This window comes from Narcine bancroftii, chromosome 6 (assembly GCF_036971445.1).
Source record: "Narcine bancroftii isolate sNarBan1 chromosome 6, sNarBan1.hap1, whole genome shotgun sequence".
Lineage (NCBI taxonomy): Eukaryota > Metazoa > Chordata > Chondrichthyes > Torpediniformes > Narcinidae > Narcine > Narcine bancroftii.
Window position 1 is genome coordinate 178417856 of NC_091474.1, and position 144179 is coordinate 178562034.

The 144179-nt window shown below is 40.0% G+C and overlaps 1 protein-coding gene across 1 annotated transcript; it reads left to right on the plus strand.

Moving 5' to 3' along the window:
* Positions 1–4199: 4199 nt before the first annotated feature.
* On the plus strand, positions 4200–118135 carry rfx6 (regulatory factor X, 6). The gene is made up of 22 exons (XM_069888108.1): positions 4200–4526; positions 32590–32802; positions 36621–36795; positions 37594–37750; positions 38167–38290; positions 38569–38630; positions 38925–39002; positions 44039–44066; positions 55901–56008; positions 60107–60184; positions 60307–60420; positions 62533–62582; positions 67918–68077; positions 68173–68317; positions 73968–74077; positions 74184–74301; positions 78467–78589; positions 82491–82697; positions 101207–101710; positions 103232–103444; positions 105453–105455; positions 117954–118135. Exons 1-22 carry the CDS (start codon positions 4200–4202, stop codon positions 118133–118135), a joined length of 3279 nt encoding a protein of 1092 aa, XP_069744209.1.
* The last annotated feature ends 26044 nt before the right edge of the window (positions 118136–144179 follow it).

Here is a 144179-nt window from a genome sequence, read left to right on the forward strand (position 1 = left end):
AAAAGTCCTTTATCTGATGTTGGAGCAAATTAAATAAAGCTAACGCTGCATCGTTTAAATAGACTCAGTTGGCAATTCACTTACAGGCATCATCGAATTAAAAGGGGGCCAAATAGAGGCTGAATAAAACGTTTAAATTCTCAAACTTACCTGATAAGTATCAGTGAAAAGCAGGATGAAAAGGAAAGGGGCCCGCATGGTGAGGGTTTGGAGCGTAAGTTGGCAGGAGGCGAGGACAAGCTGTGCATAAGGCGTGCCTCTGTCTTAAACCCACACGCATCTCCGTTAACCTTCACACTTCTCATTCCCAGCCCTTCTCCATGACCTTGCTACGGTATTTCCCATTCATAACAACTGTCCTGCCAAGAAGCACACTTTGGTCACAAACTTTCTCTAAATTTATGGACACAGTGTGTTTCACAAAAAAAAGCTCTATATTAATATTTGATAATTACCTTAATCAGAAATAATTATTTAAATTTATCCTGGACTTTCAATTTTTTTGTGGTAGATGATAATTGAAAAGAAGAGATAGTGAAGGGCACAACTTTTTAAAAAATGGTCTAAAAGATGAGCCCATGGAGGTGAAAAACAGAGAGTAGCAAGGTTATTTAGAGAGGGAATCCCAGAACCTGAAACTCTTACAGTTAGGTGAAAGGATGTCTTCCAATGGAGGGCCAAGGGAAATGTGCCAGAACTGGAGTGGCAGAGACTGGTGGAAGCAGGGTGGTGGTTTACTGATTGGGGGATCTGAAATCATGAAGGATGAGAATCTTTACATGCTGAGTTGGTGAACTGGAAGGTAATGCAAACTTGGTGTGGATGGGAATATGGGCAGTTGGTGGAATTGGGGATTCGAATTTAGAGGGAATGATCAGTGGTATTCTAGCTAGAGGCAACAATGTAGTATAGTCAAGGAATTAATATTGAACAAGTAGTCAGATATCAAAGACAGTGGAGAGGCTGAGAGTAAAGTGGAATGAGGCAGAACTGAACATTAAATCTCAATCATCTTGGTCTTGAAATATTAACTAATTTTCACCCAACAGATGCGACCTAACCTGCTCAACGTTTCTGGCATTTTCCTGTGTTTTTTTCTTAATTCAGAGCAGAATATGAACTATACAATATTATCTCATGGACAATCAATGATGTTATATCATACCTACTTTTTTAAAACTATAATCTTATGCTGATATGTTTTTATAAATATTGTAAATACCCTCAGTTTCATAGGGATCAAATTCTTGTGTACTTTAGCAATGGTTCATATGGCAAGGTAAATCAACATTAAAAGTACTTCAATAGTTGTGTTACATTCTAGAGTCATAAAGTATTACATGAATTCAAGTTTTTCTTTTCTTATGAAATGTAAGTGAAATAAAGATGAGGTTTTATATTTTATATGTTCCTATTCATGCTTCAGTGTTTACCCCATGAAATGTATCTTTTATGTATTGCCTGTGCAAAACTTTGAGGTTTAAATTTTCTTTGCTCATGGATATCTTCTTAATAAATTCAGAAAATCATAAATAAATATCTTGCTAGAAATAAGATTAAAACTAAAAGTAAGAATAATACTGGTGAATAAACTCCTGGATGTATTGAGAGATTGCTTTGAGCAGACTGTATGCTACATTTTCTTGTCCTCGTGTATTAATAGAATTATACTTCATTATACTTCCAATGAAGAAATGTGATAGTTTTACATTGTACCAAACGTCTAACTTAGGACATTTGTTCTCTATCTTTTCTGTCCAAAATGTTTAAAATAATAGGAAAGGAATGTTTGGAGGATGCCAAAATTCTTGCTCTACACTCTCAGTGAATTGAATTGTGTACATTTCCTGCATGTTGACAATTGGATCATTCACAATATACATATAGATTCTGTTCCTTTGTATGTATCAATCTCTTTACAAAGATTCACTCATCTTTCTGCTAGATTGTGCTATCGTCTAAAGGAATGCATGGTCAAATGTGACAGCATATGTAGGAAAATCTATAAACTTATTTACAAAAATTGCAAACAGAAGTAAAAATGAACAACAAAAAAATTCAAAAGGTTTTGCGCCTGAAAAAAATAATTGGGGATAATGACCGGCACCTACAATCTTAATACAAAGATGAGTTTAGATTTGCTGTATCACATATAATGTTGGAGAAACATTAAGTTAACTTTTACTGAATTTATCATGTTTAATCACATAATGATGCTGGCACATTGCGTTAGTTCAATTGACCTAAAAATATTATGCTGCTAATTTCCATTGGTACTCAGCAACTGATGCTCTAGTGTCAGTATCCAACAATCATCAGCCAGCATTGATGAATACCAGTTATCCTGATACTGCTTTTGCATGGTCACAATGTCCTTATGAAACCTTTCACCATGTTCGTCACTGACTGCACCAAGATCAGCAGGAAAGAAGTTCAAGTGCGGATGCAGAAAATGAATTTTCAATGGACATGTTGCACTTCATGGTTTTATCTGCTTGAAGTAGACATAAAATATGACAGAAAATCACAAACAAAAATAGCTATTGTAGCCGAGTACTACTCAAAAGAAGACACACACGCATACGTAGTGTAGTCAGGTTAAGTTTTGAGTTTTATTAGGGCTCAGGCACAAATTTTATACTTGCACTGTTCCCGCCGTGGCTCCCCCTAGGCTGACATCACAACATGCATAACAAAGTGGGTTTCATGTGCATGGGTACTTTCCTGCATAATAATGGTCTTCTTCCCTGCACGCTGCGCAACAAGGCCAGTACCATTTTGGGGTGGCTGGCCTTTAAACTCCCCTTGCCGTTCACCCACCGGTTCACTTGTTGGGGCCAGTGCCGCTGCACAGGCTGCTGGCCTTTGGTTGCGCTCGCCACCCAGAGTGCCGGCTCGATCACCGCAGCGACGGGCCGCCACATGAAACCCCCAGAGCCGGCGGTATTGTTTCTGCAGCCTTTGGTGGCCTGCCTCTTCGTCGTGGTGCTGGTGTCTCGACTGGGTGTGCCGGGTCCAGATGTGCTGGCTTCAGCCTATCTGCAGTGAAGACCTCTGTCTTACCTCTGACCTCCAGCTTGAACATGGCCCCATTGATGTGGATGACCCAGAATGGACCCTCATATGGCCTCTGAAGCGATGGATGATGTGGACCCCTGCGAAATTCAGTAAAAGTTAACTTAATGTTTCTCCAACATTCTATGTGATACAGCAAATCTAAATTCATCTTTGTATTATGATTGTAGGTGCCTGTCACAGTCCTGCAGGTTTTTGGGCATGTTGGTCCTTGTGTGTTTGTGCCTGGAAGGTGGAATTGGGGCCAGGTTGCTGACTCTTGCCCTTGGCCTGCTGAGGAACACTGCAGAGTCATCCTGCTATCTGCCTGGGGATGGTATGAATTCTTCTGGGACCACCAGTGGAGCTCCATAGAGGAGTTCAGCTGAAGAGGTGTTGAGGTCCTCCTTGGGTGCTGTGCAGATATCAAACCATGCCCATGGTAGCTCATCTACCCAGTTGGATCCTTGGAGTCTGGTCATGACCATGATTTTGAGATGTCTGTGGAAGCACTCCACCACCCATTGGACTGTGGGTGGGAAGCTGGCGAGGTTGGACCACAGACTGGAGGTGAATTGGGCCTCTCTGTCAGATGTGATGTGAGACAGTAACCCAAACTATGCCACCTAGGACAAGATGAGGACCTAATACACAAGGCTGTGGATGTGTCTGACAGTGGGACTGCTTCTGGCAACTTGGTGAAGCTGTTGATCATCATGAACAGATAGCGGAAACTCTGGGATACCGGCAAGGGTCCTACTATGTCCATGTGAATGTGGTCGAACATTCGTTCTGCAGGCACGAAGTGCTGAGGTGAAGTCTTGGTGTGCTGCTGTACCTTGGTTGTTTGGCAATGTATCTACACCTTCACCCACCCACTGATCTGTTTCACATCCATGCCATACGTATTTGTTGGCCATCAGCCAGACTCTGGTCCTGATGGATGGGTGACCTGCCGTCTCCAAGCTTCCAGGATGATTGGCCTGACCTGACTGGTGGCCAGGTCGCACGTGAGGGTGGTGTTACCTGTGCTGACTGGGATGTCCTGGAGCTGCAGTTCCAATATGTCAGACCTGTATTGGGGGATCTCCTCATCTTTCTGCTGCCCCTCTGCCAGTGCCATGAAGTCCACTCCCCTCGATAGCATGTGGATACTTTACCTGGACAGTGCATCATCCACCAAGCTGTCCTTGCTGGAGATGTGCCTTACATCTGTGGTGTACTCAAGATGGCGGGCCAACCATGGGCGAAAAGTTAGGGGCTTGTGGTCTGTGAAAGCCGTGAAGGACCTGCCCTCTAAGAAGTACCTGAAGTGGTGGATGGCTATGTACAATGCCAGTACCTCTCTGCTGAAAGTGCTGTACTTCAGTTGTGGAGGCCGCAGATGTTTGCTGAAGAAAGCCAACGGCCACGAACGTCCTTCTATCTGCTCCTCCAGAAATTCGCTGATCGCTGTTCCTGAGGCTTCGACCGTTGGTCACTGTTGGCCATTTCTGAATCTTTTTCTTGTAATTTCAAGTACATTGTCACATGCACCAAAAATACCATGCAGTGGTTGTTCTGTGAGCAGATCAGTAGACAGCACATGCATAGTACAACAACTAAGATACAATACTAAAGTACAGATTTACAGAAATAGAGCAGTTTGTTCAACATAAAAACAACATAATTTTACTATTTTGGAGTTCATTCTGATAATTGCAAGAAAGAAACTGTCCTTGAGTCAGGTGGTTTGTGATCTCACACTTGTGTATTTTCTTTCTGGCAAAGAGGCTGTGGCTGGGGTGGAATGAATCATTTAATATGTTGGCTGTTTTTCCAAGGCAGCAGGAGTTATGTGGAGGGAAGTGTTGTGTATGATAGACTGGGCCACATTCACAACTCTGTGCAGTTTCTTGCAGTTTTAGGTGGAACAGTTCCCCTACCACATATTAATGCACCCTGATACGATGCTTTCAATAATGCACTATTCAAAATTTTTAAGGGATATGAATGACATGCCAAATTTCCTCAGACTTTAGCTGAGGAAGTAGAGACACTGTTGCCATTATATCAATGTGGATGGACCAGGACAAGGCATTAGAGTGCCCCTAGGATCTTAAAGCTCTCTGCTCTCTCCACCTCAGCAACATTGATGTGGACAGGGGAGTGAGCTTTATTTACCACCCCTCCAACGGGAAGTCTATAACTTGCTCTTTGGTCTTGCTGATATTAAGGGAAAGGTTGTTGTTCTTGCACCATGTCACAAGGCCCTCTACCTCTCTTCTGTACTCTGTTTTGTCATTATTAGAGATCCTTCCAATAATGGTGATGTCATCCGCCAATGTTTCAATTGGAGTTGGAACTATGATGGTATTAGTGACTGTAGAGGGTGTATAATAGAGGATTGAGTGCATCGCCTTGTGGAACTCTGGTATTGAGGAGGCCATTTATCCTGCACCACTGTTTTGCTTCTCCCCTCTTCCCCAAATTCATTTGATAAATATGGAGGCCTTTTAATCCAGTTGAATCTAAAACTCTCCATTATGATACCATGACTGAAAATGACACTCCAAGGGTCAGTGAGATTGAAAATGGGAGGCAAAAATGTCCTTGTGGGTTTTCACTGCCCATAGAAGCAAATTGTGACCCAATTTTTGGCCCCATGTACTTTACAGGACCACATGTTCAAAGGATATTTTAAAAAGCACACAACTGGAATTCCCATAAGAATCTTGTTGATCAACAACTGTAACTTTGCTGAAAGATCTTCAGAACAGTTGCTTGCATTACGATTTTATGCTAAAGAGACTGAGGAATCTTCCAGTTAAAACATTTAGCAAACATATGGCGAAAGAGTTTAAAAATTCTCCATTTGTGCTTCCGGTTGGGAAGCGTGCATGCTGAGATCACATGCTACAACATTACTACCAATGAAAATTACATGCAGTGTTTGCAGACATTTTCATAATTTGGTCTTAGAATGTGGGTTCTCTAGCCAGAACCAAAAAAGTGGTCAAATAAAATAAAATTACATGCAGAGTTTGCAGACATTTTCATAATTTGGTCTTAGAATGTGGGTTCTCCAGCCAGAACCAAAAAGGTGGTCAAATAAAATAAAATTACATGCAGAGTTTGCAGACATTTTCATAATTTGGTCTTAGAATGTGGGTTCTCCAGCCAGAACCAAAAAGGTGGTCAAATAAAATAAAATAATGTGCAGTCTGTGCTGGAATTTCAAATATGTCCGATTGGAAGGCATGTTTCCTTCCTGGATGGCGAGGGTGGAAAATAACTCCTTTAAATGTAAACTATTGCTGTAAAAATGACTATACATAGAAAAGAAATATCAGAGGTCAACATATTTGGGCATTTAAGACAGTAGAATATGTTAACCATATAACTATTTACAGTACAGAAACAGGCCATATCGGCCCTTCTAGTCCGCACTGATCTACGTGAAACTCCACTAGTTCCACGTACTCACTCCCTTGCCCGTAACCCTCCAACCCCCTCATGTCCACGTACTCATCTAACCTCCTCTTAAATAACAGAATTGACCCTGCCGTAACTTCCTCTTCCGGAAGATCATTCCACTCAGCCATTACTCTCTGAATGAAGAAGCATCCTAAAGTTTTGCCTCCTAACCCTTAACTTATGACCCTTTGTTCCAATCTCCCCTACCCTCAGGGGAAAGAACCTATTCACATCTACTCTATCTATTCCCTTCATAATTTTAAATACCTCTATCAAATCTCCTCTCAACCTTCTACGCTCCAATGAATAAAGTCCCAGTCTACGCAATCTTTCTCCGTATTATACAAAACTTATGTTTTGCAAATATAGATTGCATTTAGGCCTTAACTTGTTTAGTCAAGGCATTTTAAGGATTTCTTGTGGATTCCATAAACAGGCAAATTCTGTCCTCTCCTATTAAGATTACACGTTGGAAGTGGATGTGGAAGATATTATCAGTAACTTTATTGATTGCAGAAAGATTGGTGGAGTTGTTGACCAAGAGGCAGAGAGAAAGAAATGTGGTATACATCAATGTTTTATATTATTCTGAATTTGGCATCTTCGCAATGATGACACTGAATCATTTCAAATATCCAATGGCAAGGTGTGCACTAATGGGTAACCAGAATCCAACCTTGATTGCAAGGTAATGTGGCGTCCAAATAAATTTCAACAAGGAGATCATGTGAAACTCCACAATCCATGACGTCCCAGACAGGGAGGCCACCTATTCCTCTACTATCCACCACTCGGAAGTTCGCATCACTTGGCAATCATTATAAACACAATGAATAACTGGTCACTAAACTGTAAAATCTAAGTAACATGTTATAAACTATAAAAAATGTGTCTAAAACAATGCAAAACAAGTAGATAGATGTATATTTTATTTAAAATTTTGAGCCACATTACATTCAAATATTTTCAAATATAATAATTCATATATAAAATATGATGCGGTATATATCCAATCACTCCTCCCCACTCCCTCCCATCCACTCCAATACTCTTCCATCCAATCCTTCGCTCTCCCTACTACCCCCAACCCGAAACATAGAAGAAAAAAAGAAGATACACCCATCAGTAACATAATTAAATGCCACGGAATAGGGTAATACCTCCACAACGGGCCATAAAAAGTTCAAAACTTTAAACACATATAATCCAAATAAGGGCTCCACATTTTCCGATAAAAAAGATAATTATATGTTATCTTTTTCAATGGAATACATGATCTCAATTCCATATGCCAATGTCGCAAACTTAAATCAATCTAATTTTTCCATGTAATCGCAAGACATTTTCTCGCTAAAGCCAAGGCTAATCTCAAATATGCAATAGATATTCACAAAGAAAAATGGTTACTTAAATAAAAGTTGTTTTTAATTACCTTTAAACATGAATATAGGATCATACTTTAACTTATCACTATTAACATACTTTATGTTACAAGATCAAACCAGCAACCACAAAGAAGGCATATCACACAGGGGTAAAGATGAATAATTACTTTATTTACAAAAATTTCCCTTCAAACTTTAATTCAAAATCCCCCCCCCCCCCTTTTATAACAATGCCCACTGGTTACTATGCAAATTTCTATAACAGTGTAAAACTAATAAATTCCCCAGCCTAAATATAACATATGGAATTAAATTCTAAGTTATATTTCCAACCAACCCACAGAAAAACTTAGACACAAAACACACAAGACTCATAAAACTTCGATCTCAACCGAAGCAAAGATCATAAAAAAAATTCAGTTTGTTTGGTAAACTGAAGCAAAAGATCTTTGAGAGAGAGAGAGCACAAAATTCAAAGTTGTCTTTGTGTGTTGCTTGCAGAGAGAAAAACAATCGCTTGGTCCGGATCCTTCTGGCTGTCTTCGGAATGTTCCTCCCTTTTTGAAATCCCAACATTCTAAACTGTCTTCCAGACAATGACTCATGCTTTGTGCCTCCTTCCACTCCACAGCACCACCCAGTGGTGGTTTATCATCCAAGTCCAGAAATTTTTAGATAATTTTCTGCACATGCTCAGTCCATCTCCAACTCTCTCAGCAGTCCACCTTCACCTTGGCTCTCTAAGGCAAACTGTCACTTTTCAACACAAAACCACACAACACAAAGACCAATACACAACACAGAACTCTGTAACATTAACCTAACTTAACTCACTTTTAATTCTAAGCGCATGTGTATGTAATATGTGCGTAAGTTTAGAAAAGTTCTTTGATTTGCTGTCCAATCTCACTTCTCACTCCTCCAAGTTCACTGGTTGCAGGCAATTCCTGTACTATGCACAGAATTTAACATTATGAAGTTCACTAGGCTTTGTTGCTTGAAGGGTAAATGGTTACTGCTCAGGAAGGTTCTTGTCAGTTTTCAGATAGAGATTTGTTGTTCCAGGACATAAGATGATCCCCTCCGATCAGCCACTTCAGTGTCTTGCTGAAGAAACCTATCAGGTTTTTCCAGATGATAACCTTTTTCTTTCAGGTCACCACAGAGTTCCTTTGTTTCCCTTATTTCAAGTGAAACATTAGGCAGCCAATTCTCTCCTCTTGTATGGACAACAAGGGCTTTGAACAGGCTTCAAAATGGACCTTGACCTTGTCAGCTTGTCCTGTTCCAGTCCCATCTGCAGCTACTGAACTGAATTTTCTCTCTCTCTCTCTCAGAGAAAAACTGTTTTACTCTCTCTGCTTGCAAAACCACATGACCCTCTTAGAACAGCAAGCAGCACTCAGACAAAACTGTGGCTCTGATGAGTTCTTTCATCTGTTGCTTTTCAAAACAACAATCCATTAATGAATTCCCTTGGGCACTCCTCAAAGCATCTGCAAAGGTATTTGGATTCAGACTGTCTGGCTTGAGCAGAACTCCAGTATTTTAAATGAGATCTGTTTTGAAGTGTTTGTATGTGACCTAGACTAAAACCCCTGCCACACTTTATCTTCTCAAATCATATCTTAATATAATATAAAATACAACATATTCTGTCACACTATTCTGAATTATTTCCCCACTTTAATCTAGACTTATGCAAATCTATATTAGGCATTTTATTCTGTAATAATGAATATATTTCTAATAGAATATTTTTCTTCCTACCTTCTATAAATAGAATTTCAAATTTTGACTACCTTGGTAACTTTAAAGCATCTCCAAAATTATCCAATCATCAAGCTCTAACTTGATAATAACAAAAAAGAGTACTTTGTGGTATTTCATATTTTTCTTTCATTCTTTGAAAGGTAATAAAATAATCAGCTTCATAGCAATCTTGTACAGTTTAATTCCTTTCATCCCATATTTTCAAAAGTTGATTATTAAGAGTAAAAGGAAAAAGTTTATTCTAATACAAGGATTTTCTCATGTGTACCTATTTCCTCATTTATCATTACTACATAATTCAATTAAATGTCTCAAAATAATTGAATTATAAATCAATAGTAATTTAGAATTTCATTTATAAATAAATTGCTCCATCTTCTTCCCACCAAATTTAGTTAACTCAATATTAGCCTATACGAATTAATTTTCTAAATCAAACACATTCTATTACAAGGCACATTATCAAACTCAATGACAATGCCTCACCAGCTCCCTCCCCCCACCACCCAACCATACAAGGTTGTGTTCCTAATGGAGCAAAGTACTGTAAGAACTGGTCCCCAGTGTGAGAAGGGAGGGAAGAGAAAGAAAGAAAAATTGTTGGTTCACTGACTCGCAGGCCTGGTTTCTCTGCCTTAGTTGGCATATATGTGCATGTTTACCATCAATGTCTGTGAGTAGGCAGTGCAAGATCATCCATAGAGTGCCAAAGCTCTCTTTTGGCTATTGCATCCACCACCTTGGCTTTATATTTTGGCACAGAGCCCAGATGCCCATTGCTGTTCTATCCATGGTGAAGCAGGAGACTGGCCGGCAGGCTTGCATCCAGTGTGCACCCATATGGTTGTGGGAGCCCCCCATTTTTCTGGGCTGGTGTCTGACACCAAGATCCTATTCCTGCTCTCATTCCTATTAAATGGGTATCACATATGCCTATGAGGTTCTCTGTAACCATAACCAGGGGAAGTCTGGACTGTAAATTAGTAGGTTTTCAATTAAGGTTCCTGAAGCACCCACCCCATGAGGAATGGGATGACTGGGGAAACACTGTCATTGCCAAATGGTTACAAATGTATATACAAACAGTTGCTGATCTGCAACTGTTAAGAACTAACAACCCTTTCAATTATTTTTGGGACTAAAGGGACTTTGATAGCACTAACACAGGAACAGCAATGGAAAATTCATCAGACAATGGTAAATTCAAAATAATAGTTTTTTTATTAAACTATTAACAACATTACATTTTTACTTATCTCTAAACTTACTTAACTGTAAACATAACCCCACTATGCTCAAATGTAAGTGTGTGTGTGTGTGTGTGTGTGTGTGTGTGTAACTAAAGTCCCCCTCTGAAAAGTCAATCTTTAAAACTTTAGCATCATTTTAGTTTTCTCAGTTCAGAAATAATTATAAAGCACTTTTAAACATAATATCTAGAGGCTCTTTTTACTAACAATATGGTTATTTTCTTCCACAATTAATTCACAAACCCAAACAAGGGTTAAAAGAACGTGGTTATCTTCTTCCATGAGGAAATCACAAACCAGACAAGGGTTAAATGAAGTAGTTACACAAAAATATACTCAGTAGAAATCTGTAAAATTTCTGTCTCTGTAGAGACAGCAAAATGGTCTTCCTTATTTCAAAAGCTACAGATTCTGTGTTCCCCTTTTCCCAGGAGTAACAGACAACAGCAGCACTAATTCTGGTTACTGTAACTCAACCTTGTCACAAGGTTTCAACACCTGTGTTACAGGGGTTTTGACTTCCGTATTCTCCACACTGAATTGTTCCAAAACTGATCTCAAAATTCTAAATTTGGTAATATATTTCTCCAAATCATATGACCGTTACATCAATGAAGTGAGTCCCAATTCTTGGAAAACACATGACCATCAATTTTATTTCCACCAAAATTCTGTTCCTTTATCAAAACCATTCCATATTCATTCCATGACCTCATCTGTGTTCAAAAGGCTTAAGTGGCTTTGATTAAAAATGGATGGCTTCCTCAGCAGTTCTTGAACAATTAAGACCCATTTGAAATCCATTAGCTCTGTCTGTCCCAGATACGTCGACTCCAAGAATGAACACTCTTCTCAGAAAACAATGGTTGTCTATAATTGTGCTGTGTCCTATGTGTAACCCTGTACCAACCCACAGCTAACTTACTAAGAATACAGATACAATATTTTAATTCCATAATTTACTAAGTCATTTTTATAAAAGAAACAGTTTCACATTAAATTAAATGTTAATACAAACCCATTACACAACATTGTAATTTTTAAAATGAAGAAAAATTGATAATAGTTAACTAAGATGAAAGATTTTAGTGAAATGTATATACCACAGCTCAGGGTTTACTTAAAAGGGTCCATTACAAAGGCTATAATTAAAAGGTCCATGAAAAAGGTTGTAAACATTGTCAAGTTTGAATTTCCTGTGAGGGTGTGTCCATGGCAATAGCTATTGCCATCTGCTATAAGTTTTCTGCATAGTTCATGACAACAGCTCCTGCAGCTAAAACAAGCTGGTGATGATGGCTGGAAATCTAAAAAAAATCGGTGGGGAGAATTGCTGCAGTCTGTGGTGTTGAAGTGGACTTTGTCCTGCATGGTGATCTTCCATCATGTTAAGTTACCTTTGCCCTGCAAGATGGGTGGGTGGGAATTTTCTTCACTCCCCCTTGGAGAGTTAGTTAATGTGGAAACATGATAATGACATTTCTCCTGGGGACAGAACCCACTGAGTGCTTCCCAGACCTTGAGCAAAACCACCTCCCACTTTCTGGGCGGACCTTGTGGCTGATGTACCCATATCCTACCAGACTTCTCAGGGTCCTAAAAGTCAACCTCATCTATCTTTTGCTGTGCTGATGTGGCTAAATATCTAGAAAGTGCCCCCCACCCCACTGTGTAGTGGGGTATGAATTAAGATGGTCCACCTCTTCTTGCAGCTCGCTGTTTGAACCCTTGAGCATGTTGTTGGGTGTCACCATGCACAGCTCTTTGCATTAGTCCTGACACTTGTGGGTGGCAGGGAATATGCAACAGCCATGAGATACCAGATTCTGTCACTCAGTTTTGTACCTTAGACCCTGTAAAGTGTGAGCTTTCATCAGCCTGTACCTCTCATGGTGTTCCATAAATGGAGGAGAGGTATTTCATTCCCCAAATGGTTTATCTTGGTCAGCCCACTCACAGTTCATCACCACCAGGGCACCAGAGTAGGTGTCCAGCATTGTCAGTATGAATGCCTTTTTTTCTTTTGGCTTGGGAGAGGACCAGTGTAGTCTACTTGCCAGACTTGGTCTGCTCTCATGCCATGCTGTGTCTTTATCAGCCAACCCCATGGTTTAACCTGCTGGCATGAGAGGCAATTGTCTATCACTGTCCAACCTGATCTTGCGTTAATGTTACCCCAAGCCCTCTGCCCACCATAACGTTCCGTCAGACCCAAGGTGACTGCTCTTCCTGTGGGCCCATGTTTCCAGAGCACTGGAATCTACATCATTGGAGCAGATGAAGGCTGTGCACATTTGTGATGCATGGTCCATGGCAGCATTGTGAATGGCCTCTACTGTGGCCCTGTTGGTTTTTGCATCCACGTGGTGGACCATGGGTTACTTCTGCCCACCCTTTTCCCAGATGTACCTCCAGTGCTGCTGACTCCACACTGGTAATTGTGGATCTCCCACCCCATGTTGTGCAATAAGGCATCCAAACTGCCATCCTGTTCACCACTGTCCATGAGCCCATATAGACAAGGAGCAGACCTGTCATTGATTTTATTGCGAAGTGCTACCTTTGTGAGCTTGCTGGATTCCCACCACGCTTTGCTGAGTTAGCGACTTATTGCTGTCTGGGTGTAGCGCCACTGCTCAACATAACAGCTTCCCATTTTTACATCAACTGGACCCATCTGTGAGCCACATTTGCTGCTGCTCCTCTTTGGTGAGGGAGTTGAATGGCTGACCTCATAATATGGGGGAGGGATTAACTTCTGAATAAGTTTCAGACAGGGAGATCACGTGACCCTCCACAATCCACAATGTTCCAGTCAGGGAGGCCACGTGTTCCTCCACGATCCACATATAACAATATATTTTAGTCATACCTTGATGAAGGGCTCAAGCCCAAAACATTAGTTATGGATCTTTATTCTTGCTATATAAAGTCTGTTCTGTGGCCTGCAGAGTTTCTCCAGCATTGTGTTTTTACTGCATACCATTCTGGTTGCCAAGGCATCAAGAGGATGTGGCCTGGAATGGAGCAGTTCAGTCATGCAGAGAGAATAGAGAGGCCACATCTGTTCTCCCTGGAATAGAGGAGGTTAAGAGGGGGACATGGTTAATAAATACCTCACATTTCTTTTCTTTTTGCAGCACTGTTAATACTCTAGTTGAAAAAGTGGCTGAGGCAGGATTTTTATTGCATGCATTCAGTGAATGTATTTTAGAATATTATGCAGCATCTGTTTGCAATTTGCCTCTGAACAACATGGCTCAGAGTGCAATGAATATCAAGGACACATCAGGTTTCAGATTTATTGTCAGAGTAGATACGTGATATCACATACAACCCTGAGATTCCTTTTTTCCTGCAGGCGCAGCAGAATTACCACTAATTGATAGGGCAAAAAAAAATGTATACAGCATATAGATGTAAATAAATAAAGAACTGCAAAGAGATAACAAATGTACACAAACTGTGCAATACAGAGAGAATAAAAAGAAAATCAATCAAGTGCACAAGAGTCCTTAAATGAGTCTATAATTGAGTTTGTCATTGAGGAGTCTGATGGTGGAGGGGTAGCAGCTGTTCCTGAACCTGTTGGTGCAAATCTTGTGGCACAAAAACCTCTTTCCTGATGGCAGCAGCGAGAACAGAGCATGTGCTGGGTGATGTGGGTCTTTGATGATTGTTGCTGCTCTCCAACAGTAGCTTTCCCTGTGAAGTCCTGAGCTTTGTCCACTACCTTTTGCAGGGCTTTATATCATGGGTATTGGCGTCCCCTTACCAGACCATGATGCATCTGGTCAGCACACTTTCCATCACACCTCTAGAAATTTGCCAGGGTTTCTGGTGTCATACCAAACCTCCACAAACTCCTGAGGAAGTAGTGGTGCTTTTTTCAAAATGCCATTGGTGTGTTGGGTCCAAGAAAGATCCTCCAAGATAGTGAGTTCCAAGAACTTAAATTTGCACACCCTCTCCACCTCGGATTCCCCAATGATCACTGGATTGTCTACCTCTGACTTTCTTTTCCTTAAGTCAACAATCAGCTCCTTAGTTTTGGTGACACTGAGTGCAAAGGTGTTGTTGGTCCACCATTCAGCCATGTTTTCAATCTCAGTATGCTGACTTATTCCCTTCCTTTATGCAACTCACTACCGGGGGGTATCGTCAGCATAGGTGTGGATGGTGTTTATTGTCATACCAAGCCACACAGTCGTAGGTTTAAAGCGAGTAGAGCAGTGGATTAAGAACACAGTCATGTGGTGCTCCGGCGATTGTGGAGATGTTCTTACCAATTTTTTTTTAAACTTTATTTATTCATTAAAAAAACAAATAATATATGACATATGCAACAGTTAAGCATGAACATGAATTTTTTTTTATATAAAAAAGGACCGTCCCTCAGCCAACTCTCCTAAGGAGAACCATAAAAAAAGAAAAAAGAAAGAATATGAAAGAAAAAGTTAAATATACATATTGAAATCTGGTCAATATAAATTGAAATGTATATATTCCGAGTATAACAGCCACTTATAACTAAAAATATAATTATCATGCAAAACGTATGTAATTTTTTCCATTATTAAACAATATTTCATCTCATTATGCCATCTATTAATATCAATCATATTTGTATCTTTCCACATACTAGCAATACATTTTTTCAATACGGATATAACCATATAACCATTTACAGCACAGAACAGGGCAGTTCAGCCCTACTAGTCCATGCCTTAGCAAATCCTCACCCTTCTAGTCCCACTGACCAGCACCCGGTCCATACCCCTCTAGTCCCCTCCTATCCATGTAACAATCCAGTCTTTCCTTAAATGTAACCAATGATCCCGCCTCAACCACGTCTGCCAGAAGATCATTCCACATCCCCACCACCCTCTGCGTAAAGAAATTTCCCCTCATGTTCCCCTTATAATTTTCCCCCTTCAATCTTAAACCATGCCCTCTAGTTTGAATCTCCCCCTTTCTTAATTGAAAAAGCCTATCCACATTTACTCTGTCTGTCCCTTTTAAAATCTTAAACACCACTATAAAGTCCCCTCTCAATCTTCTACGTTCTCATGAACCTTCTCTGCACTCTCTCTATTTTGTTTATATCTTTCCTATAATTTGGTGACCAAAACTGTACACAGTACTCCAAATTTGGCCTCACCAATGCCTTGTACAATTTCATCATAACCTCCCTACTCTTGAATTCAATACTCCAATTTATGAAGGCCAACATTCCAAATGCCTTCTTCGCCACACCATCTACCTGAGTATCAGCCTTGAGGGTACTATTTACCATAACTCCTAAATCCCTTTGTTGCTCTGCACTCCTCAATTGTCTACCATTCAATGTATATGACCTATTTAAATTTGCCTTTCCAAAATGTAGCACCTCACATTTATCTATATTAAATTCCATCAGGCATTTCTCAGCCCACACCTCCAGCCTTCCTAAATCACCTTTTAATCTACGGTAATCTACCTCACTGTCCACAACACCACCAATCTTTGTGTCATCCACAAACTTGCTTATCCAATTCTCCACTCCTACATCCAGATCGTTAATATATATAACAAATAATAGTGGACCCAAGACCGAACCCTGAGGAACTCCACTAGTCACCGGCCTCCAATTGGACAAACAATTTTCTACCACTACTCTCTGACACCTCCCATCCAACCACTGCTGAATCCATTTCATAACCTCTTTATTTATACCTAATGCCTCCACCTTTTTTCCTAACCTCCTGTGGGGAACTTTGTCAAAAGCTTTACTGAAGTCCAAATAGACAACCTCCACAGCTTTCCCTTCATCAACCTTTTTTGTAACCCCCTCGAAGAACTCAATCAGGTTTGTCAAGCATGATCTACCCCTGACAAAACCATGCTGTTTACTCCCTATCAATCCCTGTACCTCCAAAAATTTGTAAATAGAATCCCTCAGAACACTTTCCATCAACTTGCCCACCACAGATGTCAGACTTACAGGCCTATAATTCCGAGGTTTGCATTTGGACCCTTTCTTAAACAGAGGAACCACATGTGCCACCCTCCAATCCTTTGGCACCACCCCCGTGGCCAGTGACATCCTAAATATCTCTGTTAATGGCCCCACTAACTGTCCACTAGCCTCCCTGAGTGTCCTAGGAAATATTTTGTCCGGACCGGGAGATTTATCCACCTTTATCTTTTTTAACACAGCCATCACTACCTCCTCGGTTATCCTTATATGCTTCATGACCTCCCCACTATTTTTCTTTACTTCAACTGGTTCAATATTTTTTTTCCTTAGTGAATACCGAGGCAAAGAAATCATTCAAAATTTCCCCCATTTCCTCTGATTTCTCACTCAGCCTACCCTCGCTATCTACAAGGGGTCCAATTTTATCCCTCACTAATCTTTTACTTTTAATGTACTTATAGAAGCTAAATATACAAAAGCAAGCTGGATCTTATCTAATCCCAAACCTTTCAGAGGTTGTAAAGTACCTAATAAAAATATTGTTGGATCTAAAACTATTTTAATCTTATACAGGTATTCTAAAAACGATAGAATTTTCTTCCAAAATGATTGTAAATGTATACATAACCAAACAGCACGAAAAAAAGTTCCAACCATATCACCACACCTAAAACACAAATCTGATTCATGAAAACCATATTTTTAAAAATTTTTCAGGTGTCAAATATAATTGATGTAAAAAATTGTAATTAATCATTGCATAACGTGCATTTATCAATCTAGTTATACTATCATAACAGATATCTAACCAATCATTTTCAGAAAAAAATAAAACCAATATCCACTTCCCATTAAATTTTAGATCTATTCCAACCGTTTTTATCCATACCATCCTGTAATATTTGATACATAGATGAAGTATAACCCTTCTCTGGTACCTTCATAAGAAAAGGCTCAAATTTAGTCATTTTAGTTAAAATCATATCTCTACCAAACATACATTTTACCAAAGATTGAATTTGATAATAAAGAAATAAAGAGTTCTTATCAATACCAAAATCTTTCCTCATCTGATTAAAAGATAAAAACTTACCCTCTTTAAAACAATCTCCCAAATTTTTCACACCTTTAAATCTCCAATGCAATAAACTTTGATTATGTATTGAAAAATAAATAAGTTGATTATTATACAATGGAGTCAAAGCCAATAATTTAAACCCTAGAGCCTATCATTTTATTTTTCTTTATCCATAACTTCATTAAATGTTTTAGTATAGGCACATTATATTGTTGTAAAAAATTTATATTCCACGAAGCAAAAATTGATGTATTTCAAATTCAGAAATACTTTCCATCTCAATTTTAGCCCAGCTAGGAGGCCGTACCAAATCCATGAATGAACTAATAAATTTAAGTTGGGCTGCTTCATAATAATTTTGAAAATGTGGTAAATGTAGTTCCCCTAACTCATATTTCCAAGTTAATTTATTCAAAGCTACTCTCGAAAATTTACCCCTCCATAGAAACTCCCTAACCATTTTATTCAAATCTCGAAAAAAAATTATCAAGTAAATACGGACTAGATTGAAACAAATATTGTATACGTGGAAAAATATTCATCTTAATTGTATTTATCCTTCCCATTAAATTAATAGGTAAATCTTACCATTTAATCAAATCAGTTTTAACTTGTTTCATTAATGGAGCATAATTTAATTTATATAAAGATTGATAATTTACACTCAAAATTATACCCAGATATTTAGTTCGATCAGTCCACTTCAAATTAATAATATTCTTATAAACTAAATAATCTCCTTCACTTACCGGTAATATTTCACTTGTTTCCAATTAACTTTATATCCAGAAAGACATCCATATTGTATTAAACATTCCTTCAAATGCAAAAGTGACTGAGCTGGGTTTATTAAATACACCAATACATTATCAGCAAATTAATTAATTTTATACTCCTCGTCTAAAACTTTCATACCTTGTATCTGTGTATTTTGTCTTATCAACTGTGCTAAAGGTTCAATTACTAACGCAAACAAAGCTGGTGATGAAGGACAACCTTGACAAGTTGATTAAGTTAACTTAAAAGATTCCAAAATCAAACCATTTGTCAATACTGTAGCTACCAGTTTGGTTGACCATTTTGAGTTCAGTGAGCCCGATGGAGATGTGGGGGTCTGGTGATCATGGTGGGGAGCTGGCTGATGGAGGACCTCAGTTTTCTTCAGGCTGACGTTTTGGCAGTTTCCGCAAAACAGGACATCAAGCACTGAAGAGTTTGCTCTGAATGGGCAACTAAAGCGGCATCATCTGCAAAAAGTAGTTCACGGACAAGTTGCTCTTGTGTCTTGGTGTGAGCTTGCAGGTGCCTCAGATTGAACCAGTTTACCTATCTCGGCTGCACCATTTCATCGGATGCAAGGATCGACAGCGAGGTAGACAACAGACTCACCAAGGCAAATAGTGCCTTTGGAATACTACACAAAAGAGTCTGGAAAAACAACCAACTGAAAAACCTCACAAAGATGAGCGTATACAGAGCCGTTGTCATACTCATACTCCTGTTCGGCTCCGAAACATGGGTCCTCTACCGGCATCACCGACGGCTCCTAGAATGCTTCCACCAGCGTTGTCTCCACTCCATCCTCAACATTCATTGGAGCGACTTCATCACCAACATCGAAGCACTCGAGATGGCAGAGGCCGACAGCATTGAATCCACGCTGCTGAAGATCAAACTGCTCTGGGCAGGTCACGTCTCCAGAATGGAGGACCATCGCCTTTCCAAGATCGTGTTATATGGCGAGCTCTCCACTTGACACCGAGACAGAGGTGCACCAAAGAAGAGGTACAAGGACTACCTAAAGAAATCTCTTGGTGCCTGCCACATTGACCACCGCCAGTGGGCTGATATCTCCTCAAACCGTGCATCTTGGCGCCTCACAGTTCAGCGGGCAGCAACCTCCTTTGAAGAAGACCACAGATCACTGACAAAAGACAAAGGAGGAAAAACCCAACACCCAACCCCAACCAACCAATTTTCCCTTGCAACCACTGCAACTGTGTCTGCCTGTCCTGCATCAGACTTGTCAGCCACAAACGAGCCTGCAGCTGACGTGGACATTACCCCTCCGTAAATCTTCGTCCACGAAGGCAAGCCAAAGAAGAAAAGCTACCGGTTTACTATATAGAGCCCTAATCCAATCAATAAAAGAAGGACCAAACATGAATTTCTCCAAAACTTTAAACAAAAAATTCCATTCAACTCTATCAAATGCTTTTTCTGCATCTAAGGATATCACCATCGGGTGATCTAAAGATTGTCGAAATCTATTAATCAAGCTAATCACACGCAAAATGTTATCTGAAGCATATCTATTCTTTATAAAACCTGTTTGATCAATATGAATCATCTTTGGTAAAAATTTAGCCAATCTATTGGCTAAAATTTTAGCTATTATTTTATAATCAACATTTAACAATGAAATTGGTCTATATGAAGATACCTTCAAAGGATCTCTATCTTTTTTAGGAATTACTGTAATTAAAGCACTAGAGCAAGACCCAGGTAATTCATAATGTTCTCCAACTTGACGTAATACATCCCCAAACTCTGTAGATAAATCATCATAAAAAATTTTATAAAATTCAACTGAAAATCCATCATCACCAGGCAATTTACCATTCGGCATTTCCAGCATAGCCATTTTAATTTCTGAATCAGTAAATGGTTCTTCTAACTCCTGTATATCTCCATCCTCTAATATCGGGAAATTTAACTGTGATAAAAAAAAGATCAATCGATCCAGTTTCTTGTTTTCCTTCAGATGTATATAACTTTTTATAAAATGAACAAAATTCATCATTAATCTCACGAGGTTTATGTAATAAGAGAATTCCGTCCAACAGCATTAATTGTCCTCAATATCTGTTCTTTCTTTATGTGCTTTCTCTCCCCATTCGTAATACCGTTGTTTAGACCTATTAATCACACATTCAAATTGATAAGATTGCAAAATATTATATTTCAATTTCAGCCTAGATAATTCTATTTTCTGATCTTCTGTAGCATCTTTCTGAAATTCCTTTTCTAACTCATCGATCTGTTTCTCTAATTCAAGAGTCTGATTTAATCGATTCTTTTTTTTTATTTTGGAAGTACAACTAATTATTTGTCCTCTCAAATAGGCTTTCATAGCATCCCATAATACAAACTTACTTTGAAAAGAATTGTAACTTCCTTTTCAAAAACAAATTAATTTGTTTTTTCAAAAAAAATCAATAAATTCCATATTTTTTAAAAACATTGTATTAAATCTCCAACAATAATCTATTTGAGTTTTCTCAGAAGTTTCATATGTAAAATATAACAAAGAATGATCTGAAATCACCCTACTTTTATATTCCGCTTGTTGTATTTTCCCTTGTAAATGTGCCAATACTAAAAATAAGTCAATCCTTGAAAATGATTTATGTCTAGATGAATAAAAGGGAAAATCTTTCTCTGGCGGATTAAGACGTCTCCAAATATCTACTAAATTAAGATCTTTCATCAACGCTTGGACCTGAATTGCAATCTTGGATTTTTTAACTTTCTTCGGAGATTTATCTAATAAAGGTTCCAATACACAATTAAAATCACCACCAACTAAAATATTATCATTAGCCTGACCCAAACATAAAAATGCATCTGAAATAAATATTTCATCAACTGCATTTGGGGCATAAATATTAAGGAACATTCCAAAATTCACTAAAAACCTTACAATTCAATTTAAGAATACAGTCTGCCTTTTCCTCCATTGATTGTAATTATCCTTCCTATAAATAATTATAGGAAGGATATAAACAGAGTGGAGAGAGTGCAGAGAAGGTTTACCAGAATGTTACCTGGGTTTAAGCATCTAGAGTATAGGGAGAGATTGGACAGATTAGGTCTTTATTCTTTGGAGCGTAGAAGGTTGAGAGGGGATTTGATAGAAGTATTTAAGATTATGAAAGGGATAGACAGAGTGGATGTGGATAGACTATTTCCATTAAGAGGAGGAAAGATTAAAACAAGAGGACATGAGTTAAGAATTAAGGGGCAGAGGTTTAGAGGTAACATGAGGGGGAACTTCTTTACTCAGAGAGTGGTAGACGTGTGGAATGAGCTTCCGGGAGAAATAGTGGCGGCGGAGTCAATTGTATTATTTAAGAAAAGGTTGGACAGGTATATGGATGAGAAGAAGATGGAGGGTTATGGGCATTGTGCAGGGAGGTGGGACTAGAGAGGGGTGTTTGGTTCGGTGCGGACTAGAAGGGCCTAATGGCCTGTTTCCGTGCTGTAACTTGTAATGTTATGTTATGTTATGTTAAAAGATACATTTTTATGTATCAAAATTGCTACATCTTTAGCTCTAGAATTAAATGAAGAAGAATATACATGCCCAACCCAGTCCCTTTTTAATTTCACGCTTTCCTTCACATTCAAATGTGTTTCTTGTAAATAGGCAATATCAATTTTCATTTTCTTCATATACGCCAAGACTCACTTACACTTAATCAAACTATTTAATCCTTGAACATTAAAAGTAGCAAACTTCAACTTTGACATATCTACTATTATTACTAAATACCAATAATATCTTTATATAAAAACTCAAATCAATGTATATAGGCCCTGCAATAAAAAAAATCACAAATTAAAAACTAAAAAATAAAAAAAATAATAAAGAAAAAAAAAGAAAATCCCCCCCACAAAAAAAACTACCGAAAGGTAGTAATCCCCTAAAATAAATTGAGTGTGGGTCACCCACCAGTGGCTGATGACTAGTAAAGAACTTAGTGCAAATCTCTCCCTCCCCAGCCAAACAGTCAATAACATCAAAATATCATAATAACAAAAGAAAAAAAATAGAACAAGAAAATTCTTCTTTTCATCCAGAAGATTCCAATCTCAAAGATCCCATTTCAGAAGGAGATAGACTCTTTCATTTCCCGTTTTTCCCATTTCTGCCATTTCTTCCATTTCCAGAGCAACCAGATTTTTCTTTAGGAGATAATGGTGGACTACGTCTTTATCCTCTTATATCTGGCAATGAATCAGCAAAAATCATTGCTTCACGATCAGTTTCAAGAAACCAAAATTGATAGTCTCCATAAAACACCTTCAACACTGCAGGGTAACAAAAAGTAGACTTATAACCTTTACACCACAAAACTTCTTTAACTGGATTGAATCGACGTCGACATTGAATGACCTCTTGACTCAAATCAGGATTTTAAAAAAAGACTCTGCTATTCTGAATCAATAATTGGGTTTGTCGTTGTCTCGCATTTTATACTGCAATTCGAAGTATTGCTTCTCTGTCCAAATAATTCAAACATCAAACTATTACCGGTCTCGGTGGTTGACCAGCTGAGGGTGTTCTTCTTAAAGCTCTATGGGCTCTTTCCAGTACCAATCCCCCAGAGAAAAATTCTTGCCCTAATATTTGCGGAATCCAGTCTATAAAGAAACGAAGAGGATCTTGTCCTTCTATACCTTCTGGCAAACCAACAATTTTCACATTATTCCTTCTGCTTTGATTCTCCAAGTAAGCTATTTTTCTTTCTAGCTCCTTCTCACGTTCTCCTAGTTCTATGATTGATTTTTCCATCTTCAACACTTTTTCTGTGTTAGAAGTCACTTGTTGTTTTCAGTCCAAAAAAGCAGTCTGAATTTTAAAAAAAAATTCTTCATAAGATGCATCCTCACGTGCCTTAACCATATTTAATTCTGAACTTATACCAGCATTCATTTGAACCATTTCATTCATTTGAGATGTCAACAAATCCATTCCAGGTTTTAGCATTCAATTGCATACACTGTGATTCACTAAAGCTCAGCTCTGCTCTCTCTGACATAAAGTGGCAGAACAAGGTAACTGCAGCTCCTGCTGCAACTCAGCAGAAGGTATTTTAAAAGTTTTACTGTGGGTCTGGACTCCCAGAGACAGCACCCCGACTTCCTCAGGGGGTCACCGCTGGTCTCCCCCCGCATCTCAATGTTTTTTCATCAATTCACGAAGAAAAACGATTTCTTCAGATTGAAATGCTACCTGATGCATTTCCAACAATGGAGTCGTCTTCCTGCGTGCTCCCTCCGTTGAAATCGAAAGGCTTTCCAAATCGGGGTCCACTTCTTGGGAACACGCACCTTCTTCCGGATAACGGGTAATTCCAGCACCATCCTTCATTTGGTGTGCAATAGATTTTTTTTTCATTCCCCCACAGGCAATCTTTGGGGTTTAGACAATGAAGAGATTGAGCCTGGGACTGTATCAAGTCGTCTAGGGCCCAGATCTTCAGCACTTCGAAAATGTAACTTCTTCTGAACTTGAGATTTAGTCTTTTTACCATTAGTGGCCATAATAATTCCTTAATACTTTAAACTAAAATTTTAAAAGTTTAAACTTGAAAACAAAGGGTTAAAAAAACAGGTATTTAAAAGTCTGGCCAGAGAGGTTGAGATTACACGTCTAGACTCTACGCCATCTTGCCACGCCCCCACCAATCTTCATTAATTGTGGTTTGGAGGTGAGGAAATCCAGGATCCAATTACATAGTGGGGTGTAAACTCCTAGGTCTTGGAGTTTGCTAATCAGTTTTCAGGGGATGATGGTGTTAAATGACAAACTGTAGTCAATAAAGTGCATACTGATGTATGCAGCTTTGCTGTCTAGGTGTTCCAGGGCTTTTTGTAGAGCCAGTAGATGGCATCCACCATAGACCTGTTTCTATGATAGGTGAACTGGAATGTATCCATGTCACTGCTCAGTTAGGAGCTGATCTGCTTCACAACCAGCCTTTCAAAACACTTCATTATTGTTGATGTAAGTGGTACTGGTTCATAGTCATTAAGGCAGGTTTCTACACTCTTCTTGATATGACTGATCCCTATTTAAAACAGGTAGGTACCGCACCGTGCTTGTGAGCACTGCTGTGCAAATAATTCTGAAGCAAAGTCCACAGACTGTACAACAGGCTTTAATTAGCTTAAACTTGTACACACCAGTTTTAGTGTTTTTTTTCTGGCTCCATGTGCCTGACTGTACCCAAAGGGGTCAGCTCAAGTCTTTATATGGGCCGGTGATTGACAACTGGCAAGTGGGATCAGCCTCCCAGGTTGCCTACCTGGAGTAGAGTGGTTTCCCCTGCAATAGAGTGGTGCAGCCAGTGTAGTGGTTGCATCACCACACTGATGGAGTGAGATATTGAAGATATCCGTGAATACCTTGGTACGTAATTTGGTCAGCACAGATTTTTAATACTCGGCCAGGTACTCCATCTGGCTGGATGCTTTCCTTAGATTCATTCTCCTGAAGGCAGCCCTCATGGCATCTTCAGATACAGACTGAATGGGATCATCAGGGGACGCGGGGTTGCAGAAGGGCGATTATTCGCTGTTAATGTTGGAAAATTGGGTATGGAAGGCATTGAGTCCCTCTGTGAGTGAAGCTTTACCATCTGCTGCTTCTCAGGATTTGGTTTTATAACATGTTATGACATTTAGGCCCTTCCACAGCTGTCGGGTGTCCCTTGTTGTTTCCATATTCATCCGGAATCTCCACTTCACCCAGGAGCTAGCTTTCCACAGGTCATAGCTGCTCCTAATGTTTTGATCTGGATTTCCGGATGTGATCTGGCTCTCAACAGATCTGGATTTCATTGTTCATCCAGGTTGGGGAAAGCCAAAAATCAAAGTTCTCATTTACTACTTCTTTATTCTGTATATTCTACATTTAAGTTATTATACTTCTTGTTAAAGTTTTGATCCTATGAGTTAGGAACTGAATTACACCATTCAGCCCATCAACTCTGTTACACCTTTGAAATCATGGCTGATGTATTTTTCCTTTCAGCCCTATTCTCCTGCCTTCTCCTCATAACCTTTGATTGCCTTGCTGATCAAAAATCTATCATTATTTCCATATAATTGAACTCATCGGGAGAAAAAAAAAATCTAAAGTCTCACACATTTTGCTGCACAGCTGTGAAAAGTTAGTCACATCTTTCCCTGAAACAATATACAAATTATAGTGTAAAATGAGTGTTCTAGGATATCCACATTCATCTAACTCTGCGATGAGTCAGATTACAGGAGGGAGATTGAAAATGGCTGAATTATGTCACCAAAACCAAGGAGCTGATTGTGGACTTCAAAAAGGGAAAACCAGAGGTGTATGAACCAATGATCAGGGGATATGAGGTGGAGAAGCTGATCAAATTTATGTTCTTGGGAGTCACTTTCTAGGAGGATTTTTCCTGGGCCCAACACTAATAGCATCGTGAAGAAAGCACATCAGCGCCTCTACTTCCTCAGGAGTTTGTGGAGGCTTGGTATGACATCGGAAACCCTGGTAAATTTCTACAGTGGTGTAGTGCAAAGTGTACTGACTGGCTGGATTGCAGTCTTTTATGGGGACACCAATACCCCTGAGTGTAACACCCTGCAAAAGGTAGTGGATACAGCCCAGAATATCACAGGCAAATCCTCCCATCATGAGACCATCTACAGTGAATGCTGCAGTCAGAGACCATTCAAGGATTCACATCACCCAGCACACACTCAATTTTTGCTACTATCATCAGGAAAGAGTTATAGGTGCCACAAAACTCACACCACCAGGTTCAGGAATAACTGCTACCCCTCCACCGTCAGAATCCTCAACAATAAACTCAATCAGGGACTTATTTAAGGAATCTTACTTTTGCACTTTATTAATTCATATTGCAGTCAGTTGTTTACATTTCTTTATTTGTTTACATGTATACGTTGAGTACAGTTTTTTTTTTGCACTACCAATAATTCTGCCTCACCTGCATGAAAAAGAATCTTAGGGTTGTATGTGATATTATGTATGTACTCTGACAACTTTGACTCTCCACAACCTATTCCAGATTTTTGATAAGTAAACTTTCTCTGAACTGATTCCAATGTATCAATATATTTTCTTAAATCAGTAAATCAATGCTGAAATAAATTTCTCAAATATACTTTTACCAATGTCTTACATAAATAAATAATATGTAACTTCCCTACTTTTTATTTCATTCAATTCCCTGAGCAATAGATAGTAATAGCTTTCCTAATTTCTTGATGCTCCTTCATGCTAGCTTTTTGTGAATCATGCTTGAGGAACCCTACCACATTTGCATGCAAAACCTTTTTTCCATGAATGTCCTCATATATTTATGGCAAACAATAATTATGTGAAAGTTATGTTTGTAACCCCACTGCCTTTTTTTCCCCTCCCTCTTTGACCAATTGTGGTATTTCTCCTCACATTTCCTTATGCAGTTTAATGTCAAATTTTGGTAATACTAGGATATTTTAATGTTTTATATTAATTCAGTAATCAAGCTTGCAGTTGCTACCATTCTTCTTCAACTGTCTTTGAAGTTTATTCAAAATAGTGCAAATAATGTTTACTCAAAGGGACCAAAATGTGTAGTTGTTCACAGTAGATCTAAAAGGAATTGAGGAGAACTTTTTAAATATGGACAAGCAAGAAAGCATGAAATCCCAAGATATTTGTGGGTCCATGTACTTAGATTATTAAAATAAAGTACATGGATGAATGCTATTCTAATTGACCTTTAAATCTAGAGTGAAACTAATTCTAAAGCTTTATGAAGCAATATCCATCTATGTTGTAGCTCATGAAAGCTGTAATTTTGGACATCATCACATTGCTCTTGGAAAAATTGCAGCATAAATTTTGATTATCATATTTTCTCGTTTTGAGTTACACTGTTTGATGTCAAATGTTGTTGAATGACACCCTTACGAAATATCTGAGGTCACTGAACTTAATAAATTAAGTAGTGTTACACTCCGTTAATTTGCTGTGTGTGAATGAAAGGAACATAATTCAGGCACAACCTAAGATAGACTGAAGTAATATAAAGCTATGGAATGAAGTTCAAATCAACTAGGAATGCATGTAGTTTTAAATCGAAATCTCTACATTTCTTGATTTAAATATATAAAGTTAACTGACAAGTGTTAACTTGCTTTAATACATAGTACCAGCAATCATAATGTCATCTGAGCTGATTGGCCTCCATTGGTACTAATTCCATATAACCATATAACAATTACAGCACAGAAACAGGCCCAATTTGGCCCTTCCACTCCGCACTGATCCAAGTACTCTCCTCTAATCCCACTTACCAGCACACTGCCCATATCCCTCCATCCCCTTCCCATCCATATACTTATCCAACTCTTTATTAAATGACAAAATTGACCCTGCCTCCACCACCTTTACCGGAAGCCCATTCCATACAATAGCCACTCTCTGAGTAAAGAAGTTCCCCCTCATGTTACACCTAAACCTTTGCCCGTCAACTCTCAACCCATGACCTCTTGTATCCATCTCTCCTACTCTCAATGGGAAAAGCCTTTCCACATCAACTCTGTCTATCCCCCTCATGATCTTGAACATCTCTATCAACTCCCCTCTCAGCCTTCTACGTTTCAAGGAATAAAGACCTAATTCATTCTATGCTTGCACATTAAGGGAAATTAAACCGCATGATGTCAGTGATTTATTCAGACATCTTACTTGAAACTCTTCAAAATTTAAAAAAAAACAATGATTGCTGTCTTGTTTTTCACATCAGTTCGACATTAAATTGGATTTATTCAGGGTTGCTGCAGAACTGGTGAGAAAGTTTGTAATATGGCAATTTTCAATTTTGTGTTCTTATTCAAGATCTACCCAATTTGACATATTCCCTGATATGGGGAATATAGTGTTATTTGATTTGATTTGATATCTGGACTCTTTAACCTAAGATGATTTGTTTAGAAACTAAAATCATCCTGAGGTATAATTTCATTTTTGCATCCAAGACCAGGATCAGATAATTCATCATAACTGAATTGGCCTTTGTAATGCAGTATCATATGATTCATTGCATTAAAGTGCCAGACCATCTGTTATCTTCAACACAGTTCTATTGCCTTTTCCTGACTTGCTGGAGCCAAAGAGTAAGTGAGGCCATTATTAATCCCATACTGAAAATAGATAATCAAAAACCAACCAGAATGATTTGTCTTGAATGATAAAGAATAATAAAGAGAAAGTAAGAACTATTTTTTCCCCAAAGAAGTTGGCATCAGTAGCCTTCTAAATTAAGAAAAGTTGTGATGGAATAAATAGTGATTGATTATTTATTCTGGTAAGTATGAGACATATAGTTATACAGCACTGGAACTGGCCTTGCACTGAAAGTTTTCCGTATCAACCATCAACTACTCAGCTCTGGCAGTACTTGTAGAGTTGGCAAGGTATGTTGAAGAGAAACAAATAATATACTGTGAATGGAAATGGAGAGGGATAGATTCCCAAAATAATAGAAAAAAAGGCATTTTATAAACCTTGAAGTGGCAAATTAAATAGGATATGGAAGATGTAGTAATAGAGAAAGTTGGCTCAGATACAATAACTATGATAAAATATACATCATTACATTACTGGTTGTCATTGCTTCATTGAGTTTATTATTAAGACTGAATCAATGTAAAATTATCACTATGTTGTAACATAGGCCAAATGCCATTACTTGAACATTACTGTCATCATCTAATAGCAACTTGAAATTAAATGCAGTGCCTCTAATGTAGGAAATACATTAAAGCACTTCACAGCTGACAAACATTGACGCCAAACTAAAGAAGGAGTTAACAGGACAGGTGACAAAGAATTTGGTAATAGGTAATTTTTAAGGAAATTTTAAACATATCAAAGTTTAGGGAGGTAGTAGTGGGGGAGGTGCAGGCTCCTGTAATGGACCTGCCCTGTTGGGAGGTAAAGAACATATGAAATAGGAGCATTCAATGAGATCATGGCGGATCTGATGTTAGGCTCACGCCCACCAACGCGCCTTTTCCCCATATTCCTTAATTCCCCTGTTATGTAAAATTCTATGTAAAAGAGGAATGGAGAAATCCAGATTTGGATCTATGTCATGCAAATGAAGTATTGTTAGACAATAGGCAAATTTAGGAATCAACAAAGACCAGGTTATAAAGTGAATAGAAGAAATTTAGTATAGTGGATGGCACAACAATCTTACAGTGTCAGTGGCCCAGGTTCAAATCTCGCACTGTCTGTAAGGAGTTTGTATGTTTTCCCAATGTCAGTGTGGATCTCCTCCAGGTGCTCTGGTTTCATTCCACATTCCAAAACCATTCAAGAGAAGTAGGTTAAATTGGTCACATTGTTGTATTCAGACAGCATAAGCTCATGGGTCTGTTACCATTCTAACCTAAAACTAAAAGCATTTCTGAATTGAGAGCCACTAAGGGTCAGCATACATGGAGGAAGATATCTGAATGGGACATGGTAAAAATTAGAATATAATCAACTGCATGGAAAGAAAAAAAGCCTTGACATAGGCAAGTTCAAGGTAAAAAATGTTTTTCAACAGCAGTTGGAAATAATTTTAAAAATGCTGTTATTTTTATAAGGAATCGTTATCGGGTTGGAAATACAATTCAGCATCAAGTTGGATGTTGTGTTTGCAATCAGTTGAGCCGATCACTGAATCACCTGGGAGAGGATGGAATTCATGTCATTGGACTTAAACTTCTGATGGGACAGAAGACAATAGCGTTGGTCTTCATTCCATTTAAATAGTCGAGATTCAAAATCTGAAGTCAAGTTCAAAATTTAAGATTTAATTTATTGTCATGTATACAAAATACATGAAAATCTTTTTTTTGTATGCCCTGCAAAGGGAAACAAAGAATCATCAAGTAATCCAGCACCATTATTAAAGCCAGAAAGAGAAAGAAACGAATCCTGCAGAGACTTTGAGTCGCCGTGGATCTCACCACCTCCTCCAATTTCACCACCACCACCATTTCCTTATCTGTACGGCATGTTGTTCAGCAATGAACTTGAGGCCCCATACCTGGATTATGGCTCTTGAACCCTAGTTCCAAATCCCAGAAATGTTAGGAAGTCAAGTTTTTTCAGGAGCTTGCTCACTATTACACCTATGTGAATCCTGGACCAATTTCTGGTTCCCAGAAGCCAGTCACCTGATGTTAAGCATTTGGTTGTGGATGTCAAGCTGGAACCTATGACAGCAGCCACCTCTAACAATGTGCACTCCATAGAACAACCTGGTGGGACTGACAAAGCAACCACACATTAGTCAAAGCATTGGCTAGCTACAAAAATGTTGGGTTAAGTGGAATAATTTTGGGGTTGGCGCTCTCAGGCCCTTGCATATTTACAACCTATATTAATTACATATATAAACAGATTGAATATATACTGCAGTCAAATTTACTGATAATACAATTTGTTATGAAAATAACTCATAGGAAATTCATGTGAGATTATGTATTTTTGGTAATCAAATGTAAGAGTAAAGTACACAGTGAATAGTAGGTTTCTTAATCTATAGAAAAGTGAAAGTCCATAGCTGCCTGAAAAGTGGTTTCACAAGGTAATAGGGAGCTAAAGAAGATATAGAGAGGATTCCTGATGAAGAGCTCAGACCCAAATCATTGACTGCCTTTTGGTTCCTATGGATGCTATTGAGTTTCTCCAGCACTTTTGCATATTGCACTGGATCCCAGCATCTACAGATTTTCTTGCATTCCTCCATATGGCATACTTGACTTCATCAGTAGGAGCACTGAATATGAAAGTTGGGATGTCATGTTACAGCTATCTAAAACTTAGGTCACACTTGTATTACTGTACTTTGTTTTAGCTGGAGCTTTGGAGGCTGAGTAACAATCTGATAAATATATATAACATTACAAGAGGCATAGATCACATAGAAATGTCAAATACAAAATGGCATAGACTTAAGGTGAGTGTGGGAAATTTTAAAAAATTTGAGAGACGATTAAAAAAAAAATTCTACATGGAAAATAGCAGGTGCCTCAAGCATGCTGCTGGGAACTCATTGAGTGGTGGGAATGGAACCAGACACAGTAGCAAAAGAGGGATACAGACCACATACAGCAGATAGGATTAACGTAATATGGCATCATGGTCAACACAGATGTGGTGAACAGAAGGAGTCGTACCTGTAGTGTACTGTTCCATGTTTCTATATTCCCTGAAAGTGAGTTGTGAGGAGGATTAAGGAATATGCATAGGATAAGAGAATAAGCAAAATTGGCAGATAGAGCATAGTTGGAGGTTACATCCTTTAGCAGGAAGAATATAAAAGATGAATATTCCTCAATGGAAAGAGATGAATGACAGAATTCTGCAGCACTGAGTGTACATAGATGAAGCAAATTTAGATAGTGTGTGAGTACAGCAAGTAATTGGGATTGCAAGTTAAATATTGGCTTTAATTTCAAGAAAAAATTAGTACCACAGTTGGAAAGTCTTGCTGGAATTGGTGAGATCACATCTGGACGATGTATTTAAAGAAGGATAAACTTCACTTGGAGGTGTTTCAAAGTAAGTTCACCAGGTTGATTCCAGAGTTTTACTTTGAGAGGAATAATTGAGAAACGTGGGCTTATACTCCATGGCATTGAAGAATGAAAGCCTGTCTTTTGTAGAATTGTAAAATTCTGAGGAGATTGATAAAGAAGCTGCCAAGAGGATGTTTTCATTCCTGCAGGAATCTGGAACAAGAGGGATGGTTTCAGAAAATGAATGAGTTTTTTTTTGTCTCTTGGAAGGTTGTGGATTTTTCTACTTCTGAATCATTGAATATGTTCAAGGTTGAGAAAGATTTTTGTTCTAAAGCAGAGTTCCAAAACAGATCTTATTTGGAACAGTCAGGAAAGTTGACTGAAGGCCAAGATTATATTACCATGATCTTACTGACCAATGGAATAGGCTTAATGGGCTACTCCAGCTCCACTTTTCTTGCTAGAACAACTGTGGTCATGGTAAGGTAAGGTTGTGTGCCTTTGATGGCATTACTGTGGAATATAGAATCATGGAATCATAGTTGTACTGCATAGAAATAGACCCTTTGGAACATCATCATGCCTATGTACACTAACACCACTTTCCTGCATTAATTCCATGCATCTTTATGCCTGTACCTGTTAAGATGGCTCTGCACTTGTTACTGCTCCTGCCTCCACCACCCCCACTAACATCTCATTCCAGACACTTTACCCTTCAGATCTTATTGAAACCTCTTCCTAGTCCAAGGCAACATAGGCTCAATATATGGGCGAGTAGATTTAGGATGGAAATCAGGAGTTTGAGAGATGAGTAAAACTAATATGAAAATATGAGAGATGAAGAAAGCTAGTATGGATATATGTGTAATGAATAAAGCCAGTATGAATAGGATAAGGGTAGATAATAGAATGTAGGAAGATAAGGGTCTTCTAGCCTTAGAGAGAGTCAGCAAGTTCCGCATATGTAATTAGTAAGCCTGAGACAGAATTAGCATGTTCTGCATATAAGAGTTAGTAAGCCCTGAGGGTTGGGAAGGTGTACATAAGGACAAAGGCAGGTGAATAAGGACAATGACATGATGGGACACAGACAGGATACCCCCTGGTCCTCCAAGTTCACAGAAACAGCAGGTAGGCAGACAGGATTGCCTAATGGCCAAACTTATCCAGGAGGCAGAAGAATGTTAGGGGGGGGGGGGGGGTGGAAGGGTACCTCTACAGTGAAATGAACTGTATAAAAGTTGGGTGAGCCCCAGTATGTGTGTGTATTCCCAGGGTAAGGGGAAGCACCCAACTTTGCATTGTTGTATAATAAATGTTCTTTGTTCTCAATTTTTGTCTCGAGCAAATTCTGTGAAGGTACTTCTGTTTCTCACAGGAGGAATTGCTTTTCCCCAAGAGAGTGGTGAATCTGTGGAATTCTCTTCCCCTCCAAGAAAGCAGTGGAGGCTGCTTCATTAATTTTTATTTAAGACATCATCAGATAGATTTTTGCAGAGTAAAGGAATTAAGGATTAAGTAGTAGAGTTCAGTCCACGGCCAGATCAGCAACAATCTTATTGAATGGCAGAGCAGTCGAGCCAGGCCAGATGGCCTAATCCCTCCTCCTTTTTTTAATATTTTTTCTTCTCACATTAAACCAATTACCTCTATTTTTAGGAAAAAAAACTACCATGGAAAAGAGACACTGGTATGTACGAGTCCACGCTGCTGAAGATCCAGCTGCGCTGGATGGGTCACGTCTCCAGAATGGAGGACCATCGCCTTCCCAAGATCGTATTATATGGCGAGCTCTCCACTGGCCACCGTGACAGAGGTGCACCAAAGAAAAGGTACAAGGACTGCCTAAAGAAATCTCTTGGTGCCTGCCACATTGACCACCGCCAGTGGGCTGATAACGCCTCAAACCGTGCATCTTGGCGCCTCACAGTTTGGCGGGCAGCAGCCTCCTTTGAAGAAGACCGCAGAGCCCACCTCACTGACAAAAGGCAAAGGAGGAAAAACCCAACACCCAACCCCAACCAACCAATTTTCCCTTGCAACCGCTGCAATCGTGTCTGCCTGTCCCGCATCGGACTGGTCAGCCACAAACGAGCCTGCAGCTGACGTGGACTTTTTACCCCCTCCATAAATCTTCGTCCGCGAAGCCAAGCCAAAGAAAAAAATGTACCTATCATAAAATACATACACCTCTATTATGTCATCCTTTGTTCCAGGGAAAGCAGGCAAGCCTTATCCAGTATCTGATAACTCAAGCCTTTCAGTCCAAGTAACATCCTTGAATCTTTTCAGTGTCTGTCTATCTTAACCATGCAAAACCTTCCTGTAATGTGGTGACTAGAACTGCACACACAGCATAAGGTGTGGCCTAACCAAACTTTTTATGACTGTAATATGACCTCCCAACTCTTATACCTTTGTGCTCCTATTTTCAGGGAACCAAGTAACCCGCATGTTCAACAACTCTTCCCAAGGTCCTATTAGTTGTTAATTTCCTAAAATGTATTTCTTTGCTTTTATTGGGACTACAATTGATCAATAAACCGTTGCAACCTGAGACACTACACCGCCAACTTGGATGCCAACAGCGTAAAAATGAAGAACGGGGGTCACAAGGCTCAGTTCGTCGAGAACTAAGAGAAGTACTGGGATGGAAGAGGTGGCTTTAGCGGAAATTCGCTGCGGACGGAAGAGCTAGGTTGAGGACACACTCATCTGGAATAGAGGGATGGAAGGAGATGCGGCACTCAATCCTTTCAACACTACCGCCAACACAAGGGCAGGGACGCACGCTTGGATCATGTACGAGAATCGTGAACATAATAGAACTTTGAGTGAAGAGACCATTTTATATCCTCAGATCACATTTAGTCTTCGTATAAACAATGGAATGAAAACCCGTGTTTTTTTTTTAATTGATACTTTATCAATTCAGGAAAAATATTTGGCGCCTTCGGTTTGCGAAAACCAATCCATCTTCAAAGAAGCAACCGAATTCATCGGGCCAGTTCGGAAGAGAAGTTCCAGTCCGATCACAACAGATGCTACCTGTCCCGTTGAGTATTTCCAGCAATTTCAGTTTCCAGCCCCGTTTTCGGACTTTTTAGATGTAACCAATGGGCACAAACAAGGCGTCCTTCAACTCAATGGGAACAATCTATCAAACAAAAGATGAAGCTGCTTCTCACCCCTCCGATTCGAGACTCAGTGCTGAAAGATTCAAAGGATCCCAAAATGACAAGATAATCAAACGTAGAATAAATGAGGTATTGGGAGTTAGAGAATAACAAAAACAAGAACTGTAATAGGAAAATTAAAATATGGGGCAAATAGTTCAGAAATCAAAGTTACCACACTGGGGTGGAAGGGGGTAATGACTCATCTAGTGACGAAGGACCAGATGGGAACAGGGACGTGCAAAATTGACACACAAAAAAAGGATACACAATCAATTAGCAAGATAGGAAATGAATTCTAAGTATGGTGCTTGCTCTTTAATTTGCCATCTGTGATAATCTTGTGGGGGAATATTGTTCTCGTGAAGGACAATATTTTATCTTTTCACTGTTTCTGCTCAAAGTTTCAAAATTCAGCAATTGTTCTACCTTTCTAGCACGGATTTAACTATCTACCGCCACACACACAATTCACACACACCTGAAAGGTACAGTCAAAAATGAATTGTTCCCTGCGGTTAATCATTAATATTTTCTCGAGTTCTGCTCTCCACATTTCCTTTAAATGATAAATAAGCGTGATTCATCACTCATTCGTAACCGCGAGTTTAATTACCAATGTTACAGTCCCTACCTTCACAGTAAGAGTTCCTCAGTTTGAATTCACCCATCTGCTACTTATTGCAGACTTCGTTTTTGAGATCGGCCTAGTGCAAACAAATAGGCGTGCTCGGGAGAGTTTAAATAGCTATTGAAGGTGCGCACCCTGAAGCGGGTCGATTCAATCTCGAACCCAAAAACCGGGATGGTGTCCCGTACCATCCAGCCATGACTTGTAATGGTTTCAAACCCATCGCTGAAAGTGGAAACGTAACCAGGGCATTTTCCCACAAGGATTGTTCAGATTGAGGAATTTATCTTGTAATGTGAAGATCCTGAGAATATCCAATGACCTACCTTTTGAGAGGGATCATGAGCCATTAATTTGTCTCCCAGCGACAGCCAATTAGGGGGAAAGAGTAAGGGCTGAGCCAGACAATCCATGCTCTGCTGTTCGCCATGAAGATGCCATTGAAGAGAATGCCTGAATCCCAAGGGTCTCCTGTTCTTCACTTGCAGCCTCCTCACAAAGTGGCAGCCGGGATTCACGACCAAGCCTACATGACTCTGATCGGCAACCACTTAACTTCGTTCTCGGAAGACTGTGATAGCAGCGAGGAGCCGGAGAGTAACTTGGCGTCACTGCCTGGATGTGGAGAGGAGGAGATCGGGGCCGATCTAGGTATTAAATCAGGTGAGGTTCTGTCAGTCAGCCCCCACAAGACAGTTCACGCACTGCAGAGTGGAGACAGGATATTTCGATATCAAGTGCACAGTGAATTAAATTACAGTTCGAAGCAACCCAGTTTCGATCGTATAGTCGCCATCAACGAACACCTGAGCAAACGAAAAGCGGGCTGTTCAAACTCCAAATAGGTCCATGAATTGTATTTTTTTTTAACACGCCTGAATCAAAACCGGTTAATTCCTTTTAAACAGATTGGTTCGTTCACGAATTAGTTGCCTACCATAAAGCAGATTCCGTCTTCAAGCATCAAAACGCCGATCATAGATATTGAATAATATTAAACTAGATGACGGCAGTATCCGAATTTGTGAACTCTTTATTTTTGGTTTTGAATAGAAGTCCCCACAATCTCGTCAAGGATTCATTCCTTCGCGCCGGCGAATGGGAATTAAAAAGAGACGATGTGAATGCCAAATGTTACTTATTTCTCTCTGACAGTTTAAAAGAATTGAAACTCTTACCCTTTCTCAAAAGTTATGTATAAAATGTAGGTTGACGCTGATAATTAGTACTTCTATATACACACAGACACATTTCCTATCTTGCTAATCGATTGTGTATTTTTTTTCGTGTTCATTTTGTATGTCCCCGGTCCTTCGTCACTGGAAAAGTCATTACTTCACCCCCCCCCCACCCCAGTGTGGTAACTGATTTCTGAACTATTTTCCCCATATTTAAATTTTCATACACACACCACAGAAAGATTGAACCAATGTGGGTCTTGTCGTTTACTGTTTCCACCAGAATCAGAAAACTGCAAAGGGTTTGCATCTTCTGAAGAAGAGGATGGGACCATTTCTGAAGGGAAAACTTTCTTGAACGATAAGCAGCAAAGTCCCAAAAAATCCATCACCCAAATCATCAAGGACAAGAAGAAACAAACGCAGCTCACTCTGCAGTGGTAAGGATCAGGTAGTGAACCCCAGCACGCTGTGCGTTACATCTTTTGTTACATAGGTACATTTTAAAATGTAGAAAGTAAATAATTTTGCAACAGCATTTAGAAGCGGATTACAAACCTACTGTCTTCTCCGTGCCGCCCAATTACACCCCATTAACGTGAACCTTTTGAAGGGTGGGAGGAGACCGGCGCCTTCGGGGGAAAACCCACGCAGACATGGGGAGAATGTAACAAACTCCTTACAGACAGCGCGGGATTCGAACCCAGGTAACAGCATTGTGCTGACCGCTCCACCGACCGTGGAGATGTGTCAGATCTCAAACAATCTGAAGCAATCCCGGTTTGGGGCCACGATTGAAGATTTGTGCCCGTGTTTTATTGCTTTGAACTAATGGGGTTGCAATGTTGTTTGTCAGGTTGGAAGAAAACTACATCGTCTGTGAAGGGGTCTGTCTCCCGAGATGTATCCTCTACGCCCATTATCTAGATTTCTGTAGGAAAGAGAAACTGGAACCAGCGTGCGCAGCTACATTCGGAAAGGTGGTATCGACGCACTCGTGTTATTTCCCCAAACCACAAATACGTCTGGTGTTTCTTTTTTAAATTAAAAATAAATTACTTTATTTCGAATCATTTTAATATATATCCTGGCACCCGCTGACTCTTCCCCTCTTTCAGCTAATGTTCAAACACATTAAGCAAGAAAGCGCTGTCTAAAATGACCCGATTGTATGAATTTTCAGACAGACTTTAGGCAAACATACAGAGATCGTGAGTTTTCTTTTTTTTCCTCCTTTTCTTTCGTGTTTCGTTCATAGACAATACGACAGAAGTTTCCCCTCCTGACGACCAGGAGACTTGGAACGAGAGGTCATTCAAAGTGAGTTATTTAAAATACTGTTTGGTTAAACAAAAAGGATTCTTCATTTATCATTTCGACTTGTCAATGCTGGAAACCATCTGGATTTATCAGGAGTGATTTCTTTAATTATTGTAACAATATCCGTTTAATTGTCCTTTCAAGACAAACCTGCTTCTTGCGAACTCTTCAGTGTTAACCCGTTCATCGTCTCATACCAGATAAAAGAAACTGATAATTCGTTTGACGAATATTGTACTTTAATGTGTTGATGAGCCATAATGGTAACGTAGAAATGTGGTCACTGTCTTGCAGGTATCACTATTATGGTATTGGCATCAAAGAAAGTAGTGCATATTATCATTCGGTGTATTCTGGTAAAGGCTTGACAAGGTACGTTAATGCTCCACATTTTATACCTCATCCTATTATTTTTTCCTGGACTGAAAGTAATTATTAGTGTAATCAGTGGTTCTTTATTTGGTCAGCTGTGTGCCAACTGTTACTATATTTGCCCAGGAGAGGATTTGTGGTATTAGACTAAGGTCCACAGGAATTGAGGCCTGTTGGGAAATGGCACAGAAGAGTGGGAGCCAGGATAAGTCAGCCATGATGATATTGAGGCTGGTTTGAGGGGCCTGGTGACATGCTACTGCTCCCATTTTCTCATTAAAAATACATAGAAATACTGCAGGAACTCAGCCGGTCTTGCAGAATCTATAGGAGGTTTAAATACCTTGGTGTAGCAATGACAAAGAACCATAAACATCTGTTTAAGAGAATTAATTAATGATGACCTCTTTTGATGACTTTAATTGGATGAATTAATGTCATTAAAATGAATATTTTACCAAACTTTTTTTCTAGCTATTCCAGTTTTTGTTCCTAAATTTTTGTTTTTGGTTCACTTGATTCCATTATATCATCATATATTTGGAAAAATAAATATACTCATTTAAGTAAAGTATATCTCCAAAACATTAGGAATTGAGACATGGCTCTACCCAATTTCAGATTTTATTATTGAACTGTCAATATTTGCTATGTTATATTATGATAGTAAAATGGGTGGTTCTCTTTGGGTTGATTTAGAGCTGAATTCGACCCAGAAATGTTCTATTGCTTCAATACTTGGAGCGCCTTTGCCTTTTTTCTTTTGGTAAAAAGATTGATAATCTAGTGGTTAAATATACAATTAGGATTAGGTTTCAGTTTAGAAAACATTTTGGGCTCCAAAGGTTTCTTATTTTCAGTGCTATTTTAGCAAATTATTTTTTTCAACCTTTGATGGATTCTGCATCTCAAGAATGGTCCAGATTAGGTATGAAATGATTTTATGATTTATTTATTGATACTTTTGAGCAACTTACTTTTAAATGTAATTTACCAAATTCTCACTTTTTTAGATATTTGCGGATTAGGGATTTTCTCCACTTTCATTCTTCAAAATTCTTGTAGGTTCCTGTTATGAATTTGATAAAACAATTTACAATCTTCAAAAAAGATTAATAGCTATTGTACATGATGTTCTGCTGACATCAAGACAAATTTCAGTGGATAATATTAAAAAGGCCTGGGAGCAGGACCTCCATATTCCTATTTCTGATGATTCTTGGAATTCTATTTTTAAGTTGCCTAATATATCTTATCTTTGTGCCCATTTCAATTCAATTCAAAGTGGTGAAAGTTAAATTAGATAGTATTTATCATAAAATTAGCTCTTTCTATGACAGAGTGGTAGCTGTGTGGAATGATCTTCCGGGAGAAATAGTGGCGGCGGAGTCAATTGTATTATTTAAGAAAAGGTTGGACAGGTATATGGATGAGAGGAAGATGGAGGGTTATGGGCATTGTGCAGGGAGGTGGGATTAGAAAGGGGTGTTTGGTTCGGTGCGGACTAGAAGGGCCTAATGGCCTGTTTCCGTGCTGTAATTGTTATTATTATTATTATTATTATTATTAGATGTAAGAAGAAGGACAGATAATTAAATCATATGTTTTGGTCTTGTTTGACCCTTACAAGTATTGGGAAAAGGTTTTTCATACTTTATCAATAGTTATCAATGTTAACCTAGCACCAGACCCATTAGTGGCGTAGTTTGGGATGGTTGAACAGAGGGTAGTGAAATTGTCTTCATTTCAATGTCATGTATTAGTCTTTGCCTCTCTTATTGCAAGATGAGTTATTTTGATCAGATGGAAAGATGCTGCCCTGCCCACTCATAATCATTGGTTATAAAATATGATGTCATATTTAATCTTGGAGAAAATAAGATGTTTCATAAGTGGCTCAAATTTAAACTTTCCCAGTTTTGTTTTGTTTTTAATTATTTTGACAGTCCCCTAATGGAAATTTTAATCAGGTTCTTTGTGGCTTGTGATTAAGCGTTTCTTTATATTTCTACTGGCAGTTGTTTTCTATATTGCCATGGATCTTAGGAATGGTTTGGGGTTGAGATTAATTAATTATATTGTTTTTTTTTGTCTCTTTTCCTTCTTTTTTTCAATTTACCTATAAATAATACTGTTGCATAAGAAAAAATTTTTCTCTGACATATTGTTCTTGTCTGCTCTATTACAGTTGTATTAGTTTTATGCATCATTCTTTTATGTGTGTATGTATTATTATAGAAAATTTAATAACAATATTGAAAACAAAAAAAAAGGCAATAGGAGGAAAAGATATGTATGGTATTTTCCCCCTATGAGACTGGCTGGTTCCTAAAGCATTTTTGTGTGTTTTTGCTATAATTGCACTGTCTGCAGACTCTTAATTCACTCCCATTTTTGTGTTCTCATGCAATCTGTTATCAGGCTGCATGCACATGAGTGGTACATAATTCAAGACACAGATTTGTAAACTAACAGCTGACTGGGCTGAAACAGAAGAAGCAATTCTACGTCATGTAAACAGCTACAGCCTGAAAAAACGTGGCGATGCTTAGGCCTTGTGCACAAAGAAACAGTATTAATATTTCAGGTTTTTGTTGATCTGAAAAGTATATTTCAGATTCAATTTAAATGTATCTTATTTCTGGATATTTTAGATGGAATTTAGTTCTAGCTAGTGGAAATCATATTTTAAAGTGCTAAAATTGTGTGTCCATTGAGTTAAAATCATTCTCTGCAGAGATGTCTTTACACTGACAAATTGAAGTTTTAACCTGTGCTTGTGATTAAATATAGTGGTCAATTTTAGCAACTGAACATAAAAAAAACTATTGAAGAACCAGGTTTATCATTTTTTTTTTAAAAAAACATAACTGTCCCAGATCAGTTAGGAATTTGTTTATTGATTTTACTGCACACTATAACTGGTTTTTATCTCTTTCTTTCAAACTTTTTGATGAGGTTCCAAAGACTTAGCCTTTGACTGTACCTAATATAGTTAGATGGCTGGTCCACTTAACCTTCTGTTTAAGAGGATAGATGATGGTGGGATGCCAGCAATGATAATACAGCTAAATAAGACATAAATAGAGGTAGTTGCATTCACTTCAGTTGGCGTTGACATCATTAAGTTACACTATTTGTGTGGCATGAATGTACTTGTCCACTTATTGACCATATATGAATTTTGTCTGGTTTTTGGCTGTATGCAAACATGAGTAGATCTGACTTTTTTTTGAAGAGTTGCAAAAGAAATTGAATGCAAGGTCTTCACCATTAAACAATGGCTAATTTTGTAATGGTGGTGGGGGGGGGGGGTGGAAGAATTCATCATTGAAATAGTTGAAAATGTCACATTCTATACTGTTTTCAGAAAGAGCTGCTGCAATGCCTAAGCTAAGATGATTGATCTCACATAAATAAAGTGTAAGAGACTAGAGTAAGCGCTGCTAACTCTTTATCACTTGTGAATCATCACAAAGGATTCAACACCTGCTGCCATAGTACATTAAAACAAATATCTGGCTACCAGGGCCTAACTGGATCTCAATCAACAATACTGAAGGCAAGGTGTCTGTTGCATTTAACTTGAATAATCTGAGCCATTAAAATTGACCTGGGGGCTTTCTGATCTATTCAAATTTTCCATTGAAACCCCAAAATAAAAAAAAAATATACACCAGAAATCATTCTGCAGTTGATATAAAACACCATCTAAGTAAGAACATCTCATTGTGTATTAATTGTCAAAAAATTAAAGTTGATTTGGATTGATTAATTTGAGCAATTGCTTCTATATTAGTCTAATATGGCTTGTTTGCTTCAGTGAAGTTTTTTTAAGTCGATTGTTGTTATTATTCTTGTTCCTTTGCTTTTTCCATGTTTTCTGTGAATTTTTAAATCCAAAATGGCACTGAAAAGCAGTGATGCTTGTGCGACACCTGGATAGCACATAAAACTAAGATTTTCACCGTATCTCGATATACGTGATAATAAGCGAAACTAAATTTCAGTGTAACTGATCCTTAGAACGTTCTATTATTTCAGTGATATTACACTTACAATAACATCAAAATTTATATAAACATTTCATGCAACAATTTCATCAAGGAGTTTCATAACATTTATTTAATTCGACATGAAACTTTTCTCATTAGTAAATCAATGATAGTTTGATTCTGATCAATGGCTGAAAAATTGTTCAAAAACAGATTTCTCTCTTTCGGAATTCCCAGTTCACTTTACAACAAGTGAAGTATATTTTCAAGTGTGGTCATGATGTAATGTCAGGAAATATAGCAGCTTACTCTACAAACCTACCACTCATAATCAGCAAAAAACAATATATCATCCATTTTGTTTTGAGATGTGATGATTGATGTTATAAATATTCACCAGAGGTACTTAAGTTACTACTCCCAACACTTCATTGTAATGGGGCCATAAGATCTCTCAACTAAAAGAGCAGATGTCCCATAATCTAATATTTTATCCAGTGTGACCCCTCAAACAGTGCTACACCATTTTAGTCCTATACTGGAGGATCAACTTAGTTTTTAGAATTCATTCTCTGAATTAGGATTTGAATAAAGCACTCGCTGACTAACTGGATATTATATGGATGGATTTTTAATGTTTTCCTCCTCCTCTAGTTTATCTCATCCATAATGCCTTGACTATTGATGCTGTTATTGGTAACTTGTTTCAGTGATTAATTTCAATAATTAAATTGCTTGTTTTTAAAAAAAAAATGTAGAGCTGTTGTGGAAGATTTTACAATTTAGCCAAGCATGAGAGGAAATATAGCAACATTTACAGAAATGAGGTTTGGGACAGATTTAGTAATACCTGTACTTCTTTTCCATAATCTATTGTCAAATCTTCCAGGAAACATGATGTTTCTCTGTCATGGCCACTGTTGCAGTATTATTTAAACTGTTTGAATGTGTCAAGTTGAGAAGATTAATTTCATTGATCACAAATGGATACAATAAATGTAATTATATTTACAAATTGGTTTTGTTTTTCATTTTTCATAGATTTTCAGGGAGCAAATTGAAAAATGAGGTATGTTACATTAAAGCCATATCAATGGTCATTGGAGCTTTGTGCTAAATCACACACAAATAAAATAGTGATATAACAAATAAATTTTTTAATGTTAGAATAAATATTTTTTTATTTCCATAGCAGACTACAACCAGATATAGAAAGCTATTGATTGCACAGTACAGCAATGATTGATCTTGACAAAATGCCACAAAGTAATGATTGTAACTGATGAATTTAAAGTAGCATGTGTGGTTGTGTGTAAGTAATTATTTCATAATGCTACTGTGCAATGAAGCCTTTGAAGATGAGAGAGTTTTAGTCCATAAGAAATGAGTACTGCACTCTGTTACATTCTTTATATTTAGAACAGTGGATTATGTGAGTATTAGGGTGGAGAATTATGTTTTACTGGCATATAGGCATTCCACATGCATGTCAAAATGCCATGGTCAAGGTTAGAAACTGGACTACATGAAGGTCAATATTTGTATGTTCCAGGACGAGTTATCCAGGTCTAATGTTTCTTTCTTTTTTCTTTGGCTTGGCTTCGCGGATGAAGATTTATAGAGGGGGTAAATGTCCACATCAGCTGCAGGCTCGATTGTGGCTGACAAGTCCGATGCGAGACAGGCAGACACGGTTGCAGCTGTGGCAGGGGAAAATTGGTTGGTTGGGGTTGGGTGTTGGGTTTTTCTTCCTTTGTCTTTTGTCAGTGAGGCGGGCTCTGCGGTCTTCTTCGAAGGAGGTTGCTGCCCGCCGAACTGTGAGGTGCCAAGATGCACAGTTTGAGGCGATATCAGCCCACTGGCGGTGGTCAATGTGGCAGGCACCAAGAGATTTCTTTAGGCAGTCCTTGTACCTCTTCTTTGGTGCACCTCTGTCACGGTGGCCAGTGGAGAGCTCGCCATATAACACGATCTTGGGAAGGTGATGGTCCTCCATTCTGGAGACGTGACCCACCCAGCGCAGCTGGATCTTCAGCAGCGTGGACTTATTTGATGTATCTAAGCACCAGCTTCATTTTTACCTTTAGACAATAAAAATGCAACACAATATCAAGACATTAGTTTTATGGAGCAACTACTGATAATAGAGGTACTCCCCGACTTATGACCGTAATTATGAATGAAGGATCAGCCATATCTCAAAATGGACTTAAGTCAGAATGTTTCCCACAAGTGTGGAGTACTGAAGTCTTAAAGCAAACTTTTTAATCATTTTTTTTTCTTTCCACAGTAGATTTGATGATAGAAACTTAAAGCTTCCTGAATTTGTTGATTAATCTTGACGAATCTTTCCACATTCTGGTCCATGCTTAATTTGTTAGTCGGGCATCTCGGGGTCCATAGGCTGTGCTGGACCATATTGATTCCTGTGCGCATGTGTGAGTCTTCATTTGGCGCACATATGCTGGGTTCGCGTATTGGAATTTGATTGGTGCATGTGCGAGAGTTAAGTGCCCTAATGATATTGAATTGGCACCCTTAACTTTTGCGCATGTGCCAACCAAACTCCGATAAGCAAACCCATTGTGCATGCACTAACCGAACTCCAATATGCAAACTCACCATGTAAGCACCAACCAAAGACTCCCGCATATGCACAAAAATCAAAATGGCTGCATCCAGCCTATGGACCCAGGGACGCCAATAACAAAGTAAGTAGGTCATATGCATTAAATGGTAGGCTATTGAGATGTGCAGAGCAACAAAGGGATTTAGGAGTTTTGGTAAATAGTACCCTCAAGGCTGATACTCAGGTAGATGGTGTGGTGAAGAAGGCATTTGGAATGTTGGCCTTCATAAATCGGAGTATTGAGTTCAAGAGTAGGGAGGTTATGATGAAATTGTACAAGGCATTGGTGAGGCCAGATTTGGAGTACTGTGCACAGTTTTTGTCACCAAATTATAGGAAAGATATAAACAAAATAGAGAGAGTGCAGAGAAGGTTCACGAAAATGTTGACAGGATTTCAAGGTTTGAGTTACAGGGAAAGGTTGTGCAGACTGGGGCTTTTTTCTCTGGAGCATAGAAGATTGAGAGGGGACTTGATAGAGGTGTTTAAGATTTTAAAAGGGACAGACAGAGTAAATGTGGATAGGCTTTTTCAATTAAGAGTGGAGGAGATTCAAACTAGAGGGCATGGTTTAAGATTGAAGGGGGAAACTTATAAGGGGAACATGAGGGGAAATTTCTTTACTCAAAGGGTGATAGGGATGTGGAATGAGGTTCCGACAGACTTGGTTGATGCGGGATCATTGGTTACATTTAAGGAAAGACTGGATAGTTACATGGATAGGAGAGGACTGGAGGGGTATGGACCGGGTGCTGGTCAGTGGGACTAGGAGGATGGGGATTTGTTACGGCATGGACTAGTAGGGCCAAACTGGCCTGTTCTGTGCTGTAAGTGGTTATATGGTTATATGTACATTTTGGCACTTACATGCCCTGTATCCCTGTTATAGTTTGTCAAATACAACATAATCTGTGTAAATTGTATATTTTCTTATTTAAAAAAAAAAATGGTTGTATGTACAGGTGGACGTAAGTCACATTGGTCACAAGTCAGGGAGTACCTGTAATGTATGTTGGATATTACACACATATTAACATAACATTTGGATGACAGGTAAAGAAAAACTAAAATAAAAATTGAAACCACTTCAGAATTCAGAAAGATAAAGTTATTCAGGACTTTTAAAAGAAACTCCTCAAAAACAATGAAAACAGAATTAAATAAAGGAAAAATTAAAAAGAAGCTCAAAAGATTAAAGGCAAAAGGCATGACAAATTCTGCATTTATCTCAAATGGAATTAAATGCTGGATAAATGCAAAATTACATTAATTCTGAGGATTACAACCTAGATTTGGAGTACTGAATCCTTTACGCAAGTGATGCTTTCTCAATTTCAAAAAGACCTATCTAATCAGGCAAAATAAATCCAAACTGATGACTAGTGTAAAAGTATAAATATTAGTAATATTGTTATAAATATGAAGCTGCAAAATAATGTATTATTTGACAGACTTGCTCCCAATCTGCTGGTTAACTCCAGATGCATAGTAGTTATTTATTAATCCAGGTCTTAATTCAGTATGACTGAGTGAATGCTGAAGCTTTCATAAGGCCCTTTTATAGAGTAAAAAGTGCGATTGTAAAGGTGGAGATTCTCCGCCCTCACGTTGCTTACCCTACCTTCATAAATGCTCTGGGAGCAGCTCCAAGATGCCAACTCTCGCAATGCAATGGCTTGACACCAGATTTGGGCTGAATTCGTGCTGTGGTCCTGGTCTCTAATGATCCCCTTCCCCCATTCTCTCCTTTCCCCACCAGTCACCCCAAGAAAGAAGACAGCAATTGGTGGGAGAGGAGGGGGGGAGAAAGAGAGAGATCGGAGATGGAAATGGAAGGCAAGCCAGAGGAGGACCACCCTCTCAGCTTGACACATTGAGGAGGTGATGCTGAGAGGGTTCATTTGTCACTGGATAAAGTTGGCACGCATCCCCAGAGACCCCCAGCACTCTGCTCTCCTGCTCTGACAGGTGGTGGTTGAACTATGAACTTCCTTTCCCCCAACCAACCTATATTGTGTGGTCAGGATTCATCACCTCCATCAGCCACATTTAACCTGTCTGCTGGAGTGCAGTAGGAGGGAAGTGAGGTGTGGTAAATGGCCTTCCCTCATGCTCATGGATACATTTGTTTCTTCCGCCCCCCCCCCCCCCCACAACCAACTAGCCTAAATCTTGTTGGTGCCTCCCTCCCTCACACACAAGTCACTCCATCCCCAAGAGAGACCTCTGCAGTCAGGAATCGGTGAGAGGATGTGCTAGCTCGTTAGTTCTCCTGTCCCACGGTCTTGGTCTCTAAGATGATCAATGGGCGACCTCATTAACCATAATCCCCCATGCAGCTGGAACCACTCTGCATTTCTCAAAGCAGTTCCAGCTGCGTGGGGGATTATGGATTACAAAGACAGCCATTGCTCACTGTATATTTATGGCGTCATGTTGACAGCCAGTGCCATGGCAACAGTTGCCCCACCAGAGGATGCACTCCACATAAAAATGACGTTGGAGCAGCCTTTTAGGGCTGCCCTATAAAAAGCTGGGATGGTACACCACTGGCCTACTGCAGGGTGCAACCTCTGTACCTGCAGGAGTGTAAGGGGACAGGACAACATCTGGCCGGCTGTCAATCAGTTGGCCTGAAGGGATCATGCCCCACCCAGTTGGGTATCAATCACCTTCTGGGATATAAGCCTGCGCCGGCCTCCCGAAGCTCACTCAGAGTTACCGCAGCTACAGCCAGCCTGGATCTGTGGGTCTTTGTGGATTAAAGCCTGTTGTACAGTCTTTACTTTGTGTGTGTCTGATTCTGGCTAACAGCGGACCACAGTTTAATCCACAAAATTTTCTCACGGCTGCCATGGAAAAACTCCTGAGCGCAGGGAGCCTCAAAGTCAACCTACGCCACCCGGAAGCCCAGACACGCTTCAAGATCTGGCAGCACGCAGTCGAGGCAATATCGAGGCACTCAAAGGCGGCATCCTGGACTCAGATCGGAAGAGGTTGGTCCTACTCCGGTCAAAGCTGGGTCCCCACACCTTCCAGGCAACCAAAGGCTGCTCCACGTTCAAGAGTACAATGGACACTCTCGAGAACTTGTACAACCCCCCCATGAATGTGGTCTGTGCAAGGTACCTCCTCAACACCCGAGCCCAGCAACCCAGGGAGTTGGTTGAGTCTTACTTGGGTCACTTGCGAGAGTTGGCCTGACCGTGTCTGGCTAAACCCGGGGTAGGCACAGAGGAGGTCGAGAGGCTGATCCGGAATGCCTTCGTCCGAGGGCTACGCTCAAGGGCCATCCAACAGAAGATGCTGGAAGACAATATCTATGCCCTATCCAAGACTGCGGAAGTGGTCCAAACCCTGGAAGCAGCTGCCCTGCACATTGAAGCCTTCAATTCCAGGATCCCTCATGGCCCTCTCACACTGCAGCTACAGCCTCAGACCGAGCTGGGGAGGAGAACGTCGCTGCAGCAGGTGCCCAGCACCACTGAAAGTACTGTGGGTCCTGGTGTGGGTCAGAACAACGATCGTGCCAAAACTGCCCAGCTAGGAACCAGTATTGTTCCCGATGCAGCAAGAAAGGCCACTTTGCAAAAGTGTGCCTCTCAAAACCAGCCGGCAGCTCAGCGGACCTCTATGACCTCCCCAGCAGACTCCTCCATGTGTGCGTGCCGGGCGGCGCCATTGTCCCTGCGATGACTTCCACCTTCCCCGACTTCGACAGTGCAACATCCAGCCCCGCCAGCGACTGTCGCAGCATGTGCCCCGAGGACCTGCACCAGCCCTTGCCAGCGCCACTCGCCAAGAATTACAGCGATGTCACTTCCGGCTCACGGTGTGACATTACTTCCGGCTGACGTAAAGACGTCACTGTCACCGGCACAACGGACACAGCTGGGGAAGGAGGCCAGCTATGCAGCGGGCCCCCACGTGCCACCGCTATCTTGGGCAAGGCAGCGGCCAGCACGGAGGGCCCCTGACGATGTTGAGAATAACGTGGTCAACACGGGCGATGACCAGGCCGCCCTACCGATGCTTCCCATGCCTCCGGGTGCCATTGGCTGCCGCATGCCGCACCCAGTGACCAACGTTGACGTGGTCAACATGGGCGATGACCAGGCTGCCCTACTGACGCTCCCCATGTCTCCAGAAGCCATAAATCACTGCGCACTGCTGGAGAGTGACTCCGCGACAGTCCTGGCTGCTACCATGCTGACCAGGAACAACCTTCATGATCTCAGGCGCTCGATGATGGATGTGCAAGTCAATGGGCAGGTAAAGAAGTGCCTGTTCGACAGTGGCAGCAGCGAGAGCTTCATTCACCTGAGCGTGGCCCACTCCCTGAGATTAAAAGTCCACCCCACCACCTCCTTGATCACCCTCGCTGCCAAGTATAAGACTATTGGTATCCTTGGGCGCTGCTTGGCCATATAATTGTAGGAGGGGAGACTTACACAGGGTTCAGGCTCCTGATCATGCCCAAACTCTGTTCCCCAATCCTCCTGGGCTTAGATTTCCAGTGCCACCTGCAGAGTGTCACCCTTGCCTTCGGGGGGGGGGCCCTAACCTAAACTCATATTACACAGAACGCCAACCTACCAGCCCCGGCCAACCTGCAGCCTCTCCACACTGTGCATCACCCCACCAGCGCTCTTCCCACATCCTGCGCTAGGCTGCAAGCCAACCGCCGCCAGAAGTAGGCACTATTGCACCGCAGACAAAGATTTCATCAAGGCAGCGGTGCGGCGACTCCTGGCGAAAGGCGTCATAGAGCCCAGTAACAGCCCTTGGAGAGCCCAAGTCCCGGTGGCCAAGTAAGCAGAGGATGATCATGGATTACAGCCAGACTATTAACCGGTACACCCAGCTGGATGCCTACCCCTGCCAATGATCGCCGATATGGTCAACGAGATAGCCTGCTACTGGGTTTTCTCCATGATTGTCCTGAAGTCGGCGTATCACCAAATCCACCCGAAGGACAAGCCCTACACCGCCTTTGAGGTGGATGGACGCCTGTAACAGTTCTGCTGAGTTCTCTTTCGGGTCACGAATGGGTTCTCCGTTTTCCAGCGGGTGATGGATCGCATGGTAGATCGGCACAAGCTGAAGGAGATGTTCCCGTATCTGGATAACGTCACTGTCTGTGGCCGTGACCAGCAGGACCATGATGCTAACCTGGAAAAATTCCTCCAGGCGGCTGGGGAGCTGAACCTCACTTACAACAAGGAGAAGTGTGCGTTTAGCACCATCCGCCTCCGCAGGTGCCTTGGCCTGTTCTCTTATTACTCGCAGTGGGTCCCTCGCTTCTCGGACAATGTCCGCCCACTGGCCCAAGTTACAACTTTTCCCCTCCCACCCGAGTCACAGGCAGCCTTCATCCGCATCAGGCAAGACATCGTGGACGCCACGATGCAGGCTGTGGATGAGGACTCCCCCTTCCAGGTGGAGAGCAATGCCTCCGAGGTGGCCCTTGCTGCTACCCTCAACCAAGTGGGGGGGCACCCCATCACTTTCTTCTCCAGGACCCTCCATTGGCTCCGAGCTAGGGCACTCCGCCTTTGAAAAGGAGGCCCAGGCGACTGTGGAAGCGGTCTGCCACTGGCACTACTACCTGGCCGGCAGGAGATTCACCCTCCTCACGGACCAGTGGGCTGTGGCGTTCATGTTTCACACTACCCACAAGAGCAAGATCAAGAACGACAAGATCCTGTGCTGGAGAGTCAAGCTGGCAACCTTCAACCATCCAATATCCAATACCGCCCCGGGAAGTTTAACAACTCCCCCGATGCCCTCTCTCGCACCTGTGCATTTATGCATGACAACAGGTTTCAGGCATTGCATGAGTCCCTCTGCTATCTGGGCGTCACCCGGTTGTACCATTTCATTTAAGTCCCAAAATCTGCTGTACACTGTCAGGGACATGACTGAGGCCTGTCGGGTCTGCACAGAGTGTAAACCTTGCTTGTTCTGCCCGTTCCAGGCCCATGTTGTAAAGGCTACTCAATCTTTCAAAAGTCTCGGCATGGACTTCAAAGGGCCCCTGCATTCCACGAACTGACACGTCTACTTCCTCATGGTAGTGGATGAGTACTCACGCTTCCCCTTAACTATCCCTTGCCCGGACACCTCCACGGCCACCATCATCAGGGCCCTGGGGCAGATTTCCACCATGTTTGGCTAACCCGCCTTCATCCACAGCAACTAGGGGGTCTAGTTTCGAGCTGAGTGACGAGCTGCACCAGTACCTGATGGCAAGGGGCATCACGACCAGTCGCACGACGAGCTATAACCCGAGAGACAATAGGCAAGTGGAATGTGAGAACGGGGTGGTCTGGAAGCCAGTCTCCTGGCTCGCAGGTCAAAAGGGTGGGCCATTGAGTACTGGCAGGATGCCCTGCCTGAGGGGCTCCATGCCATTTGGTTGCTGCTGTGCATGGCTACCAACGAGACCCCTCACGAACATCCATTCTCATTCCCCAGGAGGTCAGCAACTGGAATGTCCTTCCCAGCATGGCTCACATCCCCCGGACCAGTGCTCCTGTTTAAGCACATATGGACACACAAGGCTGAAGCCCTGGTAGTGCAGGTCTTCCTCCTACATGCAAACCACAACTACGCCTACATTCGGTTCGGCAGTGGCAGGAAGGACACTGTCTCAACCAGGGACATGGCACCAGCAGGAGCACCCACCACACCATGCCACCGTCCAGCCCAGGACGACGTTGACCAGGCATACATCCCTATCCCCAGGCAGCTATGGGGCACGCAGGACCTCCTTGACCACCAGGGGCCCGCTTCAGCCTTGGGAGACTAACCCTCCCCCCTCACCCATCCAATACGACCCTCATATGTCGACCCTGGCCACCCTCCGGATGGCACCACACCAGTCACACAGACCACTGCCGCCAGCCCCCCCACTTTCCCTCTGATTAGGGACCAGGAGCCAGTCCTATGACAGAGACCCCGGTGACCGCCGGATCGTCTCAACCTGTAAATATTGTATTTGTATAGTGGGTGCGATTCCTTGTTACTGCTTCCCCCCCACCCTCTCCCCCCCACCCACCTGGAACAAATTTAAAGAAGGGTGTGAATGTGGTGGTACACCAGTGGCCTACTGCAGGGGGCAACATCTGTACCTGCAGGAGTGTAAGGGGACAGGACAACACCTGGCCGGCAGTCAATAAGTCGGCCTGAAGGGATCAAGCCCCACCCATTTGGGTGTCAGTCACCCTCCGGGATATAAGCCTGAGCCGTCCTCCCGAAACTCACTCAGAGTTACTGCAGCTACAGCCAGCTTGGGTCTGTGGAAGTCTTTGTGGATTAAAGCCTGTTGTACAATCTTTACCTTGTGTGTGTCTGATTCTGGCTAACAGCACACTGCAAAAGCTAAGTTCAGACTTTTCTCCACAGATGGAGCTGACCTCAAAGCAGAGGCCACCCATAAAAACAGCTAAAGTTTGACCTATGGGGCTTTAGAACCATTCTCAGAATGCACCAAAGCACATCACAAATAGCAAATTGTTTTAAAAAGCAAACGCTTGACTCAAAATCTTGCAAATAACACGGAGATAAATTATTTGTTCAAGAATGTTGATTGAAATAAGAGTCATGATTAGAGTCATTGCTAACTTTAATCAAAATTGTGAGACTTTTTATGCCCATTAAGGGGAGAAAAACACAGTTTATTAATCAGATCTGAATCACTTTAGTTATTTTTCAGCTTCATGAGTTCTGTTATGATTCAAGATTCAATTTATTGTCATAATAATAAAATAATATCCTATTACATGAAATTCCATTTTGCCTGTTGCAAGGCAGACAAATTCGCCACTGGCAGAAATTGCCGAAGTGCCTCTTACAGTCTGAGAAAGAGAAGCAAAAGAGTGTCCCCTTAGAGTCACCAAGTGTCTGCTGCTACAGCTACACGGGGTCCAGTCCAAACCATCAGCAGTCTGAGCTCCAGATCGGAACCTCCTCACATCCCGGTTCTGATACTTGGTACCCCTCCGGTTAGTTCATTCCAGTTTCCAGCAGTCCTCAGCCTGGCACTGGTGTCCCGACAGCGCTCTCCAGCAGCCTGCATCTTCCATGCCTCAAGTCATCATCAGCCCGCCGCAGAGCCCCCTCACTTGTCCACCTCCGTGGTCACAGGCCCACAGGTCATCTCTTCTGCTTCTCCTTCTCAGATGACATTGGTTTTCCCACTTTCTGGTGCCCTACTCCAGTTCTCCGTTTCCCCTGTGTCTGCATCCCTTCGTGGCTGCTGCCAATTAATAGGCATCGCCATCTTGGGCGCAGACCCCAAGGTCACGTGATCTCAAATAAAAACCGCTGTCGGCTCCCTCAATAGCCGTTCAATCGGCAATCAGCAACCAGCTGGATCTTGTGAGAGCATTGCAATTCTGCTCACTGCAGGTCCACACCAGTGGCAGCGCGACTGCTACAGCGGCTCCAGCAGCACCTCAATTAAGCTATTTGACGTGCTGCCAAATGGCATAAATGTACAAAAAAAACCATAGATCAGAAGGTGCACATAATTGACTAAAGCAAATTATCTCTGAAATGCAAAGGGCAATGATTAATGAAATAGAATATGTTGCATGAAACAGATTTTAGCATTGTACAAAATGTTGGCTTTTTTCAGCTTTAGCTCTCTCTCGGTCAGAATGGCCTACTTTACCTTGTTTACTTGGCAGATTTGAGAATTAATGAAAGATTTATAGCAAATTAAACAGAAATTGCACATCATTCTGTAAGTGCTAACAGGTCATTAAAAACAGGTGTCCACAAACGGTGATTAAGATCTATGTACATTTTGTAAGTGTAATGCAGAATTGTTCATTTACATGCATTAATTAACTTGATCTAAATTATATTAACATTTGCTTTTTGCTCACAAAATAAGGTAATGTAACATACTTTATTGAAGCTCCCAATCCATTTGCACATGATAAGAATGGGCTATTCTTATTAAGCAGTGCAGTAAAAATTTAAGAGTTGATTAAGCTGATATTAACTGTACTATTTGCATTGTTCTAAAATAAGAGTAAATAATATGATTAATGGTAACATCGGATGGAAATGTAAAGTTGGAGGATTAATCCAGTCCTGTATCTAATTGCAAAAATAACCTCTACAAATTAGGCTGGATCTGAGAGATACAAAGTTAATATTTCAGATGTTGCCTGCCTTTCTTAATACTTCCAGTGTTTTCTGTGTTTCAAACTTACAGCATTTGCAGCATTTTGCTTTTTGATCCAGTCCGGCCATGGGCATTTCAGGTTGTGAATCAACACATCTGTGCTTATCTGGGACAGATGTGGAAGGCCTATTTCATAGTCCTTCACATGTTGGAATCCAATATATCTGCATAGTGATTGGGGCTCAAGTGGTGTAATATCAAAGATGTGGTTTGGAAATGTCCCTGACAGCATTGGCGTGTCAAACAATTTATGTAATTATGCAATTCAAAAATAAAATAATAGGTCATCCCTGGGTTATGCAAATGAGTTTCCATAATATTTTATTACTGGTACATTCAAGTATCCAGCATGTTTAGATAAGATCATTCTCATGAACAGCAGAACTGTATTCCACTGTCTATCCACTTTTACTCATTGTTTTTCTTATCAATCTTTGTGCTTTTGATGCCATTCATTACAATACTGAAGTATGGCGATTACATTGATTCATTTTTTGTGCATTCCTAACCCAAGGACAAAATTAATTTATTGACATTTATAAAATAAGGAACTGTTCATTCCCTGGGGACAATCTGTATTGAAGAAAAGAGAAACTAAACAAACAAAAGGTACCAGAGGAATATGTAAGAATAATTAAAGACTTTAGTTTAAAGCAAAATGTGACAACCATCCTTTGCTTCCGAAAGCTTTGTTTTAATATCCGCATTAAGCTTGTGGCATTTTTGTTCCTGTATCAGGTCCTTGTTGGCAGATCTGATTTCTCATCACATGAAGCAGAGAAGTGTTTCAGTCCTCCAAATCTGCCAATATGTTTTGGGCTTTTATGTTTCCATTGGAAATCTGGTACTTTTTGTTGTTTTAATGCTTCTTGGCAGAAAAACTGGCAATAGGCAATATGATCCTACCCATTGCTATTGTATTAAAATACATTTAAATAATATTTGTTCAGTTTTTTTTAATAATTGTCTTTACGTTGTGTTTAAAGAGTCAATTAATTAAGAATGGCGGCATGCATTTTGACATACTTAACCATATAACCATTTACGTACTTAATACTTTTTTTTATCTTCATAGGGAGGTTTTACTCGGAAGTATTCACTCAGTTCAAAAACAGGAACCTTGCTTCCAGATTTTCCCAGTGCAGAGCATTTTCTTCTTCAAGGGCCTATTTCAAAGGAGAAGGTACAAACTCTATTAATTTAATTCATTTAACACATGATTATAAAAAAACCCAAACCATTTATCATGAACAACTATGACACTGAACTTTTTATCTTTTGTGTACAAAATGGGGGACTGGGAGATTTGGGTGCAAAAAATACCTATATGAGTAGATAGTTTATTTTAAAGCATGGTATTATCCTAACTTATTTTGACTTGTTTACATTGACGTGGCTAGTTTTATGTTCATATTTAAAATATCTATAATTCTTCCTGGAAGGGTTATTTTTTTGTTTGACATAAATACTATGTTGAGGTTCAAAATATTTAATAATGTATAGTATAAATTTCTGTGCTTAACAAGGATTTCAAATGCATTTCTTTGAAAATTAGAATCACTTGCATGCTAAGTGAACAAGTATCGATCATGCCTGTAATTTATATAATTATCTGCTTGAGCTTCATTGTAATGTGATCCATCCTCACATGGCATGAAGCTTGTATTTTGGATTATTTTAAGACATTACCTTTTTTTCTGGGACTATGCCATCTTTCATTGGTTTTCTAAGTCAGTGAGTTTTGCAGTTTGTTAAAATGCAGTATTCATCAGTATGTTCAATGTTTATGGTTGACTTGCAAGATATTCTTTAAATATCTTAAAATTTCGAACCTCATTCTATCACTGATGAACAGTGAATTACTTTCTCAGTATTATACACTGCTTCATTGTTTTTCCTCCAGTTCTGAGCAGTTTTTCTGTTCAAAGAACATCAATTTTGTAAGAAAATCTCAGCTGATTTCTTTTTAGGATTTAATTTGTACCAAATCAAAATTTTCAGACTTGTTATGAGGGCAATATACTTAATGTGATTGTCATTTCCAAAATCTATTGGTTACCAATGCTCCATTTAGCTTGCTGAACTTCAGATGAGTGTTATAGCTCATTTAATATTTTAATTCTGATATTTTGAGACAAAAGCCTCATTGCTATAAATTGCACTGAATTGGGGGAAATATCCACTAAAAGGCACACCCATGTTTCCAAACACAGGAGATTGATTTATTGAGAGAATCTACCTGAAACAATGCCTGCCATTTCACTCTTGATAGCAGTATGTGGACATATCATTTATCCATTAACAATTGAGCAGGTAGCAGACTGATAAAATGAGCTTGTGACCTGGTGTCCAAGGAAAGGACAGACTGGCAGCAGGTTGGGCTCTTTATCAGATCAATGTTGTGGTGAGTTTTTTTTGTCCTAAGTTACACCCTACTTATTTTTTTGTTGGTAGGGCTACAAGATTTGTATCATTTATATTTAAATCCAGCCTGCTTCAATATCTGATTTTCTTTTTTTTCCCAGCTTTCCCACTTTTGTTCTTGGCATTCTTAAATTATGTATTTGAAGTGGTTAATATTTCCCTCTAATGCCTAGGTCCTTTTATGTTCTCAAAACATAAGCTGATTTTTTTTTTTAATTGGCTGCATATTGTTCAAGCATTTCTGTGCTTGATGCACTAACTTTTCTGTTCCCATTAATTTAATTTAATTGTTACATTGTTACATGCATTGAGATACAGTAAAAAAAAACCTTGTATTGTGTGTTATCCAAGGAATTCAATTCATAAGCAGATATTCAGTAACATCAAATAGATGAGGGAACAACATATGGATCAGGCAAATAGTGCAGGATGTAGAGAAAGGTAGAAAAGCCAAGTGTTCCTCTCCCTTTATTTGTGAATCCTGAAAGGACCAGGCCAGAAATATTGACCTTTCACTATTTATTTCCAGGATTTTTCACATTAAATTTTCAGGTTTAAACCAACTCTTAAACAATTAAAAGTGTATATATCTTACAAATGAAAATGCTTATTGGATTTGTATGACTCAGTGAGATAAAACTGAATTGACGTGGAAGTGAGAGGTCACAGGCAAATAAACTGAATGAAATATTGATTGAGATTTCTGTTTGCTTTTCCTCCATTTATTGCCCATTTATTAGGGACTTTGGTTGTAAATTGAGCTGTGGTATTCTCAGCCACATTCAAATCTAATCTTGGTGTTCTATCACTCCAATGGGATGGCGTCTGAAATCATCAGATAATATTTCTGTATGTGGTTACCTGACTAGCCTATTTTTAAAACGTGATGGATAATTGCAAATATGTCTAAGACCTTCCCATACACATTTTGACAGATGCAGTGAGCTCTTGCCATGACTGAAGATGTAGTAAATTAACCTTGGACATGTGCTCTTAAATTGCATTAAATTAGATAGATTTTCCATTTGAATGACAATTAAATTGTATGATTTCTATGATCTAGAAAATTAATTTAGTGTTTTAATGCTGTGTTGAAAATTACTGTGTATCTTCAAAATGTTGTAAATTCTACTTGTATTGCATGATGGTATTTAATAATCCAAATGTTCTTAAACTGGAGAGTTGGAGTGAAGATAAATACTTACTTTATAGCTCCAGTTAATGAGATTAATTTTAAATGTTCTCTCAATGTACATGCAGTAGTGGTTATCGTGACCACTTGTGACAGGGCTCCAACAAGTCATTTGTTACTTTCTCAGAAAGTGCGATGCACTTATTTTAGTGGATGATGGTTACTGTTTTGAACATTTTGATTAACATTTTTAGCCAACATTGTCTTTGCAAAAAAACCTCATTAAGATAATTATTCAACAAGTTAAGGAAATGTTAGAACATGTTTTTTGCATACCAGGCCACATGTGTGGTCTTAACCCTACTCAAGTTACTAAATGGGAGCTACTTCCCTAGAGCTAACTTCATCTCAATGAATGGATTGATTTTCCATGTTAGTTCACTGATTCTAAATATGTTAGAAAATTTGAGCTACTATGGTAAGTCTCTCCTTTGGCACTTCCCCAAAGTAGCATTTGTTTTTGAATAGGAAAGACTGGTGTATGGTACTCTTTTTCTAGTTGGTCTTAAACATTTTACTTGGATTCTGCTCGGCCACATTTTTTAAACCACCGAGATGAAACATATGAATGCTTTTTTTTAATGTTCACCCTGATTTTCAGAAACTGAATGCAACATTAGTTAAAGTAACTGAAAATGAAATTTAAATTCAGGATGATCTTGTAAACTAGAATATAAAGGAATAATTCCAATGTAACCGGTTATACAATGCTTGAGTAAGTACAGCAATCATCAAAGCCCCACACCACCCAACACATACTCTGTTCTCGCTGCTGCCATCAGGAAAGAGGTCTAGGTGCCACAAGACTCACACCACTAGGTTCAGGAAAAGCTGCTACCCCTCCACCATCAGACTCCACATTGACAACTCAGAGACTTGTTCATTGATTTTCTTTCATTGTCTCTGTATTGCACAATTTTTTTCCATTCATTACCTGTTTACAGTTCTTTTATTTGTTTACATGTTTACACTGTGCACAGTTTATTTTTGCACTGCCAGTTAGTGATAATTCTACCTCACCCACAGGAGAAAGGAATTTCAAGGTTGTATGTAAGGTCATGTATGTACTCTGACAATAAATCTGAAATCTTTGGGCTGCTTTGTAAATTATTCCCTAAGAAGGATTTACTGGCCATTGAGTTGGCACTGTATAGATTTACTAAAATGGTTTCAAACCTCCAAGAGTTACATTTGTAGTTTAAGCAAACTAGGCTTTACTCTCTCGATTATTGAAGGTTAATGATCAAAATTTAAAAATTTTTAAAACTGAGTGGATATGCAGATGTACTTCCACTGGGGAATCTTAAACAGAACTTGAAATTAGAGACCAGTCTTTCATGGCTGATATAAGAAAACTTTTCTGTACTCAAGTGTTTGCTTAGAAGTTTGTAACTTATTTCTGTAATTGGATTTTTTTTTGTGTGTGTCTTGTTTCATTCTCAATCTCAAATTTGATATTGGTTGGTTTTTGTTAACCAATGCTCCGATAATCTGGCAAATTCGTTGAGTTGACTACAGATTAGCCATGATTTTAAGGAAAAAAGGAGTGCTACAAAGGTTCAAATGGTCCAAATCTATTCCCATTTAATCATATGATTATTTTAAAACATTAGTCAGTCATGTGGGCTGTCATTTTAATATTTCATGATACTTTTATCCACACAGGTAGATACATTAATTATGATGTACAAAACACATTGTCAATGCATCCTGGATAATGCAATTAATGGAAACTTTGAAGAGGTAAGTGTATATAAAACCAAAAGCATTGCAATTTAAAGTTCTTAATCCATGCTTAAGAGAGATTAAAATAAGATGAAATCCAAAAGGATAATAATTTAATTATTTTCCATTTAATATTTCAGATTCAGAATTTCCTATTGCACTTTTGGCAAGGGATGCCTGACCATCTTCTTCCTTTGTTAGAAAATCCTGTCCTTATTGATATATTTTGTGTCTGTGACTCCATACTTTACAAAGTGAGTATTGATTAAAATGATCACAAATACATAAAAGTGAAGGATGCCTTAGTTATAACACAAATAAGCCCATATTGTGCAAGGGTTTTAAAATCACATTGAAGATGCATCTATTTTATACTGAATGACTTATTCTCAGTGTTGTGGATTTTTATTTATGATCTAATTTGGGGCACTTTATTTTTGCAAAACCAATGCAAAAGAAATAAATGCAGCCGTCATGATCGATTCAAAATTAATTATATAATCATTGCACTTGATGAGACTGATTTTTTTTTTCTTTGAAACAAATACATCTTAAATAGTAAGAATTTAAATGAAAGTAGAGTAGAAAGATTTTGGAAACAGAAGAAAGACTTTGCAATATAGTAAATACAGTAGAAAATTACACTTGGAAATATCTATAAACACCAATATAATGATCATTAACAAATCTGTTCTAATAATACTGATTCGAGGAATAAATAGTGTCATTGTGTTGCCAATAACTGCTCTATTCTTCAGCAATATAGTGTTAAGGGTTCTTTTTCTTGACACTTGAATGAACAAATGTGGCCATTGCTTCGTGTCTCATTTGAAAGGAATCATTTCTTGAGTGCTGGCATCCATACTGGAGTGTTAGACTCGAGTTTTGTGCTAAATTGTCCAGATTTGAACCCAAGACTTTCTGATTCAGGTGAAAGTACAACCAATGGAGCCATTGAAAATACTTTTTTTAATGCAGATGTAGATGCTTTTAAAGATGGAAACAGAAGAAGAAAAGGCTTTGGCCTCTGACCTCTTATTGTTGTGGAGTAGGTATACACAGGTCAGGACAACATCATGGACTGAAGGGCCTGTAATGAATGTAATGTTCTATGTTCTCCAAGGATGAACTGTGGAGTAACCTAGCTAGTCTTTTTTTTTTGTAAAGGTTAATTAAACAATGTATTTTCCAATTATGTGATGAACCATAAGAGATATGTTTGAGGTAATTTTCAAAGGACTGCAATATGACTCTCAGAAATGAGACCAATTCATTCAGGATAGACTATTACTGTTGGATTAATTCATATTAGTTAGGAAAGTAAGATATGGGGCCACTCACCACTCAACGATGGATTTGTAATGTTAAATTGTTCACTCGATGGCTGCATTAAGTTGAGCATAGTGCTTGGGGACATGAACATTGGTTGTTCTGTTTGTCAATACACCTGTTTGCCTCAGGGTTGTGAAGATTGCAACAGTGGAGTATTTTTAATTGAACTGCACAGATCTATCTGTTTCTGTAGAGAACAATTTATCCAGAAGAATTACAAGTCCATCGGACATGGAATGTCCTCAAAACCTTATAGGAAAAGGAGATGATTGAAGGATAAGGTGATAATTTTCTAAAAAGACTCCCAAAGTAATTTGTCAAAATACTTTATTACTACAAGTTTAAAATAAGTATCAACATTTCACTTGGCTGGCGAATAAAATCTATCTATGTCAAATTTTATGGGCTGCTAAAGTGTCGTGTGCGAGAGACAGCTGTGCTGAGAATGAAACCATCATCAAACACTTCTGAAATGCTTACATCCCAAGATGAAATGGAAAGAGAAGTCACTAAGGCAAATTCTGTCCAGTATAAAACTGGATCCTGGGCTATTAAGGTTATTTGCAGGAGCACAAATTACATCTGGTGCTCAGGTCATTAGCTCGATGAAAGACAGCCCTGCTCCATCTGAAACTCTGCCGTCTTCCACTGCAGAGTTGGCCCCAGGTGAATGTTGCTACATGATATACTCGAAGATGCAGATCTACATATGGAGATTAAGCAAAACATCAACAGGTTTTCAAGGGTGGGGAAGAGCTGCTGTTTAAACTACTCCTCCCATTGAATCCTGAAATGCTGAAACACAAGGGGGAAAATTCATTCTGGTTTGTGCAAGGAAGCTACCTCAACGTCCGAGTAATGTAATATTACATGGATTTTTATCTAAAATGCTGTCAAAGCATATAAACCAGCATTTTTAAATAAATAATAAAATTGGGGGATTACTTGATCAATATTGATTGGCAAGGTGAACTTCACCTGCATTGTGAAATGAAAAGTTTATATATATATTTTTTACAAATATTTGCCCTAAGGTCCTGACAGATGTGCTTATTCCAGCAACAATGCAAGAAATGCCTGAAAGGTAAGAACGTATCAGCATTGATTAACATTGCAATGTGATATTTTTATAAAGCTTTAATTTTTGCTGAATTTACAAATTGAGAGTTTATTTTGAAGAAATCTCATAATGCACCTTGCCAGAACCACTAAGTAGAGGGAATCTAAAGCCGCTTTCAGGTGGAATTGCCGGGAGAATGTGGCTCCGGAGCGGTTGCGGGTGTCTGTGAAGGGACGTTCAGGTGGCAGTGCTGAAGGTGGTGTTCTGCCTCTTGAAATGTCCACAGCGGGGAGAGGTGCCACGGAGCAAATGCCAACTCCTGAGTCGGGGCAGGGGCACCCATCTGGCAGCTCGCCTCCTCGCTGCCGAAAACCCCGACGCGGGACTGGCACAGGGGCGGCTGGCACGGGACTACGGGGCTGCGCTGGGAGGCTGTCAGGCAGCAGGGACTGCTAGGCACCTCAAAGCTGCTAGCTTTGCCTGGTGCTGCTTTCAGGTGCAACGGGAGATTCTTCGAGCTGGAGAATATACCTACAGGAGGAGGATTAGGTAAATGCTCCTCCTGGCCGGGTTCTCCACTTTCAAGTGGCCACCCGACAGCTGCATTGGGGTAGAATAGGCGGCTTTACAGTTGGGTATTCTGGCCACCTGAAAGTGGCTTAAGATTTGTCACAGAATGTAGCTGCAGAGAAGTGGTCACACAAGAGGTTCAGTCAGGTGGGTGACCACCTGCAGAAATACTACCTCCTTTGAAACAAGCAAACCTTTTTGGATACTGATGAGAGGGGTAGCCTTACAAAGGAAAATAGCAGCATCAACCAGGTTAGTGGCATCACAGCTGGCACTGTTGTATGGCAAGGCAGGACAAAGTCCAGATGCGCAATGGTGATCAAGGATAAATGGGCATTTATGTAGCTCCAAGCGGGACTTTTTGCTGGCATGTTACTTCCCTGGTGCCAGGATCAATTATGTCTTGAAGCTGGTAAAGGACATTCTGAAAGGGAAGGGTGAGCAGCCAGAAAGAATGACAAAATACTGCTGAAGGAATTCAGGGAGATAGCTTGTAAATTGAAAAACATGTCCTAGGATTCTAATCTTGGATTTCGCCATCATCCTGAATTAATGGTAACTTGCCTTCTTGAAACTGTGCAGTCCTTGAAGTGTAGACGCATTTCCAAGTCAGGATAGTACGTGACTTGGACAGAAATTTCCAGATTGCGATTGTTTTTTCCCCCCAAGATTTTACCATCATTGTCCTTCTGCCTGATAGAATTCATAGGTTTGGAAGGAAAACAGTCTAATTTATGTGCGGCTAAGGATCTGATGCATAGAATCCATTTCGGGTATGTGGATTATTGCACTCCAGGGAAGGTGCAATGGGGGTAGGATACTCCTGAACTGGAAGGGCACCAATATCCTATTGGAGATAATTAATGGTGCTACCTGGAAGGATTTAAAGTAGTCTGGCAGGGTGCTGGGAAACAAAGTGATCATGTGGCAGAGGAAAAATTGAAATCTTTTACAGATGTTAAAGTAAGGGCATTCAATAGGACAAGCAAGGGTAAGTCAGGGAGTGAGCAAGGTCTGATAGACTGAATGAAAAGCCCTGGAGAAACTCAGCAAGTCACTCGCCATCAATGTGAAGTAAATGGCAGTTGAAATTTCAGTCCAGAGCTTTTCTTCAGAAGCAAATTCTGTGGGAGTCTCCCTTCTCTGTCTTCTGTTATCCCTGCTGCTCTCAAGCCCTCTTTTTTCCTTTTACTTCCTATGAATGCTATGTGACCTGCTAAGTTTCTGTGTGGTAGAGAGGGAGGGAGGGAGGGGTACTGCATTAGACCCCAGCATTTGTAGATTTTGTTTTACCTCTGATAGACCGAACTGCATTTATTTTAATGCAAGAAGCCTGATAGGCAAGGCATTTCCCAGTGTGGATTGGTACACAGGAACAGGATGTTTAACCATCACAGAAACATGGCTGAGAAGGGCAGACTGGCACCTTAATGTTCTATGATATAGTTGGTTTAGATGCAATGGAGGTAAGAAAGGAGGGGGAGCTTCTTTTGGATAAAAACATCATGGCAGTACTAGAGAAGACTGGGATTGCTTCCTGAGGCTAAATATGTGTGGAACTTAGAAAGGGTTGGTGTTGTTTTCATGAGGTTGTATTGAAGGCCCATCAATACTCAGCAGGAATTAGCAAAGCATTTTTTTAGTGAATAATAGTGTCCTAATATGAGGTGATTTGCAATTCCCTCATATTGACTGTGATCTCCTACAAGTCTTGGATGAGGTGGAATTTTGTAAGTGTGAATGTTCTTTGAGAGAGGATGTGACACTGGACCGTCTGTTAGGAAGGAAGATTACTGAAATGTCAATAAGGAAGCACTTTTGGATAAATTACCAAAATTCTATTAGTCTCCAAGTTAAAGTCTAAAACTGTGACAAGGCCAATTATATACAGTATATGTTTGGGATAAAGACACTATTCCTTTAATTGTCCCTGTGCTCTACAGTTTTAAATTTGGAGTCAAACAATTCACATGTCCTTAAAGTGCACATTCCGGCTTTTATTCAATGTTATTTCTATACATTTTGGTTTGAACATTTAGAAATTATAGTGCTTTTTATACACACTCTCCTCCTACCCCTCCACCATCAGACTCCTGAACAACTAACTCAATCAAGAACTCATTTAAGAACTCTTACATTTCATAGATGTTTTTCTTTCTATTGAAGTTGTTTACATTTATTTGTTTACATGTGTACATTGTGTGCAGTTTTTTGCACTACCAATAAATGTTAATTCTGCCTCACCCACAGGAAAACTAATCTCAGGGTTGTATACAAGGTCATGTTGTGTACTCAAGCAATAAATCTGAAATCTGAATAACTTGTGGCAAATGGCCTGTTTCTGATATGACTTGACTTTGTCTATGACTTAATGACTTGTATTTTACCATCATTAATAGTGCAAAAACTTGATTAAGACTTGCCTTTATTCAGCTCGATGGTACGATATCACAATTTTTTTTTTAAGGATAGCAGTTTATTGATTGTGCTGGGGGATAATTTGTAGTAAGGCTCAACTCTCCAGATAACCCCATACTGAATGACTGGCTGTCTTGTGGTTTGAAACTCCAAGGAATGATCTGCCCTCTTGGTCCAAAAGGAAGTAATCTCTTGTGTTACGGGGATAACTATATAAGTATAGTTATGAATAAATATGTCTTTAAAAGAGATTGTGGGGGTTTAGTGTAGGTCACTTCACAAAAAACATCTCATTTATAATACAAAACCATTGCTCAAGCTAGACATTGAGGCTCCAGATGGCTTTGCAGAAGCAATGAAGAATGCTTATCTATTGTGTATGGGCAAGAAAGTCCAGGCTCAGAAGTACTAATAAGATCCTTCAAAGATTGGGTTTGAAGCCTTGGGAGAGGTTTTTGGTTTTTACAAGCAGAGAGAGAGGAAAAAACAAACAAGATTCTTCTCTGTGTGTGAGAGAAAGAGAGAAAAGTCAGTTTTACAGCAGCAGTTGAGGCCGAAAAATGGCAAGCTGGCAGGCTTAGTAAAACCCTATTTTGAAGATGGGTTTGTGAGTTGTGAGTTCAGCCTGTTCAAAACCCTTGTATCCTTACAAGAGGAAATGGCTGGCAAGAGTGTTTCTCCTGAAATGAGGGAAACAAGAGGAACTCTGGTGACCTGGAAGAAGAGGTTATCATTTGGAAAACCCTGATGGAGCAAGTTTCTTTGGCAAGACACTGAAGTGAGTGATCATGGGAAATCAGTTTGTGTGTGTCAAACGAGCAACAAATATCTCTCTGAAACCAACAAGAACCTTTCTGAGCAGTAACAATTTAACATTAAACATCAGAGCCTGGTGAAGATTTGTAAATGTTGAATTCTGTGCACAGTATGAAAATTGCCTGATACTACTGAACTTGGAGAAGTGAATGATTGGACTGTGAAACAAAGAACTTTCCTGGACATATCTACATTACATACGTGTGCACTTAGAATTAGAAAGAGGTGAAGTTTATTAGTAATAAGTTAAAGTTTGATCCTGTTATTATATTTAAATAAAATTGAAAGCAACTTTTGTTTAATAACCATTGTCTTGGTGAATTTCTATTGCTGCTGGGTTTCGGAGTCCTCTGGGCTCATACCACTTGGATCATATATTTTTGGTGCTATTTTATTTTGAGAACTTCTTTTATTTCCAGCTTATGCTCTATTATACAAGGAGAGAGATGAAATACCTGTTTCCATTGTAGAATCTGTGGGAGAAGATGCATCAGTGTCCAAATCTCCTGAAATAATGCATCATGAACTTTCTCTCAGATGAAAAAAATATTTTTAATTGTATTAGTCAGAGAAAAATATTCAATGTTTCATTTTTTTTAACATTTCAAAATGTGTGAAATTAACCATTTAAAATTTGAAAAATTATTTCTGCAACTTTGGTGTAATTATATTTCTCAAGTAAATTGATAGGTTTATCAGGAAGCATCCTTAGCTCTTATGAGCATTTCATTATGTAAATCATTTTAGAAATGCACACATCTGATGAGAGAATGAAAATCATGCTCTGTATTATTTAGACCAGTGGTTTTCAAACTTTTTCTTTCCACACACATGCCGCCTTAAATATTCCCTATGCCATCAGTGCTCTGTGATTAGTAAGGGATTGCTTAAGGTGGTATGCAAGTGGGAAGGGAAAGTTGAGAATCACTGCTCTTGACCTAATTGTTACTGAAATATTTTGCTTGAGAAAACTTGTCATTAGCCCATTTCCTTTGGAGTTATGAAACTGTGCACATAACAAGTCAGTTTTGTACAATTAAAACAGTGGTTTTCATCCTTTTTCTTTCCACTCATATACCACCTTAAGTAATCCTTTACTAATCACAGAGCACCTATGGCATAGGGATTACTTAGGTGGTGTGTGAATGGAAAGAAAAAGGTTGAAAACCACTGATTTAGACCTAAATTACTTGTATAGATTAATAGAAGTAAAAATTCACAAATATGAATCTGGAAAAACAGAGGGTTATGAGGTAGGGAGAGTTTAGTATTTTTTTAGGAAGGGATAAATGGGTTTGCAAAACATCGAGGGCCAAAGGGCCTGTACTGTGCTGCATTGTTCTATGTTCTAAAGGCAGTTTCTTAAAGCATTTAGAAACTTTAAAGAAGAAAGTTCATTCATTTAACTTGCATAACAATGAAGACAGAAATATATTTTTTTTCACTTTAATCATCTTTTGGACATATTGGGTGCAGGCTATCCTAACCAAGGAAGGAAATGTTGAAAATATAGGACAACATTTACAACTTATTATTTTTTTCTTTTTTTTTCCAGTTTGCTGGCAGACATCAGAAATTTTGCTAAGCATTGGGATCACTGGATATCTTTATCACTAGAAAATCTCCCAGAAACCTTAGCTGAAAAGAAGTTGCCCATTGCACAAAGATTTGTGTCTTCTCTAAAACGACAAACTTCATTTTTGCATCTTGCACAGGCAGGTTTTGAGCTCTTATTTTGTCATTGATTTATTTGAATGCTTTTGTGTTTATATTAACAGCTTCATTCATTGTTTTGTGTTGTTCTGCACAGATTGCTAGGCCAGCTTTATTTGATCAGACCGTTGTGAATTCCATGGTGGCTGACATTGAAAAGGTGGATCTAAACAGCATTAGTTCACAAGCTCTTCTTGCAGTATCAGGTGGAGCTGACCAGGAATTTGAACTGTACTCTGATTGTAAGTACAATTTTTGATGTGCTATCATTTTCTGTTAGCCTACTTCTCCCCCTCCCCCCCCCCACCCACCATTCTTTCTTCTAGTTCTGTCTACTTTCACAATCAGATGCACGTCCCTTCCCTAAACTATTCTCACCTTTCCTCTCTCCTGACCTCCTATCATATCCTATTTACACCTTTTATCTGTTGGTTTCTTCCCATTTTTCCTGACATGCCAGCCTGTTAATTCAGATGCCTTTTTGCTCATACCTTGAAGACAGTCTCAGACCCAAAATTTTGGGGCTGAATTCTTCCACCCTTTCTGTGTTTTTACTACAATCATGACTGCAGACTTTCATGTTTCACTCTTCATGATATAATTGTGATCAATTTTAATTAGCATCTATGAGTTTGGCTATGTGGTGAGTGCAATGCCTTTACAGTACCAGTGATTGGGACTGGATCAGTGTTCAATTCCCGTGCCGTCATTATGGAGTTTGTACGTTCTTCCCGTGTCTGCGTGGGTCTTCTTTTGGAGCTCTGGTTTCCTCCCACTGTTCAAAATAAAAGTACTGGGGGTGTAGGTTAATGGGGTTTACATTGGGTGGCACGTACTCGTGGGCTGAAATGGCCTGTTACCATGCTGCATGTCTAAATTAAATTACAGCAGATAACATAACAACGTGAATAAGTACACAGAAATCAAGTTTAAAGCAAACTTGTGAGAGAGTTGCTGTGAGTATATAATTAATTCTTCTTCTAGGTGTTGATGTAATTGTTTATTTCCAGGAATTGGTTTTCACATTATCAATGCTTTTAATGTCTCTTCATTAGTAAATATATGTGACTTACATTGAAGATCAGTGGCCTAAAGCCAGTTCAGTACAAGATAAACCCATGCATAGGTAGTGATATGTTGGTATATTAGTGAGGCATGTAAGATTCCAGCTCACCCCGGTGTTTCCCACATGTTCATTAGTAAGTCCATTGCCTCAACTGTGAGAGGGCATAATTACCTACTAAGCAGTTTTAAGCAGTCCATTTAAAAATGTTCTGAGCAGGTACTTAAACTATCCTTCATTGGAAAATTGTTAATGCAACAAAGAAAATAAGTGGAGTGCTATTACCATCTGACAATGAATAGTTGAGGCCCAGATGTACTTGGTGAAAAATTAAGTGTATAGAGTATACAATAAGGAGACTTTTTTTTAAAAAGTGTTGTGTTCTAGGCACTAAACAGGTCAGGCCTCTACTGTGAGGAGAGAAATAAAGATTTATTTTCAATTCAGGGATATTTCAGTTCTACTGACTGAACAGTGAAGTACACAGGACAGTTCTCTTAATTGGCCAATGCATCAACATAAAGGGTGGCATAGAGCACAACAGTCAACACTACTGCTCTCAGCTCCAGTGATCTCAATTTATGCCTAATAAGGATGCTATGTGGGTGGAGCTCACCCATTCTCCCTCTGTCCACGTGGGTTTCCCCATGTGCTCTGGTTTCCTTCCCTATCACAAAGATGTCAAGCTCGTTTAAGCTCGTTTTCCCTGAGTATAACTAGGTCATAAAAGGATCAAGGGCATGTTCATTGTTACAAGAGAGAGGATAAGTTGCAGGGCTACAGGAATTGATGGAATTACTCTGTTGAGAGCTGGCATGGACCTCTTCTTGTATTGTAATACACAAGATAAAAGTAGAGACGAATGTGGTTTGATGGTAGTCCAGTGGTTAAATTAGCAGAATAGTAGTCCAGAGACGACGGATTCAAGTCCCACAGTGACGGTTGTGGAATTTAAATTTAGTTAACAATTCCAAATCAAAATAAAATTAGTCATGATGACTGCAGGAAAAGCTACAGGATTGCTTAAAAATATGTTAGATTCTTCAGAGAAGCTAATCTGGCAACATTTTGCAGAATCTCCTGAATCACCATTTGGTTTACTCTGCAATGGGCTGGTAAACCATTCATTTCTAAAACAATGAATACCGGCTTTGCCAGTGAGAACATGAACTAAAAGATCTAGTGAGGAAAAAAAGAAATGGTGGCACTGGTAGACTGCTGCTGGTGTGGACCTGGGAGAGCAGTGAGCGGAGCCATAGCGCTGCTCCCCTGGGTCCAACTGCCTGGTCCTAATGATGGCAGCTCCATACAGCCTTTAAATGGCCTATTAAAGGAGCCAATGGTGTTTTTAATTTAAAATCCTCCAACAGCAGGGTCTGTGCCAAAGATGGTGGTGTCTGTTCTGGGCAGTGGCCATGAGGTGTTGCAGACTCTGGGGAAGCAGAACATCAGAAATGGAGAGAACACTGCCCTCCTTCACCACCCCCCCCCCCCCAATCCATGTGCCCCATTGTGAAGCATGGGAGACAACAAAACATGGCACAAGGCAGAAAACTAGTGATGGGCTCAGCAGCTGACAGACTTTACATGATAGTGACCATGGCAGCAGACCAGCAAGTGGCTCAGTGGCTGAAGGACCCACACATGATCTAGGTGGTCAGATACTATGATCAAGAGACTCACGGAAGCAGGATGCATAAGGATGCTGAGGGCAAGAATTCTCCCAAAGGGCCTCAGGCATTGACCTTGTCAGAGCTTTGGAATTGGAGCTTGAGTTGATGATGGATCAAACAGGGGCCTGTGCAGTTGCAAGGGCTGCAGGAGCGCGGGAGGTGAATTCACGGACATTGTTTCTGTTAAAGGGCCCTCTTTTGCTACTCTTTTCTCTCTTACTATAAGGGGTGCCGGGCAATACTAATGGCAACTCTTTGCCTGGCAGGCAGAAGGAAATTTCGTGTCATCATACATTTTCTGTATTATTACATGACAATAAAGGTATATTGAAACTCCAACCAGAACACAGCCATACAAGAATCTGATCACCACGGATGTTGATGGGCCAGGAAAGGGGATTGATAAGAAACCTGCTAAGGTGGAATAATCTTTGTAAGGGGAGAGTGGTTAGGCTGAAAGACAATTAAGAAAATAATACTCATCGTAATGAAGGTCAAATAGGAAAAATCAAAAACTGAGAAAAAACAAGAGTTATAATGGAGATGAGAAAAAAAAATGTTTGGAACTCATCACCTGATTCTATTGACAAAGGTTGTTGGGCAATTACAAAGCTCTGGAATTATAAACCAAAATTTTCTACCTTTTCCCACCTTCCTAAAATCTCCCTTTCAGCTAGTCCTTTTTTTATTTCCTATAATGCCTCTATATGTATCTTAATGTCAAATTTTGTATCATAATTATCTGTAATATTCCTGCTACATTAAAGTAAAATATCAATCCCAGTTGTAGCTTTTGACATTAAAATTTCCTTAATTTATAGAGATTTGTTCTGGCATGGACTAGTAGGGCCAAACTGGCTTGTTCTGTGCTGTATATGGTTATATAGTTAAATATCCACATTTGCTCAAATAACAGTTGTCACTTCTCTGGTAGCATATTTGAGTTTTCCATGCAAATGTGGAAATCCTAAAATTAGTATTAGCTGTTCATAATATTTCCAAATTTCTCACGGAGCAAAAAGATGTGCAGATACTCTGTGCTTAGAGTCACACTAAGATCTTGCATTAGCTGATTTATGATGCAAGAATAAGTCCTATTTGTTTCAAGGGAGAGGAACATTTGCAGGAGCAGGTAAATGTTGTTTAATTAGTATTTTAAATTAATTTAATATATCCAGTTTCCTTTGCTTTTTTGATTTTTAAATCATCTTGGAATTTTTTTTCTGAATGTTGAATCTTACTAGGAAAAAAAAGGCATAATCCTTAGGTTTTAATCTACAACCTCACAACCCACTGATAAAGTTCAGATAGAGATGTGATTTGGTTGTGTTACACCTGGCAAAGTGTCCTGTTGATTGATATCCAATATGTTTTACTATTTTATCTATTTCTAATTTGTGACATTTTAATTCTGATTGGCTTATGCCACTCTGCCTTTTGTTTGATTATATTTAAAAAAAAACATTTGTTATAATGAGGATATTTAATAATGCAACAGTACTTAATTCCTTGGAAATAAGTATTTTCAACATCCCCTTTCATGGGATATGTACTATAAAACCATTTAAACATGTTAAATTTTAAATGTCCATTTTTGTATTTTCTGTTTCCATCATTTTGTTGACTTATAACACCAAGTTTCTTATTCAATCCTTCACTACTCTCATTTCTTTCTCCATATCTGATTTGACTTAGTGAACTTTCCATCTCAGTCAACCAATCTTTTGTAATTTTTGTATCTCTAAGATAGCTTCTTCGACTTGCCAATCTATTAAAATCTTGTGCCTCCATCGTAATATGCTGCAAAAGCATCTTAAATGGAGGTGAAATGAAGAACAGAACTTAGAAAATACAGACAAACCCAGCTGTACGCTATTTCAATCAATGCAAAATTCAGTTACCATGATTTGGAAAACTGTCACCATTTCTTGTTTTGCATGTGTAATTATTCAGTTACTGTGAGATCCTTTTCAAAATTTCTGAAAAACTTGAGTTACAAGTAGATCATGTAAATGGCCCTAAATAAAATATGTGCGAATGACAGTCAGACTCAGTGAATGCCCCTATTAAATATGAATAAAAGAAAATGTGGAAAATAATCTGGCAGTGAATTAAAAGAAAACAATTACTTTAGAAGAAAATCTTGAAGTTTTTGGCATAAAGATGGTACCAGCAATGTGAAATTCAGACACTATCTAGGCTACAATGTGTGAAAGGTACACACAATTTCAAGTAAGTAGCACAAATATAAAGAACAGGTAAAATTTCATCAGTTCTCTAAGCATGTAAATTACTCAAAACTGAAGTCCATTCATGATTGAAATGATATGGCTACTTCATCTTTGGATTGAAGATTGTAACCAAAAGCGAATACCATTTTGTACAAAAAAAAATTAAACCAAAGCTTTAAACATTTTTGATGCTTAAAGAAAATACATAAACTTTTGCTGCAAGTTTAGGTTGATTTGAGTGCTTTAAACATAGAACAGGATTACACAATGTAAGAATGGCAGAGGAAGCTTCTAGAACTGATTTTTTTTTTAAAATGCTGCTACAAAATTTCCAGAAGTTTTTCAGAAAGGATTTGAACTTGAAGCCACCAAGGATTTTTATCTAAATATCAGTCATAATGTAGAAAGAAGCATGGAAGTCCACAGCAATTTAGAAAGTGATTGGGAAATTGTATAATGAGAAAAAAAAATCTATGGAGTCAACTTTAGATAAATAATTTTCTAAGGAATAGTTTCATTGTGATGGAATTATTAAAAAAACATAATTATTTTTATCAACCTTAACAGTTTTGGCATTATATGCAGCTAAAAGTTGTTTTTAAAACATTTTTATAAGTCTTGAAGGACGATCTGAAAGACAGAGATTCATTGTAATTATTCCCATTGATTCTATTAATCGCTTAAAGCGAATTCATCTTATGTGAGTAAAAATTGGGACAAATTAATCAAGTACAGTGGGGTTTGCTTGTATGTCTTTGTCAAACAAGTTGAAAATTATATAGCATGGCCTCTTACTTAAATGAGAACCATTTTATAACAAATGAGCAGGAGTATTTCATTTTTGTTCTGTTTCCATTTGAAAATGATTGCTTCTGATTTTTCAAATGGTTAGAACAATCTCATGTTTTCCTTTTTTACATGCTAGATGACTCTATTACAGTGTTTCAAGAATTGAAGGATCTATTGAAGAAAAATGCTACTGTCGAATCATTTATTGAATGGTTGGATACAGTAGTCGAGCAAAGAGTCATCAAGGTATGCTTTAGAGATATGATAAATGTATTAAAAATTAAAATATAAAATTATTTTCTTGTATTGTTTTTATTGAAGTGATGACTTTCAACATGCTGTCATTTTTAAGCCAAGCAAACAAAATGGAAGGTCCCTTAAGAAGAGAGCACAGGATTTTCTTTTGCGATGGAGCTTTTTTGGAGCTCGAGTTATGCATAACCTAACTCTCAACAATGCCTCGAGCTTTGGTAAGCTTTCACACTTTGTCATTTTTATTAAAATTGCTTCTAATTGCCAGTGGCTACTGCAGGTAGAAACAGAATAAACCTATACCACAATGGTTACTGAGGTTCAGACAATATTCAAGGCCAATCAGGCATAAAATGCTACGCACCAAGAACACAGTTTTGGAAATCAGAGATGGCAGGAGATCAAATGTTCCAGGCTAGCTGCTTAGAATTGTACACATTTACTTTTTTTGGAAAGGCATTGATTATCCAATGGTTCAGATTAAGTATTCACCATCAAAATCCTTGTGCTTTGTTTTCCATTTTATTCCCCTTCACACAGACATGTGGCCTTCCACACATTCTCCTGTTTCAATTGATGTATACTTTGTCAATAAATATTTTAGTCATTTAATAATCATTAATATTTACTTCATTTAAATATAATTCAATAATTGAGTTGAGATTCTAAATTTGGAGAAAAGTTAATTTTGTGGAAATGAGAAAAGGATCTAGGATGTGTGAATTGGGATAAGTTGATTTCTGGCAAGGATGTGCTCAGTAAGTGGAAGGTCTTCAAGGGTGAAATTTTGAGAATGCAGTCTGTATATGTTCCTGTCAGGATTAAAGGCAACGTTACCAGGCATAGGGAACCTTGGTTTTCAGGGGATATTGGCAATCAGGATAAGAAGAGAGAGGAGTGTAGCAGGTATAGGCAACAAGGAGCAAATGAGGTACAAGAAGAGTATAGAAAATGTAAGAAAGAAATCAGGAAGGTAAAGAAAGAAGACATGAGGTTGCTTTGGCAGATAATGTGAAGGTAAACCTGAAGGGTTTTTGTAAGTATGTTAAGAGTAAAAGGATAATAAGGGACAAAATTGGTCCCCTAGAAGATCAAAGTGGTTGTCTCTGCATGGAGCCTCACGAGATGGGGGAGATCCTAAACAGTTTGTTTTGCATCAGTATTTACTCCTGAAACTGGCATAGTGTATAAGGAAGGAAGGGAAACAAGCATATAGAGATTAAGGAAGAGGAAGAATAAAGGTAGATAAATCAACTGAACCTGACATGATATTCCCTCAGACCTTGAAGGAAACTAATGTAGAAATTACAGGGACCCTGGCAGAAATATTTAAAATGTCCTTAGCCAATGGAGAAGTGTCAGAGGATTGGAGGGTAGCTCATGTCGTTCTGTTGCCTTTTTTTAAAAAAAAAGCTCCAAAAGTAAACCAGGAAATTATAGGTCAGTGAGCCTGATGTCAATAGTAGGTAAATTATTGGAGGGTGTTCTGAGAGATTGGATTTAGAAATATTTTGATAGCCAAGTGCTGATTAAGGATAGTCAGTATGGCTTTGTGCTTGGTAGATCATGTTTAACAAACTATAGTTTTGAGGAGGTTACCAAGAAAGTAGATGAAGGAAAGTCTGTGGATGTTGTCTACATGGACTTTCACAAGGTCCCACATGGGAGGTTCGTTCAGAAGGTTCAGACACCAGGTATCCATGGAGAGGTTGCAAACTAGATTCAAAATTGGCTGAATGGGAGACGACAGAGAATGGATGATTGCTTCTCAGACTGGAGACCTCTCATTAGTGGTGTGCCTCAGGGATCAGTGCTGGGATCACTGTTGTTTCTCATCTATATCAATGATCTGGATGATAATGTTGTAAATTGGATCAGCAAGTTTGCTGATGACACCAAGTTTGGATGTGTTGTGGACAGTGAGGAAGGCTTGCAGAGGGATCTGGTGCAGCTGGAAAAATGGTCCAGAAAATGGCAGACGGAATTTAATGCTGACAAGTTTGAGGTGTTGCATTATAGAAGGACAAACCAAAGTAGAACATACACAGTAAATGATAGGGCACTGAGGAGCACAGAGGAACAAAGGGATCTGAGAATACAGTTGCATAATTCCCTGAAAGTGGCCTTACAGTTATGCAGAGTTGTAAAGAAAGCTTTTGTATCTTGGCCTCCATAAGTCAAAGTATTGAGTACAGGAGCTGGGAGATTATGGTGAGGCCACATTTGGAGTATGGTGTGCAGTTTTGGTCACCTAACTATAGGAAAACATTAAACAGGTTAGGACTTTATTCCTTGGAGTGTAGAAGAATGAGGGGAGATTTGATAGTGGAAAGAGTCTAATCTTATTTACTCTTAGATTAAGAGAGATAAATACGAGAGGACATAAATTTAGGGTGAAACGGGAAAGGTTTGGGGGGAATTTCTTCACTCGGTGGTGGGAGTGTGGAATGAGTTGCCATCTGACATGGTAAATGAGGGCTCAATTTTGAGTTTTAATAATAAATTGGATAGATACATGGATGGGTGAGGTCTGGGGTGTTATAGAATGTGTGTAGGTCAGTGGGACTAGCAGAATGCTGTTTTCTGTGCTGTAGCGTTCTATGGTTCTATTATCATTTTTACAGTTCTTTGTGAAAAGATAAACCACTGTACTGCAATCCAATCGTACTGAATAATAATTGAACTTCATTTTGTTGAGCAAAATACTCCCTTAGATAAAATGTTTAGTGATGACACTAATGACTTATTTTGTGATGTGATTCTGCAATTTTAAAATATTAAAATGTTTACTTATCTGCAATTTATAAAAATGGAATACTGCATATTTTCCAAATGGTGGGGCTTCACAATTGATCCCAATTCTCCTTAAACTTGATAGTCATCCATGCAGAATTTTGATTAGAGGTATGAGAAGATGATAAAAATTTCCAAAGCAAATTGTAGCTTTGAGTTCCTGTATGTTTGTCATCTGTACTCAGGTGTGATTAACAGCTCTTATGCATGTCATTCAAAGGTTAGCAAAGAATTGGCATGCTCTGGTGCTAGTTTGGGGGAAAAAAAGAAAGTAAAAATGTAAGAGAAAGCCAGTCCCATGACAGACAGCTAGTGATTGGGGATCACTTCAATGCAGCTGTCTCCCTCTATCCAGCTGCTTGCTTTCCATCACATCTCTTTGACCCTTTCTTCCGATTCACAGAAAACCATCAGCACCTGAGGCCTATAAGAAGGGCTTTGCCTTCTCTGGAGCTGCCACCTCCTGACTCGATTGCTACTGACTTGGCTGAATCCTCCTTTAGGCTGGTATTAGTAGAGCCCTGCACTTGGTGTGGTTGGCATCACTTAAAGCAGTAACCAGTGAAGATTTTGTTGGTCTGCAAATTTCTAAACCTTGCTCAGAATGATCCATGTAAAAGCACCAAAATGCTGTAGGAACTCAATTCGACCACCCATAAAATGAAGGAACAACACCTCATCTTCTGACTGGGCACCCTCCAACCAGGTGGTATTAATATCAACTTGTCTGGCTTTCATTAAAACCCATCCCCACCCTCTTGCTTCCCCGTTCCCTGCCTCCTTTCTCTCAGACATGATAAATTCTACCTAGTCCCATCCCATCTCATTAACATCTTTTGTTGGTCTAGATTCCTCCCCCATTGTTTGAGGCTTTCTGATATATCCTCCTTCTGCCTTTTCTAATGGTCAGGCCCGAAACATCGGCAATATATCTTTGTCTCCTATAGATGCTATATGGGCAAGCTGAGTTCCTCCAGCATTTCGGTATTTTTAACTACATTCACTGCGTTTGCAGCCTCTCAGGATGATCCATGAACATCAAGCAAAAAGCTGCCATCACTGCAAATATGATTTGTTTTTTTTTTGGAAATTCCATTATAGAATTAGCTCTTGTTCCTAATCAAGGCCACCAAATGAAGGAGAGTTCAACTATTCAGTTCCAAACTGCATTATGATTGAGCTCCTTTGTAGATGTTTGTAACTCAACATCTGTAAGTGGCTTTTAATTTGGGCAAAGTGCCTTCATTGAAATGGGTATCTAGTGTCCATTGAAAAAGAGGCCATATAAAAATAAAGAACAGAAATCGCCACAAAAACAAATACTTGAAGTCTAAATATGTACCTTCTTTGTTCCTGAAATGTGGCCTACTTTCATCAGTGGTTTCTTTTCATGTAATTAGTTGTCAAACAGTCTAGAGGTAGTAAACAAATTAAGAGATAGATGAACCTTCGTATAGATTACAATCAGATTTAAAAACAGTGCTTTGTTTGAGATAGGAGGTACTTTGCAGTCAAACAATGATTTTTTTTATTTCCTTTGCTTCTTGAAGTGAACTGATGGTCACTGAGATAATTCTCCTCTCCTACTAGGCTCCTTTCATCTGATTCGAATGCTCCTGGATGAGTACATTCTGTTGGCAATGGAGACTCAGTTTAGCAATGACAAGGAGCAGGAGCTACAGAATCTCCTGGATAAATACATGAAAAATTCAGGTACTTGAATAAAACAGCCAAATAATTTCTTTATTGTAACAACCTGAAATGTTATAACCATTTGTAGTTTTCTAAAAGAGCTAGACAACAGACTCGCCAAGGCAAATAGCGCCTTTGGAAGACTACACAAAAGAGTCTGGAAAAACAACCAACTGAAAAACCTCACAAAGATAAGCGTATACAGAGCCGTTGTCATACCCACACTCCTGTTCGGCTCCGAATCATGGGTCCTCTACCGGCACCACCTACGGCTCCTAGAACGCTTCCACCAGCGTTGTCTCCGCTCCATCCTCAACATCCATTGGAGCGCTTACATCCCTAACGTCGAAGTACTCGAGATGGCAGAGGTCGACAGCATCGAGTCCACGCTGCTGAAGATCCAGCTGCGCTGGATGGGTCACGTCTCCAGAATGGAGGACCATCGCCTTCCCAAGATCATGTTATATGGCGAGCTCTCCACTGGCCACCGTGACAGTTGCACCAAAGAAAAGGTACAAGGACTGCCTAAAGAAATCTCTTGGTGCCTGCCACATTGACCACCGCCAGTGGGCTGATAACGCCTCAAACCGTGCATCTTGGCGCCTCACAGTTTGGCGGGCAGCAACCTCCTTTGAAGAAGACCGCAGAGCCCACCTCACTGACAAAAGGCAAAGGAGGAAAAACCCAACACCCAACCCCAACCAACCAATTTTCCCCTGCAACCGCTGCAATCGTGTCTGCCTGTCCCGCATCGGACTTGTCAGCCACAAACGAGCCTGCAGCTGACGTGGACTTTTTACCCCCTCCATAAATCTTCGTCCGCGAAGCCAAGCCAAAGAAAAAAAAGAGACTCTGATGTAACTGTTCAATCAGAATTGGAAGCGGCAATAGGCCACACTGAGCTTGTACCATCAGAGCATGGCTGATCTGAAATGTGGTGATCAGAGTTGCTTTACCTCACAGTGCACAAGGAGGACAGCAGCTGAGAAGATATGAATCATTGTTTAAGTGCTGGCTTTTTCCAGGGCGATGGAAAATACCAAATGGGCAATAGCAAAGGACATTGCTTTCAGATGAGTGGAGAAAAGTTTAGGGGAGATCTCAGCACTGTTCCCTCTAAGCTGTGTGCATGCGCACAGGTTTTGCAACCAGCGCACAAAGGAAATTAATGTGCTCACAAACTGAACAGTGTAGAATAAAATCTTAACTATGTGTGTTCCTTTGTAGAAGGCAATGATACTTGTATCGTATTAAAACATGGCAATACAGTTTTATTAGCCATGAGAGATTGGGTGTGCCAAAGTTATCTTGAAACAATTTCAAGTTTACATTTGCACAAGCATTCAGTGGTCATATTTTTTGTCACAGGAAAAAAAATTGTACAAAAGGTTTTTGCGTACACTGACTATTAAAAAGTAGAGGGAACATTGGGTATCAGTAGATTTGTTTTTAACACCACGGTGGGTGCCGAAAATGCATTTATGGAAGTAGTGGTTTAGGACATTTAGGAGATGATTTGATTGGCTCATGGATGAAAGTAAAATGGGCATTAGAGACTGTGAGGGAAGGAAGGGCAAGATTAATTGCAAAGTAGATTTATATGGGTCAGGACAATATTGTACTGACCAAATGGTCTGTTCGATGTTAATATTCTAGCTTTGAATATAAACTTGGTAACAAATTTAAGGAAAAAAAACAATTTTTAAAAATGTGAAGGCTTGAAAACTAAAATAACTGAACAAAACAGAAGGAAAAAAATCACGTCAGGCAGCTTTTGTGGAAGGAGAAATGGGTAACATTTTATTTGACTAAAATACTAACTTTTACACTGACTATACCTGGCCTGCTGTGTTTTATCAGCATTTTCTGGTTATTATTTCCAATTAGCAACATCTTGAATCTCTGTTTTCTGCTTATATTTTATTATAATCTAATGTGTTTGACTGTATATCCTGGAGTTTGCATTTTTAACCCCAGTAAAATCTGTGATTGGAAGATGAGTGTTGATCGTACCTTTTGAAAGAATTTGGTCAGGATATTGGGACCTAATGTTATTTACTATATGATATCTTCTACATTATCTGATCTGTATTTTCTTGGTAACTGGCAGTTTGAAATATTTCATAGTTTTTATCTTTTGCAATGACCATAAGTGTTTTTAAGTGTTTACTGTTCATTGTGTCAATAGCAAAAGTTGAAATGCTACTGAATATTTGCTTTTTTTTTTAAGAACTCTAAAACTCTACTAATGGCCATGAAATTTGAAAGTCTGCAGATACTGCAGTGAACTGGGATTCACTGGTAGTGTGTGCTGATGGCTGGCTCTGCCCCCATCTGGTTTCCCACCTAAACCCAGAACCCTCTGAAGACTACTGTGAGACCCTACCCATAGTTATAAGCTAATAAAAGTATTTGTTCTCCCTCCAGTTGTGAGAGCTTTTATTCGCTCTGTGATTGTAAGTAAAACACAGAGGAACTCAGCAGGTCTTGCAATATCCATAAAGGTAAAAACCACGTTGGGAACCATAATCACCAACTATTGATGCAGTTCCTCCAGCATTTGTGTTTTTAATTTTTTCTTCATGGTTAATATAATAATGTATCAGTCATACCTCACAGCATTCATAGTTTTTAATGTCCGTAATTCTTTTAAAAAGGAGCCCATACATGTATTCTGCATTCCAACTAGGTCTACAACAGTTTCAAGTGATGCTGTTTAGTCCTCTGAGGCATTGCTCTGTCATCTTGATTGTCTTGACACTTTGGGATCTGCTGCAGGGCTGTGTACCTTTCAGAATGAAGGACATTAGGTGCCAACAGCATCCTTAGTGTCAATGTACAGCCCTTTTGTATGTTACTAATTACATAAATCTCCCTGAATTCGCATTCCATTGCACTACTGCATGACCACTCCAGTTTCTAAGAAATAATGCATCCACCAATTCATGTATTTTAAAAACAATCGGGGAGGATAGTGGATACTGCTCAGCATCAACCAGTTCAGGAAAGTTTTCATAACTTGCACCCTACTGTATAATTTTTTTTAAGATCAGCATCAGTAGGTTTGCCCAAAACTGTGTTGGATCTTCTTCAGCACCCCAATTCTTTTCCCTAAATTTCACGGTTCCTTCTGAATCTGTGGTGAGCAAATCACCCTTTATTGCTCCAAAGACTTTCTCCCATCAGTAAATGCACTCATTAGCAGATATGACTTGGTTGGATGAAGGATAAATTCAGGACTGGCAATAAATTCCTGTCTTGCTGCCATTATACACATCCAGAAAAGTGAATAAATAAAAAATGGACACAGTTAATCCCGATGGAGGAATGCTAGAATTGAATTAGTAAGATAGATTTTCTTAATTCTGGGTTTTAATCACTTCCTATTTGAATAGTACGTATCTGGAACACTATAAGACTAATTTATATATACAAAGTTATTCAGCACAAAATAACTTTGTTATTTTGAATATATTATCATGTTTAACTCAGAATAATCATGCGCTAAACTAGTTTCATCAATTAAAAATGCTGAACTTCAGCAGATTGTGTTACACAGTAAAGTCTGGATGTATAAGCATATGCATAGCTGACTTTCAGAAATTTGCTTTCAAAATTTCTACAAATTACTCCTTGGTTTTAGAAAGGACACCCATTTTCAAGTGAGCATAGGCTGAAGTGGAAATGTGTTTAAAATTAACCTGTTTTCCATTGAAATACAGATAACATTGAAAAATTTCAGTATTATGGCTCAAAGGGCAATTTGTTCTGTTAGCTCAATTCTAAACTTTATATCAAAATTGAATTGTAATATTTCCATTATTTTATGCCAATTTATGATGCTTTTTTGCATGTTATTGGGGAAAATGTTTCATATTCATTATTATAATACCTCTTAATTATCTTTCCTCTAACATTATAGATGCTACCAAAACAACTTTCACAGCACCTCCAAGCTCCTGTTTTCTTGCAAGCCGAAGTAAACACACATTGCTTTCCAATGATGCTATGGTAAAAAATGAAACTTTGGCAGAGCAGTCATATATATCCCTCTCTGCAAGTCAGCACAACTTGGTTACCAGTGCAACTTCATTCTCGAATGCTGAAAATAACACTGTTCAAATGTCAGGTAAGAAAATGATACCATAATTTAATCAAAACTACATTCTGATTATATTGATCTTCCTAATCAGAATCCAGTTTATTGTCATGAACATATGTCACTACATTTGTGGTTTTGTGGCAGCAGTATTGTGCATTACAGGTGCAAAATGAACCATAAATTACATTACTATAAATGGACTATTTAAAAATAAAGAAAATTAGTGCAAAATAAGACAAAAAAATGTGATAGTGTCTGTGATTCATTGTCTATTCAGAAATCCAATGGCTGAGGGGAAAATGCTGTTTTTGTAACGTTCAGTGTTTGTCTTCAGGGTCATGCACCTCCTTCCTGATGGTAGTAGTGAAGAGGGCATGGCCTGGGTGGTGAGGGTCCTTGATGATGGAGACTGCTTTCTTGAGACATTGCCTCTTAACTCCTTTAAGGACATCCTTAAGACTAATGGCCACGATGGTCTGGGCAAGTTCATGACTTTTTCAGCCTTTTCCTGTCCTGTGCATTGTCTCCTCCATACCAGACAGTAATGCAACCAGTTAGAATGCTCTCTATGGTACTCCTAAAGAAATTTGCAAGACTCTTTGGTAACATACCAAAACTTTTCAAGCTCCTAACTGAATATAGCCGTTGGTGATTGCATAATTGAATCAATTATAGTCCTAGGATAGGTCTGCAAAGATGTTGACACCCAGGAATTTGAAGTTCTTTATACCCTCTCCAATACTGACCCCCTCAATGACAACTAGTTTGTTTTCTCTTGGTTTCACCTTACTGAAGTTCACAATCAGTTCCATGGTTTTACTAATGTTGTGTGCAAGGTTGTTGTTGTGACCCCACTCAACTAGCTGCTGTCTCATTCTTGTACGTTTCCTCATTGCTGTCTGTGATTCTGCTGGCAACTGTGGTGTCATCAGCAAATTTGTAGATGGCATTTGAATTGTGCTGAGCAACACAGACATAGGTGAACAGCAAGTAAAGAAGTGGGCTAAGAACGCATCCTTGAGGTGCACCTGTGTTGATTGTCGGAGAGTAAGAGATGTTGTTACCGATCTCCTCTGACTGTGGTCTTCCAATGAGGAAGTGAAGGATCCAGTTGCAGAGGGAGGTGCAGAAACCTAGGTTTTTAAGCTTGCTGACCAGTTCTGAGGTGTTGATGGTGTTGAAAACTGAGCTGTAATCCATGAAAAACAGCCTGATGTATGTGTTGCTGTTATCTTGGTGATCCAGGGCTGAGTGGAGAGCCAGTGAGAATGCATCTGTTATGGAATGGTTGTGGCAATACGTGAATTGCAATTGGTCAAGGTCTTGGGTTCAAGTTAATGCTGGCCATGACCAACCTCTCAAATCATTTCATTCCAGTAGATTTGAGTACTGCTGGGTGATAGTCATTGAGGCTGGTCACTTTACTCTTCTAGGGCACCAGAATGATTGATGCCCTTTGAAGCATGAAGTACAGCAGCCTGTATTGAGCTAGTTTTGGTGGTTACTCTAATTCACCATGTAAAAGAAACTCTTACAAACCAATATTTTTAGCTTAACTTGGACATACAGCATGGTAACAGGCTCTTCCTGCCCACGTGCCCATGCCATCCAATTACACCCAATTGGCCTACAACCCCCAGTACGTTTTGAAGGGTGGGAGGAAACGAGCCCCTGGGAAAACCCATGCAGACACAGGGAGGATGTATAAACTCTTTACAGACCGCACGAGATCGGAACCCCAGTCCCGATCGCTTTGGTGCTGTAACATCATTATACTAACCACTATACAAAACATGCTGCTCAATTTAAATAAATGGGAGAAATAGACTATCAATAAGTACATAAGCATACTTAAAGAAAAAATGTTTATATAGGTTTCTGCTAATTTATTATTTTGCGAGTATTGCTCTATGCAAGGTGATTATTTTGTTTTATTTTGCACCGCATGTTGTATGTAAGCATTAGTTGACTTGCCTGGATAGCTCACAAAATAATTTCTTACTGCATCTCTGTACAGTTCAATTGAATACATGGATCACAAGAGTCTAGGAATGGGGAGAGTTAAGCAGAAGAGGATTGTAAGGACAATTTTAAGTTGCATGGTCATTTGCGATGGACTGCTCAGGTTCAGAGTCTAGACCTTGATAGTGTGAGAGGAAGAAGTGGCCGATCAGTAGTTAGTGAGGAGAGGGGGGAGGGTTCACTGTTTCAATAGGGCATATAGGTAAGGGTCATCAGGGTACACTGGATCTTGAGGAGGAGTGTGTAGGCTATGGGGAACACCAAGTAAGCAGAGTTACTAAAGACAATGTTCCCAAGGTTATTTCCCTGTGACACTTTTGTTGTGCTAGGACATGTTTGGTCAGTGTTCTATGATGCTAAGGTTCAATAATGAGCTGAAAGAGACATTAATCCTGTTATCCAGAATTCAAGCAACAACCAAAAAATTTGCAAAAAATAAATAGGTAAAAAAAATATGAAAGTTTAAAATTGCTGTGCTCACTATTAGTTTGCCAATCACACAACACACAATCTCAAGCAACCGAAAAATTCACTTATCTGGCATCTACCAATGCCCATTGGTGCTGGATACCAGAGTTTCACTGAGCTCTGCACCAATGATTGGCCCAAAACCATAACCCGAGACATGGAGGTATGAATTCTCACTGCACTTGATAAAGTATGGATCTGCAGAAGCACTGGCAATGTTAGTATCACTCTCCAAGCAAAAGGCTCACCCAGACCATATTTGTACAATTTCTCCAATAGAAATCTATTGGTGTAGAAATAATTTGCTTGCACCTAATGTTAATTGAAAAATCCTTTTTTAAAAAATGTTATATGGGGCCAAGCCTCAAATTGCAGCTGGAGACATATATTAGTATGTCACCAATATAATCCGCATTGCCATTAAAATCTGTTCTCACACAACAGATCTTTATTCTTTTGAGGATCTTCATTCAACATTTTCAACAGCATAAACTTTAAACACAATGCTGGAGTATCTCAGCTGATCAAACAGTGTGATTTATGTAGCAAAGGTCGAGGTACATCACTAACTTGAGCCTTTCATTATGTTAAGAAAAAATGTAGGCAGACACCTGAACAGAATGGTGGTAGGGAGGAGCACGGTCCCAAAGATGGGTGGTAGGTGGATCAGGGAGGGAGGGCACCCCAGCAAGCAAAAAGAGGAGGAATGGCTCTGTGATTGGAGAGGGAAGGGGGTGGAGAGCTGGAGGAAAGAAGACAAGGGGAAAAGGAAGGAAGGGAGGGTGAACGGAGAGTAGGCTAGAAGAAATCAGAGAGGTCGATGTTAATGCCACCCAGTTGAAGAGTGCCCAGACAGAAAATCATGTGTTGTTCATCCAATTCACAAATGATCTTGGTGGGATAGTACACGAGACCATGGACAGATATGTGAGCATGCTAGTGGGGCTTGGAATTGAACCAGATGCAGTTAATAACTCCTGCGGATACAAAGGTGAAGCATTGTTTCACTTTAAAGGACTGTTTGGCACCCTGAAAGGTGATGAGGGAGGAGATGTGGCACTTCCTGGAGCCACAGGGGAAGGTGGGGTGGGTTTGGTGGGGAGCGATGAATGGATGAGGAGTCACAGAGGGAGAGGTCGCTATGGAAGAGTTATATACTGCATCCAGTGCTCCCTTTATGACTTTCTCTACTTGGGAGAGACTGGGTGCAAACTGGGAGATTCCTTCGCTGAGCACCTTTGCTCTATCTGCATCAATGACTGTGATCTCCCCAATGGCCAACTATTTCATCCCATGCTCCACTCCCATGCTCACATGTCTGTCCATGGCCTTGTGCATATGGCCTCACTAAGACCACCTGTAAATTGGAAGAACAACTCTTGATTTTCTGTCTGGGCAATCTCTAACTGGATAGCATTATCATGGATTTCTCCAGTTACTACTAGCCTACTTTCTGTTCTCCCTTCCTTCCCTTTTCCTCTTTCTCCAGTGCTCCACTACCTTCCCTCCATTCACAGACCCATCCCTCCTTCCCTTGCTTGCTGGTATGCCCTTCCTCCCTTATTTACCCTTCCACCACCATTTTGTTTGGGTGCTTGTCTACATTTTTTCATACCTTGATAAAGGGCTGAAGTTTCTCCAGCGTTGTTTTTCCTTCATCCATGGTGACTGCAGACTTTCATGTTTTCACTTCTTTCATTAACTTTGAATTAATTTTCAGGTAGCCTACACTTTCTCTGCTCCTTTTTCTCTTCTCCTGATCCAATCAGGACTTCATAAACTCCCCTTTCTTTCCCTTCACCTACCTGGTTCCATCTGCCTACCAAACTCACAATCCACCCATTGGGTCCTCTATCTCCTGTCTCAAATATTTCCATTTGCCCACTGTCACTCCCTTAACTAGCCTGAGTGATCTGCTAAAATTTATTTCTTACCTGATTCTGTTATCTGCAGCACTTTGTTTCCATATTTCATCTGTTGCCTCTATTCCAATGTCCACCTTTGCCTTCTCAACTAGATCCATCTATCGCTTGTAAGCTCTGCCTCACCCTCACCTCTTTCTACTAGGTCCTCTGAACATTCTCAGACATGATACAGGGTTTCAACCTGAAATGTTGAATACCCGTTTGTCTCAAAATGCTGTCTGATCTACTGAGTTTCTCAGGAGAACATAATCAGCTCAATCATTAATATTTGCTGTTTTATATGTTACTTGTTTTTTCATTAATTTTGCTACTTTATTTTGCATTTGTTCTGTTGCTTCATTGGCTCTGCCACTAATTTAATGTTTCATTACTTGAATCGACATTGCACTCAGAATTTCAATCAATTTTTGCAAGAATATTTCCTACATTGTTGTTATAATGGGATGTCCTAAGATTATTAAAGTACATCCACTTCATATTTGACTCTCTAAAAATATTAAATATTAATGTTTCAGTATTAATTGTCAACAATTCATCACAATTTCAAAATCGCTGCCTTTTTTAAAAAAAAAAGTCATTTACATTCTATATCTACTTGGAGTTTGTAATTGAGGAAGGTAGGAATTGTTACACGGTGAATTTGCTTCTGTCCATCAGAGAACATAGAACATTACGAGACAGTACAGGCCCTTTAGACCATGATGTTGTGCGGGCTTGCCGTATATATACCTACCAAAAAAAAGAAATTAAACTCTTTGCAGTGAACTGGGATGCACTAATAGTGTGTTGTGCTGATGGGTGGCCCCGCCTCCTGCCTCTGTCCTCATCTGCTCATATATTAACCCTGGTTCCCCGCCTAAACCCAGAACCCTTCCGAGGACTACTGTAAGACCCTACCCATAGTTATAAGCTAATAAAAGCATTTGCTCTCCTCCAATTGTGAGACCTTTTATTCACACTACAATTTTAATAGCTTATTCTCTAAACGATGGAAGTGCTACACAGAACCCATATGCAGCCTCTCCACACTGAATATTGACCTCCCCCCACATTCCACCCCCCCCCCCCCCACCTTTCTTCCTGAATTTATCCTCTGACTGAAAACCCATTGCCATCAAGAGCAGGAGGTACAACACTATAGACAGATTTCATAAAGTCTGAGACACAACGTCTGCTCGATGAAGGTATCATCGAACCTAGCACCAGCACATGGAGAGTCCAAGTGGTAGTGGTAAAAGGGGAAAACAAGTTTTCCACTTGGAAGACCATGACGCCAACCTCCAGAATTTTCTCCATGTGGTGAAAGCCCTGAATCTCACTTATAACTCTGACAAGTGCATGTTCAGGACTAAACATCTGGCTATCCTGGGCTACATGGTGGACAATGACATCATTGGCCCCAACCCCAATAGGATGTGCCCCCTGTTAGAGCTTCTGATTCCCAGGACCACAAAGGCTTTGAGGAGATGCCTGGGGTTTTTTCTCATATTACGCCCAGTGGATCCCTCAATATGCTGATAAGGTTCACCCTCTCTTAAAAGCCACTAATTTCCCCCTCTCGGCTGAAGCCCAAACTGCTTTTAACTACCTCCGGAACCACACTGTGAAAGCTGTCATGCACACGGTGGACATGAATGTACCTTTCCAAGTGGAAAGCAATGCTTTAATGTAGCCCTGGCTGCTACCCTCAACCAGGCAGCCATGCTGGTTGCATTTTTTTCTCGGACATTATAAGGCCACGAGCTCCAGAACCCACCTGTGGAAAAGGAGACTCAAACCATTGTAGAAGCCATGAAGCACTGGAGACACTACCTGGCTAGTAGGAAATTTATGATCCTCACTGACCAGTGTTCAGTCGCATTCATGTTTAATAATGTCAAGAGGGGAAAAATCAAGAATGCCAATATTGCTAGGTGGAAGATGGAGCCCTCCACCTACAATTATGACAGTGTCTATCAGCCAGGAGCCCTTAATGACCTTCCAGATGCCTTATCCATAGAAAGTTGTGCCTCTGCACACACCGGCCAACTGTAGTGGTAGTGTGTTGTGATGATGGCTGGCTCTGCCCCCATCTGCTCACATATAACCCTGATTTCCCGCCTAAACCGAGAACCCTTCTGAAGACCACTGTGATACCCTACCCATAGTTATAAGCTAATAAAAGTGTTTGTTCTCCCTCCAGTCGTGAGAGCTTTTTTTTTGCACTACACCCTCCCTACCTTGTAACCTTCTATTTTTTTTTAATTTAATTCATGTTCCTGTCTTAAATTCCCTATTGTTCCAGCCTCCAACTCTACCACTGTCAATGCATTCCATAATCTTGCTGTGTAAATTAAAGCACATATCCCTGATGTCTCCTCTAAATTTACCTCCCTTCACTTTGTAGAGATGTTCTCTGGTGTTTGCTACTCCCATCCTGGGAAAAAGACATTGGATGACTACCTTATCTATGCCTCTCATAATTTTGTAGATCTCTATTAAGTCACCTCTTTTTCATCTTCGCTCCAAAGTGAAAAGCCCTTGCTCTGCAAACCTTGCCTCATAAGGCATATCTTCCAATCCAACACCATCCTGGAAAACCTCCTCTCCATAGCTTCCACATCCTTCCTGTAACGAGGTGAGCAGAACTGAACACAATATTCTAAATGTGGTCTCTCCAGATATTTATAGTGCAGCAACGTTACCTCACAATTCCTGATCTCAATCCCCTGACCACTGAAGCCCAACATACCACAGGCTTTCTTAACCATCCTAGCAACTGTAAGGTATCTACAGATTTGGAGCCCAAGGTCCCTGTATTCTTTCACACTGTTAAGTACCCCAACCATGTACTCTGCCTTCAGGTTTGACCTTCCAAAATGCATCAACTCTCACATATGTGGATTGAACTCCATCTGCCACTTTTCTGTTCAGCTCAGCATCCGGTCGATACAACAACTTTCAACACTATCCACAGCACCTCCAACATTTGTATCATCTGCAAACTTACTGACCCATCCATCTTCTTCATCATCCAGACCATTTATAAAAATCACAAAGAGCGGGGGTTCTAGAACAGATCCATAGAACCATGGAACAATTCAGCACGGAAACTGGCCCTTTGGCCCTTCTACTCATTGCTGAAATATTACCTAGTCCCACTGACCTGCACTATGGCCTTCCATACCCCTCCAAACTATGTACTTGTCCAAATTCTTCTTAAAAATTAAAATTGAGCCCACATTCACCAATTCAGCTGGCAGCTTGTTCCACACTCCCACCACTCTGTGTGAAAAGGTTCCACTTAAACTTCCTCTTTTGCCCTTAACCTACCTACCATCACCAGAAAAAGCCCATCTTCATTTATTCTGTCTACCCTTCCCCCCACCTTATAATTTTAAATAACTCTATATTGTGATTTGCTTTTAACAGTATTCACCTAGTTCACCCTCCATAAGTGCCAAATTTAGGTGGGGGGGGGGGGTGCTGGGGGAAATTTCCTTATTCAAAGGGGATCATTAAGTAGAAATTCCAGGGATGTCCCATACACGAGCTGTCTTATACAACGGCATATACAATAGGTAACCAAAACTGCACACAATACTCCAAACTTGGATTCATTCATCAATGTCTTGTACGATTTTACCATAACATCCCAACTTCAATACTCAATAGATTCAAGATTTGATTTATAGTTATTTAATAAAGTGCAATATTACACATTTTTTTGTCTAACGTAAGGCTGAGAGATTTGCCATCTGCAGAAATTGCCTGAAGCGCATCTGACAGTCGGAGAAAGAGAAACAAAACAGAGTCTGCTCAGAATCATAATTGATTCACCTCCAGGAGCCAGTGTCCAGCCCAAGCCTTCAGCAGCCTGAGCTCCAGATTCAAACCTCTTGACTCAATCAGGAACCCTTGAGCACCATCGGCACTCTCTCACATCCCAGCTCTGACACCTGCTACCCCTTCAGCAGTCCTGAGCCAGTCCACAGCCCAGTGAGAGTCCCTCGACTGAAGTCACCTGCATAGGTTTCTTGCCTTGAGTCACCATCAGCCTATCACTTGTGTGTTCCGCAGCCTCCTAGCCCCTTACTGATACACTGCCGTGGTCATCATCCTGTGGGTCATCTCTTCTGCTTCGCCTTCTTAAATGGGGATGTCCTCATTCTCTAGTGTCCACCACCAGTCCTCTGCTTCTCCAGAGTCTGTAACCCCTCATGGCTGATGCTGATCATAAACACTACCATCTTGGTGCAAACCCTGTGGTCGCAGAATTTTAAAATAAAACAACAGTCAGCTCCATTTACAGGCCAATTAAAGCTTGTATGGAGCCGATGGTAGTTGGATTGGGTGGTTGGACCCCACGGGAGCACTGTGACTCCACCCCCTGCTCTCTGCAGGTCTGTGGTAGTGCTGTTGTTACAGCAGCTCTAGCAGTGCTGCCATTTTTGTGATGGATACTTTGATTTATTAAGGTCAATATGCCTAAATCTCTCTTTATAGTCCTATCAACCTGTGAAGCCACTTTCAGGGAATTAAGTATGTGTATTCCCAGATCCCTCTGTTCTACTGCACTCTTCAGTGCCCTACCATTGACTTTGTTCTAAAATGTAACACCTTGCACGTATCTGCATTAATTTCCATCTGCCATATTTCATCCCATTTTTTTCAGATGATCCAGATCACTCTGCAAGCTCTGAAAGCCTTTCTCGCTTTCCTCAGCACCTCCAATATTTGGATCATCTGCAAATTTACCATTGATATAGTTGACGAACAACAATGGTCCCAAACTGATCCCTGAGGCACACCTCCAGTCATGGGCCTCCATTCTGAGAAACAATCATCTACTACCACTCTCTGCTTCTCCTGTATAGCCCATGTCAAATCCAGTGGACTAGCTCCCCATAAATACAGAGTGTCTGAGCCTTCCTGACTAATCTCCCATGTGGACCTTAACAAAGGCCTTACTAAAGTTCATGTAGGCAACATCCACAGCCTTTCCTTCATTAATTTTTCTGGTAATCTCAAATAAAACTCTGTAAGACTGTTTAAAAACAACCTACAAAGCCATGTTGACTATCCCTAATCAGTCGCTGACTATCCAAATACTTGTATACCTGATCCCTAAGAGCACCTTCCAATAATTTACCTACTACTGATATCAGGCACACCGATCTATAATTTCCAGGGTTTCTTTTGGAGCCTTTTTTAAACAATGGAACTACACAAGCTACCCTCCAATCCTCCGGCACCTTAGCCGTGGATAAGGACATTTTAAATATTTCTGCCAGATCCCCTGCAATTTCTGCACTAGTCTCCCTCAGGGTTGGAGGGAATATCTTGTCAGGCACTGGGGATTAATCCACCCTTATTTTCTTTAAGACAGCAAGCATTTTAATCTATATAGCTTCCATGACCTCACTGCTTATTTTCCTTAGTTCCCATGACTGTGCCAGTTTCATGAGAAAAACTGATGCAAAAACAAAAGACTATTTAAGATCTTCCCTATCTGTTTTGGATCCATATAGAGCAGACCACTGATCTTCAAGGGGACCAATTTTGTCCCTTACTCTTGACCATTTTATTTATTCTGTACAACTCTGTGCTGATTTAAATATGCAGTTGATTTTTTTTTCCATTTTGTCCCAACCCTAACACACAATTGCTTATTGTTCAGAGGATACTATCCTCCTGGTAGGGTAAGAAATTCTTGAATCATTTTAAAACAAGTTGAATGCTGTGATAGCAATATTGTAGGGACTTCCTGATTTGATGAACTCAAATGGCTATTTGGTTTATTTCGGCCATAATTATTTTAAGTTTGTAATTCACTCGGAATTTTAAGGATCACACAGGATCCTGCTTCCATCATTTCTTGGAGCACTGTGGTAACTAATGTTTCAAAATATTAACACTTGAAAAGTTTGCTGCAGAGAACATGATGATCACAGTCTTCCCTCTAGTTGAGAATTGATTAAAAAGTTTGAATAAGAATCTGTCCATAAATAGAACTTTAGCTTTCCAGCACAAGGACAAAATAACAAAATGAAAAAAAGGGTCAATTAAATTCTTTTGTTGGAATTTATGTTGTTACACATGGAATGTATTTTTAAACTAGTACTCATTATTTGTAAAACATGTGCTTTTTCCATCTCCAATCTTACCTGGCAATATGCCACTTTACAATCATGATGGAACATGCTATCTCTAGCCCCTTTCACATTTGTATCCCACTAAATTGGCCGTTCAGTATCCTGGGATAGGAATGGGGGTTTTGCTTTTCACATTTAACCACTCGTAACTGGAATACTGAACATTTTCATACTTGCAAGGAGCCATCCCCAGGGTTAGGACTGTTCTACCTTCTATCGGTGACTTCATGACGCTTCAAGTGGTGGTGGACCTGCCCTAAATCCTGATCAATGTACTATGATCTAATATTTGAACAAAATTAATCATGCCTAATTACAATATAATTAAGCTTTATGTACAGCACAGTAGGAGACCTTCAACCCCTGTTGTTGTTGTGCTGACCTATATAAACTTTTATAAAGGACAGGGGAAAGTGTTAGCAATAAATGGCAATAGCAGACAATTTTTAAACAGGGCGGGAGAGTTGGTAGTGCAATAGCGCTCAATTTATATAGTGTGGGAAATTTGGTAACATTATTGTGTACAATTTAAATAGTGTGGGAAAGTTGGTAGCACTTTTGCATATAATTTATAAATGCCATGGTAAAAAGCTGATGGATCTGCCCTCCCAGAATTCCATGCAGCAGAGAAAGGATCGTATGTCCGGATGCATGCACAGAGCATTCATGGAGGAGTTTCTCTGCCGCATGGCATTCTTGGAAATCAGGAAGGCCATTGATATTTTTTTCCCCACAGCCTTTATAAATTGTGTGCTATAGCACTACCAATTTTCTCACGTTGATTAAAAATAGTCCACTATTGCTATTTATTTCTGACTCTTTCTCTCTCCCCTCCCCCCCCCCCCCCCCCCCCACAATGCAATTACTTTTTCACACTTGCCTGATTACAATGCCAGCGTCTGCAAACATCAGGGATTGTACTAGGGGTTGAAGTCATCATTTCCCGGTGTGAGATGATGTCATCTGATGCAGACATTGAGCTGATTTTGCTTTCACAATAGACACTTTAAAGGCTGATTGGCAGTTAATTCCTAGGATTACTTGCAAGTGTGAAAGGTGCTTCTGACACTAATATGTCCAAATTAGCTATTATTAATGAAATAGAAAAATTCTTTATCACTCATGTTTGTAAAATATTAAATTTTTATCCAAATTCAACTCCAGTTGAATTACTAATATATATCCAAATCTAATGGATTAAAAAAAATTAGATTCACTTGGACTTGTGCAGAACCATGAGACAATACTGTAAAAATAAATCATTATATTGTTTCAATTTTTTTTATACACAATTTTTTTCTGGCCAAAAATATCTAATTTTGCTAGATAATGAAGCAATTTATTTTTTTCAAGGAAGGACATAAATACTCCTATTATTTTTAATAAAAGAAAAATCTTGTGATCAGGTAGTTATTTTTCCACATGTTGCATCTAAAATTCTGCCAGCTTGTGTATTAACTGGCTACAATGTTAATGAGGTGGGACACAGTTTAGTGTTATCATAAACTGATAACAAATGTCTGAAAAATAATTGCTTTTTAAAAAACTTTATTTAGAATTTTAAAATATGTAAAGAATAAATAAAGAAAATAACAAAATAAACTAAAAAAAAACAAAACCACCCACCCTCAGCAAACTCCACAAGGGGAGCAAAGAAAAACATATACCAATTAATTACAAACATAGGCTGTGTGATATCTCAAAATGATGATTAAAAAAATATAAGATATTTTTAAATCCATACATTCCAAATAGGGTGACCACATCTGAACAAAAATAGAATGATTATCATGCAAATTATATGTTATTTTCTTCATATAAATATAAGATCTCAATTCATTATGCCAATGAGCTAGATTTACCTGCACATTATCTTTCCCTATAACCACAATGCATTTCCGCACATTTAGCTAATGCTAAATGAACAAAAGCTTTATGAAACTTGTCCAACCCCAAACCAGTCAAAGATACGGTATAACCCAGCAAAAAAATTACTGGGTCCCAATGATAATTTAATTTTAAGCAATTTTTAAAAAAATACTCTAATTTTTTTTTCCCAAAATGGTTGGACCTTGTCACAAAACCAAACTGCATGAACAAATGTTCCAATATGTAGTCCACATCTAAAACATAAATCCGAATTACTAAATCCATATCTTTTCAATTTCAAGAGAAAGTCAAATACAACTGATGTAAAGAAAATTATAATTGACTAAACTATATCTTACATTAAGTAATTTAGTCACATTGTCTTGACACATAACTTCCCAATCCTCCTGAGGTACATCAAAAGATCAATCTTCTTCCCATTTAATTCTAGATTTACTTAAATTTGGTTTATTCATACTATCTTGTAACAAAGCATACATATCAGAAATAAAACCCTTTTTTAACGTGTGCAAAATCAAAAACTCAAACTTGGTTAATTCAGATAGCTTCACTTCTCTTTCAAAATTATCTATTACCAAAGCTCACACAATAATACACAAATAAAGAATTAAATGGTATTCCAAATTTTTCCCTAAGTTGATTAAAAGAAGAAACTGTCCTTCTTCAAAACAGCTTTATACCTTCAGAGTCCCAAATCTTTAAATACATATTATTCATTGAAAAAGGAATTACCCTATTTTGAGTTTGGGCCCTCAAACCTATAATATTGAAAAAAAAATCTGAGTTCATTAGCTATATCAAAGAACATATGGCTTCCTTTCTAAGTATAAATACTAATTCAGTACAGAATAATTTTGTTTTGTGGATGCTCTGAAAGTATATTTATGGGGTCAAATTATTAGGTATTCAGCAAAGGTTAAGAAACAATATTTGGCAGAAAGTTTGATGTTGGAGAAACAGCTGTTTTGGAAAAGGATCTTCAAAAAAAATACTGCTGAAGATAAAACGGCAGCATTGACTAAGTTGAAACTTCATTATAATACATTGCAAACATTTCAATTTGAACGGTTAATTCAAAGATCTAAACAATGTTATTATGAATTAGGGGATAGAGCCCATAAGGTATTAGCTTGGCAGCTGAAGACTGAACAAGCTTCGAGGACTATTAATGCTGTTAAAAAGAATTCAACAGTTACTTATAAACCCCAGGAAATTAATGATCAATTTTGTTTGTCAAAATTTGTATACTTCTGAAGGAGTTCAGGAAAATGGTCCTATTGCATTTTTTAAATCTACTTTAGATTTGCCAGTTTTAAGAGAGGATGAGGTGAAAGAACTGGAGTCTCAATTTATAGATTTTGAAATTAAGGAGGCTATACAGGTGATGCCAAATGGGAAATCTCCTGGAGATGATGGGTTTAATGTAGAGTTTCATAATGTGTTTTATGAAGATTTGTCTTCTGTATTTATGGAAGTGCTTCAACAGATAACAGATGAGCAGTCATTACCAGATCCTTTTTCAAAAGCGATAATTACAGTAATCCCAAAGAAAGACAGAGATCCATTGAATGTACCTTCGTATCGACCAATTTCTTTATTAAATGTAGATTATAAAATAATAGCTAAAATATTGGTGAATAGACTTGCTAAACATTTACCACAGTTGGTACATGTTGACCAAGCAGGTTTTATTAAGAATAGGTATGCGTCGGATAATATTCTTAGACAGATTACTTTGATCAATGTGTCGAGGCAGCAGCCCAACCAACTGTGGCACTTGATGCATAAAAAGCATTTGACTGTGTGGAATTTAAAGTATCTGAAAAAAAAATAATTTTGGACCATTTTTTACTGGTTGGGTTAAGCCATTATATAAAAATCTAGTTGGTAGGATGGTGACGAATGGCCAAACTTCATCTTTTAAATTATCAAGATCAACGCGTCAAGGTTGTCCATTGTCACCAGCCTTATTTGCATTGGTCATAGGACCATTAGCTCAAGCAATTAGAAAAAATGAGAATATTAAAGGGATAAAAATTACAGAAGATGAATATAAGATTAAGTTATTTGCTGATGATGTATTGATATACTTAGCACATCCAGAACAATCTTTGAAACATTTGCAAAAGTGTTTGGAGCAATATGGAGTACTGTCTGGGTATGAAGTAAACTGGGATAAGAGTGAAACATTACCAATTTCAGATGGTAATTATACTGCATGTAAACAGATTACAACATTGTGATGGTCTGATAAAATTAAGTATTTAGGGGTAACTGTTGATGCAGATTGTCAATCTTTATTGAAGAAGATTAAAGTGGATTTGATTAAGTGGAAAGATCTTCCATTAACATTAATAGGCCAGGTAAATTGTTTTAAGATGAATATCTTTCCATGTATTCAATATCTTTTTCAATCGATTCTATGTTCACTTCCAAAAGTATTTTTTCAAGATTTGAATACGGCAGTAAGGAAATTTTTGTGGAAAGGAAAATTAGCTAGGGTAGCATTGCAGAAATTGACTTGGAAATATGCTTTAGGGGGGCTCCAATTGCCTCATTTTCAGAATTATTATGAGGCTGCACAATTATTAATAGGATGATTGATACTACACAACCTCCTAGCTGAGCTAAAGTTGAATTGGCTTGTATTTCTGAGTTTCAGGTCCATCAATTTATATTTAAGTGGATTTCCTGTTTGTTACAGGGATATAATATGCCTGTTTTAAAACATTTATTAGGGATTTGGACTAAAAATAATTGCTTTTGACCTTGAAAGAAGCTTTGTAAATGAACATAAGAAAGTTTTATATGGTTGTAAATATGATCTGAATATTGTTTGCATACGTCCTTCAAAATAAATTTGCTACCAGCCTGACATGCGTAAACTCTTGCACAATTTTTACTTCAGGCTGTAGTAATAATGTCACCACACCCTTTGATATATTTTAGTTAACCTACACAGTTTTTGCTCAATTTGGTCACTGAGTAACAAATATAGACTTATGTCAACTTTTTAGTGCAGAATTCTACAAGTGTGTTTCAATATATCAGACACAATCAACTCCTGGAGCAGTTAATTTTCCAATTGCTGGATAGGCTACTAATAATGCTACTCTTTAATCATGATCTGTGGTTGTGGTTACTAAAACGGTAAAGTGTCCCCAGGTGGGATGGTGCTGCGTTCCTGGCAAACAGTCCATAGTGTGATTTTTCCATAACACAAAGCCTCAGTATCTAATGTGTGCATTAAGGAACAAGAGTTTTTAAAAAGTGTTTTATTTACTTTATAATCTGTGACAGCATATTTCATAGTGTATCTCAAATTTCTGGGTGGTGATGTGTGAATTGTGGAAGGGCGAATCTCGAATGGCTGTAACTCAGGTTGCCTGTCTTCTTAAACCACATACTTTCTTTATACACATACATCTTGATTTTTTTTCTTTCAACTGGTGCCTTGTGTTTCTTATTGTTAGCATTCTCAAAAGGAAGTCATGATGTCTACTCAAGCACAAAGTTCCAAACCATATCATTGAGAATACATTTCACAGTCACTATCTACGTAACATTACAACAAGTCAAGACAAGCAACTATTATCATAGGTGAATGCAAATGATTCCACAACACTATTTCAAAGAGCAGAAAAAAAACAAACTGCCAGAAGAATTCAGTAGGTCTAGCAGCATATTAGAGGCAAAAGAATTGTTGATCTTACAGTTTGATCTCTTCCATCAGGAAGGGAATTTTCCCCAGTATCCTATGCAACATTTATCCCTCAATCAAGTTCAAAAACAAACAGCTCGAACAGCCATCTTGACTAGACCTCTTCTCTCCCTGAATCTTGTAAAGAGGCCATCCTTTTCACCCGAGTTTCTCCATCTTTGCTGCTCCCTGATTCCAAATTGAAGTCTTACATTCCAGGATATCTGAAACGTCCTCCTTTTACAGGAAACATAGGAGCCCTCCCTCACATTTTCTGCACCTGGAATCAACTCCCCTCTTTCCAAACCGAACAGAGAGAGGTTCCTCAGTCCTCACTTTTCAACCTACTAGCTTCTACATTCAGCACATCATTCTTCATCATTTCCACCACTAAGTCACATCCATCCCTCTCCATCCCTTTCTGCCTTCCACAGGGATCACCCCCTCCCTAGTCTCAACCCTCCCTTCCCTGACCCCTGACACTTGCTCCTGCAGATGCAGCAGGTGGAATACTTGTTCCTACACCTCTTCCCTCAGCCCCATGTAGGGTTTTAAACAGCCCTTCCAAATGAGACAAAGATTCACATGCACTTTCTCCAACTTTGTCCACTGCATTTGGTGCTCTTAATGTGGCCTCCTCTATACAGGCCAGTCCAAGCATAGATTAGGTAACTATGGGCCATCCCAAGATCCTGGTTCCATGTCATTTCAGCTGCCTTTCAGCCTTGTTCAATGCCATTGTGAGGCCCAATGGAATTTAGAAGAATATCACCTCATATTCGTAAACAGGAAAGTCTGCTGACACACTGGATCTAATGCAATACACAAAAGTGCTAGAGAAACTCAGCAGGTCATGCAGCATCTATAAGAAGTAAAGGGTAACCAATGTTGCAGGAGGGAGCTCTTTGTCAAAGTATGAGCAAAAGCCAGGGAGACACCTGAATAAAAAAAGGTGGGGGAGGCAAGGAGAGGAGGGAGGAATGGGCAGTACAAGGTAACAGGTAAGAAGTCATAGGTGGATAGGTGGATGTGGGTGGGAGGGTAGAAGAGAAAAAAATTAAGTGATAGAGAGAGGCAGTAGCGCTCTAAAAGGAAAGGGGTGGGGACCTGATGTAATGGAGATAGAGGGATAAGGTAAGAGAGAGACTCAGGGAAGGGGTTTAACAGAAACTGGAGGCCAATGTTAATGTCGTCCAGTTGAAGAGTGCCCAGACGGAATATTAGGCATTTTTCCAAAATTTCCTTCACAATGGTATGAAAATTGAATTTGTAATTTCAGATAACTGTCACCTCCAATGTCCCTCTCTCTCACTTCTTTCTCTCTTATTTAAAAAAGGTAATGGGGAGAATCCTAGGAATTATAAACCAGTGAGTCTTACATCAGTGGTGGGAAAATTATTGGAGAGGACTCTTAAGGAGCATATAGAGAAGTACAGTATTCTCAGAGATAGTCATCATCGCTCTGTAGGGGGAAGGTTGTGCCTCACAAGCATAATTAATTTTTTTGAGGAGATAATGAAAGACATTGATGAAAGAGTGTGGTAGATGTGGTATTTGGATTTTAGAAAGATATTTGACAAGGTCCCCCAAGAGAGACTTGTTCAGGAAGTCATGAGACATGGGATCCATTGATTCCAAACTAGCTTGCCTGTAGAAAACAGAGAGTAGTAGGGGATGGTAAGTATTCCACCTGGAGGTCAGTGACTTGTGGATTCCCTCAGGGAGCAAGCTACACCTGGGGCTGTGGGAACAGGTGTGAGCGAGGGATAGAGCAAGTGCATTCCAAGCAGTGGGATCATTGTGTTCTTTAGAATATTTCCATTGGCCAATTAGTTCTAGCCAATAAAAAGAGGGGAAGCTCAAGTGAAGCAGCCAGTGAATGAGTGACTCAGGTTAAGAGTGGGACTTTGAGGCTTTGGTTCAAGAGGCTCATGGTATGAAGGGAACGTTGAGATTTGGGCTTGAGAAGCTTCGTTGAGCAGAGGCAGGTTTTTCAGATTTTTATTTTTCCTATGTCATAGATAGTGGGAATGGGAACCAGGGCAGGGACATAATCCTCTTGCAAGATGTGGAAGGTGACTTCATCTGCAAGAAGTGCATCCAACTGCAGCTTCTTACAAACTGAGTTAGAGAACTGGAGTTGGATGACATCTGGATCATTCGGGAGGCAGAGGGGGTGATAGACAGGAGTTACAGGGATGCTGATGCACCTAGGAGCCAGGTGAAAGGTAGGTGAGTGACAGTCAGGAGATGGAAAGGAAAATGACAGCCAAGAAGGGCACCCCTGTGGCCATTCCTGTCAATAACAAGTATACCATTTTGGATACTGTTTGTGGGGGACACACACTTAAGGAACACTGCATTTTCTTTAATACCGTGCATATATTTTATTGACAGATCCTACGGCGCTTACTCACAATCATGGTCATGTGATCACTCCACCTCTATCTCCTGCATTGGGCAACAGAGGAAGTGTAATCAATCAAAGACTGCTTGCTGTCAGGACACAGAATGGTAGCTCAGCATTGCCCGTCCAGCCGCATTGCCACTCGTACTCTGATTCACTCTATCAGATGTTACCCCAGCCCAGTCAAAACTTCTACAGTGCTAATTCCAACTATCAAACCGTGTTCAGAAATCAGACTCATCCTACTGCTGCAGTCTACCAGCACAGAGTGGAGCCTGGCCGATTTGCATCTTTTAATGAACAACCTGTTTCAAGGGACTACTTCAGAAGTTGTGCCATGTCACCCTATAATTCCAGATCTCCATCTAACTTTGGGTCACCTTCAAATCCACAGGAAGCACACAATTTGCAGTTGTTGAATGCAGGAAACTTTAATTTTTTGGGCAATTCAGTTCCATGTCAAGGAGCATCATTTTCTTCCACTGGCTCAAATGGTAAATATTAATGCATCAATTCAAAGCTCTATAATCAAATACAAGGAAAGAAATGTACAACCTTTATTCAAGAATGAATTTAAGCTGAAAGTCAGGTCCCTAGATGATGTAACTTCTGGCTAGTTCATTAACTTTAGTCTTTTTTCTTTAGAGGAAAGTGAACTAAAGATTTGTTTACCTATTCAAAGGGTTTTCCACTTTTCATCATATTGAAGAGGCTATAATGATAATGAGCATTAGGGAGGATGCCCTTGCTGCTTTTTATACCATTAGTGGGTGTATATTAGAAGACAGACATGAAGGACTGTAGGACTGGATAGAGTAGATATGATGTTTCCTCTGGTAAGGCAGTCTGGGTCCAAAGGGCACAGCCTTAGAATACAAAAAAAATATTCCTTTAGAATGGAGATGAGGAAGGATTTCTTTATCCAGAGAGTAGAGAATCTGTGGAATTTGTTGCTGTGGGCAGCTAAGGAGGCCAATTACTTGCCTATATTTAAAACAAAGACATATAACTTGATTAGGAAGCAAATCAAGGATTAAAGGGAGAAGGCAGGAGGATGGGACTGAAAAGCAAGTAAAAAGCATGTATGGCAGGAGAGAATTGATGGGCCAAGTAGCCTAATTTCACTCCTATATTTAATAGTCCCATTGGCTGGGGATGTGAGAGGCTGTGGGCAGATTTGTAAAAATAGATAAAATTTCTCAAAAATCTGGCAACATCCAGCCCTGCGGAAAGATTATTTGTTTGTGTAAAGAAGCACAGAGAGTGTAAATGCTGGAATCTTGAGCAAACAAGAATTGTTGGAGGGACTCAGCAGATCAGACAGCATCCATGGGTAGAAATGGTTCTGTGCGTGGAACCTTTATCTTGAACTAATGCAAGGACTGACCATTTCTACCCATGGATATGGTCTGATCATTTGCAGTGTAGCCTGGAGTACCCATTGATTAGCAAGGAAGCCACTGCCTGGAAAGCTGTTTCCTGGCATGAAGAAATTACCCTGCTTGTAGAATATTTTAAACACTTCACCCCAGAGTAAAATATGACATGTTAGAAATTGAGAATCCAACATCTAAGATTTTGCTTTTAGATCAGATGAAGGATCAATGTTTCTCTCTTCACAGTTGCTGTCAATTTGACCTGTTTCACTTAAATACATTTCACTAACTGGGGCTGGAATTTGCTATCAGTAGGATAAGTTGCCTTTTAAATAATTGTTACTCCTATTTCAATCAGAAAATAACCTTTTAGACTTATTTTGGCCCAGAGCACTGAGCAGATTGGATTGCTGGCAAGTTTGGTGGAAAATGCTATCATTGATTCTTTTAAAATGTTACCTCTCTAAAGAAGCAGATTGAGAAAGTCTAGCAGCTATTTCAATCGGAACTTCCTCCACTTGAAATCTTGCAGAATTTGACATCTTTGTTTTGCTTTGAGTTCTTCCTATCTTCTCTGTACCACGATGCACCTTAACTATTATGGAATCAATATTCATTTATTATTTTTTTAAATTTCAGGATACTACGGCAACAATAACTACACAGAGTCCCACCGATTGGGCTCCATGATTGACCAACACGTGTCTGTTATTAGCAGTGTCAGCAGCATTAGGTCGGTAGCTGGTTACAACGACATCCACGATCCACTCAACATTCTGGATGACGGTGGAAGGAAACATCCAGGATCTTTCTATGCAGATTCATCACCTTTACTCTGTCGTACTCCTGCAGGTAAGTGGAGGAAATAAGAATAATACTCCAAAGCGCTTCAATTTTTTTTCTTCGAGGTAAGTATTGATAATATTTGCAGATATTGGCAAATAAAAGAAACAAATGTTAAACCCAATAGAGGTATTTCATTGGAAAGTCAAATATCAACACTCTCCTGGGATCAACAGATATGCTTTCTTTATACCCAATTAATGTGTCTTTGCTCTTCCTTTGTACTAAGAAAAACATATTTTAAAAATCACCTATCTTCATGGATAAGGCTACTTAATTATACCATGCTCCCCCCTCAGAATCAGGTTTATGGTCATGAATATGTCACAATTTTATTTTGTGGCAGCAGTATTGAGCATTACAAATGCAAACATTGCTTTAAATTATATTTCTTTAAATATACTATTTAAAAGTATATAGTGCAAAAGAAGAAGAAAAAAGTGAGGTACTGACTGTGGTTCATTGTCCATTCAGAAATATGATGGTGGAGGAGAAGAAGCTGTTCTTGTTGGGTGTTTATCTTCAGGCTCCTATACCTCCTTCCTGATGGTAGCAGTGAGAAGAGACCATGATCTGTGTGATGTTTCTTTTATTGTAATAAGAAACTCACGTTCTTTTATAATATAGTATAATATTAGCTAAAGCACTCACAACCTTGTGAAGGCATCCATTTTGAACCTACCCGAGCTGCAACAACTTGTCTCTGACTCCATCTAGTGGTCAGTATTATCACTAGCACTCTAATCATTACATCCCCTTTCCTTGAGATGCTAATACAGTAGTCTTTTCAATTTAAACACAAACATTTTAAATGTGCAATTCTTTTCCTTTTAGAGATTCAGTCTGTCAGGTGCTTTGATAATGCACTCATGGCATCGTGGATCTTCTTGACAAAGGTGCTTATGTACACTCTGCTGGTCCACTGCTGTGTATCACTGATGGTGTTTCCTCTGTTGCTGTGCAGGCTGGATCCTTTGCATTTGTCTGTTCCTGCAATGTCTCTTGCATTTTCAGCAGGCTCTTTTGATTCCTCCTCTGTATTTGACCCACCTCTGTCAAGACAGTGTAGGACCTTGGATTTACTTCCTCCAGAACAGTAGCCTTGTTGTCACAAGTGTTGGAATCTCTTGAGTCTCACTGCCTCAGGATGTGCCAGAGGTCATAAACTTCTTGCTGACTTGCAATGCTTTGCTATTTGTTTCCATTGCAGATGCTTTTGTTTCTGTTTGACATCTTTGAGATCTCTATTCTGGTTTGGGTCTGCAGAGTAGGGAAATGTGGTGCATAGTTTATGTCTCATCAGGAGCTCAGGATGAGACCTGCCTTGTTCAAGTGGTGAAGCTCTAATTCAATCTTTGGCTTGCCTTCGCGGATGAAGATTTATGGAGGGGTAATGTCCACATCAGCTGCAGGCTCGTTTGTGGCTGACAAGTCCAATGCGGGACAGGCAGACACGGTTGCAGCGGTTGCAAGGGACAATTGGTTGGTTGGGGTTGGGTATTGGGTTTTTCCTCCTTTGTCTTTTGTCAGTGACATGGGCTCTGCGGTCTTCTTCAAAGGAGGTTGCTGCCCGCCGAACTGTGAGGCACCAAGATGCATGGTTTGAGGCGATATCAGCCCACTGGCGGTGGTCAATGTGGCAGGCACCAAGAGATTTCTTTAGGCAGTCCTTGTACCTCTTCTTTGGTGCACCTCTGTCACAGTGGCCAGTGGAGAGCTCACCATATAACATGATCTTGGGAAGGCGATGGTCCTCCATTCTGGAGACGTGACCTGCCCAGCGCAGTTGGATCTTCAGCAGCGTGGATTCAATGCTGTCGGCCTCTGCCATCTCGAGTACTTCAATGTTAGGGATGAAGTCGCTCCAATGAATGTTGAGGATGGAGCGGAGACAACGCTGGTGGAAGCTTTCTAGGAGCCTTAGGTGATGCCGGTAGAGGACCCATGATTCGGAGCCGAACAGGTGTGTGGGTAAGACAACGGCTCTGTATACGCTAATCTTTGTGAGGTTTTTCAGTTGGTTGTTTTTCCAGACTCTTTTGTGTAGTCTTCCAAAGGCGCTATTTGCCTTGGCGAGTCTGTTGTCCATCTCATTGTCGATCCTTGCATCCGATGAAATGGTGCAGCCGAGATAGGTAAACTGGTTGACCGTTTTGAGTTTTGTGTGCCCGATGGAGATGTGGGGGTCTGGTAGTCATGGTGGGGAGCTGGCTGATGGAGGACCTCAGTTTTCTTCAGGCTGACTTCCAGGCCAAACATTTTGGCAGTTTCCGCAAAAACAGGACGTCAAGTGTGGAAGAGCTGGCTCTGAATGGGCAACTAAAGCGGCATCATCTGCAAAGAGTAGTTCACGGACAAGTTGCTCTTGTGTCTTGGTGTGAGCTTGCAGGTGCCTCAGCTAGGTTAGATCTGAGCCATTGTCTTGTCGTTTGTTGAGCAAATGTTTAACTATGTGATCTCCTTTCTCTTCTTTACCATTTGACTGATTAACTTGAAATCGCATATCAAAAATTATACTCTTCTGCAAAGTTCTGGAATTCTCTACAATTATTGCATGGTTCATTGTCACTGTTGACAAACTGAGGTATATTCTGTCTTCAAAATGCCAATTTCATGTACAGATACTCCCTGACTTGTGACCTATGCAAGTTATGTCCATCCACATGTACAATCGAAATTTTTTAAAAGTAAAATTATAATATTTACGTGGATTATGTTGAATTTGACAAACGATAACAGAGATAAAGGGCATGTAAGAGCCAAAATGTGTGTATTTACTTGTTAGTTGGTGTCCTGGTGTCTGTAGGCTGGGTGCAACCATCTGGATTCCTCTGCGCATGCACGAACCTTCAGTTGATGCACGAGCAGTGGGTTTGTGAATTGGGGTTAGATTGGTGCAAGTTGAGCGTTAAAGGCATGAATGCAATATCATTAGGGGGCTTAACCTTCATGCACATGCCAACCGAACTCCAAAACTCACCACATAGGTGCCAACTGAAGACTTGTGCATATGCCAACCGAAGACTCACATGTGCACAGGAATCAAAATGGCCATACCCAGCCTACGGATTCTGGGACACTGACCAACAACGTAAGCTTAGACCAGAATATGAAAAGATTTGCCACGGGCAAGCGAAAAATTCAAGAAGTTTTAAGTTGTTATCATCAAATCTATGATGACAAAATAATTTGATTCAAAAGTTTGCTTTAAGTCTTTGGAACTCCACGTGTGTGGTCAAAATTCTGTCTTAAGTCCATTTTGAGATATGGTCCCAATTACAATGGTAAGTTGGGGAGTACCTGCATTTGATTACACAAGCAACAGGACATGTTAGGAAGCAGCACAATTTCAGGATAATTCAATAAGATAGTCAATAACCAGCAAGTAATTATTTCCATCCCTGTGGAACAGATCCGTCCAAACTTGCTGTCATGGTCCCATTGGTAAGACACTTATGATCATGGTTTCCTTTGTTTGCTTTACATGATGATTCAAACTGGTCTCACAGCTTAAAACCATCCTGTTGATGTCAGCATTTATCCCTAGCCAATAAACAGCAGTTCTGGGCCTTCTCTTACATTTTTCCATTCCAAAGTGCCCCTTGTGCACCCTTGTCGCAGTGATTGAGGAATGACAATTCTGATCTGTCGAAGTAGAAGCCCATTGATAAATCTCAGCTCTGATGTAGTAGTATGGCTGACATTCACCTCTAGGCCATCCTTCATTCAGATTCTTGATGACTTTCTGTAGAAATGTGTCCTTTTTCTGTTTCAGCTCTGATATGCTTGGATTTTATGTTAGATCCGGAAAGTGATTCAGTGGAGATTCACATCTGTTTCTGTGGAACTCTCATTGTGTACTTCACTCTCTCGTTGCCCTGGATAATGCATCAACTAACACAATAAGTTTCCCTGGTGTATAGACCAATCAAAGTCATAATGTTGTAGCTTCAGCATCAGTCTTTGAATTTTCACCAACTTTTCTTTTTTCCTTTTAAAATATCTTTATTGAGTTTAATTAAAAAAAGCATACACATATTAATCCAATACATGGGCTGAAATATAAGAAAAGACAGATAATTTATATTTCTCAAATAATACCTTAATCATACATAATATAAATTGTGTATACCCTTCTTAATAAAATCCATTTTATCAAAATATCTCTAAAGAAAAACAAAAGAGGAAAAAAAAATCCATATTAATCGAACCCCTCCCTCTAAACAAGGTTAACTTGCATATCTAATATACATAGAAAACAAAAGATGACATTTGGAAACCAGACAACGCTGCTCAGAAGCACCTAAACGCCTTAATTCTCTAAATTATTGTGAAAGGCTCCCACGTCTTATAAAAATTCACCTTTACATCTTTAACATTATATGTGATTTTTTTCCCAAACTTAGGAAGGACATGACCTCCTGTAACCATTCATTATGAGTATGTGGGGTAATGTCTTACCATTTCATCAAAATTGCCCATCGAGCTATCAATGACGGAAAAGCTAAAATTCAATTCTGAGAATCCAGCGCACCGGTGGCATCATGAAGAGAGGCTCTGCTTCCTCAGGAGTTTGCGGAGGAGCTAGTGGAGTTGTTCAAGTGAACCGGTACGGACTTGAAGGGCCGACATGGCCTGTTTCCGTGCTGTAAACGGTTATATGTAGCAATTAAGGGGCATGGTTCTAATTTGACCTTAAAAATGACTGATAAAGTTTGAAAATAACTTTCCAAAAAATTTTATAAACTCGGGCAAGACCAGAACATGTGTATTAATGAAGCCTCAAAAATAGATTGAGAATAAAGGCACAATCTAGACTTTTTTTTTGGAATCCGTAGTTTTTCTCTGGCCTGTCCTATTATAGCTTATCATCTTTTTATAACTTCTCTGTCAGTTGCAGGTTTTAGGGAGTGGTAATAAACTGGGTATCAAAAATTATAAAGATCTTTTTTTATTCCAGATAATTTCACTTCTTTTGAATAATTGGGGGCACAATTTAAATTATCCAATAGTCTTTTTTTTTCCAGATATCTGCAAGTCAGACATATTGTTCAATCCAAACTGTTGGATTTTCTACAGATTTCTGAAACAAACATTTTTGATTTACTTTTTGACTTCCAATTTTCTCATAGAGGCTCAATATCAATTCTTTATAGTAAATGAGAATAGCTTTGCTACATAGGAACATAGGAAGTAGGAACAGGAGTAGGTCAAAAATGGCCCATCGAGCCTGCTCCGCCATTCAATACGACCATGGCTGATCTAATTTATGACCTAACTCCACCTACCTGCCTTCTCCCCATATCCCGATTCCTCTATCATGTAAAAATTTATCTAACCGAATTTTAAATATGTTTAATGAGGCAGCCTCAACCACTTCCCTGGTTAGTGAATTCCAAACATTCACTACTCTCTGGGAAAAAATTATTTTTCCTCATCTCTGTCCTAAATCTACTTCCCCAAATCTTGAGACTGGGTCCTCTCGTTTTAGTTTCCCCGGCCAGCTCAAAAAACCTTCCTACATCTATCCTATCCTTCATAATGCTATATGTTTCTATAATATCTCCTCTCATTCTTCTGAACTCGAGCGAATACAATCCTAGATGATTTAATCTTTCATCATAAGTCAACCCCTTCATCCCAGGGATCAACCTAGTAAACCTCCTCTGGACCGTCTCCAAAGCCAATATATCCTTCCTCAAATATGGAGACCAGAACTGGACACAGTACTCCAGGTGTGGTCTCACCAGTACCTTATATAGTTGCAACATTTAATTTGCTAGTCACAATCAAGAGTGATTGGGAGCATGACTTGGAGTTGTTGCTTACAGATGAGGACTGGGATATTGTTCTAAATCTGATTTATGGATCCACCTTCTCTATGTGACATTTTTTTGTCATAGCAACATTTCAATGAGTTTTTCTTGATTATGGCTATTAATGGCTTGTGGGCTTTCTCTGCCATGAATGTTAGTCGACCGTACACATAATTGTGGAATTTCTTGAGTCTCAAAGCTATTTCTTGAGACACTCTTTATTGATCTGTGCATATTGACATCAGATGTTGTCACCGCCGTCCTTGATGTGTATGCTACTGACCTCCAAACTTCTCTCACAGCCTGAAGTAATGCGGCACCTATTCCATCTTTTGATGCATCCATAGATATTTAGCCTGCACCCAGTGTTGTAGATAACCCTCATGGTAGGAAGTGAGGCCCCAATTATCTTTTCTGCTGACTTCAGTATCCTCTGCAGGGTTTTGCAGTCCGAGGAGATACAGATTCCAAACCAGGCGGTGATGCAGTTGCACAGGATCCTCTCAATATATCCTCCGTAGAATGTAGTGAGGATGTGGGGTGGGGGTTAGGAGATTAATTTTCCTTATCCTTCGCAGGAAGTAGAGACGCTGCTGGTCTTTCTTGGCTATGGACCAAGCTGGCAGTACAACAAGAAATGATACACTACTGAGCAGGACACCTGATCAAAATACCTCAGAACTGATTTCAGACTGCACAAATAGTTTTACCAAAATTAATACTATGGTATTTCTCATCAATATTTTATTGCTAAGAGCTATACTATAAATGACCAATGGCGTCTTTTCTGAAACATGGCAGGGTCGGATTTCTCTACTTTTCTGAAGGATGCTTTTCACTCTAAAGGTGGTACATTTTAGCATTATGAGAAAGCATAGATACTTTTTTAAAAGGAAACTTTTATAAGTTCATTTTCCTGGGAAGGCATGTGTTCTCATGGCTTACCTGTAATACTGAGTTATCTCTGGGTTTTGGAGTCCTTGCACTGTCTCAACCTCCCTATACAGATGCAGTCTGGTTACTGGAAGGCCACTTGATTCCACACTTGAGCAGTCTGAGATGATTGAGAGTTGGGGTGGCACTGTGAGGAGAGACAGCAGGTGACTTCTTGGGGAAGTGATAGACAACAGTTCAAGGGTCTGCTGCCATGCAGAATTCTCCTCCATCATTTCAAGCTCCAGCCATGGAGCTGACTCCTAGTCACAGATGTCTTTCTTATTCCCATTGTCAGATCTCTGTACATTTATGTGGCATGAGAGTGTAGAGTGCACATTCTTCCTCCTAGAAAAGAAAACAAGTTATAATTACCTCTGTTCACATAGAAAAGTGTTATACTCAGATGTGGCATTTCTCAGCTCATGCAGAAAATTAATCCTCTTGCCTACAGAATCTGTCCTTTGGTGATGGAAGGCCAGCTGCTTGTGTGTAACCCCTAATTACTTCTACAAGCTTGTCATGAAAGCATCCCAATCAGAGTCCCTGGTGTGTATCCTGAAACTCATGCCTGATAGTATATCTCCCATTGACACCTATCATTCACATTTATCCTGCTCGTCCCTTCTGTCATTGGGTGTCCCTCTGTGGAGTGTCAGGCACAATTGATGCTCTTTGTTACTTTCATCCAGTGTGTCCACCTGATCACTCCTTCACTGCCCTGTCCTAAGATGTTTTGCTTGGTGGTACTTTTACTTATATATAGAATGATTTCATTGAAACAGATCAAATGCTGAATAAGTAAGGTCTCCTCCTGTGTGGCTTCATCCTTCATTTTTTTCATATTTGCTTAAGCAGAGGTGATGAATTTCATTGAGGTACCTTCTCACTCGTTCTTGTTTTGCAGTTTTATGGGGTGGAGATTCGGTGGGATGACAGGTTAGAAACCTTCGTCTCTCTCCTCCTGCTATCTCCACACCATTACCCTCTCTATCCTTTGCTTCCCCACACTCTTCCCACCCCCCAACCTTCTTCAGGATGACACCAATTTTCTTAGTTTTGGTTCTTAAAGAAGCTCTCTTGTACAGTATTGAGGATTCCTTATGCAATTGAATTAAAACTGCTAATCATATAAACTACAAATGCTGTAGTCCAACAACTGTGAGAAAAATAAGAAATAACATTGAAAAAGCTGGAGTATTTTTGCTTTGTAGCTATCCATTTCAAGGCATCTCTACATGATTAGTTGCTGGAGAACTACAACATAAAACCATTCAGTGAAAATCTTTAATCTGCTGAAGGGAAAGAAATTGTCCAAGAAACTGCAGGTAGTAAGTGCAAAGAAGATCCCAACAGAGTCACTCTCACTCTCTCTCTCTCTCTCTCTCTCTCTCTCTCTCTCTCTCTCTCTCTCTCTCTCTCTCTCTCTCTTCCCCCCCCCCCCCCCCCCCCACCCTCCCCACTTTAGGAGGCATGCATTTGTAATAGGCTGGTTCATATTGGTTCAACTAAATAATATTAATTTTTGGAATTATATTTTGAAACTGTATATTTAAAGATGCTCTGATCGCAGTTACCACCAATATTTATCAAATTAACTGCTGAACAAAAGTTTGTTCATGTACTAAACTAAAATGAATGAAAAGTGTCCTTAAATCAGCCATGCACAGTTTCTACTGAACTCTTCTATTTTTGGAGACTGGCAAGGATAAATGTTACACCTCAGGATCACCAAGGAAGTATACTGGATCATCACCTTTTGGTTAAGAGGTAGATAGATCATAGCTGCATTGTCACAATTTAACTGTATCTCAGAATATTGCACTCAGCTAATTACAAATCTTTATTTTAATCTTTATACTTGTGCTTAATTATAATCCTTGAGGAATGGCAATGCACATCTGAAAATATAAATGCTTCTTTTGAGGCACTGAAATCGACTTTCTGATAATGGCTTACAATGTGTGCCCATGACAATGCAAGAATTGCATTAAGTGATATGACCTCAAAATTTATGTCTTTATCCAGAGGTTCATAACTTATTCTATTTTATCATGTGGATTTTCATCAAGAGTATTGGCTCCATTGGCTAGGAATTCATTCTGTAACAAATGCCATCTTAAGAAGATGAATGCAGGCATAACATATGAATGAGAAATAAAATAATGAAATAATGAATAATGAAAGCATGAAATAAAATTAAATTGTTCCTCAGAAATGGAAAGATGATTATTTTTCTCTCCAGTCTCTTCCAAACACAGGATGCCGTGTCTCCTGTGCCAAATTTCTTTAATCTCCTGTCCTATAGAGCCATCTGTATTGCATTGACATCTTCAGAATGGCAGCACAATTTGGCCTCTGCAGGTGCAATTGGTGTTACTCCCATTTAGTCACAGCTGAGTGTTCAGCAAAATGCCTATTACAGGCTCTTTTCTCTTGTCACATTGACCAGTAGTGCAGTGTTTGGCTCCCTTCTGGGAAAAAAAATATTGGTGCCTGCATAACTAACTTCCAGCTGTTTGGGAAATTTAGAGATGAGATAAATAAAAATTCCAGCGGTTCTTGATCCTATGACAGGGTGAGAATTCCATCTACTGCCTTGGAGAACATAGGTTTTACAAAATACAAAATGTATTAATGGGTTCTGATATGCTCTAGAAATCCATTCTATTCATTTCCCAGAATCCCATTCCATGGAAAGATAGGATATCCACTTGAGTGGATAAGAGATAAGAGTACTGCACTAAAGATGATGGCAGTTAAGTGTATGAGTTAACTTACAAAATATATTAAACTTTACTTTCAAAACAAATATTGGTCCATATTTATAATTAACATGTCAGGATTTCAAATCTGGTTATGTATTGTTCAATAAATATGCTTCCAGAAATTAATTTAAATTAAATTAATTTAACATCTTTATAATTCAGTAGCAATCAATCAAAAGATAAAGGCATTTATCATTGTTTATCATCAAACAAGAGGACTGTTAATTTCTGTGGAAGCAATAAAATAGAAAGCCCACTTTATTGCTAAGTCTTTGTAATGAAATGACATTGGTAAATCACTCAAATAATAATGAGTATTTGATCAATGATGCAAGAGGGAGAGGGAGAAGGAGAGCAAGGGAGAAACTGAGTTTCAGTGGATTGGGCAGCCAAATTAGATTGAGATGAGATAAATGGTGTGGAGGATTAGATGGTTGGAAGGAATGTTTATCATATGATTGCAATCAACACTTATTCCAAATGGATAGTACATCATAGTACAGGCCCTTTGATCCAACTTGTTCAGACTGCCAGTTTCCTCCCTGTGGTCCATACCCTTCTAAACTTTTTTCCTCTACATCCATCTTCAAATGATTTTTGATATTCATAATTGTCCCCACTTCTATAGTTTAATCTGGCACCTCATTTCATATATGGACATCCTCTGAGTGAAAAAGGTTGCCTTCAGATCTCTCCTAAACTTCTTCCCTCTTGCCTTCCACCTATGCCCTCTAATCCTAGCATTGTCTACACTGAAGAAAAGTCTATGGCATTCCCTTTTTCTATGCCCTTCAAGATTTTATAAGCATCCCATGTTCCAGGAAATAAAGACCCAACCTATACAACCTCCCCCTATAATTCAAGCCCTCAAGCCCTGGCAATATCCTGGTGAATCTTTTCTGCCCACCTTCCAACTCAATGATATTCTTTCTATACCTGGGCAATCAGAACTACACACAGTACTCTGTGTGGTCTCACCAATGTCTTGTACAGCTACATCATGAGGATTCAACTTGTGAACTCAATACTCTGCCCATTGAAGGCAAACATGCTCACTGACTTCTTCGCCAAGCTGTCCACCAAAGTTTCCACTTTCAAGGAATGATAAACCTGTACCCTGAGGATTTACTATTCTATAACATTCTCTGTGGTTCCACCATGAAAGTCCTACATGAATTAACAAAGTGAAACATCTCACCCACCTTCCAAAATTATCTTGATCCTATTGTAATCTTGGCTATCCTTCCTCACTGCCCACTACACCACCAGTTTTGATGTCATCTGCTGACAACATTGCCATTCAAATTATTCATATAAATAACAAACACTGGCTCCTAAGGAATACCATGGTCACAGGCCTTCAATCAGAATAACAAGATTACAGACTGACTACACTGATGCATCATGAATTGGAGTCTTAACTGTGAGTCTTGATTATACATGATAAGCTACCAGGACTATTGGTCTTGGGTGACCTCAAGTAAATGACTTTGATATCATAAGGCTTGTGTGCTGTAGATATTTGCATTTGTGGACCCTCTTCAAGACTCACAATGCAAAAGAAAAGTGAATTGGAGAGAGTCAGCATGTTATGCAGCATCCATAGGAAGCAAAGGTATGTTGCAGACCTGAGCCCTTAAGACTTATTGCTTTTCAAAAAATCATACTTGTTCCTTTTTTAATTAAAAGAAATTGTGCCCATTATCATTTACCTTCATCAACTGCCAACCAGTGAACAATATTTGGTAAAAGGATGTTGGTAGAGATATTATTGCATTTCTATTTTGTTAGCAAACAACATTCTGTGGAAAAAAAATATTTGTAAGGATTATATTGTCATCCATTTTTTTGAACATTTTAAAAGACTATTGGAGGGTGTCCAGACGGAAGATGAAATGCTCCTCCAATTTTCAGATGAAATTCATCACCTCTGCTTAAGCAAATATGAAAAAAATGAAGGATGAAGCCACACAGGATTTATCATACAGGACTCTGATTTTGGTATACACTAAATTTTGGAAACTATTTGTGCAGTCTGAAATCAGTTCCGAGGTATTTTGATCAGGTGTCCTGCTCAGTAGTGTATCATTTCTTGTTGTACTGCCAGCTTGGTCCATAGCCAAGAAAGACCAGCAGCGTCTCTACTTCCTGCGAAGGATAAGGAAAATTAATCTCCTAACCCCCACCCCCCATCCTCACTACATTCTAGAGGCAGTGCATGAAACTATGAACAGACATGTCAGCAAAGGAATGAGCTAGGGAAATTAATAAATGGGTGCCAACAGGGAGATCCACACTATAGTGCCGGACAAAACTGAGGTGCTCAACAAAAGCGATCTCCAAGTCTGTACCTTATCTCTCCAATTTAGAGGAGACCCTCCAACCAGATGGCATTAACACTGACATTCAGTTTCCATTAACCACCCCTCCCCTTCCCCTTTCACCTTTCCCCGGTGCATATGGACTCTCCCTCTCTTTCTCTCTGTGTCTCTCTCCTTTTCCATCCTTTCTGAGCTGAAATCAATTCTCACCTCTCCTCTTATCATATCCTAAACCTTTTGTTGCTGGGCCAGTCTTCAGTCTTTATTCTTGTGCCTTCCTGCTTTTTCTTATTCCTTAAAGGGCTCAGGCACGGAAAGTCGGTAATATATCTTTACCTCCTATGGAAGCTGCAAGACCAGCTGAGTTCCTCCAGCATTTCTGTCTGTTTTTAGTATAAATAAGGAGTCATTCACTTTGCAATTAAACATAACACGTTACAAATTTAGAGTTTGTCCATTGCACTTCCATTAAATACTCTCCCAAATTTTAGTTTGATTTATTTTGAGTTCAACAAACATAATTTCTGTGATAAAATAGCCCTTTAAATAAAATATTAATATTATTGAATTAAATGTGAGGCTTAGTAATTTTATTGCACCAATTCTTTTAATTATTCATTACAATAAATTGGCTATGTCAAATGTAAAAGTGAACAGTCAGTGTTTTTTTTTGGTAAGTAATTTCAGATTAACAGGAGTAAGTATTTTATCATAACTTTGTCATAGTTCAATAGAAATTGAACCATAAAACCATAGAACACCACACTGCCTCATGTAGCCTGTGCTGAACTGAATTTATTTTTTCTCTCTTTTGGAACGTGAAAATATCATTGCTTTGATTGTTCATGTCATATCACCCACTCCCTCCCCTGCAGAACAGTTGCAAACATACTTAAAATTAAGTGTGCAATAGCATTAGTATTCTCTCCAGCACCAAAAAAAAAGTTGCCCTAAACTGCAAGTGGCTTAGAAGAAGGGCTCATGCCCAAAACATCAGTCATATATCTATCTCCTATGGATGCTGTGAGACTTGCTGAGTTCTTCCAGCATTTCTGTGTTGTTACTACAATCACAGCATCTACAGACCTTCATGTTTCACTCTTGATGGGAGCAGGACCTTATTACACCACATTGAGCTCTTCTACCCAATAAAATGTATTAGCAGTGGGATGCTTTCTGGAAGTGAGAAACTGCAAGGGGGGGGGGAGACCCCTTTCATTTCAACTCTGCATTTCTGCCGCCCTCCTGCAAAGTCAGCCATCCTCTCAGGTTTGCCTGCAACACTTTACTTCCTAGATAATCTTTGAAACAAACATAACTTTTTAAAGTGGGGGTTAAAGAATGCAATTGAAGAGAGAGTTCTAGGAATAATGGTACACAGTTCCCTGAAGGTGGAATCTCAGGTGGATAGGGTAGTGAAGAAGGCCTTTGGAATTCTGGCCTTTATAAATCAGAGCATAGAGTATAAGAGTTGGGAGGTAATGTTAAAATTGTACAAGCCATTGGTGAGGCCAAATTTGGAATATTATGTTCAGTTCTAGTCACCAAATTATAGGAAGGCTGTGAACAAAATAGAGAGAATGCAGAGAAGATTCACCAGAATAATACCTGGTTTCAGCACCTAAGTTATAGAGAAAGGTTAAACAAGTTAGGTCTTTATTCCTTGGAGCGTAGAAGGTGGTGGGGGTGGGGGGGGGCGGAGTTTGAGAGTTTTTTTTAACATTTTGAGGAAGATAGATAGAGTAGAATTGGATAGACTTTTTTTCCATTGAGGATAGGGGAGATTCAAACTAGAGGACATGAGTTGAGAGATAGGGGGCAAAAGTTTAGGTGTAACACAAGGAGTTTCTTTACTCAGAGAGTGATGTCTGTGTGGAACGAGCTTCCAGTGGAAGTAGTGGAGACAGGAACAATATTATCCTTTAAGGAAAATATTGGATAGCTATATGGATGGAAAGTGTATGGAGGGTTATGGGTAGAGTGCAGGTCAGTGGGACGAGGAGAGTGTTAGAGTTTTGACATGGACTAGAAGAGCCGTAATGGCCTGTTTCTATTGTTGTAATTGTTATATGGGTATATGGTTTATTCAAAGTGCTTTTTAGTTTTGGCATATGGATGGGGGTGGAGGGGGGAGGAGTTGGAGTTCATATTCCTGGATCTCAGCAGGAAAGTTACTCTGGTGTACTTGTATTTCTCTGAAGGCTCCATCACCAATTGTATTCATTGTGTGGAGCTGTGCATTGACCATTGATTAATGTCTTTGGTGTATACACCTGACATCATGAAATTATCTGGTATGCCACAATAAGTGTGACTGGATGTGATGTGTCCAATTTAATAATTGGTACAATTTCACATGGAAATGATTGCTAATGTGATTTACTCTTGATAAAATCACTTTTGGGCTTGGCAGAGCGAAACAATAACACCACGACTTTGATATAGGCACATGCATGTAAAATATTAGAAGGTTGTGTGTGTGAGGTGAGGGAAAATTAGATTGTTGTGGAGTAGGTTTATACAACTTGGAACAACATATTGGGCTGAATGGCCTAGATGGTTCAATATTTTATGTTATCCCATTTCTGGGGTTGTATTTATAAAGTTTTATTGAACAGAAATTACTGAACCAACTTCCTGTTAAACATGCTGATCTTATTTCTTATCCTCCTTTTCACAGCTTCACATATGCAAAGTGTGATTTCATCATCTTCCTCCCAGTGCATGTACAGCGACTCTGGGCAGTATAATTCTCAGGACACAATGGATGCTCGCAGACAATCTGGGGAGGTGACCAACATGGTATCATCTCTACCCCCTATCAATACAGTGTTTATGGGAGCTACAGCTGGAGGGACATAAGGGCTCAATTAAGCATTCTAACTTTAAAAGTTCCCTTTAAGTAGAAAATATATCTCAAGCAATTGCTCGTTTGCAGTAGTATCTGAAAAATATTTCAGGACTTCAACCAACCAGTAAGTCTATGAACTGTGATAATATCTTTAATGTACACTGTTCTGATTTTGACATGTCGAAATTGATGACATAACTATTGACCAAAGGATCTTTTTGAGAATCAATGCCTCCTTCTAAAAGTTAAAACTGACAAATTATACAGATTATAACTTAGGAATAGTAAAATTGTAATATTTGTTTATAATTATTTATAGTTATATATGTGAACTGATGGAATAATTTCTAGGTGCAATTAATGGTGAATTGTCACTTATGATCAATGTTCATTACTTGTCCTGTATTTGCCAAATTGGAATATTTTTGTTTATCTTCTGCAGGGTTCAGTTAAGCTATGCTATTTTAGTTACCATTTCTTCATTTTATTTCTGCATGATTATATAAGAATTTTAGTATATGAACTTGCCATTGAATAGCTTTTCATGAGGGTAGACCATATAGCCAATGCACGTTGCTTTGCTGTTGGTAACTTGCTCCATAATTTAATTGTATTATTTGCTTTTACAAAAGCTAGTAGTAACACAGTGATACAGGTTACAGAGCTGCTGCTCGTAGCTCCTGCTCCAAAGTCCACAGTCCTGATCACTGATGCTGATTTTCAATGGGTGTCCAATTTCTCACCGTATTCCAAACAAGTGAAAGTTGGTTGATTAATTGACTTCTCTAAATTCGCCCCAGTATTGTAGATGGGTGCCAGAATCTTTGGGGAATTAACGTGAATGTGAGGAGAATAAAATGGGTTAGGTGGAATTTGAGTAAATATGGTTGAGGATCATTGCAGAGTCAATGGGTGGAAAGAAGTGTCTAAGCTGTTTATTGAAGACTCTAAGAATGGGAACAAAATGAATGAAATAACATTCTAATATTTATTTCAACGACTACTTGCCTTATTTCACTTAGTACTATGGCTTAAGCAGCATTCTCAACCTTTTTATTTTGGCTATGGTCCCCTTAGGACTCTGCTCAAAGGTTATGGGTCCCCTTTCCTGTGAAACAGTCAAGTTTAGTTGTTCTGTATTTCTCTTTTACCGACTACATAAAAAGATATTTTAAAAAATTCAACATTTTGGATTAAATATGCTGTGGTCACCAAGGGGGTATTTGGCTCCTGTTGAGAATTGCTGGCAGAACATTTGCTGTCAAACAACAGCAAATATTTCTGATCCTGAAAAGATTCCCATGGACTGTTTTTTTTAATGGAAGCATTCCTTTCTCTGTAGCTTCTGCTTATCCACCTGATTAGACAACCGCAATGAGGAATGTCGAGGAACAATGGTCTTGGAATTAAAATCAAAATGTTTAATTTATGCTTTAAAAATTATTCAGAACTCTAAACATTATATAACCAAGATGGAAGCAAAATGTACAAACTTAATAAATTATATTGTGGACTAATAACCAGTGGCCTGGATATTGAATCTGAATCCATGAATTTGAAATGCACAACACCTGGCAAACTTAAACAAATGATGTAAATTTGGAACAAAAGGCTATTTAGAATAATTGGAACAAAAGGCTATTTAGAATAATTGGAACAAAAGGCTATTTAGAATAATTGTGGTCATGAAACTAATGAATGCATTTTGAGGAAAATAAAAACGTCTGGTTCAATATCTTCTTTAAGGAATGAAAATTGCCGACGTTATCTGTATTGGTCTATGATGAGATAAACTCTTCAATTCTCTCTCTAATGATTTAACACGAGCTAGAATACAACCACTAAGGTTTCCAAAATCACAAGTGTCTATAATGGAGAATATGACCAGGAATGTTTCTTGAGTGCATTTGTCGAGGAAAGTCATCTTGATATATGTCCTGCAGGAAATTTTCCAAGATGTCAGTGGGTGAATTGTTCATTGCTGCGTCCCCAGCCACTGGTCATTCTTTGACCTGTGCTTGGAGCCATGGCTTTTATAGAGGTGTTAAATTTAAATTTGTGTTTAATGTGGTCCTCAAAATCTTGACAGTAGAGGAGTTGTATACAGTTAGACCCTTACTTATGTTGGGGTTCAGTTCAGAGACTTCCACCGTAAGTCAAAAATATCATGTCGGGTGCTATTGGTACAGATAAAAAATAAACATACTGTGGCAGACTTATCCTGCAATCCCGGAATAAGCCACAAAAAAAAATGTTCCTTGGTCTTGCTGCATACAGGTATGAATCGTCTCAGTTGTTGAGGAATTGCCAATGCTTGATCCCTATAATATTGATTATAAATAGTTGAGGCCCTAGTAGTGAACCTTCTGGCACCCCATGAGTTACTGATTGCCAATTTGAAAATGTCCTGTGCATCTTGAATCATTGTTTACTGGTGGTTAGTCTCTCCCTGATTAGATAAAGGGAATTGATATCCTATTCATCCAAAAATAACTGACCTGGCTCCAAGTGAGCCTAACCTGTCCTGACTTATGTAGACAGGCCCCAACAGCTTCAGGTCCGGTATTGAGTTTTAGGGCAATCATGAGACCGAGAGTGGGGTTTCATTTTTCTTTAATCTTCAGGGAGTGACCAACTAACAGTAAACAGAGATGTGGGATTAATTGGTCATTTTCAAATTGGCAATCAGTAACTCATGGGATGCCAGAAGGATCACTGCCAGGGCCTGTTTATAATCCATATTATTGACTTCTGTGAAGGGATCTAGTGTAGGTCACCATATTTGCTGATGCTAAACAGATAGGTGGTTAAGCTATGGGGAGAACACAAAGAACTTGCAAAGGAATAAAGATTAATTAAATGAGTGGGCAGATGGAAATTTTTTTGTCCTCTTTGGAAAGAAGAATGAAAAAGTAAATAATTAATTAGACTGCAAAATATTGTAAGTGATCGAAAGGTCCTAGTATATCAAGATGTATGGCATAAAATCAGGATCCTTAGCCTACTGAGATATGCAAAAATTAGTATGAGAGTATAGCACATGTGGTGCCCTCCATAATGTTTGGGACAAAGACACTTTTTTTTTCCTGTGCTCCAGTTTTAAATTTGTAATCAAACCATTCACACATGATTAAAGAGCACATTCCAGACTTTGACAATGATAATTAAAAGATTTATAACAAACATGTACATCAAACTGCAAGAGAAAGAGAACAAGGAAACAAGCTGTAAACCCAAACAAAAATGGGAACAAGATCTAAACATAAAGATAAAGAATGAAACATGTGAAAAGCTATGCTCTGGAACTATGAGAAATACAATAAACAGGAGGTTACACATGATACAATATAATTGGTTACACAGGCTATATACCACGCCCCAAAAGTTAAATAAATGGGACCCAACAGTATCAGAAAGATGTTTTCGCTGTAAGAAGGAAACCGGAACAACAGTACATGCAATTTGGGCATGTGAGAAATTGGAAAAGTTTTGGGAAGATCTAAATCAGGTATTAAATAAAATCACAAAAAGCAATATTCCAAAAAATACAGAGATCTTTCTTCTAAGTAATATAAGTAAAGAACTTGGACTCGATTTGGATGGAGCACAAAAAAGATTTATTATGATAGCCTTAGCTGTAGCAAAAAAATGTATTATGTCAACCTGGAAATTAGAAGATAGCCTGAGAATACAGCAATGGTACATAGAAATGAATAAATGTATTCCATTGGAAAAAAAATAACATATAATTTAAGAAATAACATCACAGTATTCGAACAAATTTGGGAACCGTACATGGAACACAACAAAGAAGTCCTAACCCGGACCTCCACCACCTAAAATGACAGAAGGAGAAGAAGACGAAATGAACTGACCCAGTATGTAAAAGTAGATGACACAAATTTCTTGATTATTTTTGTTGTGTGATGACATTGTTTAATAGATTTAATGTATCATATATGTTGAATGTTGAGCGGGTGAGGGGATAGGTGAAGGAGGGAAGGAAGGGAGGGGGGAAAAGGGGAGAAAATGACACTGTATATTCAAGAGGGAAATGTTTGTGTGTATTTTGGTCAGTACGGTTCATAGTGAGAAAAATAAAAAATTAAAATAAAAAAAAAGTTTATTTGTGTACATTTTAGTTTGACCATGTGAAAATTACACCACTTTTTATCCATTTCAGGACACCATGTTTGGGACATTTGGCTTCACAGATGTTTGTGAGTGTTCAGGTATGTTTAATTGCTTCATTGGTGTGAACATAAGAGAGCTAGGCTTGCTGCTAAGCTTTTGTTCACCTTTGGAGTCTGAGGTTGCCTTTTTTCAACATGAGGACCAGAGTTGTGCCAATGAAAGTCAAAAAAAGCCATTATGAGGCTGAAAAACAAGAATAAGCAGTAAGAGACATTGCATAATCCTTAAAATTCCTAAAAATAACTGTTTTTGGAACATCATTAAGAAGAGAGAGAGTGTACTGATGAGCTCAGAAATCACAAAGGGACTGGAGTACCACAATTTTAGATTCATAGACATCACCAGGTGCTGAATATCTTCTCTGGTGATGCTTTGCAAAGCCTTCACTGCAGCCATCTTCATCTCCTGCTTGTTGTGGGGAAGTGGAATTCTTCCTTAAGGGCCTATCTCACTGGCCTGGAGACTAGGTGGAGACCTGCTGGGGAGTCGAGTCTCCACGACGTCTCCTGGAAACTAGCCGGGTCTCTGGGGAGTCGCCAGGCTAAAGGTAGTATCTCACTGGGGGAGACGTCACCACGACTGCCGTGACTGATAAGTCGCGGCAATTCATGCGACCAAAACATGGTATGCATTCTCACCAAGGCAACGTCTCCATCAGTCGCGGCGACTAATGTCGCAACTGGGGAGACGTCTCCACGGAGTTGCCGCGACCTCTCCTCAGTCTCCTTGGTCTCCAGCAGATCGCGGCAACGTCACTGAGAGGTTGTGGAGATGTCGCAGAGAGGTCCCGGTGACGCCACAGAGACGTCTCCCCAGTCACAGACAACATTAGTCGCCGCGACCTGCTGGAGACTGGAAAATGTCTCCAGAAAAATCGAACGTTTGATTTTTCTGGCGACTCCCCAGAGACCCGGCTAGTTTCCAGGAAACGTCGTGGAGACTCGACTCCCCAGCAGGTCTCTACCTAGTCTCCAGGCCAGTGAGATAGGCCCTTAAGGAAGAATTCCACGTCCCCACAACAAGCAGGAGATGAAGATGGCTGCAGTGGAGGCTTTGCAGAGCATCACCAGAGAAGATATTCAGCACCTGGTGATGTCTATGAATCAAGACTTCAAACAATCAAGGGGTATGCAAAAAAGTGCTAAACATGTCTATTTTAACATACGAACTATTACTAGGTCCCAAATATTATGGTGTCCTGAAATAAAGGGACTGTGTATTAAAATTGCTGTCATTTCTACACGGTCAAACCAAAATGTATAAAAACAACCTTGAATGAATCTGGAATGTGCACTTTATTTACATATGAATTTCTTTGATTAAAAATCTAAAATTGTGGAGTACAGAGGGGCAAATAAAGAAGAAAAAAACCTTTTTTCCCAAACATTATGGAGGGGACTGTAATTAGGAAGGATAATGAATGATGACCTTTACTAAAAGGAGAAATGCATTACAAAAGTACACAGTTTTTGATACAAAATTTTACCTTCCAGTGCTGAGATTGGTCCAGGAATGGTGTATCTAGTTTTGGTCTCCATACTTAAGGAAGAGTGTACTTGCATTACAGACTGTACAGAGAAGAGATAAAGGGATAAATAATTGGAAGTGATGGAGTTATACTCATTGGAGTTTAGTTGAGAGGTGTTCTTATACAATAGTAATGGATACAGTTGCAGAGGCAGGATATTTTTTTCACATAGAATTTTGTGATGTAGTATCTCAGTTGAAACCTGAGATGAAGGATTGGTTCTGACTGATGATTGTGAATGCACCAACTTGGTCTTTAGTAGTCATATTTAGGCATAGATGGAAATGTCTTGATGCTGACTCCTCCCATTTGTTGCTTGATAGTCCACCAACTGTCATGGCCAGAATTAGCAGGGTTGCAGAGTTTTGACCTGGACCATTGTTTTGTGGAAGGAGTTACCTTGTCCACTGGATGCTGCTTTTGCCTGTTGCATTAATTTCCATTTGCATTTTTCATCTGGTTGACATCAGGTACTGGTACTCCAGCAGGCAGGCCCTCTTTACTCTTCATTGAACTAGAATTAATCCCTGGAAAATGAAGTCACACTTGTGTCAGTAACACACTTCGACTCCTTATGGTCATGACTTATGTTGATTAATTTTGGGCTGCAAGACCTCCTTTTGAGTCCCATTCAGTGAGCTTCAACTTCACAAAGGATATCCTGGGTATGGAATTGGAACTTTGATTCCACAAGGAATATATGGTGTTCCCTTCTGCCATTGGTGTCATGGACAGATGAAGCTGTTGGAAGTGGATTGGTGAGGATGATGTCAAGTGGATTTACTCATCATGTTGGTTCATTAATCCACTGTGCAATCCCACTCTAGAAGCCATGTCATTCAGAATGCAGCCCAGAGCTTTGGAAGGAGTAGATATTCATCAATGGAGAGAGGACGGTGCTGGATTGGGGAATGATTATAATTGACAATATCTGTTCTTGGGACCATGTTTTACCTGATGCCATGAGACTTTAGTCGGCCTGGAGTCCTTGCTGACAAATCCTGGCAGCACCTCTTCCCAATTGTGTTTAACAGTTCTGCAATCTTACAGTCTGGGTACAATGAGGGCCCAGGAGAGTTGGAGATGACAAAATGGAAAGTGCGTTTAGCATTATTATTTGAACCTGACCTATGACATCTAATGATGTGGATGAGTGGAGTTTCTATGTGGAAAAAAATAAGAAATTAACATTTTTTGATATCGGGAAAACAAGGGATTTAGTTTGAACAGGGTGGTTGTGCTGAGGTAAAACATTCGCCATAGACTTGTGGAATTGCAAAGTAGACATGAGTATCCAAATGGCATATTCTTGCTTCTACATCTTCAGTCTGCTTTATTATTATTTTTTGTAACATTAGTTTACAAATTTTTGGGATAACTAGATATTTTCATAGCTACTGTCGCAGATTGTTTCTTTTGCTGAATTTAAATTCCTGACTACCTTGGTGAGGTTCAAATCCATATCATCAGATTTCAGCCCTGTCATCTAGTCCAGAAATGCAATCACTATCTAATTAAAAGAGAGCCATTTTTAGGAGTTTGCTATGTCTCAATTGTGCACTTTTTCCTGCTTATTTCCAGGTTTGAACAAATCTTTTTAGTCGTGTATTGTTGAGCATATTAAGGTAAGAGATAAGAAAAAAAGACTTGGGTCATCAATGCATGGAAACAATGGGGCAAGTTTTCGAAAATAGCTTTGTAGATGGATACTTGATTGTGGGCATAATGGGCTCAAAATGTGTGCTGTGTGACTGCATGACTCAACATGGAGTTGGATGAGGTGCATAATAACTTCCAAAAAGTTCAAGACTGTGCCACATCATAGATTTGTCATCAATAATGAGGCTTAGTGAATTAAGGAGCATGTAGCAGCATGAATTTAAAATTACTTTGTGCATTGGTATCCCCTTGATTTTTGTACATCTTTCTTGATATGTAATGATGTACAGGATACATTTTCCAGATCTGAAGATGACTCAGACTTGAAGGCATAGTTCGATTCTCCACCTCACAATGAAGGCATAGTATGGAGGATAGGAATGGACTTCATGTTGGTGGAATAAACAAATGATTAATTCATGAAATTTAACATAAGAAATGTGAGGTGTTATATTTCAGCAGGAAGAATAACAAGGGGCAAAATTAACTAGATAATACAATTTTATATGGGATAAAAGAATTAAAGGATCGGTGAGACCATGTGCATAGTTCATTGAAGGTGGCTGGGTAGGTTGAGAATATGGGTTAAGAAAGCATATGGAATCCTGTCCTTAGAAATTAATGCAGTCACAGAGCACAGGACACAGGGAAATTATGAAAGGCCTTTACAAAACATTGGTTTGGCCAAATCTGTACTACTTTAGTTCTGGATTCCGCACTTTTGTTTAGAGAATGTGTCTCAGAAATTAACCAAAATGGCACAGGATTGCAAGACTGCAGTTGTGTGGGCAGTTTGGAGAACTTGAGTGGATCATGGATGGAACTGAGGTGGTTGCAAAAAAAAAATCTGATCGGTGTATTTAAAATAAGGAAAGGTATAGACAGAGATGATAGAGAAAGCTTGTTAATCATAGCAGGTGGAGAAGTAAATAGGAGATGAGCAATCCTGGTACTAGGAAATTCAAAACATTGCAGAAGTAAAGCATGGCAGTTGCTGGAAAGCTGACATTAAAAAAAAATAGAAATATTCAGTAGATTTAAGTAGCAACTGTGGAGAGAGTAAAACAATGTAAACTTTACTGTTTGATAGCTTAAGAATTTTCTACTTTTAATATGAGCTGGAACTGTTAAATTCTGAAATTGTTAAATTCATTATTAAGAGAAATATAGCTGCAACACCGCTGGTCAGAAGATAAAGTGCTGTTCAACTTTATTATTATCTGACTGTTCATGTAAAACCAGATGAAACAACATTTTCTCCAGACATCAGTGCACTGATAATGCACACATTTTATAGAGCAAGAGAGAATATAAAATAAATACGTATAAATATTTCAGTAAAATGTACTCATTTCATTGTTTTAGTTATGTGTTTGACTTCTTTTGTTCAGTATTGAGGGAAAAAAGACAGAGAGGACAGAGTGGGAGTGGTATAGTCTCTTCATAGAATAATTGCAGCACAGAAACAATCCACTTTGGCCCCTCTAGTTGGTGTAGAACCATTTTTTTTGCGTAGTCCCACTGACCTGCATTCAGTACATAGCCTTCCATATCTATCCCTTCCATATACATGCGAAATCTCCCTTAAATGTTAAAATTGAGCCATCATCTACCACTTCAGTTGAAAGCTTGTTCCACACTCCCAATTCTATCTGAGTGAAGAAGCTCCCGCTCTTGTTTCCCCTAAACTTTTCCCCTTTCACCCTTAACCTATGTCCTCTTGCTTGAATCTCACCAACCCTCAATGGAAAAAGCCTATCTTGATTTATCTATCTGTGATGCCACTTTCAGGGAATTATTTATCTGTATTCCTACATCCCTCTGTTCTACCTCACTCCTACCATTTACCATGTCTGTTCAACATACAAGCAGCTTGAATCTCAAATCACGAATTAAGGTGTTCTCCAAAAGCATCACTAATCTGTACTTGATTTTTCAAATGTAATGGAGATCAAATCATGAGTTCCAAAAGCAATATGCTACATTGTAAACACAAGTGAATTACTGCTTCCCTGGAAAGCAGATTGGTCTTTAGGTGGTGGAAATAAGAGGGCAAAAAAAAGGATTGGTGAAAATTAAAGAGTGAACCAGGCAGTCACAGAGAGAATAATCTTTAGAATAATGAAGCAGAGAAAATGGGAAATGTTTTGATGGTGGCTTCACATTCAAAGCAATAGAAATTACAGCTTCTATGTGTAGCGTGTTGAATGACTCAAAGACTTGTAGACTCAAAGCAAGGCTTTTATTACCCAAAGACTGGAGTGTAGTACATCGAGGTCGACCAGTCCAGACTGACCTGGATCTAGTTAGGTGTAGCACCTTATGACCTGGCCAGTAGGAGTGGCTATGGCTCTCAGCCAATCATTATCACTATCTGCAAATATATACAGAGATGATAGGATCCCATACTATTACATTCACCCCTTCTTTAAGAACTGACCCCGGGGTGGCTAAAAAAAAGGGGGGTTCATTACCGTGTGGTGGCTTTCTGAGTTCTTAATAGTCTGTAGTCTGTATGGAGGGGAACAGCAATGGTATGCCCTTTCATTGGACTCCAAAACATGGGGAGGATAGCATGCAGGGGTTACTGGCTGTAACGATCGAGTGGCCTGATCATCCGACATGATTGCCGTGACGCCAAAATTGGAGTAGCTGGCAGGGGCGATGCATGATCGTCGTTGGAGTCTCTGAGGGTCATTGCGGGTACCCTATTCTGTAGTTGTCATTATCTGTGTGCTGCTGCTGCTGGTCCCGTCTACTGCCATTGTCATCTGCATACTGCTGCTGGTCCCACTGTCCCGGCATGTTACCTGGGGAAGAGTTGGAGGAAGGTTGGGGAATGAACATTACAATGTTAGATCCGGCTTGGGCCAGGTCCCTTACCGAGACCGTGTCCTCCTGTCTGTCCGGGTACTCGATATAAGCATAGTGCAGGTTCATGTGTAGCAGCGTTATCTGGTTCACTAGAGGGTCATTTTTTGAGTACCGGACATGACATCTCAGCAGAACAGGTCCAAGAACCATCAGACAAGCCGGTGTGGTCATCCCCCAATTCCGACTTCCATGGGAACGAGAACATGCATTCATGCAGGGTAGCATTGGTGGCAGTACATAACAGAGACTTAATGGAGTGTAGGGCATTTGGGAGTACATCCTGCCAGTGAGTGGTGGGGAGGCCTTTAGACTGGAGGGAAAACGTGATCGCTTTCCAGATGGTGGAATGCTCCCTTTCGACCTCCCTGTTACCTCATGGGTTGTAGCTAGTAGTCCTGCTCGAAGCAATATCACACTCCAGAAGATACTGCCTCAGCTCACCACTCATAAACGAGGACCCCCAGTCACTGTGGATATAACTGGGGTAACCGAAGATGGTGAAGATGGTGTGCAGTACGTTTATGACTGTAGAGGCAGTCATGTCCGGGCAGGGAATAGCAAACAGGAAGCGAAAGTACTCATCGACCACCGTGAGAATATATGTGTTACAGTTTGAAGGTAGGGGCACTATAAAGTCCACACTAAGACATTTAAAGGGCCAGGTGGCTTTTATGACATGGGTTTTCTCGGGCCAGAAGAAATTTGGCTCGCACTCAGCACAGACGTGGCAGGCTTGGGTCATGAAGCGGATCTCCTTGACCATATAGGGCAGGTTGCGGGTCTTTATGAAATGTGCGAACCTGGTGACCCCCGAGTGACTGAGCTCTTCATTGGAGTGTCTGCAGCCTGTCCAGTTGTACGCTGGTGCATGTCCCATGGGAAAGGGCATCGGGCGGGTCATTGAATTTGCCAGGCCAGTACAGGATGTCATAGTTAAAGGTAGAGAGTTTGATTTTCCACCTCACAATGTTGTCATTTTTGATCTTACCCCACTGGTTGTTGCTAAACATGAATGAGACCGCGCGTTGGTCGGTCAGCAGTATAAAGCGTTTGCCAGCAAGGTAGTGTCTCCAATGACATACAGCTTCCACAATGGTCTGGGCCTCCTTCTCAACAGAGGACTGTTGGCTTTCTGGGCTCTGTAGGGTCCTGGAGAAGAAGGGGACAGGCCTGCCAGCCTAGTTTAAAGTGGCTGCCAGTGCAAAGTTGGAAGCATCGCTCTCTTCCCGGAAGGGTATCGATTCATCTACGGCATTCAGGGTGCAGGGTGGCCGCGGCGATGTCTGACTTGATGCGGTTGAAGGTCGCTCTGGCTTCCGCTGACAAGGGGAAGTTGGTGGACTTAATGAGTGGTCGTGCCTTGTCAACGAACTAGGGGACTCATTGGGTGTAATAAGAAAAAAACCCCAGGCAGCATTTGAGTGCCTTCTGGGTTTGGGGCAGTGGGAGGTCCATGAGAGTGCGCATGTAGTCGGGATCTGGTCTTACCACCCTGTTTTCCACCACGCAACCTAGAATTGTGTCCAGAAGACACACTTTTTGAAATTATAGGTTAAGTTCAGCCGTTTTATGGTTTGGAAGAATCTCTCAAGGTTGGCGTCATGGTCTTGCAGGTCATGGCCACAGATGGTGTCATTATCCAGATACAGGAATGTAGCTGTTAGCCCGTTCAGGTCTACGATCCAGTCCATTTCCCGCTGGAAGACCACGACACCGAGGTCGATGGTGGAAAACACACGGTATTGGGTGATCTGATTCACCACATCCGTGATTCGCGGAAGAGGGTAAGCATTTAAGAGCGTGAAGCAGTTGACTGTTTGGCTGTAGTCAACCATTGTCCGCAGCTTCTCCCCATTCTTCACGACTACTACCTGTGCCATCCAGGGACTTGCGCTGGGCTCAATGATGCCTTCATCCAGCAGTCTGCGCACCTCACTTTTAATAAATTTCCTGTCCCCGAAGCTGTACTGCCGGCTTTTGGTGGCAATCGGTTTCCAGCTGGGAGTGAGGTTGGCGAAGAGTGCTGGAAGATCGACACGGAGAGTGGAGAGGCTACAAGTGGAGCGCCTGGTTCGGGGAGCGGGTCTGGCATGGGCTGTCGCTGGCAGAAGGTATCTGGAGTGGAGTGGTGATGGCAGACAGAGAGCGGGGTGTGGGGACCCCTGTAATACAGTGATTTTAAAATGACATTGAAAATCCAACCCCAACAATACAGGAGCACACAGTTGAGACAGGACTGGCAACTTAAAATCCATAAATCTGATGCCCTGAACTTTCAATGTCACCACACAAAACCCCTTGATGCCCTTTGAGTGGGCTCTTATTGCCAGCAAAATTTTCTGGTCAGTTGGATAGACTGCAAGTACACATCATTGGACCAGGTCTGAGTGAATGAAGCTCTCCATCAAACCTGAATCAAAAAGACAGTTAGCATATTGGTTGTTCACCTTGATGGTTTCCATGGCCCTAGCTAAGGGATGTGGTTGGCTTTGATTCAGTGTCACAGATGCAGCAAATGATGCAGTGAGAAGAGCTGCCTGTGTTGGTGTCTCCAGCAGAGGTGCCTGTGTTGGTGTCTCCGGAGGCTGGCGTGATGACGTTACGTGTCGCTGGGAGGGCTGTCCATTGGAGCCTTGCATCACTGGAGCAGGGGCCGAGCATCACGGTGCCTCGGCCTGTTGCGCGCTTCTCTTGCACGGTGACGTCATTGGAGTGGGCAGTCCATCGGGTTCTGCTGATGCAGAGACCCAGTTGGAGGGGGTCAACATGGGGAGCCATGGTGTTGGTAAGTCAGCGGTGAGCGATGAGGCCGAAGTGGAGAGCTGTGGTGGCGGTAAGTCAGTGGCAAGCGGCGGTGGCACGCGTCATGCAGGTGGTCTTTTGGGGCCTTCCGATGCAGAGGTTGCATTGGGGGACCAGCATAGAAGCTGATGGAGGTGGCATGAATGTAGTGGGTGATCAGTTGGGGTGCAGCGTCACAGCAGTGAGGGCGGAGTCTTCCATGCGTGGTGTTTGCGTCATGACATCAAGCGTTGCCATGTGATTAGTTCCTCACTCTCACTGGATGAGAAATCTGAGCTCGAGCAGTTTGAATCTGAATCTGGCGAAGGCAGTTGGGCATTGCACAAGGCACTGTGCTGGCCGGTGGCCATCTTGGACCGGCAGACTTTTGTGAAATGGCCGTTCTTTTTGCACTTCTGACACTGGGCCTTCCTCGCAGGGCACAGGGATTGACTGTGTTTCTCCATCCTGCAGAAGTAGCACTTCACTTCGGGGCTGTGTTGGGTAGAGTGGCAGCAGCAAGGCCATCGACGGGGCGTGGGAAGGCCGAATTAAAAGCAGGTGTTCTACTCACATCGTAACAGTGGGCCCAGCCCTGTGTGTAGGCATCCATCCTTAGGGATGCAGCCTCCATCGTTGCTGCAATCTGTACAGTCTCCACGAGGCTGTCTCCCCCATGCTCCAACAGTCGTTGCCTCACTTCATTAGATCGAATCCCAGCCACCGAAACATCCCATATGAGGTCATCAGTGATCCTGGCTGCAGTTTTATCAGTGCATGCACATTCTCTGCCCAGTAACCTTAGTGCCTGTAGGTAGGCTCTGTAGGACTCACCCGGTTGCGGTCTCCTTGTCGCCAGCATGTGTCTGGCATATACCTTACTCACAGGTCGCTCGTAGAGTCCTTTTAGCACATACATGGCTGCTGTGTAGGAGGTCACATCCTAGATGTTTTCACAGACCCTCATGGACACCATCGACATCAGAACCAACAGTTTATTGGTGTCTTCCTCCACGATGGGGTCTGAGCACTTCAGGTATGCCTCAAAACACATCACCCAGTGCCTGAAATCACTCTGAGCAGTAGCTGACTGCGGGTCGATGCTGAGGCGTTCTGGTCACAGCATTTGCTCCATCCGTTGAAAGTTTTTTGGTAATAAAATTGTAGCGCGTCGAATGACTCAAAGACTTGTAGACTCAAACCAAGGCTTTGATTACCAAAAGGCTGGAGCGTAGTACATCGAGGTCAACCAGTCCAGACTGACCTGGATCTGGTAAGGTGCAGCACTTCATGACCTGGCCAGTAGGTGTGGCTATGGCTCTCAGCCAATCATTAGCCCTATATACAAGTATATACAAATATATATGGAGATAGGATTCCATACTATTACACTGTGTTCAATGGTGGAATGGAAGGCAAAGACAAAGGGAACTTTTTGTCTGGATGGAACAATGGTAGTGGAGGGGAACTGGTTTGGGCTCAGTTCAGGGAATAAGCAAAGAGCATTAGTTGGATCCTGGCAGTAGATGGAAGTGTAGAAGGATTGGACATCTGTGCTGAAAATCAAATGGTTGGCTCCAGGAAATTGACAAAATGGCAAAGTGCATTTGAGGTATTATGATGTAGGTGTGAAGAGATTAGACAAGGAGAGAAGTAATAGTTAATGTACAATGTTTTCAGTTATGCGGAAAAAGAACAGACCGATTTGTCCTTCCACTGGGACATTCCTGGTCATGGCTCATTCAGAGGAAGTAGAATAGATGCAGGCATAATGTAGTTGGAGGTCTATGAAACTAGAAGTAGCTTTCTTGCCAATTTTGCAGTTTTCACAGAATTCTTGGTGCAACACAATTTTGATCTTCTAACATAGCCATTCTCAATGATGGCCAGACATACAGCCACCCCATAGGGGTGGGTCACAGCACATTTGGGGGGGGCGGGGGGGGGGGGCGGCATGCACTGAAATCAAATTTTTAAAATGTTTTTTATGTAGTTGGTAGAACAGAAGAAACCAACTAAACTTGCCTGCTTCACAGGCAAGGGGGGCCCATAAACTTTGAGCAGAGTCCTAAGTGGGCCATATCCCAATAAAGAATTACTCTTTAAGGTGCACTGGTTGCTGGTAAGGCTGCTTGTAGTTGGCTGCTTATAGTTGGCTGTGGCACTGATGTGGATCATAGGTGTCCAGTGGGAAAGGCTTTATTCCTTTCACACTACCAGTAGGCTGTCAATGGATTGAGATGAGAATTCTTTCCTCAAGAGCTGCATCTGGACTAAATAAATTACCTTTCAAAAGTACTATTTGTTTGGGTGCAGGTAATAAACACTGTAATAACCATTGTTAGAATTAGTTAAAGATAAAACTGTTACCTCTCATTGTCAGTGCATGATAAGAAGGAAGATTTATAATTCATCCGTCTCCAAGCACATCCAGTACACCTGACCTAAAATCTACATTGCTGACCAAATCAGTTCAGTAAACATCACTTCACATACTTGAGACAAGAAGAAATATTTGCAAAGGATTTGATGGAAATGCCCAGACTACAATGTATCATCTTTACCTGAAAAGAATGACACAAATTTGCAAGGAACTTAAGTTTAATGTAACTTGCTCTTTAATAACCCAGTTTCCACACATCGACACAATCTTGACAGAAATATTTCACTGTCGATTTGAAATTCAAATTATTCTTTTCCCCAATTGAATTTATCGACCGTAAACTATAAAATAACACTGTGTATAGTCAAGAGGGAAATGTTTGTGTGTATTTTGGTTAATATGGTTCATAGTGTGAAAAATAAAAAAATTATAAAAAACTATTATGTAAATTTATTATTCTCTTATGTTTGTTAATTGTGATGATTGTATGTGAATTAAGAAAGATATAGCTATCAGCAATCATTGTTAGTTGTAGGAAGGTTTCAAATATTATTGGCTGATCCATTTTAAATAGAACAACTCTTCAATGCTTAGTGACTGGTGTGATAAAGCCTGCATACTTAATTCGAGAATCCCGTGCTCTCAGTTGATTGCTGAAAAGCAAATGATTGAAATATCTGAGAATGGTGAGTGCCGAAATCTGCACTTCCTCTGACACAATGTGCCGGATGTGTAGGATTATTACCGGTAAATTTATTTACATTTTTGAAGCTATGAATTGAAAAAAAAAATTTAGATTCAAAAGTTCCCAAACCAAACTCAATAAAATAGAACCTAAATATGTCACAACGTTGTCAAAATAATGTCCTAAATTTCTTTGCAAATGCTCCAATGAAATTGTACAAATTGTCATGCACAAGTTGTAAATACCATACATGCTGCAGTAATTTTTTAGAAGACGGTAATGCCAAAGGTGCTGTAACAGCAGTATTGCCACTGGTGCGAACATGGAGAGAGCAGGGAACGGAGACACGCAGGTCCCCTGCAGAGTCCTGCTGCCCAGTCCTACTGCCAATGGCTCCGTACAGGCTGTAAATAGCCTGTTAAGGGATCCAACTGAGTTTTATTTCAAATCCTGTGACCACGGAGTCTGGGCCTAAGATGGTGAAAGTTGTGCTTGGTAGAGGCCACCAAGAATTGAAGACTCCAGGGGAGCAGCAGACTGGCCACCAGTAATGGGGAGAACACCCCTCCATGGATGGTAACCACGGTGGCAGACTAATGAGGGGCTCTGTGATTGAAGGACACACACAGGTGATGGGCTGTTGGTGACTTCCTGGTGAGGAACCCACACAGGCTGGCAACTGGAGGTCAAAGGAGCTATGAGTTTCAGGAGACTAGATCTATGATTCTAGAGGGTTCTGAGGGTAAGAATGGCTCCAGAATGACCTTGTATGCTGAAAGGTTCCTCATCGAGCTTGAGGTTTAGATCTGACCTTGGGTTGCCAATGGTTTGAACTGAACTGGAGCCTTGTGTGACTGCAGAGGCTGCTACAGCTCTGGAGGTAAATCCATGGACACTAAATGAATTTAGGGGACTCTCTTTTGCTTCTATTTCTCTGACTGTAAAGAGCTCTGGAGCTCTGGACAATGCTAATGGAAATCTTCAGGCTGATGCTGGTGTGGGGGGGGGGGGGGGGCGTGCTTTTGCAGGTATTGCCCACCACCCACAGCACTAGCATCACTAGCATTGCTAGTCCCCACACAATATAAGCAGAGCGTTTGTAACATCGGACGGAGGGGGAAATGCGACTGCAGTGTCTTCCCTTACCCTGAGCAAGTTTATAAACTACAGATTGTGCCCTCCCCATGTCACCCCCCCCCCCCCCCCATTAGACTTGTTCTGACACCGATTAGTTGGGAACTTAAAAGCAATTTCATATACAGTAATATTTCTGTTTTATTACATGACAACAAATAGTACCTGATCTGAGCTACACTGCTCTTATGTATAAGTGCAAATAAACTAGAAGTGTCTTTTCACCCTTATTTTTCATAAAGTTCACTGAGCTTGTGTTCACAAAAAAAGAGCTTTGTAGTCTCTGCATCAACTTTTACACCTAACCTAACTACCCAAGACCCTTTCTCCTACTTTAAGCCTTCTTCCTCCTTCTGGACCCCTCGTGCTGGCCAGCTGATCTTTTTACTTCCTACTACTGCTGAGACATCAACCGTCTCAACCACTACTCCCCTCTCGTATTCTAATCTCACTTCCTCCGAACCCTCTGCCCTCCACTCTCTCCACAACAGTCTCAACCTCACCATCAAACCCGCAGACAAAGCTGATGCTGTGGTGCTCTGGCGCACTGACCTCTACCTTGCTGAGGAAGACAAAGGATCTCAGACACCTCCTCCTATCTACCCCTCCCACAGGGCCCCCACCACGGCTCATCAAACCATTGTCCCCAACACCACCTCCCCCCCCACCCCACCCCACAGTCACCAGCTTTATTGTTTCCATCTTCACACTACTCCTTTCATCCTTCTATCCAAGATACACAAACCTAACCATCCAGGTAGACCCATTGTTTCTGCCTGCACTTTCTCCACCAAACTAGTTTACTGTTACCTTGACTATCTTTTATCTCCTGGTCCAATTCCTCCCCACGTAGATCCACAATACTACACATGCCCTCCAACTCTTCAATGACTTCAGATTCCCTGAACTGGATCACATCATCTTCATGATGGATGTCCAATCTCTTTATACTTCCATTCCCCCATACAAAAGGTCTTAAAGCAATTTGCTTCTTTCTGAATCAGAGACCAGACCAGCCACGTTTCCTCTGCCTTGCAAAACTTGAACTCACTCTAAATAATTTCTCCTTTAACTCATTTCACTTCCTCCAAATCAAAGGAGTAGCCATGGGTACCCGCATGAGTCCCAGTTACACCTGGCTGTTTGTGAGCTTTGTAGAGCAATCCATGCTGCAAGCCTACACAGGCAAGACCCCTCAACTCTTCCTCCATCATATTGATGACCACATTGGGGCTGCCTCTTGCACCCACAATGTGCTTGCCAACTTCATTCACTTTGCGGCCAACTTTCACCCCAATGTCAAACTCACCTGGTCGATCTCTGACTAACACTCTCCTCTTTCTGAATCTCTCAGTCTCCTTCTCAGGAAACAATCTTTACACGGACATATATTACACCAACTCCCACAACTACCTTGACTAAACTTCCTCACATGCTGTCTCCTGCGAGAATTCTATTTCCTTCTCTCAATTTCTCCGTCTCCATTGCATCTGTTCTCAAGATGAAGTTTTCTAGTCAATATGTTCCGAAATGTCTCCCTTCTTCCACAAACATGCCTTCCCCTCCACTACCATCAATTCACCCCTCACCTGCATCTCCTCCATTTCCTGCTCATCTGCCTTGGCCCCCTCTGCGCCCACATGCAACAAACATAGGATTCCTGACCTACCACACCACCAGCCTCCACATCCAACACATTATTCTCCAGAATTTCTGGCACTTACAACAGTATCCCACTTCCATATGCATCTTCCCCTCTCCTCACCTCTCTGCCTTCAGTAGGGACTACTCCCTATGTGACTCCCTCATGCTCTCATCCCTCCCCTCCAATCGCTAACCCTCCCTCCCTCCACCCAGCACCTTCCCTGTGGCTGCAGGAGGTGCCACACTTATGTCTTCCTTTGTGGCCTTCTCTACAATGGAAAGAATGGGCACAGACGCAGCTTTGCTAAGCACCTTCACTCCATCCGCACCAGTGTCAGAGACCTCCCAGTAGCCAACCATTACAGTTCTGTGTCACACTTCCATACTCACATGTCTGTCCACGGTTTTATGTACTATTCCTCTAAGACCACCCATAAATTGGAGGAACAACACCTGATTTTCCATTTGGGCACTCTCCAGCCCAATGGCATTAACATCGACTTTTCTGGTTTCTGTTTACTTGCTCTCCTCTTTCTCACCCCCCCCCCCTAGCTCTCCTCCCCTTCCCTCTTTATTCACCCAGCCATCCATCCTTCCCTTACTTGCTTCTGTCCCCTCCCTCCCTTCTCCACCTATTACCTCCTGCTTTTGCAACCATGCCTCCCCCCTCCCCCCCACCACTCTTTTATTTGGATGCCTGCAGACATTTCTCCATACCTTGATAAAGGGCTTAAGCTCAAAACGTCAGTTATGTATTTTTACCTTTTCTATATAAAGGATACTGTTTGACCTGCTGAGTTTCTCCAGCATTGTGTTTTACATATGGCCTAGCCTGGGCTAGGCTAAAACATAAACTAAAATCACTTAATTCCAAATATCAAATGAGCAGTAGAATTTATTTTCTGCATTCAAGATATTTTAATGATATTTCATCAGGTTCGACTGAACTTTTTAAGTTGAAGTTGAAGTGAGAATTTACTACACTGTAAATAGCAGTGGTCAACAGAACGAGTCCACGCTGCTGAAGATCCAGCTGCGCTGGGTGGGTCACGTCTCCAGAATGGAGGACCATCGCCTTCCCAAGATCGTGTTATATGGCGAGCTCTCCACTGGCCACCGTGACAGAGGTGCACCAAAGAAAAGGTACAAGGACTGCCTAAAGAAATCTCTTGGTGCCTGCCACATTGACCACCACCAGTGGGCTGATAACGCCTCAAACCGTGCATCTTGGCGCCTCACAGTTTGGCGGGCAGCAACCTCCTTTGAAGAAGACCGCAGAGCCCACCTCACTGACAAAAGGCAAAGGAGGAAAAACCCAACACCCAACCCCAACCAACCAATTTTTCCCTGCAATCGCTGCAATTGTGTCTGCCTGTCCCGCATCGGACTTGTCAGCCACAAACGAGCCTGCAGCTGACGTGGACTTTTTACCCCCTCCATAAATCTTCGTCCGCGAAGCCAAGCCAAAGAGAAGACAGAATGCCACAATTGGTGCAAATTGCATTCGCTTTCAATTTGCCAACACAAAGTTACAGTAAACATTAAGTCCCAAAGCAAATGTTAAAGAAAAATCCAATACTTATGAAGATTTTTGAATATTCTAAAAAAAAGGACTATTTTTGTAAATGTTTTTGATTGGCACACAATATCATGAGCCAAAAAGTTTGTGTTCTGTTATTTGCAATTAAAATAGATCCAATTCTCAATCCATTTCATCTATGCTAAAAGCTGTTTACACAATGAGAATGAGTGACATTTCATTGACCATCTGTGGAAGAGGGAGAAGTTCCTAAAACAAAGTTATTAGCAAATCTCTCAGCCCAAAGAACCAGTCATTCTTGATCCTAAGTGTCTGCCTGAAATGAAAAAAAAAGAAAAGAGTGCAGAGACTTTGCTGCTAAATCTGGGCCAGGGTTTTGACTCCACTTTTATTGTCCTTAATTGGCTGTAAACCACTTTGTGGTGTCCTGAAAGGCATTTAGACTGGTGTTATATACTAAATGCAAGCCCCATTCTTATCAGCACAATGACCTTCCAGTTAGAGAGGGAATCACAAAGGGATATGGAACAGTTTGGATGAAATAGTTGTGTCAACAGCTTGTATATGGAAATTGATGTTATTAAGGGGGAAAAGGGCAAATAAGGATTAGAGGAGAAAGGAAGATCATGTTCCAAACAACAACAGAGATTTCAAGTAATTTTGTAGTCATGACTGAAAAGACAAAAGTTTTAAACTATTTTAACTCATTTAAAATGGTTCATAAATCCCATGGCATTCTTAAAAATGAGTCTTTTGGAAGCTTCAGGGGAAAATCTAACTTATGAAAGCAGAATAACTTTTGCAATGTTGTTGGAATTAAACATCTCTTGAATATAGTAATGATGTGATGGACAAAATAATTACTCTGCATTGTACCTTTCAGAATCATAGAACTAGAAACACATTGATGTCCCTTATTGTAATCTGATTTTCTCTACTGCATAATTTTAATGAGAATCAGTTGGTAGTTTTGGGACTATGAGAGGAGGAGCGAAGGACTAGAGAGATCACTGATTGTCGGGACCAGGCTTTGGGTAAGTGCATTTAAAAAGGGAACGGATGACAATTTAAGTGTTAAACAGAATGGTGATTGGTGGGAGTGAATACTACAGATAAGGAGGAGACACAAACAAAAAGAGGGGAAGCACAAGTAGAGTGGCTAGTGGAGAGCACCCAGTGTGTGAGTGGCACAGTGTGCGGCCAGTGGAGAGCAGCCAGTGTGTAAATGGCACAGTTTGCGGCCGGAGTATGTGGTACAGTGTAGGAGTGGGATTTTGAGGCTTTGGCTTGAGAGGTTTCAGCAAGATAAAGCCAGGTAAGATATTTGCAATTAACTAAAAAAAATAGTTAATGGAGATGGCAGCTAGGGCAGTGGAATGCTCTAAATGTAAGATGATGGAAATCTCCTTGGGGAAATGGAGTTGGAGCTGGGCAGATTCTGGATCATTCAAGAGGCAGAGGTAGTGATAGAATGGAGCTTCAGGGAGACGGTCACTGCCAAAAGTCAGGAGGCAAGTAGCTGGGTGACTACTGTTGGAACCAAAGAGTTAAGTAATCATGGAAAATATGCCTATGTACTATTCATTATGTATTCATTTTTTTTCTCTTTTCTTTGGCTTGGCTTCGCGGACGAAGATTTATGGAGGGGGTAAATGTCCACGTCAGCTGCAGGCTCGTTTGTGGCTGACAAGTCCGATGCGGGACAGGCAGACACGGTTGCAGCGGTTGCAGGGGAAAATTGGTTGGTTGGGGTTGGGTGTTGGGTTTTTCCTCCTTTGCCTTTTATCAGTGATCTGTGGTCTTCTTCAAAGGAGGTTGCTGCCCGCCAAACTGTGAGGCGCCAAGATGCACGGTTTGAGGCGATATCAGCCCACTGGCGGTGGTCAATGTGGCAGGCACCAAGAGATTTCTTTAGGCAGTCCTTGTACCTTTTCTTTGGTGCACCTCTGTCACGGTGGCCAATGGAGAGCTCGCCATATAACACGATCTTGGGAAGGCGATGGTCCTCCATTCTGGAGACGTGACCCACCCAGCGCAACAATTTACTATTTACTTCAATTATACTGTTTAAGGGAAATATTAATGCAATTAAGTAACAGCCACAGTATGTAGAAAAGTTGGCTGATTATAGTATGTGTAGAATTTGCTGCCTCCAAATACAAAGAGCTAATACTTTCATCCCTAAGGTTACACTGCTAATTGTAAAGCACACATGGGAGAAAAGGGATAGCAGATAGGAGAAGTTAGACAGGATGAGATTGGAGGAACCAAAGGGACAGTGATTTAGTCTGAAACATGCCAGTGACAGGAAGATAAGTGTATTGCAAGGATAAGTGATAAGAGTACCATGACTGAGAATGTCAGAGACAAACAAAATGGATAAACCAATTTAGTAGGAATATTAAGTCATAAGGATACATGGGAGGTGTTGATTAGAACAGAAAACTATGGCCAGATGAGAACAAAGAAATAATTAGGAATATCTGAGGTATGAATTGACTTCTGATCAAAACAATGGAATGACCAGGAACTAGCAAGAGTAAATTGAAAACAGATGTTCAAGGGTGAAAGCATAGAACTAATGCAGAGGAAGTTTAGGGACTGATTGCGTTGGGTTTAGGATAGATTTGCCCCACTCAGACAGAGAAAATATGATAGGAAAATGGAACTGTGGTTGACAAAACAGGTTAGGCAGCTAGTTAAGAGGAACAAGGAAGCTTACATTAGATTTTGGAAGCAGAAAACAGAAAGGGCTCAAAGAAGTGGCCAGGAAGTAGCTTAAGAAAAGACTTAGGAGAGCTCGAAGGGGGCATGAGAAGGCCTTGGCCTGTAGGATTAAGGAGAACACCAAGGTGTTCTATGTGCATGTGAAGAACAGAAGGATGACGGTGGGGGCTGCTAAAGGATAAAGGAGGCAACATGAGCCTGGACGTGGAGGAGGTTGGGGAGGTCTTAAATGAATATTTTGCTTAAGTATTTACTTAAGAGAAAATGGCCTTGATCAGGGTGAGGTCATAATAAAACAGACTTGTGTGCTGGACAAGGTTGAGATAAAAGAAGAGGAAGTGTTGGATCTTCTTAAAAAACATTAAGATTGATATGTCCCTGGGGCCAGAAGTGATATACTCCAGGTTGCTGTGGGAAGTGAGGGAAGAGAATAGCTGGGGCAGTCGCTAAGATCTTTGAGTCCTCTTTGGCTGCAGGGGAGGTGATGGAGGATTGGAGAATGGCGATTGTGGACCCCTAAGGACACTTCCTTAAATTTTAAAGTTAAATAAATATATGTAGGGTTGGAACAAAATAAAAGATTCTTCTATATATTAAGAGTATGATAAGGGGCCATGCATTATAATTAGACTTAACATTTGTTTTATGTTCACTATTAAAGCCTGGTACCATCATTGCAGTCTGATCATGTTGGAACAAAATAAAAGATTCTTCTATATATTAAGAGTATGATAAGGGGTCATGCATTATAATTAGATTTAACATTTGTTTTATGTTCACTATTAAAGCCTGGTACCATCATTGCAGTCTGATCATGTTTTGCACAGATGATAAACAGGACCAGGTTTTCCTGGCTGGTGTTCAAAAGTTAAGATGGTCCATAGACATTGTCCATTATCTTTACTGTTTATGTTTGATAATTTGATGAATAATGTCCGTGAACTACTCTTTGCAGACGATGCCGCTTTAGTTGCCCATTCAGAGCCAGCTCTTCAGCGCTTGACATCCTGCTTTGCGGAAACTGCCAAAATGTTTGGCCTGGAAGTCAGCCTGAAGAAAACTGAGGTCCTCCATCAGCCAGCTCCCCACCATGACTACCAGCCCCCCCACATCTCCATCGGGCACACAAAACTCAAAACGGTCAACCAGTTTACCTATCTCGGCTGCACCATTTCATCAGATGCAAGGATCGACAATGAGATAGACAACAGACTCGCCAAGGCAAATAGCGCCTTTGGAAGACTACACAAAAGAGTCTGGAAAAACAACCAACTGAAAAACCTCACAAAGATAAGCGTATACAGAGCCGTTGTCATACCCACACTCCTGTTCGGCTCCGAATCATGTGTCCTCTACCGGCACCACCTACGGCTCCTAGAACGCTTCCACCAGCGTTGTCTCCGCTCCATCCTCAACATCCATTGGAGCGCTTTCATCCCTAACGTCGAAGTACTCGAGATGGCAGAGGTCGACAGCATCGAGTCCACGCTGCTGAAGATCCAGCTGCGCTGGGTGGGTCACGTCTCCAGAATGGAGGACCATCGCCTTCCCAAGATCGTGTTATATGGCGAGCTCTCCACTGGCCACCGTGACAGAGGTGCACCAAAGAAAAGGTACAAGGACTGCCTAAAGAAATCTCTTGGTGCCTGCCACATTGACCACCGCCAGTGGGCTGATAACGCCTCAAACCGTGCATCTTGGCGCCTCACAGTTTGGCGGGCAGCAACCTCCTTTGAAGAAGACCGCAGAGCCCACCTCACTGACAAAAGGCAAAGGAGGAAAAACCCAACACCCAACCCCAACCAACCAATTTTCCCTTGCAACCGCTGCAATCGTGTCTGCCTGTCCCGCATCGGACTTGTCAGCCACAAACGAGCCTGCAGCTGACGTGGACTTTTTACCCCCTCCATAAATCTTCGTCCGCGAAGCCAAGCCAAAGAAAAGAAAGATATGATGCAGAAGTACTGCAAAATGAATTCTGAAGCAAGTTAATTCCAGGGCAGGGGGTAGAAATAATGGCAAGTGCGATTAATTTAAGAGGACAAAGATATTCTCTATGTGATTATGGATGTATCTGGAGCTTGGTTTTGTTTAACTTTCACTCAGCTGTGACTTGTAGTCAAAAGAATCTGACAGCAGTTCTGCCAAAATAATCTGTAAGTCACTATATAATTTTGCTTAAAGCAGCAAGGCTGTCATTAATATCTTAGTTGGTGGAGCTGAAAGAGTTGTAAAAAGATTGTACTGTTTAATAGAGGGTTTCAGGAATATCTCTGATATGGTTAGGTAGCTATTGTGGTATCTTCAAAAACAGCTATGAGGATTAAAGTATTATTTAATCATTAGGGACCACACCTTGCTTCGGATTTATTTGATTGGGAATCAACAGCAACAATCTCCAGTTAAATTGAATAAATGACATCGCAGAAACATTCAAGGTTCTGCACAAGAGTAACATCGAACAAAAATATTACTAAAGAAACAAGAAGATATGAAAGCAGATGACCAAAAGCTTGACCAAATAAATCACTTTAAATGTTAAAGGTCAAAGAATGATAGAGAGGCAGAAGGTTATTTTTGAAGGGTATCTTCTGAGCTTTAGACTTAGACAACCAAAGACACATCAGCCAATAATTGAAATTATCAGAATCAAAAAACTGCAAAAATATCCAAAATTGAATGGATTGAAGAAGATTATAGTGAATCTCAGCTCATACAAAGTAATGATAAGTTCAGTAAATGTAGTTGAGCTGAACTACTTATAAAATTGTATGCATGGTTTTGTTAATGGGAGGATCTGTTAGACAAATTTGAATGAAGGTTTTGAAGAAGTAATAATTATGCCAATAAGAATAGTGAAATAAGGGAGCTTGATCAAAGGATGAAAGTCCATGGAATCTTGGATA

What these genes read in the sequence shown, in the direction of transcription:
- rfx6 (XM_069888108.1), top strand. Translation starts at nt 4,200, where the DNA reads ATGTGGATACTTTACCTGGACAGTGCATCATCCACCAAGCTGTCCTTG. An exon ending in GTGACTCCATACTTTACAAA is followed by an intron (nt 60,421 to 62,532) that starts GTGAGTATTGAT and finishes ATTTGCCCTAAG; the next exon opens with GTCCTGACAGATGTGCTTAT. An exon ending in TAACACTGTTCAAATGTCAG is followed by an intron (nt 82,698 to 101,206) that starts GTAAGAAAATGA and finishes TTTTATTGACAG; the next exon opens with ATCCTACGGCGCTTACTCAC.